This window comes from Cygnus atratus, chromosome 22 (genome assembly GCF_013377495.2).
Source record: "Cygnus atratus isolate AKBS03 ecotype Queensland, Australia chromosome 22, CAtr_DNAZoo_HiC_assembly, whole genome shotgun sequence".
NCBI lineage: Eukaryota > Metazoa > Chordata > Aves > Anseriformes > Anatidae > Cygnus > Cygnus atratus.
In genome coordinates, this window is record NC_066383.1 from 4,347,878 (window position 1) to 4,469,773 (window position 121,896).

The 121,896-nt window shown below is 52.7% G+C and overlaps 4 protein-coding genes across 8 annotated transcripts; all 4 read right to left on the reverse strand.

The window, feature by feature from the left end:
- Positions 1–15,238: 15,238 nt before the first annotated feature.
- Positions 15,239–57,917, reverse strand: SORL1 (sortilin related receptor 1). The gene is made up of 49 exons (XM_035555703.2): positions 57,892–57,917; positions 53,776–53,896; positions 45,946–46,062; positions 45,511–45,636; positions 45,045–45,206; positions 44,049–44,116; positions 43,170–43,350; positions 41,212–41,313; positions 40,913–41,082; positions 40,617–40,809; positions 40,421–40,538; positions 39,785–39,858; positions 37,980–38,068; positions 37,695–37,873; positions 36,948–37,134; positions 35,802–35,930; positions 35,479–35,564; positions 34,167–34,339; positions 33,860–33,991; positions 33,086–33,177; positions 32,353–32,599; positions 31,882–32,020; positions 31,543–31,716; positions 31,264–31,377; positions 30,755–30,877; positions 30,014–30,133; positions 27,711–27,833; positions 27,449–27,556; positions 27,064–27,195; positions 26,689–26,820; positions 25,890–26,024; positions 25,452–25,607; positions 25,083–25,232; positions 24,488–24,616; positions 23,508–23,634; positions 22,766–22,935; positions 22,453–22,565; positions 22,122–22,226; positions 21,086–21,158; positions 19,969–20,051; positions 19,584–19,680; positions 18,813–18,997; positions 18,425–18,544; positions 18,157–18,321; positions 17,522–17,696; positions 17,196–17,302; positions 16,325–16,517; positions 15,818–16,030; positions 15,239–15,386 (listed from the first exon to the last, which is right to left on the reverse strand). Exons 1-49 carry the CDS (start codon positions 57,915–57,917, stop codon positions 15,319–15,321), a joined length of 6,501 nt encoding a protein of 2,166 aa, XP_035411596.2. The 3' UTR covers positions 15,239–15,318.
- A 1,826-nt stretch (positions 57,918–59,743) lies between these two features.
- On the reverse strand, positions 59,744–64,378 carry SC5D (sterol-C5-desaturase). 2 transcript variants are annotated; one of them, XM_035555844.1, is made up of 5 exons: positions 63,799–64,378; positions 62,990–63,207; positions 62,081–62,213; positions 61,511–61,611; positions 59,744–61,179 (listed from the first exon to the last, which is right to left on the reverse strand). In XM_035555844.1, the coding sequence occupies exons 2-5, from the start codon at positions 63,197–63,199 to the stop codon at positions 60,757–60,759; spliced, it is 867 nt and encodes a 288-aa protein (XP_035411737.1). In that variant the 5' UTR covers positions 63,200–63,207; positions 63,799–64,378; the 3' UTR covers positions 59,744–60,756. The 2 variants fall into 2 exon arrangements, with proteins under 2 accessions (XP_035411737.1, XP_035411738.1); XM_035555845.2 differs by having other exon boundaries at positions 62,990–63,204; positions 63,799–63,891.
- A 2,101-nt stretch (positions 64,379–66,479) lies between these two features.
- TECTA (tectorin alpha) lies at positions 66,480–89,754 on the reverse strand. The gene is made up of 23 exons (XM_035555763.2): positions 89,691–89,754; positions 87,108–87,241; positions 85,863–86,150; positions 83,251–83,388; positions 82,767–82,932; positions 80,657–81,069; positions 79,783–80,353; positions 78,615–79,207; positions 77,419–77,992; positions 75,572–76,182; positions 74,701–75,262; positions 73,025–73,224; positions 71,081–71,464; positions 70,161–70,447; positions 69,801–70,081; positions 69,554–69,664; positions 69,249–69,451; positions 68,707–68,870; positions 68,345–68,593; positions 67,574–67,736; positions 67,190–67,277; positions 66,855–66,971; positions 66,480–66,580 (listed from the first exon to the last, which is right to left on the reverse strand). The coding sequence occupies exons 1-23, from the start codon at positions 89,752–89,754 to the stop codon at positions 66,480–66,482; spliced, it is 6,462 nt and encodes a 2,153-aa protein (XP_035411656.2).
- Positions 89,755–94,995: 5,241 nt separating this feature from the next.
- Positions 94,996–116,672, reverse strand: TBCEL (tubulin folding cofactor E like). Of its 4 annotated transcripts, none has more exons than XM_050715022.1 (9): positions 116,575–116,614; positions 114,919–115,296; positions 112,661–112,810; positions 110,280–110,419; positions 106,528–106,709; positions 105,205–105,461; positions 102,977–103,103; positions 102,405–102,521; positions 94,996–97,664 (listed from the first exon to the last, which is right to left on the reverse strand). In XM_050715022.1, the coding sequence occupies exons 3-9, from the start codon at positions 112,791–112,793 to the stop codon at positions 97,346–97,348; spliced, it is 1,275 nt and encodes a 424-aa protein (XP_050570979.1). In that variant the 5' UTR covers positions 112,794–112,810; positions 114,919–115,296; positions 116,575–116,614; the 3' UTR covers positions 94,996–97,345. The 4 variants fall into 4 exon arrangements, with proteins under 4 accessions (XP_050570979.1, XP_050570980.1, XP_035411657.1 ...); XM_050715023.1 differs by lacking the exon at positions 114,919–115,296 and adding an exon at positions 111,748–111,818 and having other exon boundaries at positions 112,639–112,810; positions 116,575–116,606; XM_035555764.2 differs by lacking the exon at positions 114,919–115,296 and having other exon boundaries at positions 116,575–116,672.
- Positions 116,673–121,896: the final 5,224 nt, after the last annotated feature.

The following is a 121,896-nucleotide window of genomic DNA, read 5'->3' on the forward strand; positions in this document are numbered from 1 at the left end:
TTAGAAAATGCTGCGGTTAATCACCTGGAGCTGCTGTATGATTGCAATCTTTGCTGATCATGATTTTTTCGCTGCCATTTTTTTTCCCCCTAAAGAAAATACAGTGCAGAGACAGGGAGGGCGTTCTCTCCCCGGTTCCGTATCTGCAGGCATTTCTGCCTTCATTAATTAAAAATGATAGCAGGGAAGGCAAGCGAAAGGTTTTGATCTTTGCGTCGAGAAGCAGAGTGCAGCCTCCGCTAAACCCTTTCAGCGACGGATTTCGGCATCCCTTTTGCACGCCGCAGCCTCAGTGGGCTGTCTGTATCCGAAAATATTGCCTCCCTCTCCAGGAAAAGCACAATGCGTTGGAGCAGATAGAGAGTAAAGGGGTAGAGAAAATATTTCATGGGGGTTTGTGTCCATCTCACGCGGGCTGTCGTAGGTATTCCCACTGTTTTTTTTTTATTGAGGTGGCAAAGGGAGAAGCGGAGATGTGATGCTGAGCAGTTTGGAGGACTTTACAGGGGATTTTTGGGATGGGGATGGATTTGGGGTTTGTCTTTTGGTCGCAGCAGGACCGGTGACGGGCAGCATCGTGATGGGAGAGGTTGGAGGGGCAGAGGGATGAAACGCAATTCCTGCGGGCTATTAACCTACATCCCTGGCTCGGGAAAAAGGGGAGAAGCGCAGGCGGCATTTGGTGTGGTGTAGCTTTAAGAACCGAGACTGAAACACCTCAAATGAACTCTGCAGCAGACAGCTGAAGAAAAAAAAAAAAAAAAAAAAAAGAGCGGCCTGGCCCCGCTGCCTTCCTATTCTTCATGATGTCATTTTTCAGGTGTCAGTTTGCCGGAGCGAGATTGGAACAGGCCTTGTTGCTAGGACATGAATGGAAAAGGCGCTGCCCATTGGCTGCCGGGGATTTCTCGGGCAGCCAATGGGGAGGGAGCAGTCGGCATAGAAATGAGGAGCAGAGGCGCCGCTGGCCGGGACGATTAATGTGTTTGCGGTGTCGGAGCAAATTGTGGCGCAGAGCACTGCGCGGGGGCAATTAAACCTAAAATCTTCCCCCGTGCAGGCTGGCGATGCTGCCCTAATGGACCAGCCTTGGGTCGGAGGCAATTAGCAGCCACGCTGCCTTCTGCTTGAGTTGGCAGGTCGGAGTGGGGCCGGTTTTCTCTTGGACATTGTAGATTATATAAGGTTTTTATTACCTTCTGCCTGCAGAAACAGAACAGGTAGAAGTGATTTCCTCCATTTGTGGTGATTCTTGCCGTATAGGTCCATGGTGTGCAGAGATCAAGGTATCACCACGCTGCGATGAGTGCCCGTAGGAGTAAGGAGAGGAGCAGGGCCAGTGGCTGGTGGAAAGGTTCGCCTCGTGCGCTATCCCCCACAAAGGCAAGGAGCTGGCGGGATCCTGCTCCCCGCAAACACCTCTGAGCAGAAAGTATCACTTCAGAAAGCCCAACCGAGTCCGATTCTGGTATTTCAGCCGCCGGCTATAAAGAGCATTCCTATTTCAGTTGTTAGAAGTGCCTGCCTGATGGCGGAGCAGCACAGTGAGCAGGTTTGCCTGCCCGTCACCCTGACCATCGTCCCAGCCCATCCCCTCCATTGCCTCTGCGTGGAGAGGGCACCGACGCGTGGTTTCATGGAGGTCACCATGGTGGTTCTGCAGAGCCCATGGGGAAGTCAATGTCACCAAAGGCAGCGTGCATTGTGCTTCAGATGGGGCTGGAAGCTGTGGATTTTGCCGTCGGCCCCCTCGCACCGTATGTGGGACAGTGCCCCGTGACACCGCGCCAACTGTGCCCATCCTCAAGCCGGCTACGAGACCAGCCATTTTATTTATACCAGCCCGGGAGCACTAATTCCAGTTTCAGAGCATTTGCATTTGTGGCGCATGCCCAAAAAGTAGAAAAAAAAGGAAAAAAAAAAAAAAAAAAAAAAGGACTTTTTCCCTAAAATTTCTATGTAAGCGGAGCTTATCCTAAAAGCAGTCAGTTTAACCATTTCACCTCCTCTCCCCAGAGCAGAAATAAGGTATTTTCAGTGGGTTTCCCCAGCGGATGATGCACACTCGGGCTGTCCTGTGGCCGTGCACAGGCAGACACACACCAGGCTCCCCCTGCAGTGCCCCTCGTCCCATCCCCATCTGTCCCCCCGAGCAGAGCCCATGGGGCCGCTTGGCTTAGGAAAAGTTCGTGTGCAGTTTCACCACTATAAAATAAATGAATTTCCATCTAAGAGGTGGGGGCAGGGAGGGGGTAGAAGAGAAAAAAGTAGATGCACAAACTGGAGTCCTGCTGCAGAATTAGGGCAAAAGTCTGGCCTTGTTTATTCTGATGTAAATCAAGAGTAAACCCATGCAATTTTGTCATTCCCTGCTCTGACGCATTACTGTAAATCCTACTTTCGTAACTCTGTCATTATTTATGAGTGTTGCGGCAGTGCTATATGAGATCAGGACACAGTTATGCCTGGCCACGTGCATGTATTAAGGACTAGAGCTTGTAAGTTTAAATAGACAAGACAGACAAAGGCAGTTGATCATCTTCATTTCACAAATAGGGGCATAAGATTACATGATCTGCTTGAAAGCATTCAGGAAGTCAGTGTCTGGTCTGGACAGGAAACAGTTTTCATGTCCTGAAAAACTTCTCATAATAATAATAAAAAAAAAATCCTGTTTGGCGTTTGGGTGAAGAATTTCGAGGGCAGGAAAACGTGATCGTTAGCTGCACGGTGCAAGTCCAGATTTTGACCCCTGAATGTGTTTTGTATTAAAGCATCTCCTGTACGGGTGCGCAGGGGTCCTGTGGGGGTGCTGTAGGGGTCCCTGCTCACAAGCTGAGCCATGGTTGGGCCATCCTTTCCATCCTTTCCATCCTTTCCATTTCCAAATTGCCATCCTGGCCATTCGGCTGGCGGCTGTATGCTGGGATGGCTGTTGCTGCTATTCAGGCATTCCCTTCCATTTTGTTTTTGTCATGTTATTTGCCTCTATTTGGCTGGAGGACTTAAATCCTAGAGGGTGAGTGTAGATACCGTACAGCAGCCTCCCTTACACCAGTGAGACCATGTGTGCGGCCTGCACAGCCACTGTGTCGCAGCTATCTCCTCTTTCTGCATAGCTCCGCACCCCGAGCGACTTCTAAAAGCAGATTAGGTAAACGCAGTGCCTTGGTGTTGAGCTGGGAGGAGAAAAAGGACTTTTTAGTCCATTGAAGATGAAGTTTTTATCTCAGCTCAGCCCCGTCCCCTCCTCCTACCAGCATGCAGTGCCAGCACAGGTGAGGTCTCAGCCCAGGTACTGTGGGGAGCGCCTTGGTTTTGTGCCTCCAGGTACTGTTCACTCCTGGAAGAGCCGAGCAGGGACCCCTTGCAGGATGGAAAAGGCAATTAATTAGGCTAAATAAACATCTATCAGGGTTCAAAATATGCACAGCCAAAAAGGAAGCTGCACGCTGGTTCGTTGAGCCTGAAAAGACTTCACACATTTTAAGTCTCTAATCGCGTTCGTGGATGCACGTCCCCCTCCCCACCTTTTTCCCCCCAGAAATAATTTCACGCCTCAGGGATGGCTATTGCCACACGAAGCCACTGCTCTGGGCCACGCGCTGCTTCGTGGCATAAGAAAATGGTGGCGTGCGGTGGCGCCGGTGTCATGCCAGGACCTTGGCTCGCGGCCTCCGGCCTCACCTTGGCTCCCGGCCTCCCGCGCTGAGCCCTCTGAGCCCGGCCTCCCCTCCCCGGCAGGGTGCTGCGTTACCAGGGAGCTAAGCTAAAGAACATATGGAAACGTCACGCGGGTATATATAGGAGGGGAGCGAAAATGGATGCTCTCGGGGACGATAAACATTAGCGTGTCTGCGGGGGGAAAAACAAGAATTTCAGCTATTTGTGCTGCTTCGGGGGATTTTTGTCGGTGTTTTCTTCACTAGTGTTCATTAAAAAAAGGAAAAAGAAATAGATCATTTATTTGATTTACTGAGTCTGTGAAAGACAGGAGCCATTCTTGATGTTAAACTTTTGTGTTTTTTTTTCCGTAAAGGCACAGTAACAAGGCAAGGTGTTAGGAATGAGTGCCAGCAGATATTTGCGAGGAGACATTTTGAAAAGCTGAAGTGACCAGTTTGGGCACTATCAAGATTTTGGGTCTGGCTCTGGAATACCTTGGCGATTCAATTATTTCTTCTGGTTTTAGATAACATGAGATCCAAACTAAGATGTTTCTATTATGCAAACTCTCACAGGTACCTTTGACCATTTTTTTTCTTTTAGTGTTTTTTTTTTCCCTGATTTTTTTTTGGATGAAGATTTCACTCTGCCCGAGGATGTCTGTGTTATTCAGCAAGGAGCCAGGTCCGTGCTCTGTGGATTGCTGTGTTCTCTCTTTCCAAGCAAGTGATCCTGAGGAATTTGATGCGGGTGCGAGGAGAGCACGAGGCTGTGTGTAAGGTGTCCTGCATGGAAACCCGGGCATGGCAGTTCCTGCACCTGGGTATCTTGATGGGTGAAACTGATTAGGAAAGCTTCTTGGTTCAGTCCTGGGCAGGCTGCAAAACGATCCTTGCTCTGTATAATGAAGTATGTTATCTACCCTGCCCTATAATAAATCGAGAGAGGGTTTGGAGGTAGATTGTCATCTGGTCTCGATTAGCATTGCTCCGCTGATGTCGATGGCGCCTTGACAGTGCTCGCCAGGTGAGGATATGGCCCATCCAGGGCGGTCCCCTGGGGTTACAAAAGCAGCATTGAGGTACCACCATTTCAGGGGAGGAAAGAAGCCAAGAAAGGACCAGGACAGCTTGCAGGGAATCTTAAATGACATTAATTGAAATCTTATCACTTCCTTCATCTTCAGGTGAACCCGGGGCACAATAAAGAGCAATTATCTCCCATCTTCCTTCATCTGTCCCAAATGCACGGAGGGAAGAGTATATCCATCACTCTTTCTGCTCTACTTTTTTTTTTTTTTTTTTTCTGCAGACAATACAATGTATTTACAGACCTGTCACCCCTTCAAACCACTCCTTTCACAGGAGAGCTGAACAAAAGCATGTGAAAGCAGCAGAGCTGGGGAGAGAGAGGGGATTTGGAAAATGGAACCAGAGCAAAAATGTGGGCTGCTACCCTCCAAGGAAAACACTACTGAGTCTGGAGCTGCCCCACACTGGGGCAGTGGCCATGGGAGGTTAGGGGGGGGCTGGAGGTGTGTGTAGGAGTGATGCAGAGCCCAGCTGGGACCAGCACTGTGGAGGCTGTGATGCTCAGGCTGGGTGCCATGCTGCTGGAGGACCTGGGGAGCTGCTGATTCAGCCCCAACTGCCAGGAGCTTTGTCCTGTCCCTGCTTGTGTTGCGTTAATTCTGCAAACACGCAGAGGATTTGGGGCCAAGGCTGATGTTATGGCACTGTTCCCCGGTGCTAAAATCCACGTGGAAGGTTTCACGAGTGACGCAGGTGTGCAGGGCTGTGCCCAGGTTCCAGTGTGCCAGGGGCTCTGTGTCTGAAAGCAATTGCCAGGGTGTTTGAAGAGATCAGGAACAAATCAGCACTCACTGCAAACTGTAACACATGCTTTGGTTTAGGCAACAGCGAGGAAATTTTATCAAGTTATAACAGGAAAACGTGACCGAAGGTCTTGGCTAGAGGAAAGAGGAGCAAAAGGGCATGGTTTGGCCGTAAGAGTGTAGAAAACCAGGTTTCCATGTTGCTGCTTGCTTCCTTGTGCTCAATCTCTCCGTGCCTCAGTTTCCCTGCCTGTAAGCAGCCTCACCTGCTGGGCCACAAGGGTTCGTGGGTCTGGAGCCAGAAGGCTGCCCTGTGGTTGCATAGGTTTATTTCCAATAAAACCCATGTAGTTGGCAGAAGGGCAGGCATGGCTCTACGTGGGGCCACATCCCCTTCCCCAATGTCTGAGAGGAGAAGCAGCATTTTTTTTACTCCAAGGCCGCGCTGCTCTCTGACAGCAAATCGATGCTACTGTAAACATGGGAACAAAGGAGCTCGCACAGGAGAGGGGGACGGAACAAGGAAAAGGGAGAGATGGAAAGCTGATAAGCAGCCGAAGCCGAAACAATGTTGGGAAAAGCTGAATTACTTCAGCACCTATTCATACCTCCCCGGAGCTGGTTGCCAGCCCGTTCCCAAGGCCGTCAAGGAAGCGGTGGGTTAGGGGCTGGGTGAGCTGGGTGGTTCCTGCCCCGCAAAAACCACTGCCTCACGATGGATGTCATGGGCAGGGTGAATTCCCTTTCATTTGGATCAGGAACGCACGTGGTTTCTGTACAGACCCTACAGGAGAGAAGACCATGAAAAAATGGGGGTTTGGGAGCCAAGAGCTGGGCTCTGCAGTGGAAGAGCAGCTTTGGGGCTGGGCAAGTTGAAGTTTGGGACAGGGTCTGGCCCTCAGTACCTAGGGCATGGCCTTAGGTCTAAACACATCACTGATCAGCCAGTGAAATCCGTGAGAGATCATTTAGGATCGTGCTGATCCGCGTGGCAGGAGCACAGATTTCCACCAGTGGTGATGGAGCAGGACCTGCTCAGAGGTCTTGCAGGGACCAACATGCTATTGGAAGGCTCAGCCTTCAAGGGAGGCTGGGTTTTCCTGGTCGTTTGGGGTTTTTAGTGTGCATATTGTCTGTCTGTCCTTGGGAAGGCCACACGGAAGAGCTTTCAGGAGATCTAGAATAAGGAGAGGGGAGTTTGGTCCCCAAGTCCCCCCATCTGTAAAGAATCAGGAGAACAGCACTTAATGTAGTCCCGAACATGGCCATTGTGGGGCTTAATTAAACTGCGCCGAGTGCTCGGAGATCCTCAGGTTAAAGGCTGTGTGTACAGTGAGTTACAAAAGCAAACAAGGTGAAATTTTGCATGTGTTTTGCTGTAGCTGTCTTCATTTATGAGAAACAAATCATTTAATGTACATCTTGTATGCAGCCTGTTTATATAGGATGTGCTTATTATTCCAGTGGGAGGGAAATCTGGTAGTTTTGATTATCATTTCTGAATACGTAATCCACATAAGGAATAAAATTTGAATAAGACGGTAAAATAGCACAAATAGGTTTTATAACTATATATGCGTATAATTTCATTCCTTAGCCATGGGAAGCGTCATCAATTTTAATAGGCCTGAAAGATGGAGGGAGGTAAATTTAATATAGTATAAAAATAAAGGTAATCCCAGCAAAAGACAAGCGCGGAGCAGTTACTAGAGTCACTGCAGGCAGAGACAGTACACGTTTTGTGTCCAACAATAGCAGCGTACGTGACTTGAAACGCTCTTTCCTTATAAAACCAAATACCCACCGGTTTGGCTTATTAGCACTAATCTTCAAAGGCAGGCGCGGGGCTGAGGTTCCTGGTTCGGCTCAGAGGCGAACAAGGTGCCAGTGCTGCCCACGGCCAGGACAGGGGGTGCATGCATGAGCTTTAACCTCTTGCTTTTCCCCTTTTCGGCGGCATGAGGAATGCCCGGAGCCGTGCAGAAATATGTCTCTGATGGATAGTTTACATGTGCAAACGCTGCAGTTGAACTCGTACTGACTCCGCTCAGAGTAGATCGGGTTAAATGGACTATTACAATGGCAGGAGCTCATCTGGAACTAATAATTTTTGAGGCCACCAAAAGTAAAAAGTAAAAAAAAAAAAAAAAAAAAACGGGGGCGGGGGGGCAGGAATCCTGGTGAGTTTGGTGGCCGGTGACTAAAGCTTCTGCTGCCATCTACTGCACGTGGGTGGCAGCAGGACCAGCTACGAATTCACTCTCTTTTGGGCTGAATTGGCCACGGAACAGGTTAAATGCTACGGGATGGGTTGGGGTTTGGAAGGAGATGCCCAAAGCTCTGCACACCCGCTCGGCCCTGGGCTCTGGCTCTTGCTCGTTGCCCGAAGCACCGTGCAGCATCTGGTCGGGCTGCCCCAAAGGCACCCCAACGCGGTGCTTCCATCCCCGCAGAGCTTCATCCTCACCCCGCTCGCCTGGCTTTGTTGCCACTTGCTTAGGATTCACCACCACAGGAGACGTTTTTGGCTCCGGTTTGGGGGGGGGGGGAGCGCTAACAAAGCTCCCATCAGCCGCATGCGAGCGGCTGCGTCGCAAATCACACGACAAAACCGGCGCTGGGTGACCGACATCTGTTTTGTCTCAGCAAGCGCAGCACGAAGGCGCGGTGCCGGTCCGTGGCCCCACCCGCTGGACCCAGCTCAAGCATTACCGTGCTCGCCGCCCTGGCGAGACAATAAACGGAGTCTATTTATTTATGATGGCTGGACCCGAGCAGGTCATTGGCACAGTCTCCAAGGGCGATGCGTTCGAATCCCTTTCTCAATTTTCTCTCTTCCATCTCTCCGGGCTGCCTGCTATTCTTTGTGCCCGTTCTCCCAGGAGATCTGGTCTCGAAACAAATAGCTCACCATTGCTGCGGCTCTTGGTTGGGAGGTTAAATAAGTTTAGGAGGAAAAGTACATTTCAGATGGTGCTGATCCAAATGGAAGAGCCAAAGGCACTATTGTCTTGACTAGCTCAGAGCCTGCCGTGGTAATTTCCTGGGTACATAGGCATGCTGGCTATGAGCTGCAGAGAGCCACTGCGAAGTGGAACTGGATTAAAAATAAAGCTGCTCTTGTGACAAAACAAACAACTGGGAATTGGCCTCTGGGCTTCTGTTCCTGGCTTTCCGCAGGATCTCAAGAAAGCCACGACAGGGGAAAGGGAAGCCATGGGATTTCACAAAGCTGGGCGAGGACGTGCCACGCTGCCGCAGCGCCGGCGGAGCCCCGGCGGGATGCTCGGGGCAGGGCACGCTCTGAACTGCTGGGCCTCTGCCCTGGCCACAGATGGGACCCAGAGGGACCCTCTCAGCCTGGCAGGGATAGATTCTGCCTCGTGTTGTGTAAAGCTGTGGCCACGAGGAGCCCCCAACCTCTTCTTCTCCATCTCCCTGCTGTTAACCTTCGGGATTGCAGGGGGGCTGGGGAAATGCAAAATGCTCGAGCAGCCATTCTTGCAGTGGGAGGGGAATGAAAATGTGCCAAAAAGGTTTGAGCATGGCTTGTTCAGGTTCCGAATTCCTCCTTGGAGAGCATCTGCTTCCCTCCCTGGGGCACAGAAAGTTCCAGGGGAAATTGGCCTTCTCCTTTGACTGAGCCACACTGGAGCTCTGAAGCTGGGTGACGGGAATGCCATATTTTGTCCATCTCTGTCCCCGGTTCTGCGTCTCTATACCATGTTCCCCTCCTGCACAGACTGTGTCAGCAGCTTCAGGATGTATTTCATTAACTGTTGCTCAGCTCACAGCCCTGCTCGCCAGTTGATGACCGTCCTCCTGGCCTTCCTCCCCTTGTGGCTGCCTTGTTCTCATCATCCTCCATTGGTCTGTGAAGCGGCACAGTGATTTCCAGCCTGGCCACAGGCAGGTGCTCGTGCCGAGCACACGGTCAGCTCTGCTGCAGGGCCTGGGCAGAGCAAAGCTGCCGAGCATTGGGCAAGCTCAGAGAGGAGGATCTGGGGGAATGTGGGCTTCTGGTGCCTGTAATTTACAGGGAAGAAAGAAACTGCATGTCCTGGAAGAGCCCTGGGCTGCCGTTTCTCTTGCGTCCCACTTCTGGCAGGTTGAGAGGCTCATAGCAGGAGCCAGGGCTGTGATGGTTAGCATGGCTCTTCCTTCCCACACAGACCCTCTTTTCCCTCCTTAAGCTGGGGGCTGGGCTATCTGGGAGCTCTTGGCTCTCCCGTCCTAAATTCCAGCTCGCATTTTGCTGCGAAATATCCTCGGTTATTTCATCTTTCCTGCCGAGAAAAGCTAAACACAACCGTTCGGGTGTCTGGCACGAGAAACTCGGATTGCTTACTCCAAAGAGGATCAGCGAGCCAGACCTTCAGCTGCGCTCTCTCAAGATCAGAGCATGTCTATTTTGTGAAATGCTTAACCCACGCTGGGAAGTGCTTTTGCAATCCTGGCCGTGCCACACGCACACCTGGCTGGCTTTGCTCCGTGCACTCCTCCGGTGGCTGGGACCCTCCTCCTCCATGGTTTTTGGGTGTCTCAGGGTCATGTAACGAGCAAAGCTGGGACATCTCTTTGAGAACTGGCAACACACTTAGCAATTATTAAGGTGCCTTTGTTCGTCAGGAGTTTTGCCTAATTACGTTACCCAAAGTGCTGGAGAGCAAGGCTCTACCTACTTGCAAGGGTACTATAGAGACTCTGCAAGAATCTCTTGGTTGCATTTAGGGGCTAGATAATATGGAAAGGTCATAAAGAAAAAGGAGGGAGATGCAGAGTCAGAGAAAGGGTAGAAAAACCCACAGTGCAGACATCCCGGGCAGGTGGGCGCAGTCTGCAGCTGTAGCTGCTGCTCTCCAGGCCATGCTTTGGAGACGTGAGTCAGGTGAGAGCCAGCGGGGCCGTGCCAAAACATCCCCAGGCAGCCTGGGGAGGTTTGGGAGTGGGACTGGGGTGGGAGAGGCTGTCTTGGGCTCTCAGAGCAATATTTCTGCAGTTGGTCACAAGGTAACTTGGTACGCACAGTTCCGATGAAGGCAGTAAATGAATAGGGGTAAAGTCTTTCCTTCAGAAAAAAGTAATTTGCAAATGTTGTTAGGAAGCCTAATCAGATCACTCTTGTGTCGAGCCTTTATTCCATCAGGATTTTCTCAGTGAGGCTGGGCTCTGAGGCTGAAGAGTCACGTAGGCTGCTCCGAAGGAAAGTAGGTGCATGGGAATGAGGTGTTGCTTTTCATTCCTCCAGGGAGAGCAATCTATTCCAGCAACAATAGGGAAAAATCAGCTTCATTCATGATGAAGGGGGCAACTGGGAGAAAGGATGGCTGTTTGTTAGCGTTGCCTTAAGCTAAACATTAATGAAGTGCAACACTTAAGATGCTTGCATGCCTCAATTATGTCCACCAAGCTCACATGTTGCCTTTCCAATTATGTAGGCTAAAAAATGAGGTACATCTGAAGAGACTGCTGCCTGCTCATTACCTCTCTGGGACTCATAATTCTGCTTGCTTTCAGCTGCTGGGGTGTCAGGTGTACTTGCACACACAGCATTTCAACCAGCAATGGGAATGCAGTACAGGGATGGGATTGTTGAGGGGATGGATGCTAGGACGGGGAGAACCATGTGGTTTGGGCACCAAACAGGGTTAGTGCTGACGATGGTGCTTGGTGAGCATGGATGTGAAACTCAAAGGCTCTGCAGGTTTTCTGGCCTCCAAGGGTAGTGCTTGCTGCCTGGCTCCTTGGATGAGAGGCGTGGGAACTGTGGGGACTAGATAATAATTATGGAAACCAGGAATCATTCTGTTTACCCAGTCCATTTTTATTATCATTATTAAGTGGAAAAAAATTGACAGACAAAAATTCCTTCAAAATTGTGCAATAATAACACAACAGAAATCAGTGAATGGAAAAAAAAAAAAAGAGTAGCAATTCAAATGGTACAGTATTAAACTTCACTTAAGGAACCCGATTAGAAGTTGACACTACGTCTAAAAACTTCATTAGAGACTGGCTGCTCGTAGTCTGCCCCAAGACTAATTATCAACATCACAGCTAGTACCAGAAATGAAGATGCTCTCTGGAACCCTCAGTAACTACCTCCCTGGCACCATTTCTGTTCTGAAGTCCATTTGAAGGAGACTTGAAATTTGGAAAACGTTCTTTTGGTCTGAAGGTCACTTCTCCCTTTTCTAGATTTCTAGGATTTCTAGAAACTGTCAGAAGCAGTCACACTTAGTGACCACCAGGGTGACCTGCAGGCACAGAGGTCCTTTAGAGCCTCACGAGGCCACGGGATGGCAGCGGCACCCAGAACATCACCGCATGTGCTTCATCCTTCTCGTGTGCTCTCTTCCTCTTTCTGTTTGGGTGCGCGCCCTATATATCTATAAGCAACTCGATCTCGGCCCAAGGAGAACTGTCTTTTCCCAGTGCTAGACCTGCAGATCCCTGCTGCTAACACGGTGGCAAGGCAGGAGCAGATGGAACAAGTTAGGGCAGGCTTACCCGGGGCGTGAACCTGCAGCACGCCAGCTATTCTGCCATTAAATACCTACATGCACAAATTTCCCCTGTGGTCAATAGAAAATGCTTTGCCCCTCTCTGAAATTCCTCTTAGCGTGTCCCTGGGGTGCCAGCCCTGGCAGAGTGGCCGAGGAGCCACAAGCTCGTGCTCGTGGCAGGTGCTGGGCTCGGTGCATGCATGCCAGCCTTGGCTGTTTTATGGCAGCGGCAGCCCATGGACGGAGGAGAATGGGATTTATTCAGGCTGAAAGGATCGTGGTTTTACCCTCAAGCCTGGCAAATGGTGCCTCCTTGTTCTTTCTCACTTCAAAAATCAAAAAACCTAACAAGGCTAAATAAACCCAGTGATCCAAAAGCCCACCTGATCTTAGAGTTCAGCCTTAGTCTTTCGTTCAAATGGACTTAAGAGTACCAGCTGGCATCTGAGGTGGGCTCAAACATGAGGTATCAGAAGTGCCTCCTTAGCCCGCATACCTTCCCCACTCCTTTTCTTGTTATGGGTCCAAACATCTCACAGGGTTACTGCCAGGTAAACCCAAGTCACCTCCCAAAAATTCGGGTAAGGACTCATGTCACATTGCATCAGGCTACTGAAACAAAACCAGAACAAAATATGCATCCACATCCATGTACCATATGTACACCACAACCCTCCCACCCCATATACATCTCTGTGAACAAGATTCCGTGCTTCAAAAGTTCATAAAAATATACAATTTACCCAGAACTGCATCTATCCTGCTTATTCCCCGCCTGGAGCTTAGACTTCTCTATTTATATATAAAATACAAATACACTAGCCCTGTAAAGTTGCTTTGCTGGGAGCACAGTGGTGATTTTTGCCCTGAAGGGAAAGCCTCTGAGGGCAGGGAGCGTCTGTGCATTGCAAGAAGCGCCCTGGTGCGTGCAGCTTGGCACAAGGACTGCAGGCTGCAGTGCCCCAAAGCCCCGTGCAATGTAGGGATGACTGCAGAGCGAGCGCCAAGGTGTCCCTCACCCCCGTTGCACTGGAGAGGCGCAGCTAGCTGGGAATATTTTTGGAATATAGTATTCCAGCAAAATGCCTCACTGGCGACAGGCTCAGCGCCATGCGAGCGTCGCTTTGCTGAGGCACAAAGGAGCCTTTCAGAGTGACCAGAAGTGACCCGTCCCCAGCTGAAAGGATCCAGCCAAGGGATTTCTGCAGAATATAAAGTGGTTTCGAGGTTCCCCCTTGGCATCTGCCTTCCACATATGGACACGAGATGGGCTCACTTCTGCTCCCCTTACTCGAGCAGGATTTTCCCTTAGGGGAGTAAAGTAGCAGAATTTAACTGCTATTAATTCTCAACAGAGAGGTACCATCTTCTGGGATACTTTACTGCAGTTTTCAGTTACCTGTGCCAGAAATATTTGCTTAATAAGGACAGGATGCAATGCTTTTTATCTCTACTTTCAGGCTGTCCCCTGCAGAAATATGTTAAATCTTCTGCTTTACACTTTTAGAATAGTTTTGCCCCTGGCTCAGATTCTGCTCTCTCTGTAGCTGTGACTCCAGACAAATTGAAGCGTGCTCAACGTGCTAGGTTGAATTATACACGTTTTTACCCGTGAACGGCACCTGACCCACTAACAAAGTAAAAATATTGCAACTTGGCAAGCTCGCTGCTACTTATAAAATCTAGTTATGGTTTAGTCCCAACTTTGGGGGAATAAACTGTCACCGGGATTGAGAACAGCAATAATTAAAAATAGAGTCAGTATTTCTATAGCGTATCAAACCATACAGAACCTCAACTTTTTTTTATACATTTTCTGCAAGTGAAATTAAATGGATCAGTTGTGTATCAAAACATAGTTGGCCTCTCTCATTTCATCTGTAGGAAGACTGCAATTATAATGTAATTTACACAGCAAAAATACTTCTGGTTTAAACAAAGAAAATAGCATGACAAGACAGTGTGCTGTATTTTTACTGGCGTGGAGCTACTGGGCTTTGCATATATAGAGTACGGCCAGGTGTGAGCCGCAGACATCCGCTCGTATTGGTGCTCTTGGGCTGGCGAGCAGTGGGATTCGTGGTGAGATTCACGTTTTGCTATCGCCAAAAAAATAGCCTCGACAATGGGAAGCAGACATTTCTACTGCTTATCTCTGTTAGCCAGTATTATGTCTACAGTAAATGTGAAATGAGGAGTGATAGGAATATATTATATCTACGTTACTTCTAAAGCTGAAGGGGCAACTACAGCTACTTTTAGGAAATGCTACCGAAGCAGCACCGAATCCCTGCTGTAAACCAGATGAATCGAGCTGCTCAGTAATTACAGCTCTGCACGACTGTGGAGAATCTGTAAGCGAAGCTCTTCTCCAGTTGCACACAGTGGAGGCTCCCCCTTCCGTCCCTCACCATCCTAGCATCTCCGCGCAGCTCCGCAGAGGAAAGGTTTCCTGGAAGCTACGTTTTAAGGTGTGCGCTTCAAAGTCAGGGGATGGCCATTTGATGCAGTGACATTACTGACATAAATTACGGATCGGGGCACGGCCAACAGGTTGGCACCTGCTGGTGATCACTGGAGGGGTTTGGGCAACGCTGGGGGGCTGCAGCACAGCGCAGGCAGCTCTGCCTGCACGTGAGGTCAAAATTGCATAAACTGGGCGCTTGCCCAGGGATGATTGAGGAAAGATTGTGTCTTTCAGTGAGGGGAAAAATATGTAAAAAATAAGGATTCTTATTCCTGTGGTGAGAACAATGATGGGGATGCCAACGTACTACTGCCTTGCAAGATAAAGTGGCACATGTTCTACACAATAATGTGTACAATGTCTGACGACTTCGGAAATCTGTTCTTAAGCAGATTTCCCAATAAATTAACACAACAAAAATACTTTCATATAAAACAAAGTCCAAAGGATTGTTTTTTTAAGTAAAAGCAAAACCTTCAGGGACTATATTACTTATCTCTCTCTACATATATAATCTCCTGAATTTTTTTAAAATAAATTTATTCTTGTCTTAGAAAAATAAAATGAGTAGCCAATTTAGTCAACGGAAAATATCTCACAGACTTAAAAGCATGCCCAGCAAGCATAGCCTTGTAAGACTAAATCAATGTTAAATCAAAGCAATTTGTTACTAAACCAACCTAGTTTGCAATTCACAGTTGATTACTACAAAGTGTTTCTTAAATTTTTTGGCCCATATAAAAATAACATATTGCAACTCAAAGTGCATTTTTAAAATAAACAATCAACTATTTTTATCAAATAAAATATTTACACCATTTGGTTTTTACAGTCAGAAATGCGCTTCATGCGATGACCATGGGGACATCATCTGAAAATCCAGTTATCATGGGAGCTTCGTCATCCTCATCTCCTGGAAAACAAACCCAGAGCTCTGTTACACTGCCCTTGGTTTCATTGGGCACGACTAAACCGGCCCCAAAACTGTCCCCAGAATTACTGCATCAGCATGTGGCCCTTAGCTGGTTGTTGTATTTGTCATATTTGAGTTTTGATTTTACTTTTGATTATCATTAGTAGGAACTGTTTATGTGAGGTTACTAATTACATATATCCCAGGCCAGGCTTTCCCTCCTAGAACCAGATCAAACCCACAGAGATTTTCATGCCAAGGATGGCCTAAAGCATGAGAAAGAGGTTAGGTCTTGTGCTGATTTGGAGGCCCTGCAATCCCAAGGCACAACACCAAGAGCTACTGTTAGGTTGACAATTGGATTTGATGATCTTAAGGGTGTTTTCCAGCCCAAATCATTTCCAACCAAATGATGCCAAGATTCCACGTACCTAAATCGTCCCCTGAGGAGAAGATGGCCGAGCCCAGGCGGGAGCTATAGTGGCTGTTGGCGAAGGCGGTGAAGCTGCTCTGCAGCCTGCGGTGCCTCGTGTAGAGCACGATGAACCCAACCCCCAGGGTCACCAGCAGCAGGAACAGGATCGGGACCACGATGGCAGCTACATCTGTGGTCTTGCCGGTTTTTGATGCAGAGGAGTCTTCACCTACAGAGCAGGAAGGGTGGGAAGCACCATTTGCAACCGATGCCACTTTTCTCCTCATGCTACTTGTGCAGTGCCCTAAGGGGGTGTTAATGGACCAAACCCAACCAAACATGGCCAGATTGCCACAATATTCACATCTGAAAATTGCAGGATGGTTCCTTCCATCCTGCCCTGCTAGGACACAAAGCCACTGAGTGACTGGCTGTGTAATATTGTATTAACTACTCCTTGGGTCAGCTTGTGAGGTTTTAATTAGTGTTAATTGAGGAAGAGGGGATGATGTTAGTGTCTTACCGGTTCCTAGCTCATCATAGAGAAGCGTGGCCGGCTCCCCGCACATCTGCCCACTGTACAGGCATCTGGCCTGAACTGTGAAGGAATAGTTGTGCCCTATCTTCAGGTTGGAAACTTTGAAGAAGTTTTCCGTGGTGTTCCCGAGATAAGCCGTGCTGTTCATCAGGCTGTCGAACATGTGAATCTCGTAACCCTGAGAAAATAAAAACACAAACCCCAAATCACTCGGCTGCAGAGGTCATCTTTGCTGCTTCTGACAGGCCTTTGAAAGTTGTTTTTCCTGCTGAAGCTTTGTGATGAAGTGCATCAGGCTACCAGCCAGGGGAGAACAACAGTGGAGCCTCCTCCAGGCACCCCTGCCAGCACACACTGACCTTGGCCAGGTCAGAGAGGAGATTTCGGCCTCTGGTTCTCTCTGTTCTTAGCAGCCATCCGAGGCCATCCAAAAAATGGAGCCCAGAGTTGATGATGTTTTTTTTTTCTGATGTACATTTCTACCTGCTCATGCCCCAACAGAGAACGCGTTGCAGATTTTCTATCAAAGTCTAAATAACAATTCTCAGATGCTACCGATGCGTTTCCCAGCGTGGTAGGGCAGTGGCCTGGTCCCAGTCCTGTGCACGTGTGATAGCTGACCTTTTTCAAGAGGATAATTATGTTCTTAAAAGGTGACCGGCTGGATCTAACAGCACTAGTGCCGTGGTTGTGATGCAAATTGAAGCGAGCTCTACGTGGAGGGCTCATCAGGGACTCCCAGGGGAGCAGAGCCTCCTGATGTACTTAATGACTCTGTGTAAGGAGCCCTGCAAGCGACTCCGCTCTTGCTTTTACTGAAACACTGCTTGTAGGATGGGGGAAGAGTGCCACTTACCCGGCTTTCATTGAAATTACTTTCCTTTAACGCTAAACTCTTCCAAAAGAGCAGAATGTGGTCGTTTTCTGTGATAATTTTTAAGGCATCTGGTGCAGACAGTGGTACTGCAAATGAGAAAAAACAGCAGGTGGGTTAGGTTTTAACAGTGATGACACTTCTGGTTGAGAAACAGTACGGGGGCCACTTCTGAAATGTAGTGGGTTTTTGGGATCAGCTTAATGCAATGCTTACAAGGGGAGGATGCTGTGGTGTGTGATCTGGTAGGAGTCTGACAGTGGGTTTTGCAGTACGGCAGCATTTCATATGAATACTTGCTCCTTTACCTGTATTAATCTTCATGCTGGATTCTTTGCTCATGTTTCCCAGTTGAACAATCACGTGGTATTTGCCTCCCGGTTCGAGTTTCTTAATGGTGTACTCCACCGTGCTGTTCCGCGTTTTCACTTTGTAGATTTTATCTGTTTTTCTTACCAAATCTTTAACTGCAACAGCATACAACTGAAGGGGGAGGGAAGGGCATGCATGGTGAATGACAGGAGACCTTACTTTCCTGCAGACTTGCTAGCAAACTCATATATTAGGACATCAGACTGGAGGGCAGAACTGGCATTAAACCATGCCTGCATCCTACAGAAACCTGGGAAGTAAAGTCAGTTTTCAGGCCTCTTGCTGGATTAGCTGGATCCCTGCCCGAGATCGCTACTTACAGATAGAGAAAATGAAGTTACTGGGGCATACGAGGGCAGGAGGAAGACCTCAGGTTGTATTTCTTAATGAACAAGAGAGGTGCAACCTAAACCTGTGCCACGTTAAAGTTTGCAGAGTTGCTGGGAAGATTTATTCCCTTAAAACTTTGCTGTTAAAGCCTCAGGACCAGATTAGGAGCAGAAAACTTGCTGAGAAAAAGACTTTCCTTCAGTGGACCTGTCTGTGAGCCAGGGTTTTTGTGAGATATTACCATGTCCTGGTCAGGCGAGTCGTAGGGTGATTCCCACTTGATGACGGCAAACGTCTTCCCAGTGAGCACCGAGTGGAGGTGCCGGGGGGGCAGCCGGTTGTCGGGGATCATCTTCACCACGACATAGTCAGACGGTGGCCCTTGGTAGGGAGACATCACACGGACCTCGAAGGGATGGCCCAGCAGTTAATAGGGTGCCTTCGGGCTTTGGTACCGGACTGCGGCCCGTAGTGCGGGTGGTAGGAGAGGGGCCAGAAACGCAGCCTACCAGGAACAGGTACTGCTCGTCCCGCTGCACGATCACGGTGATGTTGTGGGAGGTCGTGGTGGCATTGTGAGGGCTCCTGTACAGCTCAAGGAAGGATGTGGCGTAGAAGATGCCGTAGACCTGCAGAAGAGGAGACAACAGGGACGGTACAAAGCTTGTCGTGGCATGGAGCTCCCACCCAAGCTTTTCATGTGCTGTTGCTTTTTAGGGACGTGATGCAAAGACCCCATTTCAAGGGCAGCAAGCACTTTTCCTACTTTTTATGACATGTATTTTTCCAAGGCATTCAGTCCCAACAAACAGTCCTGTTTAAACGTTTATTGTGTTTTGAGGGTCCAAGCTAGACCCCATCCTGGGTGGTGAGAAAAGAAAAGACTCGGTGCCTTACCACATTCCTCGGCCCGGTCCAGTTGCACTCCACTGCGGTCTGGTTGATGGCCCTGGCTTTGAGGCTTGGCGACGCCGGTCTTGTCCCACCGGTCACGACGTGTACAAAGGACAGAGGGCTGTCGCCCAGCTCCGTCTTAGCCCAAGCAGAAATTTCGTAGGGCGTCTGAGCTGTCAAGTTGGCCACTGAGCAAGAGGAGAGAGTTGCATTGTTAGGTGAGGCCCAGTACTGCAATGGCAGGGTGAGAGCTTTAAGAAATGTTCAGCATCATTAAAGAATCTTAGCCAGGATCCTCTCTCCCTTGGTTTGTGTTTTCATTCATTCTGTAACTTCTTTTACACAGAAGCACCTGGGTATCTAGCCCAGCCTGTTGCTTGCCTGTATTGGGATGTATTCCTGTATCTTGACTGTGCACACCAGTTACTTCTCCAAAGCCGAAAATAATCTGATTAACAGGGACATGCACTGTATACCAGCCCAAGAAATCATTGACCTTTTGCCGAGTAGATAAGGAATCACAAACAAAATCCCTGTGATGAGAAAAGGCTAGTGCAGCTCTAGGGGATAAATCCCAAATCTCCTTGAAATCTCCAAGTACTAAGAATAGAGGCTGAGGATTTGCTGGTTTGTCCTCGTAGGATTTACTCTTTCCTAAACAGGAAGTACTGAGCTGAGTTGCCATTACAAAAACATAAAATACAATAACTGTGGCTTTCAGTAAAAACAGTCTGTTTGGAGGTGATTTAAGCAGAGTTTTATATCTAAATTTACCTTTTTGGATCGACTTTTCTCCTTCTATGGTCAGAGTTCTTTTTTCCTGCCTGTGTGTATCAAATGTCCAGTAGATGTTCACAACGTAACCGCTGACCTGTCAAGCAGCAATCACACGCAATATAAACTTACATGAGTTCAGCTATTCTTGTATTGAGTGAAAGAGCCACCATTTTAAGTCTCTAAGTTGTATTTTCCGTCCTAATTAAGAGACAGCTGGGACAGCTGATGAGTACCAAGTAATAAATTGGCATGGAATAATTAGTTTCCAAAAGCAACTGTGCTACTAAAATGGGTGCTAGCTTCTCTTATTCATTATTTATCTCATATCCAACCCAGGTCTTTTCTTTTACTGTAGTTGCAGAAGTAAAGGTTAAAATTTTACCTTGATATTAGTATTCATTTTTAGGCTGAAACTTATGGAGTCCTCAGTGTAGCCCTCAACACGTATGACAGGTGGAGGAATGACTGGAAGGAAAGGGAGAAACGGCTGTTACTGCAACCCCAAAAAACAAACATATAGGGAGAGGACAGGCAAAATGCAGACGTTCATTATGACAGTCAGCAACCAGACCCAGAACATCCCCATCCCTCCATACTACAAAGAATCCTGCATTTTTAGTAGCACTGTGTTTTCTTTCCTTTCTTTGTCAACACAGCAAGGGTGCACTTTTATCTCACAAATTAGATAGCAGACAATTTTGACATCAGAATATAGGTTTGGAAAAAAAATCTTGCCAGGAATACAAAAAATTTCAAAAGGCTTATCAAAAAACATTTCAGAGGGAAATGATTTATCGTGTTGGTTGGATTTATCTACTGTCAGGCTGCAACGTTGCGATCGTTTCTGGGAACCTCCGTGGTTTTTTAGCGGTCTAACTGACACAAAATGCAGCAACCATCATAGTGATAAGCTAAGAGGGAGAAGAAGGAGCTAGCATCCTTTCAGCTAACGGTATTGAAGGAATTGCTGGTAATGCATTGTGCCTATCCAAAGGTAGAATCTAGCCTACACAAGTCAGTGGCAATCCATCTGCAGTCCAGGAGAGAGGGACATGCATCCTGCGTGCCACAGAGTTCAGAGGAAGAGTCAACAACCTGTTCAGACTTGCCACTGAACTCCGAGGTGGCTCCAGTTAAGTGAACAGGTACAGCAAAGTTGTCATAAATGTCAGATGCTCAATAGGGAAAAGTAAAGAAAGAGGAGGCGGTTATGTGCGCTGATACTAACACTTTGTTCATGGCACCCACAACATCTGGAGGTAGAAACAGTAATGTGACTGAGGGGAGTGTTTGCAACATGCAAATTAGATGTGTAATTTAGGTGGGGAAGGGTGGGCAGTGCAGAGCAGGAACATCCCCCTGGTGCTCCTAGGGCTCCCCAGAACAGATCTTGGGTGTCTTTGTGCTGCATCATGCAAACACCCTCTTTCCCCAAGGAAGGATAAATTCAGTATTTTTGCTGTGTTGACCAAGTTGGCTGAAACCAAAACAGCATTTACCTTTGCCTTTGATGGTGGTTATGGATTTGGAATCGCTCCAGTTTCCCACTCCTCGACTAGTCACTGCAGCAACCTTTGCAAATGAGAAGGTTAGTTAATATGAACGAATGTATGCCACCAACGCTGCATAATGCAAACAGAGAGCAAGGTTAGAGCAAGGTTATGGACATGGCGGAGCTCATGGGAAGAGGACATTGAAGCAAGCAATAATTTAATTACTTGGCAATAAAATGCTTATTACAGAGATAAAGCAGACTACTTTAAGTCAATTAAAAGAATCTAAGAGGAGGGAGGTGCATCCTCTCTGCAGATAACCGCTCTCTGATGAGATCTTTATAAAAAGTCTATAAAGATAAGGAGCCTTGGAATCGATCAGCCCTAGTGTAGGTAAGAGTTGTGCCTGTGGAGCCCATGTGAAAGCTGCATCCAGTTCCAAAGATTTATTTGGAAATAAGTTAACATGGGAATGAAAAATATGGAAGGAAAGACTCCAGCTGACCCAGAGGAAAACATTAATGCATGGGGGTTATCCCAGCTCCCAGTGAGCTCCCGCAAGTACCCATGCTCATCCTGCTCGTGGAGGATGGACAGGGGCAGAGTACACATTTCCCAAGGTTGGCTGTGCAGACTTTCATTTCCTTTCCTTATTAGTTCTGCCGATAATTACCCAGCTTCTCCCATGTGCACGCCTTCCCCATATGCGTATCTGCTTCTTTTCCCGGTGACAGTTAGGACCAAATTTATCTCTGCCCCAGATCAGGTGCAGTTGCAGTGAGCTTGGAACGGGCAGCACGGATTTCATAACACAGCCTGGCCTCCTGGGAGGAGGAGCAAATCAAGGGCCATAATTCGGGGCTTAAAACTATACACATTGTTGGCACATATGCCAGGCCCCTGCTGAGGGCTGACATTAAAGGGCAGAATTTTAACTACGTAGTTTTTTAGCAATTAGTTGACTGTGCAGGACTTGGACTGCCTAGCGAACAGTAACAAGCTCATGCAGAGTGCTCTTACAGACAGCTCCGAAAATACTCACTCGAACCGTGTATAACGCGTTGACCTGCAAGTTCTTGATCTCAGTGTAGTTCTTGGTGGTTCTGAGGGAGGACCATTCCTTGGATCCACTCCTGCTGTATTCCACCTAGGAGGACCAAAACAAGGGGTAAGGGCTCCATGGTCAACAGTCCTACAGGGCCACAGGTCTTTCTATTACTAAAACATCGGAAGTAAGCTAGAAACAAAACCATGGACCTGAGAACTGTGTTGCTACCTACAGCCCTGCACCATTTCTTCTCCCATTTTGCCCAGCACTCTCAGTGGATTTCCACTACAAAATGCAAAATACAAAAACATGGTGCAGGACTCACAATAAACTCCCGTATGAGGCCATGGGCGTTCACAGGGGGGCTCCAGCAGCCTGTCACCACCCCCTCGGCTTCCTTTTTCAGGGACAGCTGAAGGTTAAAGGGGGCATCTGGTACTGGGGAGAGAAACAAAGGTGTTAGTGATGGTCACAGGCGGCATGTCCAGGTCTTCTGGGGAACAGCAGGAGGTGACCAGGGTCTCCCAGAGAAGGAGAGGGCAGATGTTATCTTCTGCAGTTGTGTCCCAAGGCCTGATCAACCCCTTCTTAATCTGACCTCCAGCTAGAACTGAGAGGAGCCAGGCAGGTCTGCTTACATCCTTCGGGTGCCCGCAGGGTGATGAAATCGTTGGTGTTGTAGACTCTGCTGAGACACTGCACCTGGACCTTCACCTGATAGGTGCAGTCGGGCTTGAGGACCTTCAAAACGCTGTTGGTTTTGTTGCTGTGGGTTTCCAAAACCTTCCAGATGCTTTCACCGACCGTCCTGCACAAGAGTCAGACCCCTGCAGTCAGGAATATGTTCAGTAACACAGGGGGATGCAGCTTGCCCCAAAGGATGAAATCAGTTTTCTGTCTTTTAAGGGCTTGCTGCTTAGTTTTCTGCTCAGTAAAGCCACGGCACCAGCTTGAAAAGCTGCTGTTTCAAAGCCCGAACCAAACATAGCTCGGCGCCTCCTAAGCACCGTCCTCTGAGGTTTGCTATAACCGCTGTGCTCTAATTTCTTGACTTTGTTCTCATTGTTAGCAGCCCCACAAAGATGAGACCCAAGCAGAAACAGAAAACCCAATATACCCACATTTCTGTCCGAGTAAACAATTTGAAGGAAACAAAGACAGCTTTTCACAAATGTCCCCTAGTTGCTGCTATTTTGGGTCTGCTTTGCAACGAAGCATTAGAAGATTTCCAAACAGAAATAGACTGCAAAGCTCCATCCTCTGGGGCTCGATTCAGTATGGTGCTTTGCTGCAAATACGTGCGTGCTGCTACCTCTGCTCGTGTTTCTCCTGTCCGTCCCTTGCCACAACCAGCCACGGGTCGTGCAGTAAGTGGTGTACCTGTAATACACGTTGTAGACACAGGAGGTCGAGGACATCCTCTTTGGCCGAGCCCATGTCAGAGTGACGGCGCCGGAGAAATCGGCTGTCCACTGCAGGTTCTGGACTTTGTACACGATCGTGTCGTCTGGGGGAGCAAAAGGGGGAGTTAGTTTGCTGGAGGAAAACGAGCCCTTTGCCAGGAACAGAAAGGGGAGTTTTGTTCATGGCACCCACAACATCTGGAGGTAGAAACAGTAATGTGACTGAGGGGAGTGTTTGCAACATGCAAATTAGATGTGTAATTTAGGTGGGGAAGGGTGGGCAGTGCAGAGCAGGAACATCCCCCTGGTGCTCCTAGGGCTCCCCAGAACAGATCTTGGGTGTCTTTGTGCTGCATCATGCAAACACCCTCTTTCCCCAAGGAAGGATAAAGCATGGCTGCTGATGAAATACTCTCTAACATCATTCCGGAAGTGTATCAGTGCAAGCTAAGTCACTTCTCTACTTGTGTGCTGGATCTGTGCTGTCACTGTGAGCCATCCAGGGCCCCTCTGTGGGGTTGCCCATGTCACGTCTCGTGTTCAGCAGCAGGACCAAAGCTGAGACTGGGAATCTGGGCAGCAGTGTGCTGGGGCAAGGGGAGAGGCATTGGGCGAGCCCAGCCGGATGAGCTTTCCAAGGGAAAACAGATGGTTTTCCCTGGGTGTAGACTCCCCATGAATCTCCGCAGTGCCTCCCCCCTTCACCAACTAGCCTCTCCCAATCAATATTTAATTAAAGAACTAAAACCTGACTGATGGTCAAGGCCCCGAGCAGGTGAGTAGGACCACGGTGCATCTTGTGGCTGGGCAGAGACAGCGATCAATCGCGGTTCTCTGCCCGGGGCTGGCTGCAGCACACATCCCCCTGTCCCCCGGGGCCACCAGAGGTGGTGGTGACAATGGAAAATAGCTGGGAAATGGGGTGTGCAGGAGAAAGGGGAGCAGGCGGCAGCTTACCCGTGCAGTTCCTCTCATCGCTGCCGTCTGAGCAGTCCAGGTACCCGTCGCAGCGCTCCGCCACCATCAGGCAGGCCTCGCCGTCCTCGCACTTGTAGCCATGAGGGCACGGCAGGGTGCTGTGCGTTGCTGCAAGGCAGAAAGGGTGCAGGGCTCAGTGCCACGAGGGTCCCACACCGGCATGGGGCTGTTCGTGGTGCCAGGTGCTGGTGCAAAAGCATTCTGCGTCCTGGCAAAGTGTTTTGGCATGACTAAAGAGCCACCATGAGGAAAACCCAGGGGTTATCCCACCAGGGGGGTGGCGGAGTCACCTCCTTAGATCTTGGGATCTAAGAGGCGGGTGGGTGTGGCACTTAGGGACGTGGTTTGGAAGTACTATGTGATGGATGGACTTATGGTCTTACGGGTATTTCCAACCTAAATGAAATGAAATCCACAGCTGGACTTCTAACGGAACAGGCACTGCTGCTTTGGGCTTTTTTTTTTTTCCTTCCTTTTTTACTGCGTGGATTCCACCAGCGATAAATCCTCCCGTCCTCACAAAGAGCATCCCAAGGGAAGGAGCCAGGCAAGACGCTCTTGGCCCCGCGCTTACGGCAGTTCCTCTCGTCCGTGCCGTCCTGGCAGTCCCGCCGGCCGTCGCAGCGCTTCCAGTTGGGGATGCACTTGTGCAGCTGCTGGCACTCGAACTCGAACCTGCTGCAGCGGCCCCGCGGCGTCGGAGAGGTGGTCGTCACGTTGGGGCCTGAGGGCAGGAGAAGCGAGGAGAGCACCCAAGGCTGCCAGCAGGAGGGACCGAAAGCTGTCCCCAGGTCCTGACTCCACTAGGTGGCAATGTCTTCCCATCGAGCAGGTGGATGGCTCCCGCTGGGGTGCCCAAATTTGCGATGCAAATTGCTGGGGTGCAAGGCAGCGATGCCGGCAGGCATTTGGGAGGAAGGGGGTGAGGAAGAGAACAGCTTACGGGAGGTGGGACAGGCGTCCTCGTCGGAGCCGTCGGCGCAGTCCTTGTACCCGTCGCAGACCCAGCTGTTCACGATGCAGGCGCCGCTGTTGCAGCGGTAGTGGTTGGGCAGGCACGTCGGCGGGGCGGCTGCGGTGACAGGAACTACTGGGGAGCCTGAAAGGACACCGAACGGAGCGGCTCTTGGGGGCTGCTCCTGTGCACGGGTGCAGACTGAGCCTGCCCCCAGAAGCCAGCCAGCCCCCGTGGTGGAGGGGAGCATCGCAAGCCCCGTGTTTTATCTGCATTGTGTCCTCGCATCTTCTGATCAGAAGGGCAGAAAGGTCCTGATCAGAAAGGTTCAGAAAGGCAGAACTCCCATACAAGGGGGATTTTGGGGCCGTGGGGCTGGCGCAGGGTCCTGCACACAGAGCATCGCGGAGCACAGTGGGCCCTCACCCTCGCACTCCTTCTCATCCGACCAGTCCCCGCAGTCGTTCTCCTCATCGCACTTCCACCGGTTGGGGATGCAGTGCCCGTTCCCGCACCGGAACTGGTAGTACCGGGAGCAGTTCGGGGCCTCTGTTGGGTTTTCTGACGAGGAGAGGAGAGCCCTGTGAGCCCCAGTGTCATCTCAGCAGCCTTCAGCACAGCTGGGGCACAGGAGCACCAGCCCAGAGAGCATCACCCCAGCATCCCCCCACCACAACTGTGGGTTCTCTCTTCTTCTCCAGCATCCCCATTCCTCCCAGCCCTCCCTGGCCTGGTGTCACCACCCCAGTGCCTGCGTGCTGGGTGCTCCATGGCCGGACACCACCTACGATCTCAGAACCGGGGCTGACGGCGAAATTCATCCAGAGCATGGCAGGAAGGGAGAAGCAAACCCTGCCACTCGGAAATGAAGCCGCAGCTGCTTCGTCTGGCTCCGCACAGCTCCTAAAGCTACCGAGGGAACATTGATAAATATTGAGCTTGGCCGTAAGCTGCCTGTCTGCTTCGGGCCGGGAAGCTGTGGAGTAAATATGGTCACACAAGATTTAGTCAAGCACAACATGTGCCTGCCGTATCGGATTTTCAGTGTGCTCCAGTTAATCTACCTGCAAGAAGAAAATGACAGAGATCTATATACAAGATGCTCTGCAATATGCAAGTGGGATGGTGCACACATGCATGTGGGGGTATAAAGAACAGAAAGAAGCCTGTTTTCTGGGCCCCAAAATTCAAAGGGGGTGACAAGGGACCTCGAGGTACTGCTCACCACAGTTTGCTTCATCCGAGTAATCGCCGCAGTCATCCATGCCGTCGCACTTCCACACCAGGCTGATGCACACACCATTCTGGCACTGGAAGCTGAACTGGTCGCAGGTGCGGTGGAACTCGGGGTCCTGGGCTGCAGGGGCGGCAAGGAGGGAAACCAGAGGGTTAGCATGGAGACTGCGGGAATCCCATCATGGAGGAGGAAGGAAGGTGCACCCTCAGAGACCATCTGGACTTTAGAAAGCAAAGTATTAGAGTCCAGGGCCACTGTTAGGAGACCTGGCACTGTTCTGGTACCCTCCCCACGCCTCTGGTTCCCTTCTCTCTCCATCCCTCCTCGCGCAAAGTGCCCTGAGATGCACGATATCACACTTACAGCATCCGGCGTAGTTGGCGTCCTCATCTGATCCGTCTCGGCACTGGATGATGCCGTCGCACACCATGGAGTGGAACAAGCACTGCTGCCGGTTCTTGCACACGAAATCCATGTAGCGGGTACACAGGGGCTCTGGGGAAAGGGGAGTTCAGGAGGAGGGGATGGTGTCTCGGCAGGCACTGCCAGCAGGGAGGACACTGATTTGGACAAACCCAAGCGCAGCATCCAGATTTCACGGAGCTACAGAAAGTTTCCAGGGCCAACAGACTGAGCGCTGTCCCTGCACAGACTGCCCTCACCCAATAATGTCCCGATACCCTTTCCCTCATGCCTTGAGCCCGGCAGCCCTCACTGCCGAGGTCCCACCAGCCCCCCGGGTGCTCACCACAGTGCTGCTCGTCTGAGGCATCGGAGCAGTCGGTGATGCCATCGCAGTGCTTGCTGGTCGGGATGCAAGTCCCATTGGGGCACTGGAAGCCGTTGCACTTTTTTTCTGAAAAGAATCAGAATTAGGTGGATTTCGTTGTTCTTCTCTTCGATACAAAAAGCCGCAGCGCAGCCCCAATTCCCTTTTTCCCTGTGTCTGCCCTCTTTTGGAGGGACGGGAATCATCTCCCTGGGTTTGCAGAAATGTCCCCACACCGTACCACAGTCAGCAGGGTCCTCGTCGGAGCCGTCCTGGCAGTCGGCGTCGCCGTCGCAAGCCCAGCGCTGCGGGATGCAGTGGCCGTTGAGGCACTGGAAGCTGGAGGCCTCGCAGGTGTGGGACACTGCTGAAAGCAGAGCAGAGAGCGGTGCTGAGCACAGGGCACTCAGCACCACACAGCCCTGCGCCCTCCCTCTGCACCAGCGCATCGTGTTGTGCCGGGTCCCAGCACGGATTCGCATCTCTGTGGCATGAGTTCGCACCCAGGCAAGACAGTGCTGGGAATCTGGGTCCCCCCTGGGCTATGCTGTGATCTTTTTCTCTCTGTTATATTTGCTCACAAGCCCGCTGTGCCCCAGGGATGGTTTTCAGAGGCTCCTCAGTGGTCCTAATGCTCTCCAAAGCCAGGAGCCTCTTTCCCTTTGATCCCAACCCTAGATGAGTGTGGGCACAAGTGACTGTGGCTGTATCTTGCTGCTGATGGCAAGAAATGGCACAGCAAACGAGCAAAATTTTGCCAGGGTGGCAGGGTCCCTGTTCAGGGACACCAGGAGAGGGGCAGTGAGCAGGAACGGGTGGCACCGAGGGGCATTGGGGATGGTCTGGAAGTAAGGCAGGCGAGGCTTTTCTGTGCTCCCACAGCAACCTAGAAATACAAGTCTCTTAAAAACAAGGAGGAAAATTAACTCTATCCCAGCTGAAACCAGGACAGGGTTTCAAGGGGATCAGGGCCCCAGCCTTTTTTAGGGTCCTGTTGCAAAATTATCTGCCTGTGGGGGATGCTGGTTCAAGCCTAACGTAAGTTGTCGCTTTAAAGACAAATGCTGCTCTTCAACCAGGAGAGCACTTGTCATTATTGAGAAGAAAAGCAATGTGCAACTTAATTAAATTGCATGCTGGTGAATTTCAGGTTAGCTAGTGATGTGTCCTTGCAGATATTTCTGAATGCTACAGTTTTGTGGCAGTAATATTCTATTAGGTATTCAGTGTGAAATGTAATTATTTTAGATAAGAGCAATAAATGCAGCCAGTGGAGTCAGATGAAATGTTTCTCAAATAATTGTGATCCTCTTAGATAATTTCAACTTTAGGCTTTACAAACCCGATATGCGTTTTGAAGTAGGTTCCGTTCCTGTAGTAATTCTCTCTGGAGAAACTCATATGAGAGATAAGTGCTACCAATATAAATTAAACCTCCTCGCGCAGCCACACACACAGAATACCAACCACCCCAGTCCCCGGCGCATCACCGCAAACCCTGCGTGCTCCAGGCAGGTTCAGCGCTGCAGGGGGAGGATGCAGGAGCTCAGCACAGCGGCTCCCATCCCCTGGGGGCTCTCGTGGGCCCCGTGGGGCTCCCCTCACCCCATCAGCCCATCTGCTCTGATGCTGGCTGATATCTGGTCTCTCCTGTGTATTGCTTTACAATGTGACCTTACGGATTTCACTGGTGGAATGAAGCACTGTCTACTCTCAAAAGTCTTTTCTAAATCATGCAAATATTTGTTCGTGTGTTGTTGTTTTGGTACTATTATTTTTTTTAATGAAAAAGACCAGTACGTTGTTATCTGCTGGATTTTCTGATGAGGATTAGGCTCTATCTGGGTGTTGACTTTAGGAGATGGTCAGTTTTACACTGGTGTTGAGGATGGTTGAGTGCTGTGACTGTCAGAGCACGAGGCTCACAGGTGCAGGGCATGATGCACGAGGTGAGGACTAGCGTTTCTTGCAACCGGGTGGCATCCACGTGAGTTATAAGCAAAAAAGAGAGCAGGTCTGCCACTTGTGACTCCATAGCCATGCCGCCCACTTCTGAAGCCGTGGAGAACAGCAAGGCTGCTTGCAAGAGGAGCCACCTCCCCAACAAATCTGTCTCTCCTTTGCAGCCTCTCTGCAATTTCTTGCTCTGCAGAACATGCCTGTTTTCTGCAACGTGCTTAATGGCAAGAAACCGGTCAGAGTTCAAGCTCTGAAAGGAGATCAGTGCACACTGCCCTGTTTGTTGCCTCGCTGCAACAAAGGAGCCCATTTTGCACACAAGTATCCTTTGGCTGCCCGGCGGCCACGGCCCCGCTTCGCTATTCAGTGCGCCTTCAAAGGCACGGCCGCTGTGGCACGACGCCTTGCAGCACCTCGGGCTGCTGAGGACGCAATGGGAGCAGCCCGTGGTGGTGCAAAGCACGGTGTAAAATCGCCCTCGCTGAGAGCCACGCTAGTGAAACCCCTTGAATGCTGTTTGGAGAGGTTGTGAGCCCATAAGGAGCAATGGCAGCAGAAGGTTATCGAAGACATCAAAGTGCTTACTGGTGCAGTTGGCTTCATCAGACCAGTCCCTGCAGTCATTATCGCCATCGCACATCCAGGAAAGACGAATGCACATCCCTGAGCTGCAGCTGAACTCGTCGCTTCTGCACTGGTGAGCCTCTGCAAACAAGCACAGGCACTTTTCAGGTGCTTTGGGGGCTGGGGGAGAGGAGGAGGACAACTTCACACAGCCGATGGACCGAGGAGAGGAGGCTGATGGTTCAGAAGCAACAGCCCATGCAGCCCTGCAAAGCAGAGCCATCATAAAAGCAGCTTTTCCTGCCTTGTCCCTAGCCCTGGACGACCCAGAGGTCCCATCCTGCTCTGTTTACCAGTGTCTTCTCTCCTTCAGTTCAGCACTGACCTCTCTGAATCGCTGAGCTGGAGATGGATGGCCACAAACACGGGAACACCGAGCAACCCACACCTCCCATGCATCTGCTGGGCTGCTGCCCAAGGTCAGCCTTTAATCCCTCCCAAATATTTGGCTTCGAGTTACAGGGGAACCCAAGGAGCAGAGCAGGAGCTGGATGACAGCGGCACAGAAGCCTCCCTACCAGACCACAGCAAGGGGGGAATCACTGCACGGCCTCACTGGCTTCTTGCATCCCTTATCTCCTGCCCAGAACACGATGGGAGGAGGTGTTTTTTGGCCGGGGTGAACACAAGGGGATCTGAAGCAGCACTGCCTTGCCCGACATCAGGACAGGGAAGGAAATTTCAGGCCGGGAGGCAGCTCACCGCAGTGACTTTCATCGCTGTTATCTCCGCAGTCGTCCTCCAGGTCGCACTTGTAGGACAGCGGGATGCAGGTCCCTGAGCCCCGGCAGCGGAACTGGGTCTCAGCGTCACACACCGTGGTGGCTGATGTGGCGGGGAGAGGAGGAGGAGGAGGAAGTCAGGGTCGTGGGGAGGGGACAGATCCTACCACCACAGGCATGCGTGAAGCAGAGGGAGAGCATCCCGCAGAGCCTCGCTCAATGCAGCCTGAAGCATTGCTTTGATGTCAATGTCAGTTTTGGGGAACAGGGCTGAAACTCATCCCGCCCCACTGCTTGCAAGCCAGGGCAGAAAACTCAACAGGCAAATGATGCAGGGCACCAGTTGCCTGGCCAGCTTGGGATATCGTCCCTGGGAGCAACTCTTGCTCCCCCTGACTATGCAGGGAGCATAAGCAGTCGGCTCAGGTGCAGTGCCGCCACAGCAGACATCTAAATTTGGAGGGGTGAACGCCAGCGCAGGACACTCACGGCAGTTCTTCTCGTCGCTCATGTCCCCGCAGTCATTGTCGTTGTCACACTGCCAAATGCTGTTGATGCAGTTCCCATTGAAGCATCTGTACTGGTTGGGCAGACACGTGTTTTCTGGTGCAGAGGGGAAAACAAAAACAAGCCGGCACGAGGCATGACGCCGCGTTTTGGGACAGCGGGCTGTTCTCCTCGCCCAAAGGGCAGCAGGAGAGGCTTTGAAATAGCAGAAGCTGCCACCTCGCAAAGCAAAGCAGCAGCAGGATCCGAGCCTGGTTTTACCTTCCTTCAGGCAAGTGTTGTTCTTCATGACGTAGCCGCGAGGACAGTCGCACCTCACCTCCCCTGTGGGCAGCACGGAGCTGGAAACCCCCTCGGGGCACTTGCAGCTCCGGCCATTGTTGGATTTGGGCAGGCAGAGCAGGCTGCAGGGGTGGGCGATGCAGGCGTTCTGCCCTGGCACCGGGGAAAGGAGGGGGACACCATCAGGGGGCTGCAGACCCCACGGGAAGCCCCATCCCACCCAGAACCCAGCTTTCGCTTCACACCCCTGGTTACTTTCAGGCTGGAAAAGCCCTCTGGAGATCCTACACCCACCTAAAAAAGAAGCCAGTCCATTACCTGTTGTTTTTCCTTTGTAAAATATTTTCATGTCCATGATCCCATTTAACCGGCTGACCAAAGTCTCCATCCTGGAGCCGCTGGTTTTGGATGCTCGGAAGATGCTCAGCTGCGACCAGTCGTTCCAGTAGATCTCATTCTGAAACAGAGGCCAAGCTGCCGGTGCCCCCTTGCACTACAGCACCCAGGCACCCTGCAGTCATGGGGCAGCAGAGTGCAAACCCTCCCCAGCCCATGGGGAGGAAGATGAGGAAGACCTGAACTGGGATTTGAGCATGAGTGGAAGCAGAAGGGGCTAGCTTCAGGGGGCTGTGGGAACACACCTGGAGCAGAAACAGAGCTAGCATCATGCTAGCTCCTTCCCACCAAGCCCAATGTGCTAAAGGCTCCTCATCCACCTGCCCTATGCAAGCAGCAGCCGCAGAGTGTGTGCAATGGAAATGTGTACAAAATGAGAGGCTGCAGCAATACCTTAAATACAGCGATAGCGTAGGGGTGCGGGAGGCTGTCCAGGATCACGGATCTCTGCAGCCCGTTGAAATCCACCCTCTCGATTCTGTCCATGTAGGCTTCGGTCCAGTAGATCCAGCGGTCGTCCACCGAGATGCCGTTGGGCCACCGCACACCCTCCGAGACGATGTAGCTGGCCGAGGACCCGTCCATGTCGCTTCTGTAAATGCCGGGTCTGGAGTCTCCCCAGTCGGTCCAGAACATCAGCCTGCAACAGGCAGAGAGCGTACCCGAAATAACAACAAACCAGCATGTCGCAAGGGAACAGGTTATCAAGCGGCATTTGAATGCTTTACATTCCCCGTCTCTTGCAAGATGTGCCTTTGGGAAAGGAGCTCTTTGCAAGTCAAATGAGCGTGAGCGGCAGATCTGCGAGCAGAAGGCAAGCTTATTTAGCTGCAGTTTCTGGGGCATGAGTGCAGCTGGAGGTTACCTAGCTGTGAACTGCTGTGTGTAAGAGCTGGGAGCACTGCAAGGTGCCGATGTGGCTGTCGGGGTGGTGCTCGTGCTCTAACCGGCCATGGGAGTGCAGCCAGGGTCTGTCGGTGCCTCCCCACCTCCCCCAAGCCTTGCCTGCAGCACCTCCCTTGGGTTCTGCTCGCATGAATGTGGTGGTGAAGGAGAGGGCTTGGTCTGCGTGGTGCCACCTAGGAATACCGAGGGACCCGGCTGCCACAGGTGGTTTCTTTCTTACCCTTCTCGGGGAACCAGGGCGAGGGCTCTGGGTCGCTCAAGTATGGAGGAATTGAGGACGGTGAGACGCAGGTCTCCGTCCGGATTGGCAACCTGGAGTCGTGATGAAAGAGAAAGGCTGTGCTTAGTGTGGGACTGCTGCATCCCCTAAAGCTTCATGAAACCTGGGGGGTTTAATTAGTGCATCCTAATAGAATAGCTGCCATGGGCACAAGGAGGTAAGGTGGATGATAACAGATGGTAGGGGTGGTGAATTTATCGGCAGTTTGGTGTCACCGAAGGAGCTCTGTTCGCAACTCACCTGGCTGGGTGTGGGTTTTGCTTTTTTCCCCCTCACTCTGGCCTCACAAACTGACCTCAGGGCTGAATATTGTCATGTTCTCAGGCGACAAGTGTAGGATGCAAGGAAAAGGTTGTGCTGGGGAGCTTTGGGTTGGATATTAGGACAAATTTCTTCACAGAGAGGGTGGACAAGGGGCTGCCCAGGGCAGTGGTGGAGGCCCCATCCCTGGAGCTAGTTAGGAGATGTGTGGACATGGCACTAAGGGACACGGTTTAGTGGTGGGACTTGGTAGGTCAGGTTGATGGTTGGACTTGATAATCTTGAAGGTCTTTTCCAACCTAGATGGTTCTGTAGACCCAAAGCAGCATCACACTGTGCTGCAGGTGAGGGCTGGGGCTCAGTCATGGCTCTCCAGCAGCATCTCAGGGCCCAGCTGCCCCAAAGGTGCCCTTCTGCAGTCCCCTCTTTGCAGCACGGGTGGTGTAGCCATACCTCGATTTTGGGAATCCCAGCATTGACCCAGTACAGCAACCGACTGAGAGGTTCAAAGGCCAAGGCTTCTACTGTTTCCAGCCCGGTGCTTACGATTATTTCCTGCCCAGAGCTGCCATTGAGACAAAGACGCTGGGAAAATAGAAAAAAAAAAAATGAACACAGGTAAGAAAGCAGGAACATTCCCAGCCTCGAGATTAGCAGAGGCAGGCGTGCCAGACAAGCCACACAGAGCTGACTGATGAGAAACGCCTGAAATCTGCCTCTCAGCTCAGTCCTGCCCCGGTGGCAGAAGCCCCCTGCTCACCTGGATGATGTCGAGGGTGACGTCGGCCCAGTACAAGCAGTTGTGTTCGTAGTCAAAATCGAGGGCGACCGCCCCGCGCAGCCCGGCCAGCGGCAGCTCCTCGCTGACGCCCGAGGAGAGGTCGTAGCGGTGGATGGAGTAGCGGGTGGCGTACAGGATGAACTCGTTCTCCTCTGCATGGACAGGGCGCTCATCACCTGGGCACCTCAGGCCCTTTGGGGATGCTCAAGGGGTGCAAGGGCATTTTGTCTCCCCCCCCCCCCGCTCGCATGCTAAGGCACCATGGCATAATGAAGGCAAAGGCCCTGGTCTCGGTGGGATTAGGCTAATTAGGATACACTAATAGCCTTACTCGCTCCCCTTATTCACTTGTGCCCCAGGAAAACCCTCCAGCCATTGTTTATCCAGAGGGCCGAAGGAGGAGGCAAGGATGGCAAAAAGCGCCGTGACCGCTTCCTTCCTCCGCTAGCGTGCTGCCAATTAGGAACAAAATGCTACTCTCTGCTCCTCCAAATTCTCATAAAAAAGTGAGAGCGCTGTCCCGGGGGACACCTTCCCCGCAGAAGCTGTCCCAGCGTGGGTTGTGTTCCTGATGTGCGCAGGATGGTGCGCAACAGGAACCTGGCCCGGGAAAAAGTCTCCCTGGCGTTAGCACGCTACAAGCAAAGCCCAATAATGCTATTAACGAGGGAGGCTGATGGCAGGGAGTAGCTCTGGCTCTGCACCCCTAATGAGATTATATGGAGATAGGAAACGGATACCGTATACCTGAGGGTTACCATGGCGCGAGCCAACACGGATCCGAAGACGATCAACAAACGCTCTGAGAACAAGGCATTGCAAAGCCCGGCCAGGAAAGGACCGTGGATTTATTTTCCGATTGCCAGGGCCCGTCACAGCATGCCCAGAGCAGCTCTCCAAATAGCTGCAGAGGGCTAGGAGGGGTGGAAATCACATCGGTGCTGGGCGAGGAGGAAAGCTACACGCGGTGAGGGCCCCGGGTGCGCCCTGCCTGCAGCACGGTGCCAGCCTCGCGCAAACCCATCCCAGCTCGCTCTCGAGCTGCCGCGTGATGGCAGATTAAATTAAAGCTGCGAGGAGCAGAATGCAAATAGCTGGCAGCACGCAGGCACGACAGCGTGTCAGCGCATCGTATGTGTGAGAGGAGAGAGTGTAGGGATGGAGGTGATGTCTTACTGGGTATGTGAGGCTGAAAGGGCAGCCTCTGCCCCGGTCCCCAGTAGCCATCACTAATTTACACCTCAGGCACCAGCCAAAGGTGTCTGAATGAGGCCGTCCTGCTCGTACTCACCAGCCAGCGGGCACGGTACAAGCTCCCCTTCGAGCCGGGACTCGATGTCTCCACCTATACACGTGTCCCCGGAGATCTTGCGGTAGCTGCAACACACAGAGCCAGGCAGCTTATCTCAAGAAAATTGGTAACGCCACCACGTGCAGCCAGAATAAACCCGTGGTCCTAAACGCCAAATCAGATGTTGTGATGTATGGCTGAGCATGCGATCCATTTAGTGCTGCTTACGGGGTGTTTGTGTGTGTGCTTTAACAGTTTTAGCACCAGCAGCATAAATGCCAGCGTGGAGAGGATGGGGTTTCCCTCCTGAGCACAACACGTACCCTCGAGTCCTCTTGTAAGTTGAGCCAACGGGGCAAGGTACCGGTGGGTCGTACGGCTTCCCAGCAAATTCAGGGTCGGGGACACAGACTTCCAATGATAAATCCTCACTCAGCTTAAAGCCAAAATCACTGCAAGGAGACAAATGAGGTGAGGAGGGAAGGGAGGGAAGGAAACCAGTGTCGCTGCGCTGTGCTATTACTTCCCTCTATTTTCGCAAAGAAGTTTTAAGCTCTCACTCGTATTATCAATATTTAGCTGCATACTAATATAGTACAGCCAAGACAGCTTTTTTCAGTGGGACGTTTCACGAACACCTCACAAATAAGCCTCCCCAGGGCTGAGCAGCCTGGGCTGGGACAGGCAGTGAGGCAGAGCGGAGCCAGAGCACTCCGGGCTCCAAGCCCCCTCTCTGTGCGCGCTGCCTGATGTCTGCATCTCGGCTTTCCCCATCTGTAAAATGGGAGCTGTGGTGTGTTTGGAAAATGCCGTGGAGGAGGTTATATTGCTCTGATTTTGCCGTGGTTCCGAGGGAGGGAGCAGATCCCACCAGCCCTACTTTTTTTGCCCGTGACAAGCCAGCTTCACCTCCGGTCCCATTTCAGCACTGGGCAAGCAGGGCTGCTCAGCGCAAGCTACCAGGCATTTGAGCAGCTTCGAGCTCTGCTAAAAGCCCAGCCTGCAAAAAGCTGTTCACTTCCTAACCCCAAACCTTTGCATCCAATTGCCAGAGCCCGTTTCCTAATCCCAACAGCTGTGCGGTTGCAGTGCCATGCACACTGCAAATAAAATGATACAGCAGGGCCAGCTGCTCCTGCTCGGGGTCACCGGGCTGTTTAGCAGAGCATCTCTGTACGTGATGGCAAATTGTCTGCCATCGTTTGAAAGAAGGTGATGGATTAACAATACTTTCCTCTTCTAAAGAACCTTTCAGAGTCTCCCCAAAGGCTCGAGGGACATTAATTAAGTCTCATGCCCCATTATTAATGAAAGGATGTTTTCAGTCTATTTAGTTTCCTCTTTGCTATAAAATCAAGCAGCGATACAAAGAGCTAAGTAAATTGGATGTTTGTCCACTTTGAGCGATTGGTCACAGATATTTATCTCAGACTTACAACCCAGACTAAAAGAAATTAATAGGTATTTACCATTCAAAGTCTTCCCTTGTACAAGAGCAGTTGGAGACCATGACAGGCCTGTCAAAATCCTCCCCATTGAAGCACGTCGCATGAGGAGTCCTCCTTTTGAAAACAGTTTTATGCCCCAGTAAGCATTCATTGCCTCGCTCGTCGGAGGGCGACCACAGCTTGTAGTCGTTCTCTGTGCAAGGGACCCCTGTGAGAAGGGACAAGGTTGGCTTAAAAAATTGTGCAGACAACCCAGAACGAAGGATTGGGAGCAGGAGAGTGCCAGGTCCCCGGGAGGATGCGCCAACCCCAGCCTCTCGCCCGGCCCCCAGCTCTGTGGCGGTGGCGGTGAGGTTGTGATGCCTCATGGAGCCGTTCTGGTTGCCAGACAAATCTGCTTCTAACAAAACGTCAAGGGAATCCCCTGCAAATTTTAGTCGAGCAAATTCCTCTGCCAAGCTTAAACTGCTCTTTGATTAAAAACGCTGCCTCGCAATCAAAGCTGAAACGGGTTATAAAACATTCATAGGCACAAGCCTTCAGAAGGTTTGTTCTTCTCTGTTCCTGCTGAACAAATCCCTCGGAGACGAGGGAGGGGGTTTGGGTGCGAGCGTCTCCAGCAGCCGTGTCCACATGGACAGGGGCATTTTTGGGGTGGATGCACCGCGTGGGGACCAGCCGGGGTTTGGCAAGAGCTTTATTAAATTGAGCAACCTGGGACAGGATGGCTCTTGTGCGCCTGACATGGCCCCGGTGGTGTCCCCTTACCCAGCACGTCAGTGGTGTTGATCTGCAGGATCAGCCAGCTGTGGCCGTTCTCTTTGTATGAGCCGAAGATGGTGAATATGGTGCTCTTCTCCCCGGGCTCCGTCAGCAGCCCGTACACAAACACCGGCTTCTCCGAGAAGGTGAACGTTTTCCAGGTTTCCCCTTCGTTGGTGCTGTACCTGCAGAAAAAAAGGACCGGGATGTCCGCAGTGGGCAAGCCCTGCCCGCCCCAGGGCAACCTCTGGCCCCATCCGCAGAGGCCAGCCTCTGCTGTGCCTCCCTTACTTGAGCTGGTCGGTCTCCGTGCCTTGCGCGATGGCCACGAGAATGCCCCCATGGTCGCCCCAGGTGTAATAATGGGGCCCCGACAGCGCCTGGAAGAGAAACGGGGGTGAAGGAAGAACATCGGGGTATGGGGATAAAGGGTGTCAGGGCATTTTGCACATCCCAGTGCCGAGACCCTGAGTTCATGCACTTTAGGACGCCCCTGGCTTAACGCTGAGATCGCCCGCAGCAGATCCACATTGGATCAAGAGGAAGGTTTTGCTGGGCAGCACACGTTGTGCTGTCTGACCCACACAAACCCCTCAGGTCACCAAGTGTCTTTGAGGCACCAGAAATTCAGCTGATTATGGGCCGACCCCTGCTGTCAGGGGCAGCCAGCCTCATTTCCCTAAATACACAGCTGTGTGCTGTGCCATGGGCTCTCCTGCTCCCCACCTCTGTGCCATGCCCGATAGCCCAGCAGGGCCTCGCTGCACTCCTACAGCAGCCAAGAAGTGCTCCTACAGCAGCCAAGAAGTGCTGCTCCTTGGGCTGTGAGCTTTCCTGAGAGCTGAAGGAGAAATAGGGCTGTGGCGAGCAAAAACAAGCCCCGGAGATGGTCTGCGCATCCGCCCCCAGGAAGAAACTTGTTGTGCTTCCTGCTCCCTCTCTGCTCTGCACAGTGAGCCCCAGCACAAAACCACTCTGCCTTCCTCCCCAGGGAGCTCGGCTTCGAAACAGAAAGCACAGACGTGCCTGACTCTGCTCGCAGTATGCACCAACATGCTCGGGGATGGTCTCGTGAAGGGCACGGAGCACATTGGCTCCTTTTTACTGCTTTTTCAGACCAAACCAGCGATCTGCAGAGCGAAAAGCCTTCCAGCAGCTTCCAAAACCAGGAAGCAAAGGCTGTGTTGCTGCTTCCAGCTGGCAAACAACGGCACGGGGTCATTCCGCACCTCTGCATGGGACACAAAGGGGCTGGGTAGGGCAGCGGCTCAGCGCTGTGCGCCACGGCTCTGCTTGTCCTCAGCGTGCTTTCATTGCCCTGCGAGCCAGGGGGGAGCACGGCACTCAAAAGTCTCAGCTTTCTGCATACTCTCCCTGTCCAGAACTGCAACAGTCTTGCCAGGGGAAACTTTGGGTCCCCGCATGGGTCCCCAGCCAGATTTCGGAGCTGCCAGCCCCAGGGGTGCTGTGGCAGCAGCCAGAGCCGCGGTGTGCCCAGACACTAACCCAGACCGCGCAGCACTTACGGGGAGGAAAAGGAGGCCGTTTAATTCACAGGACTAAATAGCTTGCAGATGTTGAAATACCATATTACACTCGCAGCAGAGCGCGCAGGCAGACCACAAATACTGCCGCAGACCAGAACACCCACTTAGTAAACAGCATCGAGCTCCCTGTAAACTGAGGGCAACGTCCCGTGTTTCTGGAAGATGCTGGAGCCTCTCCAGCCCCTTTACAAAAGCCCTGGCTGTCAGACTCGTCTAAAAGGGGCCAGATGACCCGGACCAAGGACACGTCCTGCAAGCCGAATAAACACAAAGAGAGGGGAGAGCTCTGCTGCACGTGAAGCGCTGCCTTCGCCACAAGGCTCCCCTCCACCGTGCCCGTTCCTACATCTACAACCTACAAAATGTACATCCTACAAAAAAAAAAAAGCCTTTTTGCTTTGATCTCGAGTAGCATTCAGCATCTTCCAGCTACAGCTCTTTGATGCACGCATGGAAGTCATCTTTAGTGCCTGGGGGCTGCACAGCTCTTATCAATGTCCTGCCTGCTGCACTGCCGCTGTGGCTGAGCTGGCGAGCGAGTGCCCTTACCTCCCTCCACCTCGCCCCGGCACTGCTGGAGATGTAGACGTTGGTTTTCCTTGCCATGTTCCTGCCGACGGAGCCTAGGAGAATGAGAAAAATCATTCCTCTCCAGGTACACAAAGCCACTGCTTAAAATGAAGCCAGCCACCTCAAAACTATTCTTGTCTGTAAGCCAAGTGGCAGTGATGGAGGAGCTGTTTTTTCCCAATAGAAGCCAATGCTTTAAAACCAAATATTTTTAGGACTATTACAAGTTTTAAAAGCAGCTGGGGAAAAGCATATGGCTATAAACACGATCAAACAAAATGTGCTTGTAGTTCTGCTAATGTTCTGTAACTTGTTTTCTACGGGAAAAAAGTGAAACAAACAGCGATTTCTGCATGTTCAGGCCCCCCTTCACTTGGACTGCGTCAGGAAGGAGGAACAGAGCGAAGTGGGCAAGGTTTCTAATGTCGCCGTGCTGCAGCGACATGGACGTGCTGTAATTACTGGGAGAACAGGGCAGCAAAAAATGTAATTGCTATTGTGTAAAATCCCTCCTGCTGGTGCATCTGGGAGCGAGACGCCACCGAGTTCTCAGTGTCCTGACAGCAAGGAGCCCCCGAGCCCTCCCCGTGCAGCCCCGGGGAGGAGAAGCTGTACCAGTGGCGATGATCAGTCCCGGCGCCGACTCTTTGGAGAGGATGGGCATCCTGCGCAGCTGGAAATTCAGCAGCTGGCTCAGGCGCTGGGCCAGGTGGAGGGAGCAGCCCTGGGAGAGCTGGAAAAGCAAAGCGCATCGATGGGCATCCATCCCTCAACCCACTGAGTCCTGCGACCCCCCTCCGCCTGGCACTACCTCGCAGTTCGTCTTCTCCCCGTAGCGCGTCTGCGCCGGGGGCTGCAGCGGCTCCCAGGTGCCCCCCTTGTCGAAGGTGATGACGGAGCGCATGTTCTCCTCGCTGAAGGAGCCGTTGATCAGCGTGGCGATGTAGACGCCCCGCACGCCCTCGACGCGGTGGAAGTCCGCAAAGGGCTCGTTGGCAAAATACCTGCGAGGAGAGGCAATGGGGAGCTCGGGGACATCGCCTCGCGAGCTTTTTGGGGCCAAAAGCAGCCGACAACTACTGGGATTTCGGATGGAGACCATGCTACCTGACCAAAGTGTCGCTGCCAGCTCCTCCCGGGCTGTAGTACAGCACGTTTTCTAAGGACAGGGAGAACTTCAGGCCCTCTGCCTCCGAGATGTAGAGGTTGGTGCGGTTGTTGTCGTGGCTGACGCACACGAACACCTGGTCCTCCGATGCGTCGGCGATGTAATATTCCTGCGGGATGCGAACGGGAGGCTTACGAGCAGGGCTTACGCGTAGGGCGATTTAGCGTTTCCACTCAGCTAACAGTCACTCTTCCCTCTGCCCTGCAGCTGGGAGGTCATCTCGGACAGCTCCGCTTACCTTAATTGGGTGCTTGGTAACGAACTGGGCCACCCGCATCGGCTTGCGGTTGAAGGAAACCCAGAGCTGGACCGACGGCGGCTGTGAGCTGCCCAGCAAACGCTGCGGTGGAGCAGAAGGAAACATTAGGAGCAGATTTCATCCCTGAAATCACCCTGAAATCGGCTGAATGGGGCAAATCCACAGGTGGTGTGGCTGGGAAGCGAGCTGGCACCCGCTGCCCGCCTCCCTGAACCCAAACCCACACCGCAGGGATGGTGACAGCATCCCTACAGCAGTGATGAACACGAGCATCCCTCCTGCTGCCCCTTCTGCCAGGTCAGGTGGAGTGAAGGGGGCTGGATTTAAGCAGAACAGCCTGTCCTCGCCTTCCTATTTTTAATGATTTGCACCAAGTAAAAGGTGCCAGCGCTGAGCCAAAAAAGCAAAAGCCGGGGGCAACACATTTCACGTGGGATGCCAACGGTAAGAACCCAAACCCAGATTTAGGCTCCAAAAATAAGCGGCCTGATTTTTCCCAGGCTGTGCATCGCTAAGCAACCGCGGCTCCCACGGCGAGGAGCACGAGTCAGGAGGTCCCCTCGCCTCCGCGCCCGAGACGCGGCCGCTCTCCTCCCCTGCGCCGCGGCAAGGTTTGGTGCAGGGACCAGATCCCGATCATGGGACCCCCATCGCCAAACCGGGGGGTTCCAGCCAGGCTGATTCCACCAGAGTGGGTCCTACTGGTCCTCGTGTACAGGCAATTTTAATGCGATTTGGTGCAATACCAGCCAACACAGGAGCAGGAGAAAGCATGGCGGTGACCCCTGTGCCCTGGGAGCTCTCCAGGAGCAGAAACAACCCTGAAGAAACCCCAAATTGAGGTCATGCTGTAAAAAATCAAGGCTCAACCCAGCTCCAGCTGTCAGGGAGCTGCCCACAAACCCGAGGGCCGTGTAGGATGGGCTGGCTCCTCCACATCCCCACGCTTCCCCTGACACCAGCAGCGCGCCCAGATAAAATCTGCAGGCTGCAAGGCAGGCACAGCGCTAAGGCGCCGGGCCCTAGGAGGTGCCAGAGAGATTTCTGAGAAACTGAAAGCCCTCCTCTGAGCCGTCGCCTGCGAGGTGATGTGTTTGCTGCTCGCTGCTGAGGAACCACGGTGTGGCTGTGCAAGGAGCCACCCCCAAAGGGCAAACAATGCGCTTGCTGGAACAGCCTCAGTGGCAGCGGCAGGGGGGGAAGCAGTGCTTGCATCTTGTAAAAAGGACGGTGCTCCTTAAATTCTAGAAAGAACAAGTGTTGAATCTCCTTTGTAAAGGATTTGCCAACAATGAAAGCACTGATAAGGTGCTTGATGCTTTCAGTCTTTCCTTTGGGTTTGTTTGAAACTGGCTGACAGCTTCAAAATCAGAGGGGGACTGAGCTGCCGGGGGACCAAAGGACCACCGCCATCCACCGCCACCCCCTTCCCTTAGGAAAGCAAAGTGACAGCCCGGCTCTCTTGCCGTGCTGCAGCACGTTAGGCTGCTTGGACCTAGCTCACGCTTGTGCATAATCCTCGCTGACACGTGGCCTCCAGCCACCGAGCCACGTCCCCCCTCCTCCTGCCTCTGCAGGCATCCCGTGCGTACTCTCGGGGCCCGGCACTTGGCAGCCTGACCTACTTCTGCCCAGCTTGATGAAAAAGAGGGTAGGAGACAGCAAAGAGGCTCGGCACTACCTTATCCACAGCAGCATGAGGGCATGCAGTGAAGGCAGTGGCCGACAGCCCATGGGGAGCCTCGGTGGCAAGCTGGTCCGGAGGCTACTGATGGTCCAGAGGCTACAGATGCAGCAGCAAGGAGCAGCATCCCTAGCAAATGCTCTCACCATGCTTTAGACATAACTACGTGCTAGTTGTTTTGTTCAGGTTCCCAGCCCCTGCCTGCTGTGGCCACAGCGGTACGTTACGAGCGCGGTGCTCGCACGGTACGTACCACAGACTTGGTGGCAAACAGGTATTTGTCCCTGAGCTGGAAGTCTTCGGCGTCTTCCAGGATCACCTCTTCGTTTTCTCGGGTTTGGAAGAAATCCGTGCTGCGAATGACAGTCGAAGCCCCGGAAGGCTCGTGCCGCTCGATGTACACCGTGTTTGGCTTATCGTAGGGCTCGACGCCCCTGGAATTAAAAACGAAGAGTGAGGTTTTATCATTCCTGAGCTCACAGAGCAATGCAAAGGCGCTGAGGAGCCACAGCCCTTTACAGAGATGTGTTCAGCATGCAAAGTGAGGCAGGAGCTGGAGCACCCCTGGCTACACCCAAGGTGCAGAGCCCAGGGAGCTCTAGAGAGGAGGAGGCTCTGCAGTGCCCACGGGAGCTCTGTGAAAGGAAGAGGGACTGGGCACGGCTCGGGGAATGCAACGGCAATGTTTGCCCAGGTGTGTTTGCCTCCTGAAGTTACCGCGGCGCTCTGTGTTTCCTATTTTCCTTGTTAGCTCTAGGCCAGGAATGATGGGTTCAGAGACCTCGCAAGCCCTGTTTGTCAAGTGCTGTCCTTTCTGATGTGACCCCGAGGAGAGGAGATGGAAATCTAGATTAAAAGGCAAGTTTGCATGCTGCGAGGTGTGTGGTGAAACTACGGAGATGGGGATAAGGACCGGGAGGGTTCAGTGCTGTCCTGGAATGCCAGTGAAGCTGCCCTGCTGGAGGAAGCTCCGGTGGCCAGGGAAGAAGAAAGCTGGTGCCCAGCAGCTCTGCCACCAGCTCGGCCCCTGGGCTGCCACTGGGTGCCTGGATGGGACTGGGAGCACCTTGGCACCCCTAAAAAAGGGGGGAGAGGGCGAGAGCCAGGTGGAACACAAAGCCGCGACACGTACCAAGAAAACGACTTGACGTGTTCCTGAATCATGATCCAGGTCTGGCCAAAATCATCCGATTTCCAGAGCTGCAATGACAAAGGTGAGAGATGCCGGGGGGACCCGGACCCTGCAGCGTTTCCAGAGAGCGCAACCCACGAGAGGGAATCCCTCCCACCAGGAGGATTTCCCACTGCCTGCCGAGCTGCTTGATTTTACAGTAACTCAGAATTAAAAATAACTTTTTCTGATGTGCCCGTGGAGCGCAAGGGTAAATATCCGGGCAGAGCCGCCTCCCTCTCGGGGCCGGTTGCAGCACCGAGCACAGCAGCGCGCTGTCACTGCCCATCTGCGGCTGCAAGGAAGGCAAAGTTCACGAGCAGAGATAGCATCTCGCATTGCGCCAGCAAGAGCAGCAGCAGCGATAAACACGCCCGCCTGCAGGCACATCAGCCCCTCTGCAGCTCCCAGCCTCCACAGGACCCGTGTCCCTGAAAGCTGCCTGATTTTTTTTTTATTATTTTCTAAGCACTGTGGTGGCTCCCAAGCTGTGATTTTTGCATCTTTTTTACTTGCACCCACGGTTGGCCAGCCCCAGCAGCCTGCCCGGGACAGGTTCTGCTTGCAGCCAGCTCCGTCCCATCGGGAAGGCATCAGGGTGCTCACAGGACCGTGCACGCATCCTGCTCATCAGTCCCTGTTCATGCTTTAGGGGATGCTTGCTTAGCCTCAAAATTTCGCACATGCCATGCGTGTGTGTATCTGGAGGTGATGTAATTATTTACAAACTGTACCCTGTGCCTCCAGGGAAAAAAAAAAAAAAAAAAAAAAGAAAAGGGGGTTGTTTTCGAGAAGCAATTTGTTATGCAAGACCCAAAGCCAAACCACATGCCCACATTTAATGCTGCAGAGGCCGTTCCTGGCTGAGCTGCCCGGGCTCTGATGTGAGATAGGACTGCAGCAGTAAGGGGGATGGGGGCCAAGGGGTCAGGGTGAAGCCAGGGTAGAAGCTCTCACCTGCTTGTTGGGATGGGACCTGTCGAAGCCCAAGACGAGGTTAGGGTTCCTGCTGTGCAGGAGGAGGTCTGCTGCCCTGAAGGGGATCGAGAAGCCCTGGATGCTCTTGCAGAAGTCGGTGGTGAGCCAGAGGTACGGGACGAAAGCATCCACAAAGATATACTGGGGACAGAGGGAGCAGGAAGGAAGGAGACAAGCAGGAGGTCAGTCTCCAGGAGATCAGAGCAGGGCATGAGCTACCAGTGAGAGGGAGACAGGTCCTGGGGGAGCATTTGGGTGGGTGAACTCTGGAGGGGAGGACCTTGGCCCAGTTACCCTCTCCTTTGCAGAGGGGAATATCCGTGGGGATGGCGAGTGGCAGCTCAGCTGCTGCAGGGCAAGGACGTCCCACCCCACTTTATGAGAGCTTCAGCTGGGAGAAAGATGCCCTTGTCCCTTCCACCCCAAAGGGCTCGTCCCTCCTCACCCGCTGGTTGTCGGCCGGGCTGTGGTAGAACTGGGCGATGGCCACGGCGCTGCCGTTCCCGTCCCCGAAGCTGAACCGCTCTGAAATCTTTTTAAAGCTCTTCCCGTAGTCGTAGGAGACGTAGACCTGGAGGAACACACCAGGTTACGGCGGGCCCAGGCCACACGGTGCCAAGGCAGAGGTGAAGCAAGAAGAAACCCGCAGCCACCCTGTGCTGGAGCCGGGCAGCATCACCGTGGGGCACGGCACTCTGCGTGCTGCTGGGGGGTCTGCTTTGCCAGAATTGAGCCCAAAATAGTGTGGGGTCATTATCACACTATGCTTATCTCCCAGGGCAAACCTGGGGGCCTCTCCTGCATCTCTGCCTGGAGCAGGAGGCTGTGAACATTTGCCCGGCACCGAGGCGCCATGGGAAGGGCCGACTGCGGAACTTACGTCGCTGTTTTTGGGACCCAGCAAAGACAGGCTGTCTCTAGCCAAGGCCACGATCACGTTGCTCTTCTCTCCTGCCCAGTGAACGACCATCTGGTTGTGGGAGTCGTTGAGGCTGACCTGCAGCGTGGAGGAGAAGGGCACCGCCGTCAGCCTGGGCTGCGGGGGCGGCTGCCGGCACTGGCTCGTCCCGGGAAACGCACGGGGTTTGGGGAAACTCCTTCAAACCGGGGCTTGGGGAAACTTGTTCAAACCATGAGCTGAAAACCCCGAAGGCAACAAGCCTGGGGGCTTCATGCCCAGCTCCTCAGACCTCGGTGGGGCTGGAGAATGAGCTCATGGGCATGCCCCAGCCCCGGTAAGGTGCTCAGCACTCGCTGCAAGCTACCACAGGGTTAAAGCACCGAGAAGACTTCCCCGGGGAGGAGGCGGTAAAGGAGCATCTGTTATGAACATGCTGGTGAAACCTACGTGTCTGAAGGGGTTCGTTTTCCTTGTATTTTTCCTTGTTGAAAGAGGATTTGGGGGACGACAAGAACAAAAATGAAAGCCGAGGAATGGTACAAGCCCTGCCCAGCCAGGCCAAGGGCCAGAAGGAACTGGAGCCACCTTCCCGTGGTGATCTCTGCACCAAGCAGGACATGCCGTTTCCCTAAACAAATGCAACCAGACGCAGCCCCTTTACACCCCGTGCCCAGGTTGTGCCGGGGCAGGAAAGGGTCCCTCCGGCGATGCCATGCAGCACCGCTGCAGCAGGCGCTGAAGGTGCAGGAGCTGCTCTGCACAACCCCGGTCTCTGCAGGCAAGCTGCAAAAATACAGGGCTAAGCCCTTCTTAGGGCTGATGCCCTGCATCTCCCAACCCTCCCCCCCCAGCAACCAGAAAATAAATGCTTGGGAAAAACGAGGGTTTTATTCTGCAAGGGGGGGAGGCGAGTGGAACAGAAGTCTCCAAATCCCTTTTATATAATGGGTTCGTGCAAGGGGGGAAAATAGTAATAAAGAAACAAATTAAAATCATGCAGGGGGGCACTGAGCAGCTCCCCAGGGCCGGTGCCCAGCTCAGCACAGCCCCAGTCTCCCCTTTTTCCCCGTTAAAAGCAGAACGTCACATTTATTTTTTTTTAGCTACATCCCGGTTACACTAATTATTTTGTTCAGGTTCCCAGTCGTGCCCGGGATGAGGTCGCTGGCTGCAGGTTTATTGTTGTCAGGAGCTTGGGGCTGAGGGGTACGGGGGGGCTGGGGGTGCAGGGTCCCTCCAGGGGTACAGCTGTCTGCTTCCTGAAGGCAAGGCATTGCCAAAAGGTGCCTGGCCTCCCCCAAGCACATTTTCTCCAGGAAGGGTTTGTCACCGCCTCCACGGCGTGTTCGGTAGCACTTTGCATATTTTTCTGCCAGAAATCTGACACCAGGACAGTTATGAAAAAAAGAAAAATCCTGATCAGGATGCTCCCACCTGTGCCTTGCTTTAAACTCACAAGTAACACCTAAAGGTTCTTCCCCATGAGCTAAAAGACTGAGCCAAAAAGGGGACCTGTCACTGGGGAAGGGAAACCAGCGACATGTGGTCAAGCCCCAGGGCTGGGACAGGGCTCTGGGCTGCCCGAGGAAGAGCAGCTGAACCTCGTTACTGCTCAGGACCTGGGGCAGCCTAATTAGGGCTGAGCCCTTATATAAAGGCTGAGCTGAGGCTGAGTAAGATTTGGCTGCCTGGGAGGAAGGAGGAAGCGATGCTGAGGTTTGGGCAGCTGCATGCTGCTGACGTGGGCTTTACTACAGGGCATGAAGACACCAGGAGGCTGCCCTGTGCTGTAAGTCCCCCGGGAATTGAAATTCTGGTGATCCTAAATGCTGTGGGGATGTGACACTCAGGACAGTGACAACCAGGCCCCCTGTCCTTGTTCTCCGGGTAGCAGCAGCGCCTCGTACCCCAAGCTAACGGCTCCTGGTGCCCAATTGACCAGAATGTGTCCTGTGAAACAGCATAAAATCTCTTATCCCTGCCCTGAGCAACCTGTCCCTGCTTGCAGGGATGACGCTCACTCAGCAGACCCCAGTGTCATGGTCCCTGGCTCCTCTGCTGGAGGAACCTTCCCCAGGAGCTGCTCAAACCTAAAAGGAGGCAATGGCCAGTACCTAATGGAAGCAGCATTTAGCATAAATTCCTCTTAATGGGGATGTGTTTTGGTCTCTGCCAAGTGATTAAGTGTATGTGAAATATGCATGAAATTCTAATTTGTCCTCCTAATACGTGAGGTGCCAGATGAAGTCCGGGAGGGGAGAACTGGAGACAAGGCACAGCGGAGGCTGCTTGGATCTGGAGTTAACACAGTTAATGCTGCTAGTGTTGCTCACGTTTGGTTTTCTTCCTGTTAACAGCATTCCCTGACACGTGAAGCTTGGTGTGGGGTGAGAGGGCATCCCTTGGAGCTAATGTCTGGCCGAGCAGGTAGGAGCTTCCTTGAGGTGTGAAGTGCAGAGCCCGACCCTGAGCTCGGATGTTGTCTGTGCCGGGGAGGTGGCACTGTCATGGGGTGTGTGACCACGGCACGGGCACCTCGTGTTAGCTGCTAGGCAGGAGCTTCTCAGGCCTGGCTGGCGTCGGAGGACACCAAATCCCTGCTTCTGAGCCCCTGTGAGGCCGGGCTGCGTGGGAGGCTTGGCTTTCCCAGAGAGAAATCGCCCCGCTCGGCTGCGATGAGCTGCGGGCAGAAATACTGCGTGCTCGCTGGCTCCTAGCAGCACCTAACAGCTGAGTGCAGTGACAGGCATTTGGGTGTTCTGGGTAGCAAGCGGGCTTAGGAGCTGAGTGTGTGCCGATGGGTTTATTCTGCCCTGAGTAAGCGCTTTAGCTGCAGGGTTTGGGCTTGACCTCGGCACGTGCTTTTAATGAAGAAGTGACGTGGTGCGAGCCCCCTCAGTGCTGGAAAAATGGGGCTGCACAAGGAGAGAAAAAAAAAAAAGACTCCCAGGGTTGTTTTTTTTCCCCGTCCTTGTTATGTAACGAAAATGAGATGCTTAAAAACAAATGCAGTTCCTAGAAAATTTCTGAATAATTAATAGGCTATTACTAGGGCTTGATAAGTGAGCCTGCTGGAGAGCCACGGGCCTCTGTGGTTTTGAGCTGCTGCCGAAACTCTCAAGGCTTGAGGCTGGGATCTTGGCAGGAGGGGGGACACGAGCTTTGCACGTCCCTGCTGCTCCAGACATTGTGTGGGTGCTTCACTGGTTTGGCTGAAGCCTTCGTGCAGCCCCCAGCACGCTGTGGCCATGGTCCACAAGCCACTGCTCGCTTAGGGTGCTCAGCGAGCAATGCCAGAGGCTCAAAGGAGATGGTTGCAGAAAAGGAACTGGCTAAATGTTTTGCTTCTGTTAGAACAGGGACATGGAAAGCGGTTGGCAAAAGGGGTCAGAAGCGAAGCTGCTGCTCAGGTAGCTCAGGGCATTTAAAGTGTGGGATCTGCGCCTCCTGTCCCATGGCTAGCTGGATGCTGCAGAGGGCTAGTGCTTGTCTGTCTCTCCCCGTGCTCCCAGCAAGGTTTGTGCCACGGTCTGCTGTCACGGAGAGCCACGAGGCAGCACCCACACCGCGTGCCTGCTGCATCCGCGGCACGCTGCGCTCCTCGTGCGCTCCCCCTGAAGCTCCGTTACTGATCCTTCTGCTCAGCTCCCGAGCATCTGCTTCTATCCCTGCCACGGTATTTTAAAATACCTTCTGTGCCTGCCGTGGCGCTGCTTGTGGCTTGGACTGAAAATGCCAGGGCCTGAAATCATTGATATGAAACACGGGTGACTCATTTCAGAGAGTGCCAGGCCCATGTTAATTCTGCTAATACCGAAATCATCTGCTTGCAGAGCTGTTTTCTCTCTGCTACCACCAACAGAGCTCTCCTTTTGCTGCTGTGCCTAAAAGGAAAGCAAAGGGGAAATGAAGGGGGGAAAATTGGTGTTGGGAAGGAAGGGGCAGGGGGTCTGGGGACCTGTGCTGGGATGTGCTGCCCCAGGCGCCAGCAGAAAGTCCCCGTCTGATCCAGGAAGGTCTCTGCAGGGCCAGCAATCTAGGTCAAAATTAAGTATGGTTCAAATCCGATGTACTGTAATTGATTTCTCAGCTCACATAGCTGGGTGGCGTTTACCCCGCGAAGCACTTTTCTCTGTCCTTGGGAATAAGAAAAGCTCTTTGGCACTTCATGAGTTGTTAGGGAAGGGGAGCTAGGTGGGCTTGCTTTCAGAGATGTGCTAATGGCCTCAGAAGAAGAGAAGCTCTCGCTCTCTGTGCTCAGGGGCTACTTCGGCTGTGTGTTATCGGGATGGGGGGGCACCCAGGGGCTCCAGGCACCCCGATGCAGCTCTGCCCACCGGCACCAGAGGTCCCTCCAGCCAGGGAGGAGGCTGCCCTCCAGGGAAAAACGTTACTTTCTTGGTGATCTCTAAAAGCACTGTGTGACAGAGGAAGATGTGTGCTACCAGCTGAGGACGTCCCTGGGGTCCCCAGCCCTGTGAAGGGGCAGGGGGTGGCAGGAGCTCACAGGAGCATGGGGAGAGGCGCAGGGCCTGGCAGTGGCAGCAAGCAGCACGAGTGGCTGCGGTGGAGCAGCCGTGGTTAGGTGAGATGTCTCGTGTCCCAGCGTGGCTAACAGCAAAGGTTTCTTGCTGGTTGCTTGCTTCTGGTGAGGGAGGGCTGGTAAACCCCATCGAGACAGGAAAGGGCGCTCTGCAGCTCAGTGCTAGAGGTGTGTTTTTGCTGGTGCTGCAGGGGAAATGCTGTCCCTAGCCCTGATCCTCTCCTCTGCCTCCCAGGACTAGCAGATGGGGTTAATTAACATCCTGCCCCACCACTTCTCATCTGCTGCTGCTGCTGAGACCCTGGCATGCTTGGAGCCAGCACACAGGTAGGCAGCTGGTGCTGCAACTTCTTTTGCCTCTTGCTCTTGCACTACACAAAGTCCTTTCAGGCTCTGAGGTTCATGGCTGGTTTTCCCCCAGCAGGGGATGGGATTTATGTGGGGTGGTGGGGATGTGTGCTGAAAGCATCCGCTCCTGGAGCCCAGGACCTGCATTTAGGTCTGAGCAGGGATGCGTAGCCAAAAACATAGCTGATGGTCCCTGGAGTCTGGTGCTTGGCCTCGTGGCTTTGGAGTGAGAGAAGCCTGGAAGGCCCCAGGGGTTTGGGCGACTGGCCTTGGGATGCCGAAGTTCCAGAACGCTTTTTGCTGTAGCCATGCGTGCAGCCTGGGTGAGGAGGAGACTGCTCGTGGGGAGCTGAGTGAGAAATCCACACAATGAATTGTGCTTGTGTCTTTGTTCGTGTTTAGGGCAAGAGGTGTCCAAGCCTGTTACTGAAGGTGCTGAGCAAGCTGCGTCTGGCTCCTGAGAAGCAGCAAGGGCTTTGGACTGCCTTCCCCACCTTGCTTCTGGCTGTTGCGGCGTGTCCCTCTCGCCCTGGTCCCCTGGCCACGTCACCTGCAGCGGTGACAGGCAGCACCAGCCTCGTGCCACGCTGCCCTTCACCTCCACAGCAGGCTGTGAGCAGTCCCACGAGGCTGCATCGGGACCGGGGCAGAGCAGGGAGCTTTGGGGCACGAGCCAAGGTGCAGCATACGGCCGAGCGACCTGCCAAGCACACGGGAGCAGGATATATCCCAGATAAGGGTCCCCTGCCGTGCTGTCGGTGGCTCGCTCCAAGCGCTGTTCCCTTGCTGATGTCCCTCCGTTACAGGCTGCTTGTCTGACCGCACGACTTTCCACTGGCATTAGAGGAGCACCAGAGACACGGGAGGGATGGGGGTCACGTTGTGCTCGTGATGAGACAGGAGCATTGTTGTATGGGTTTTTTTTTTTTCTGTGCTGTGATGGAGGCTGGGATGTGCAGTTACCTTCTTTCTTTCTTTTCTAAAATAGACTGTGATTTAAGGCACTGCAAGGCCTAGGAGAGGGGCTGCATCCAAAACCACTCAAAAGTGTTTTTTTGGGCTAATAAACTCAGTAATGACCGGTACCTGAGCTTTAACATTTTCACGTCCTGCCTCAAAGCAGCAGAAGGGCAAATTTTGGTATTCAACCTGCACGTGATGCTGCTAGCGAGAGCAACTCAATTCTCCAGGCAAATGCCTTCTGAAAGCTTAAGGCAATGAGAAAAGACCCAACAGAAGCAAACTTTGATGTGCAACTCCCACTGCTTCCTCTTTGTCCCGTTCTGGGTGTCACTGGGCTTACCGCAGCCTCCCAGATTTGCTGTTACGTGTCCAGGCTGGGGAGGCTGCTCGTGCCTGAGCTGTGCAGGGAGAGGCTGGGGGGAAAATGCCTCTTACTGAAGATGAGAGGCAAATATAACGTTTTTCTTTCTGAAATAAGGCTGTGGAATTTTTCTGAAAGCAGCTAAATGTTGGGGCAAGAGAAGGCAAAGCAGGTTTTCAAGGGGGGGTAGGAATTGGTTTTCCTGGCCTAAAAATCAGGGAGCAGGGATTTAGGAACAGCACAGGCACTGTTCGTGCCCCTCTAGAGCCAGGCCTGCCCCGTGGCTGGCTCTTGCACATCCTAGAAGTAGCAAGAAGGGGAAATTATAGGGTCTGGAGAAGGTTAAGTGCTTGCTAAGGAGGCAAACAGATGTGGCTGAGGGCAGGGAGCCTCACCTGTGCTGTGCCTCGTCTGTGCAGCCCCGGGAAGCCTTTCGGGGCTGCGGTGGGACACGGGCAGTGTAAGCCAGGAGGGTCAAACGAGGCAACACCATGTAGTCTGACGTATGGAGATTAAAAACAACGAAGAAGAGGATGGGCTATTTGAGCCCGAAGCCTCCCGCGGCAGGCAGCCTGGGTGTAATTCCTTCACATCCCTCAAGTGATGGAAAAGGGGAGGGGGGGGTGGAATTCTGGTCCCGGCTGCAAAACTTGCCAAGTAGCTGAGCCTGAGCAGGGGCGCTTTCAGAAACAGCAATTCCTGTGCTTTGCTGAGGAGCAGCTCCTCTCCCTGTCTTTTAGAAAAGCCGTGGGGAATGGCTCAGAAACACGAAATCCTTACGGAGAAGGGCACGGCGCATCCCAAGCAGCAAGGTTTTCTACCAAAGGTCACCCCTTCCACCTGGTTTTTGCATGTTAGGATGTTTAACACGGGCACATTCAGGTGATCCCACCCACCCCACGGCCTCGCTGTCCCGTCCGTGCGCTAGCCAAGGGGCTACCTGGCGGTGTCACCACCGCGTGCCCTTGGCCACCGGCAGCTCCTGCTGCTCGTTTCGGTGGGATGGAGCCCGTGAGCATGCACCGCGACCCGAGCAGCACCAGCAGGGCAAGGTGGCTGAGAACAACACGACGAGATGTGGAAATCGGTGGCAACAGCGCCCAGCATCTTGCTGCCGGCTGCTCTCAGCGGGGCAGATCCCATGCACAGAGATGATTTCGTGTGGGGATGCCTTGCCGGTGACCTGGGAGCACAGCCCGGCCCCATCCCGCGGGGGGATTTGGGCTGCGGGGGGGGGGTGGGTGGTCGTGATCCCCATGGGGGGGTCCCCACTGCCCCAGGGGATCCCCGGGGCTGCAGCACGGGGTGCGGGGAAAAAATCACGCGTGGGGAGGGTGGACGTGGGGGGGGGGGGAGCGCTGTGCCCCCAGGCGATCCCCCTGCAAATGCACGTTGAGGGGGGGGACACAGAGGGACGGACACACCGGCAGCGGGGGGAGCGCAGGGGGTGATGTAACGCGGCGCTCCGCCGCTCGGTTAATTGAATTGATCTTTTTGAATTTTTTTTAATTTTTTTTTTTTTTTTAGAGCGGGGGAGGTTCTCCGGGTGGGGTTGGGGGGTCTCGGGGAGGGGCCGGGGGTCAGCAGGGCTCACCTGTCCGTACACCTGGATGGGCTCCGGCGGGCGCTGCTGCGCTGCGCGGCGGCTCCGCGGGGCTTCTGCGGCGGGCGGCGGGGCGCGGAGCAGCGCCGAGGGCCCCCCCCGAACCCCCCGGCTCCCCGCCGCCGTTAAGAGCAGCAGCAGCGGCAGGAGGCGGCGGGGGAGCCCCCAGGCCCGGCGAGCCCCGCCGCTGCTCGCCGTCGCCATCTTCGTGCCGCCGGGGCCGTGCGGAGCCGTGCGGAGCCGGGAGGAGCGGAGCGCCGCGCCGCCGCCCGGAGAGAATGTGCAATGGGCAGCGGGGCTCAGCATCCCCGCCCCCGGAGCGCTGCCCCCACGGGGATGCTCGGGGCCCCGGGGGTGAGCCGGGGGGTCTTCTAGCCCGGGGGTGCTGGCGGGAAAAGGAGCAGTAAAAAAAAAAAATATATATATATATATATATAGGTGGTAAGGTATGTGAGCGGGCGGAGAGAGGTGGGAAGAAAATAGGGGGTCAAAAGCGGCGAGAAAAAATAAGGGGGCAGAAAGCAGTGAGAAAAAATAAGGGGTCAGAAAGCGGAGAGAAAAAATAAGGGGGCAGAAAGCAGTGAGAAAAAATAAGGGGGCAGAAAGCGGAGAGAAAAAATAAGGGGGCAGAAAGCAGTGAGAAAAAATAAGGGGGCAGAAAGCGGAGAGAAAAAATAAGGGGGCAGAAAGTGGAGAGAGAAAATAAGGGGGCAGAAAGCAGAGAGAAAAAATAAGGGGTCAGAAAGCAGTGAGAAAAAATAAGGGGTCAGAAAGTGGAGAGAGAAAATAAGGGGTCAGAAAGTAGTGAGAAAAAATAAGGGGTCAGAAAGCGGAGAGAAAAAATAAGGGGGCAGAAAGTAGTGAGAAAGAATAAGGGGTCAAAAAGCAGAGAGAAAAAATAAGGGGTCAGAAAGTAGAGAGAGAAAATGAGGGGTCAGAAAGCGGAGAGAAAGAATAAGGGGTCAAAAAGCAGAGAGAAAAAATAAGGGGGCAGAAAGCAGTGAGAAAAAATAAGGGGTCAGAATGTAGTGAGAAAAAATAAGGGGTCTGAGAGCAGCAAGAATAAATAAGTGGTCAGAAAGAGGTGATAAAAAATAAGCGGTCAGAAAACGGTGAGAAAAAAGTGGTCAGAAAGCGGCAAGAGAATATAAGCAGTCAGAAATGAACACTCAAAATTAACAATAAGAAATCAATAAGAATAAGTGATCAAGAACACAACAGTCAAAAACACACAATCGAAAACATAAAATCAAAACCACAACCAAAAACCAGCAATAAATAAATAAATAAATAAATGTATAAAGAAAGGGTTGCAGTGTTTTCTCTCTGGGGGTGCATAAGGTTTCCCCACCACCCCCCAAAAACCGAGGCGCACGTTTCCTCCTCTGCACACCCCTAACTGCATGTCACAGGGCAGGATGTGGCCCCGGAGCACCCCGGTGCCGGTGTGCAGTGCCACTTGCATCTGGGCTGTGGTTTACTGGGAGCCGGGCCCAGGCTGTCACTGGTGCCACCTGTAGTTCGGGGGGGGGGGGGGGGGGGTTAACAGAAGATTTATGAAGGCCATGCAGCATGTGTTGTGGAGATTACCTCCTTTGCCAACCTAAGAGCTTTGTGTCTAACCTATCTCCGGCCCCATCCTTGTGCTGGGGGCTTTTTGGGGTAAGCAGTTTTGTAGGGAACCCACCGGCCCTGGCACAAGGAGAAGGGGCCAGCAGGGTGCACGGTGGCATAGGTGCAGGTCCTGGCCGCAGGGAGGGTGCGATGAGGAGCCACAGCCCGGGGTCCCCTCCTCATCCTCAACCCCTCAGCACCATTCAGGAGGGTTCCAGCACAATGTGCTGCTGGAGCAGCTCCTTCTGTGCCGGGCCAAGCCAGCTGGCCGTGCTCTCCCTCATAAAACACTCGGCATAGGTGATGTGCCTGCATGGCCCTCGTAGCTCATCCCTGTGGCAGAGATGATGTACGGCTACACGGGGATGGTGCAGAGCTGCTGCCAGTGGCAGCAACCCAGATTTATCGGTGCAGGCAGGAGAATTTGGCTCTCGGTAGCGGGGATTTCACTCGAGGTGTCTGTGATCTGTGAGGGGCCATTCTGGAGCATCCCTTCCAGAGGGCATCCTGCTTATCTTTTCCAAGGGTTCGTGTGGCCATATCGATGGGCAACATTGTGATGGATGGGGTTTTAGGTGCAGGGCAGTGCCTTTTCCTGGGTGTTACGGATGAGGGAGCGGGGACCTGAGGACGAAGGAGAGCAGAGGGTCGGTGCTGGGGCCAGCGGGACCTGGGCTCCCGTGGTCAGCATCCCACAGCCCCGCTCCTGCCTGCTGCCTTGGTGCAGATCCCTTCTGGGCTCCTTCTGGCATTTCTAACGCCATGAGAAAACCCTCGAAGCAAAGGGCTGTGGACTGGCCATGCGGGGAGGAATGCTCATCAGTCCCTCGGCCAGCCCCCAGGCAATCTCGGTCCCCCACATTTCGCTGGCTTTAATAGCAGCAGTGCTGCCCGGAGCTTTCCCTGAGGAACCTTTCACCTAGAAACCTAGTTAACGCGTATCATTTATGGAGTCACTATAATTATAAGCCCTCCTAATAAAGCTTTTAGCTACCTTGACTCCGTGTAATGTGCCTCCGGAGGATCAGGGGTCACCGGGGTAAGGGCAGAGACTGCGGGAGGTTCTGGTTTTGAACAAATGCATGAAGTGGGTTTCTGTCTGGAGAGGACATGGTGGGCAGGGGAGAGGAATCCCAAAAGGCTGTGGGATCCCATACCAAAAGAGCTGCCCCAAACTACCAGACAAACAAGCAGCTGAATAAGACAAAATAATAAATAAAATAATAAATAAATAGGAACGGGTAAGAAATGAGGAACTGGGTTGGTCATGGTTTCCAACGCGAGGCAATGGGTGTGCATCGGGTTCCCCTTCGTCCTCCCGGCCTCGGTGTCGTGCAGTAGCGAGGACCCCCTCGAGGGGGCTCAGGGCTGGTAACTGGGAACAGATGAATGGCTCTTTCTTTGCAGCAGGGAATATACATTTCTCCTCTGCCAAGGTAAGGTTTTAAAATAATAACAATAATAATAATCAGTCCCCTGCCGTACAGGGGAGGGGGAACAGAGCAGAGTTTATTTTAAGGTACATCTGGAGTTCATCAGCAGCAGGGGCTGGGGACTCCGAGAGGAGGTAAGGAGCCCCTGCCTCCTGCTTCCTCCCCGTTATTTAAAGGATGCCTTGCGTGCTGCTGCACTTGAGACCGGACTCCCAAGTGAGCTGTCCTGCCTCACAGGGCGATCCCATTCCTACTCAAAGGCCAGAGAACAGAAACCCAAGGAGCCGTGCTGTAAAGCTTGGGCTGAGCCTGGTGCTCAGCCAGGGCGCCGTGGCCATGTGGGGACTGTGCAGAAGCGCCCGTCCTTTGGGAAAGTCTGCAAGGTACGGACCCAAGCAGTCAGTTCTGCAGTATTTCATAGGCCACCTAGCTTTTAGATGAACAATTAGCTGCTGTTGTGCCGGGGAGCCAAACCTCTCAATGGGGCACCGACGGAGCCCCACGGGTCACTAACCCTTTCCTCTCTGCCCTGTCACACCAAGAATCCCTGGCTGGAAACCCAGAGGAAAAATCATTTCCTACAGCCCTAGGTCCTGCCTGTGGGGAGAGCTCCAGCTCAGGGCTGTGTTCCCCTGCGGGCTCACGGGTTGTCACAGCTTTACATGCTGCCACACATCCCCGGGGCTCTCCCCAAAGGTGTGCAAAGGGGCTGGGAGCTGGGTCTGAGGACGAGGGGACGTGGGGTCTGTTGTGGGGTTGTTTTGCAGGGAATAGCTATGGCAGTACCTCTCATGGTCAGAGGGAACATCATCATGGCAGTGTTTTGAGCTCTCCCCGTTGTTTTGCAGGTGGCACTACCCACAGGCTCAGCTGGAGGAAAACATGGGTGCTCCATCCCCTCTTTTTTTTCTTTTTTTTTTTTTTTTTTTTCCCCCAGCCAATTTCTGGGCTGTCTGCTCAAAACAAAGTGGGTGGCATCCCGGGGGGGGGCGGGGGGGGGGGGGCCGGAATGTTCTCCAGGAGCCTTCCCTCAGCAGGACCAGGCACACGAAGGACATACAGTACCTCCCTCTCCCATGTCTGCATCGCCTGTTAAGTAGCAATGAATGTGTTGGAGAATGCATAAAATCCATATAGTACCAGTGCTTTGCATGACGATGGGTGACTGTAATTATTGCTTTTATCACCACATGCTGAAGTGTGTGCATCCCTGTGGGACCAGCGCACAGCATCCTGGTGGAAAAGCCCTTTGAGGCAATGTTTGTGTGCTCAGGGGTGGTTTTGCACAGCGTAGAGGTGGCGTGCCCTTCAGTGCCATCCCCTGACTTCCCACCGTCTCACCACCTTTGTGCAAGCAGCCACACCAGCAGAGGCGCTGCTCTTGCAAACACAATTAAGTTGCTCGGCTGTAATTGTTTTTTTCCTGCATGCTCCCTTTATTTTTTTTCCCCTGACAAACACCCAGAGGCTTTACGGGCTAACTGGCTATGCGAGCTCAGCCTGAAGAAGCAGCCCGGGAGGCGTTATTCAGCCCTCGCAGCCCATCGAGCGGCAGCAGGTGGGAAAAGCTGAGGTCCTTTAACGAGCTGGGACTTTGTGTCTGCGGTCAGACGGTGGCCAAGGCTGCTGGGTGCGAGCCCCGAGGGATGCACGGGGGTTTGGTATGGGTCAGGCCACCGATTTATCAGCAGCAGCCTGCTTTGCAAAAACACCCACCCATGCCTGGTGGGGCCAGAGGGTGGCAAATCCACGGGGGTGCCACGTGCTAGGGCAGGGAGAGGCAGGGAGATGGGTGCCAGGCTTTTCCCGAGGGAGGAGGGCCCCCAGCTTTCGTGCCGAGCTCCGTGCTGTTGTCCCTGTGTTCGATCCAGACTTTGCCTTGACCCTTGGTGTTTGTATGGACTCCAAGTTATGCAGGGCCAGAGTTCGCGTGCACGTGGGGGGGATTGAGAAAGCGCAGGGAGGGGAGTGCAGGGAGATGGGCGCATGCTGTGGGTGCAGGGAAACCCGTCGTGTTGGGAGCAGAGGGTCTGCGGTGCCCATCACCAGGGTATTTGGTCCCAAAAATGGGTGCAGGTGTCTGTCCCTGTCCCAGCACACCAGAGCACCCCGAGAAGCAAAGTGTTGTATGGTCATCCCACGTAGCACCAAGCCAGGCAGGTGCTCTCTGAAGGCACTGGTCCCTCTGATGGGGGAACAAATGATTGAAAAGGGTGACAGGCACCATGCTTGGGGCCAGCTCTGTTGGTCCTGGGATCAGCCAAAACCAGCTATTTATAGCTATAATATATATATATATTTATATATATATTTATAACCCCAAACAGGGTTGGGTTTATTACTGCCCAGGAGGGGGCTGACAGCAAGAGCCTGGCTGGGATGTAATGGGGAGAGATCCATGCACCCGATGTGCACCTGCATGGGCTGGGAGGTATTGGCCACTGGTGCAGATTTTGGTGCTCATCTGGGTGCATCTGCAGGGGAGAAGGGAGTCTAAAGGTTTTCTGCACCTGCCACGGACTCAGGACAACGGTGCCATGAGCCCACCCATGGGGTGCCATCGAGGGACAGCAGCACCCCACCTGGGGCTGGGAAGGCAGGAGGCCGGCAGCATCACCGTGCAGGGAGATTTGGGGCGGGGGGGGGGGGGTGACAGAACACTGCTGACCCCACAAGGCCAAGCTGAGCATTGTATTCAGCACGCTCTGGTGTTCTTGGTGGCTTCCACAGCACTGTGCCAGGCAGACGGAGAGGTCCATGGGGTGATGGGGGTGGTGCTGGGACCACGTCCCCCTGTGCCTCGTGCAGGGGGCGATCGGTGGGGGGCACAGAGCGAGGCTGCCTCAGGTGCTACCGGGGAGAAACGGGGTGCTCGGCACTCTCTGGACTGAGAACAGAAGTGTGAGACGTCATCAAAGTTGGCAAGTGAGATTTATTGACGGCCACCCTGACCCCAAGGCCGGGCGGCCAGGTTTCCAAGTAAGCCCGTCGACTGTTAGGGGGGACCTGCCACGAACCAAGGCTCCCTCCCACCGCCTGCGCCCCGGCCCCAGCCCTTCCTCCTGCATTCCCTCGGGGAGCTCGAGGGGCCCACAGGGCTCAAAGTCTGTCCCTGTCCTACAAGCCTGCCCTTTTGTGACATGTCCCTGTGTCACAAAGCCTCATAGAGGCTGCGCCCCGTGCCGAGACGTCCCCTCACACCCGGAGCCTGTGGTGCTGTTGAGTGGATCCACAGCAGCTGCGAAAGGTAGGGGTAGTCTTTTTTTCACGAAATAGAGGTACGTGGGCGAAACATCGGTGTCTGCGATGGGAGAACAAAATGCCTGATGTTACCAGCCTCTCATCTCAGCGCGATTTTACTCAGCAGCCTCTGTGGCAGCTCACGGAGCGGGACGGACGGAGACCCCGCGACGTTACCATCGTGCTCGTGTTGCGGTGCTGTTACAGTGCTTGTTGCACAGACTCACAGGTGGCAAAGGAAATGATTTTAAGCAAGATTTGCAGCACGAAGAAAGGCTGGGGAGCTCCGTCATGGGAGCAGGGCGGGCGCCAGGCTTCCCAAAAACCTCCATTCTCACGCAGCCGATGCCGGGGGTCGCAGGGAGCAGGGAGGGCACATTTTGGTGCAGGGCATGGACGTGGCAGGTGTTATCAGAAGGAGCCTGGATAGCAGCAGCACAATAGCATCAAGGTGTCTGTGTGCCAGGAGGAGGGGATGGGGAGGGCAGGAGCGTGCGAGACCCGTCTGCAGCGTTCGGGGGGGAGCCGTCCGCAGGCCTGGTGCCCGTCAGTGCTGAAAATCAACCCACGTCAGTCGCTCTGGTGCAAGGTGAGGGCTCTGTATGGGGAAATTTAGTCCGACGGGGGCCGGGAGCAGCAGGACGAGGCCTGGCCCCTTTCCGCGGCGGCCGGCCTGGGCCAAAATCTAGTCGGTTTTGTCGGCGGCGCCGTTGGGCTGCTCGGGGCCCTTCTCTCGGAGCCTGCGCAGGTAGTCGTGGGGGCCCTTGCCCTCGAACGAGGTGGGGCTTTTGTAGGAGCCGCCGATCTTGTCCCAGAGGGTGAAGTACTGCCCGTAGTTGTAGTCGAAGTAGAGGTGGTGGTCGGTGTGGTGGGCCGAGCCGTTGATGACGTGCCGCAGCAGGCGGGGGACGCGGTAGTCGCCGTCGTGGATGGAGATGGTCCAGACGTTGACGAAGATGTAGAGGCCCAGGTAGGTGATCTTGTGCAGGGGGAAGAGGAAGGGGTAGACGTGGTAGGGCAGGCTCTGCATGAAGCCGTCCACGGGGTGGAAGGCGTGGCTGGCGAAGGGCGTCGCGATCTTCCAGAGGTGGTGGGGCTTGTGGAAACGCTGCGGGGAGAAAAGGCGTGGTGGGCCCCGTGGGCAGGAAGGGACGGGAGCTCGACCCCTTGCGGGATGCTCCTGTTCCGAGACAGTCACGGGCCAGCATCCTTGGGGATGTTTGTGGTCCGTGGCCAGAAGAGGCTCTAGGGCCAGGAGAGGGACTTGTGTCTTGTATCGATTTTAATGGACTATGGGTTTGCTTGATGATGGGGACCAAGAAGAGGAAAAGTGATGGTGGTTGGGCCACCCATCCCCATTTGCCTGGTGGTGTTTGCTCCCCACAAGGCACAAGTCAGCCCCGGCCTGGATGACAGCCCGTTATAAGGGAGGTCCCTACCTTATAGAACAGCTTGTGGTGGAGGCCTCGGTGTATCCAGTAGATGCCCATGTCGGTGAAGAAGAGGAAGGACAGCATGCTGAGAAAGACGCCTGACCAGCCTGGGGGGAAAGACACGTTAGTGGCAGCCCCCACATGTGCACGTGGGGATGAGGGCAGCGAGTAGCGAAGTCAGGCCAGGGTCTTCCTCATGGAGCAGATGCAGGGCAAGGATTGCCAGTCTCTCCTTACCAGGAGAAATTGGGTTTATTGGGAGCTGAGAGAGGTGACAGGAGCACTTTCAAATTAGGGCAGGGCACGTGTGAAAGCGGCCATCCCGTCCCCTAGGCAGGGGTTTGGCCATCACCCTGCGTGGGCTGGCAGGGTGCGGGGCCTCAGCTCATAGCTGAGATGCTCTGGAGCAGGGAGGCGGCTGGCTGGGGACCAGGCACACCGTGGTGACCCATCGGGACGTGCTGTGGGCTGCAGAAGGCGTCTACAGGTCCCGGGGAGAGGATGGGGAAGCAGAGACATTTATGGAAGGAGCGATGGAGAGCACAGGGTGGGCAGGCGACCCGGGGAGCAGCTCACCGTAGGGGGAGTCTTCGATGTTGTCGTAGAGCTTGCTGTAGCCCCGCACCTCGGCGAAGAAGAGGGCGACGGTGGGGACGCTGATCCAGGGCAGGGAGCGCAGCGCGTAGGCGATCTCCCGTCGCACCTGGTTCTGCGGGGCGGCAGCGCCAGGGACGGGTCAGGGCACGGGAGGAACCCGGGGAGCTGCGTGCCATCCTCCCTGCCCCATCGAGGCCACGGCCGGGTGGGGAGGGATGGCATTTAGGTTGGCATTTGGCATCTGGGGTGGCTGGGAAGTCCTTGATATTTATCAGTGCCGTGCTAAGGGTATGGTGAGCAGGGTGCGGGGGCTGCCCGGAGCGGTGCTGGTGCCCAGATCGGGGCGAGGAAGGGGCTTGGACATGGGGGAGCCAGAGAACAGAGGCAGGGACAGCTTCATAGGTCTGGGAGCTGTTGGCCAGGCCAGACTGCCTGCAGAGCCCGGTGTCAAGCCATCACCATGTCCTCTGGGTGACGGGATTCAAGGAGCACATGTTGTATCATCGCATGGCCACTCTGCCCCATTTGGCCACTCGGATACTGGAACGACCTGCCCAGCAAGGTGCTTGGGGTCCTGTGCCCATCAGTGTCCGAGAGGCATTTGGATAAAGCCCTTAATAAAATGCTGTAACTTTTGGTTAGCTCTGAAGTGGCCGGGCAGTTGGGATGGGACCATCATTGTAGGACCCTTCCAGCTGTTCTATTCCCATTCCTATTCCTATTCCTACTCCTGTTCCTGTTCCTATTCCTATTCCTATTCCGTTTTATTCTGTTCTGCACTATTTTATTGAGTCTGGATGGGCAAAAGGGGCATCATCTGCAGGACAGCAGGGTCTTGCAGGGGACCCTGGAGGGGGACGGCTGGGCTTCGGGAGGCCGGGAACCCACCTCTAGGAACATGGGGTGCTTCTGGAGCTCGTGGTCGAAGATGAAGCAGTAGCTGAGGGTGCCGAAGAGCAGGTAGAGGGTGAGCGCCCCGAGGTTGGTGATGACGAAGAGGCTGAGGAGCTGCCGGCAGGGCTCCTCCTCGGGCCAGCCGGTGGGGTACACATAGGGCGTCAGGAGGTGGCGGTCGGCAGCCTCCAGCACCAGGTCCATGGTCACTGCTGGGGGACGGGGACGGGGACATGCAGGGAGGCTGCGGCAGGGCAGGCCCCATGCCCTCATGGGTCCCCCCAGGTCCCCATGAATCCCCCAAGGGTCCCCCCATGGGTCGTCCCCATGAACCCCCCCAGGATCCCCATGGGTCCCCCTGGATCAACCTCAGGGTCCCACGGGGACCCCCCTGGATCTCCCCAGATCCCCCTGGGTCCCCACAGCCTCCCCCCCGGATCCCCCCAGTTCCCCTACGGATCCCCATGGACCCCCCCCCCGATCCCCATGGATCCCAAAGGCTCTCCTACAGATCCACATGGATCCCCCCGGATCCCCCCAAATCCCCATGGATCCCCCCGGATCCCCCCGGGTCCCATACAGATCCCCACGGATCATCCCCCCCCTCCCCAAATCCCCCCGGATCCCCCCGGATCCTCCCCGAGATCCCCCCGGTTCCCCCGCGGTTCCCCCATGGGCCCCCCCATGTATCCCCACGGATCCCACCGGCTTCCCCCCGGCTCCGATCGCGCTGCCCCCGCGGTGCCGACCCCCCCCCCCCCCCCCGTGCCCCCCCTCCCCCCCGACCCCCGACCCCCCGGTACCTGCCGGCTGCCCCGAGCGCGACGCGGGGCGGGGCGGGGCAGCGCCGCCCGGTAGCGCCACGTGACGTCACTCGCGCCACCGCCGGCGGTGACGTCACGAGGGGGCGTGGCGCGGGAAAACGGCCCCTCCTGGGGGCGGGGGGAGCGGCGCGCCGGTGGCGGTGCGTGCGAGTGTCCGTGGCTGTGTGTCCCCATGTCCCCGTGTCTCGCGTGGGATTTTCCCCCGACGAGCCCCGATTCGGGCTCGAATCAGCTGGCCCTGCTGATTTTATATAAGCCCTTTTTATGTAAATCCTTGCTGTTTTGGTGCATCCCGCCCAGTTCTCAGTGCGCAGAGATTTGTGTCGCCGTGGGAGCCCGTGCGTGCTCAGGGGAAGGGTCTGCACCCGCGCTGGGGCCCTTTACACCCCAGGAGTGCTCGTCTTAGTACTATAATAGACCCCCCCCGCAAGTGGGTTTAGCATTCCAACAAGGCGAGCTGCCCTGCAGGACATCAGCACCTTGCTTTTTCTTGTCCGTTCAGCCCCGTTCCCTACAGCACGTTGATCGCCCACCCGTGTTTCTTACAGCCCGGTTTGCACAGCAGCACTGCTAGTTCTGTGCTCCTATATCCAGGTCACCAAACAGTGGCTGGCCCTAATACCAGCCCCCTGGGCACAGCGTGGGCCGTGTGTGTCTTTGGGAATCGCTGCAGGTTGGGCACTCAGAGCCGCACCCCCCCTGCACCTGCAGCAGGCAGTGTTTGCGCGTGGGGAGGCAGTGTCAAGGCCGGACCTCGTGTGTTTGTCCCAGACAAAGCCTCCGCCTCCGCTGCGTGTTTTTCTGTCCTGTTGTTGCTGTCCTTATGTGCCTGAGTGCTGCCTCGTTGCCTGTTGTGTCCCTGCTGTTGTAGGTATGAATTCAAGCCTGCTGTCTGCCGGCTCTGCAAGCAGCATCGTTGTACCCCCCCCTTGCCACCCCCGTCCCCGTGTTCCACACAGGTGCCTGGTGTCTGTTTGTCCCATGCCCACGCTGCTGTCCCTGTGCCCTTTCTGTGCCACGGGGCTGGCTGCCTCCACACACGCCCCTGTCTCTGTGCGCACCCCTTTCCCGCCATGTTTCTCTTTCACTTGGTCTTTCTTTTCTGTCTTTGTCTTTCTGGCTCTGTCCTTCTCTCTGCCTCTTCCTTGGTCTTTGCTTCGTCCTCGCCTTCTGGCTCTTTCCTTAGGTCTGCTTCTCTTTGTGTCTGCCCATCTGCCTTGTTATTCCTGGTTATCCCTCTCCCGCTGTGCCGCTTTCTCCCTCCCTCTCTTTCTTGTGTGCCCTTCTATTGCTCTCCTGTGCTTGTTTGCATCTGTCTCCTGCTCCCTTGTTGCTTTTCTCCCTAGCTTTCTTCCTCTCCCTGTGTGTATGACTGTACAGGTGGTGTGTTAGCTGCAGGGGGTGATGCTGGGGAGGCCCACAGCGTGGGATGGGATGTGAGGTGGGTGGGCTGGCAATGGAAGAGCCAGTCCTCTGATGCCTCTGATGTCTTCCTCTCCTGACCCTTCACCACCTTCGTAGCCCTCCTGTGGAGGCTCTCTGATAGTTTTATGTCCCTAGAATGCATTCAAGTCCTGCATCCAGATCTTTTGTAAAAACCGTCAAAACAACTGACCCCAAAGTGAGACCTTGTGGAGCCCTGCTGGTGACCGGCCACCAGCCTGGTGTCACCCCTTCTCCTGGGACCCTCTCCTCGTGCCTGCCCCCTTGGACTCCCCGCCATCTCCCATCTCCTGCCTGTGACCACGCTGCCCACCTCTCCCCAAAAGGCCCAGCCCTGCCTCCTCTGGGGGTCCCCGGGACCCTCGTGGCCTCGCCCCCGCTCAGCTCCTCTGCACGGGACCACGCCGCTTACGAAGGAGTACAACGCTTTTTTATTCCCACGCAGCTGTGTCACAAAACACAAACACAAGACAAGTCCCCCACAGAAACAGCCCCCCCTGCGCCAGCCGGCCCCCAGAGCCCACCGCCCGCCTGGTGCCGTCGTGGGTGGGCAGACCCCGACCCTGCTCCCTCCCCTCAAGAGACACCGTGACGGCTCTGACCACGACGAGAAGACTTGGCTCCAGCCCTCTTTTCTCAGGCTCACCCCCGTGGCCTCTCCCCACACATCAGGATGTACACCTGGGTTCCCAAAACCCCAGGAACATGCTTGGCTCTCCACCGTGCACCCCAATGGCTCCCCTCTCTGGAGAGCCACCAGGTGCCGTGCTCCCAAGGTGTGCTGATGTCCTCTGATCCGAATGTGCTCCTCTGGTCCGTGACCTGCACCAAAACACCTACCTCTGGCTGGATCCAAGCGCTTCAACGATGCACACCTCTCCCTCGGGAGCCCCTCTGAGGGCAAGGACACACACAGGTGCATGAGCCTGAGCCCATCCTGCTCCACTAACAGAGGTGCTGGGGATGGGGTGCTACAAGAGAGAGCCTGGGAAAAGCTGCAAAGAAAAATGCCAAGTCCCACATCCATCCCAACAGACATCCAGCTCTGCCATCACGGTCCCTCCGACGCCCATCCAGGCGCTCATCCGTCCGCTCTTCAGGTCGAGTCCCTCTCCTGCTGGGTCGGCAGCAGGCTTGCCACTGGGGGTGCTGGCTCCTACCCTACAGAGACTCAGGCTGACACGAGAACAGTACTTGGCTGGGCAGTGGAGCCGCACCTACGAGGTCGGGTCCCGCGGAGCCACACACAGCCACAGCCACAGCTGTGCCACCACCACAAGGCTCGCTCGGGCTCGGGCGTCCCCCGAAGAGCTGGAGGCTGTCAAGGCAAGAAGGAGCATGTGAGCTGGGACCCTTGCACGGACACAGCACACATCCCCTGAGATGATTGTGACCCTCTGTGATGCTCCACCTCTTAGCCAAGAGGCCACCAACAGCGCACATTGCCATTGACCTTGATGCTCCAGCCACAGCCCGAGCCTCATCCCTATCCTGCTATGAAATGCCACCTTCCCCACGCTGCTCTGTCTCAGAGCAGACCCCCCCCCCCCTCAGCCATCTTGCCCCGACCGCCCCAGACCCTCAGGACTTGCCCCTGCAGCTCTTGCCGTCCCCTTGCAGTGTCCCCGTCACGCAGCTGCACAACGGCCCGTCCGCTCGGCTAGTGCAGATCTGCTCGCAGCCGCCGTTGTCCTCGCACCAGTCTGATCCTGGGGGCAAGGTGCATGGAAGGGGGGGGGAATGATGCTGCTGGACCCTGAGCAGCCCCCGCTTTGGCCACCCAGGACCCCCATTCCCTCCTGCAGCAAGAAGTCCTACCGGAGTGCTCACTCTCCCCTGGGACCTTGCTGTCACCTCGTGCCACAGAGGTCCCCGTGGGAGGTGGACACCCCCACGCCGTGCCCTTCCCCTGGCCACATGCACTTACGCTTCCTCCGAATGGGTCCCACCGAGAGGATCTGCTCGTGGGCCTCCTGGGCGAAGGCACTGGCTGACCGCCGGTGCTGGGGGCAGTTCTGGGCAGGGACAGGGGGTACATCCATCACTCTCAGCCCCTGTTCGGGCCCCCTCTGACCAACCCAGGTCCCAAAAAGACACCCAATGTGGCCAGGCTCAAAAAGCTCAGGTTATGGGCAACCTGCCCATGCGAGAGTTGTCCTCCCCACACCCAGACACAGTCCTTCCAGCTTCCTCCTCGATCTCTGACCACCTCTTGAACGCCACAAAAACCATGCCCATGGCGTCCTTCCAGAGCTGCAGAAAAGCCCCGACCCGCTTCTCCAAGCCAGCCCTCGGTGCCTGCCCCACTTACTATCTTGCAGGAGTATTTCTCTGAGTCACAGAGTGAGACGGCGCAGTGCAGGTGGACTTCATCATAGTCCCCGATGAACTTGAAGACGGTGACATGGAAGCGACAGGTCAGAGACACCCCGTTCTCCTCTATGCCAATGGTGTTGTCCTTCATGTTTTGGCACCTGCGCAAAGTACAGACGCTTGCCATGGTGCTCCCACTATTGGGACCCTCCCTGGAAGGATGTTACTCTCCCCTCGCCCCCTAAGACCTCTTGCCCAGGTCCTGTAGCAGTGCTCTTTGGTCCCAGTATACCCTTGAGAGCATCATGGGACCCACTTGTCAGCATACCTCATCCCTACAATATGTATGGCTTTTGGCTGAGAGAGAGCTAACCATCATCATAGTATCTCCTACGGCACCATGCTTTCCATTTATAACCGAGCCTGGGCTGATATTTTGGCCATATTTTGGCCCTGGCTGGACAGGACAGGGACCCCAACTGGCCAAAGGTCTATCCAGTACCGTGTGGCACTGTGCTGAGCAATAAATGCTGGGGGAAAGCCAGACAAGGAGGGGAGGATGTTCCACTTGCAGCATTTGTTTTCCCAAATAGCCATTGCGCACGATGGAGCCTGGCTTTCCTGGAAATGACTGAACGTCTGCCCACTGAAGGGATGTTGTGAATGAATTGCTGATTTTGTTCTGATTCGGCACAGCTTGGGCTTTACCTATTACGCTGCCTTTATCACAGCCTACACGTTTTCTCTTTTACCCTTCCAATTCCCTTACCCTCCCTCGATGATGAAGTAGCGCAGCTTGTCGTTGCTGTCCCGCGAGGGGGTCGCGTAGCACTTGTTCAGCATCAGGATCAGGTGGTTGGAGTCAGCCCCGACCACGAAGACCCCCACGTAGAGCACGTCCCGCGTGGTCAGCACGACTTCCCCCTGCCGGTACGGGTGCTTGTAGGAGGAGTTCTTGTACAGGGCCATCTTGGTCGTGAAGCTCCCTTCCTGCGTCGGCACTGTCAGGTTAATCACACTAACAACAAGAAACCAAAACAGGCTCAGATTCACCAAAAGGATTACTCCCACCTCATCACCTTGCTGCATGTGCACACGAAGGAGGGGTGGCATTGCTCTCCCTGCTCTGACCTTAGCATCGGCCGCACAACTGAGTCCAAGGAGATCTTGATGTCCAGCTCGTAGGCACAGGAAAACTCCACGTTGATTGTCCGGTCCCGGGTGATGATGTTGCCCGTGTTGTTGGCGCTTTCGATCCACACCGTGTTCTTGTACACTATGTGCGTGCTGTTAGACTGTGGGAGGGAGCAAACAGTACCCCTCGAGACTGATCATCTCTGATCTCCTGCTCCTGATGGGTGCCTCAGCATAGCAGTGTGACCACAGGGGCCCTCCATCTCTATAAAATACCACCTCTGGCCCCAAAGGTTTGTGTACCGCTGCAGTACCTTCCCCCAGGGAGCATCCACACCCAGCAATTCCAGTGTCACCGGTACGGATCACCCCTTCCTCCCTGACCCTGAAGTCCTCAGGGACCTCACAGGTTCCTGAGCCTCCCAAATACTCCCCTTCCTCCTCCTAATCCTCCGGGCTGGGACACAAGTTAGCTGGACCATGAGATCTCAGACCCAAAAGTCTGAGAGAAGTCACCCTGGCCCCTTGCCCGGTCCCACCTGCACCACGTTGCCGCAGTTGCCCTTGGTGTTGTTGATCTGGAAGGAGATGAAGTCCTCGCCCTCGATGCCGGGGCAGTGGCGGTCGTTGACCCGCACGCCCTCGCGCTCAAAGCCCAGCTGGAAGAGCTTGCACTTGGAGATGGACACCTCCATTTGGGCGGCTTTGCAGGTCACCTCCGCGTCAATGATGTCGTGGGTGTCTAGGGCAGAAAAAGGGTTACGGGACCACCAGAAAGGACACCACACACCCAGACCCCCACCCCAACCATCGCTTCTCCCCCTGGTGGTGCAAATGGGCTCACTGTTCCCGTAGGGTGGGGGCTCGACGCAGCCGCACAGCTCCCCGCCGTCATCCAGCTCGCAGCTCCGGTTGGGGCAGTCGGCACCCGTGCAGGGGTCTTCCACCACTCCTGCTAAACAGCACGAGAAGCGCCGCAAGCGGGACCTTTATCCTCAGGCCACAGGATGGATGGACCACAGGATGCACCACTATGGGCCACCCCACGTGGGATGCCCATGCGGGATCCCAGAGGAACCCAGCTCTCTTACAGCAATTCTCCTTCTCGATCCACTCGGTTCCCAGGATGCCGAAGGTGCGGCATGCCTCACCGTAGGCGGCCAGCGAGCCGCATAGCTGCACCTTCTTGTGGTTGTAGCAGCCGTCCAGAAAGCAGGACTCGTAGAAGGGCAGTGGGTCCAGGAGGCCGTAGCAGGGCTGGAAGAAGCCTTTCATGTCGGTCAGCTTCAGGCAGTAGCTGTCGCTCTGCAGCTTCTGGATGCGGACGTTGTCACAGGACGCGGCGTACTGGGAGTACTGCAGCTCGTTGCAGCTGCGGGCACCGGACACGTCGCGGGGGCTCGCGATGCGCTTGGCCCCGCTCCCTCCCGTGCCTGGTGGGGATGCCTCACCTCTTCTGCATGCCGTTGGTCTTCCAGCTCTGTGCCAGCAGCACGCTGCTGACCACCGGCTTGCCCCGCAGCGTGGCGTAGTCGTCTGCCGGGTCGCCATTGAAGTTGCCACAGAGGCCGCACACCTTGTTCTGCAGCCGCTCGCCGATGGTGATCTTGATGACGTTGAAGCCGTTGTAGCGGATCTGGATGTCGGGGCCAGAGTCGATGACCAGGAAGCCTTCCTGGCTGTAGATCTTGGTGGAAAGCCCCGTGACGAAGGGGATGCTCACGTGGCTGCCGTTCACCTGGCACAGGAGAGGACATGAGGCTGATGTCCCTCCTGTCCCCTCTGCCACCGGACAGGAGCGTTGGCCACCCACAGACATCTCTGCAAATGCCTCCCGGTACCCCAAATAGGAAAACATGATGCGTCTGGTTGAGCAGGGGTCATTGAGACCTTGCCTTCCCCTTCACATTCTCCTTCTCCCAACAGATCTCTCTGAAATCTGTTACCCTTAAATGCCAGTATAAGGCCATGATGCAAAGCAAGCCCTACAAGTGTGTAGAGGCTCTAGCTGGGGACTCCTCTCTCACTGAGACAGCCACATACAGTGTTCTTCTACCCTAAAAGACCAGGCCTGCATCCCCCAACAATTAAACGACAGCCGCACCTCCCCACATGCAGGAGGACTCAAAGACAGGGACAACCTTTGCCTCCTGCCATCCCTCTCATCCTGGCCAGCACCCCTCTGCCAAGCCCAATGGAGAGCATCCACATCCATCGCGTGGAGCTGCTGGTACCACTACAACCAGCGACCTGTGTGGCCTTTTGGTCACTCGTGGGGACTGCTGCACTGCCCTTCTTCATCAATGGACATGGGTGCCTGGCCCCTTCGCTCTGGAGCTGGTCCCCCGTAGCCCAGACCTCAAGACCTCACCTTGACGGTGTTCCTATCACTGATGAGGATCTGCTCCTCATTTATGTAGAAGTACACGGGGGAGATGATGGTGAGGTTGGGTGAGGACCACTTGTCGAAGTTGATGATGAGCTGGAAGGAGAAGTCGGGCAGCTTCTGGCAGATGGTGGACAGCACGAAGGCGCAGTTGGCGGGGAAGCGGAGGAAGGCGCCGTCGAAGGTGCGGAAGACGCCGCCGCCCGCCGCCAGGCAGAAGGAGCTGCGGGTGCTGAAGCAGCCGCGGACACCGTTGCGCGAGGCGCACTCCTCGTCTGACTTGCAGTGTCGCGGGTCGCACTGGATCAGGTTCCGTCGGAAGCAGCGGCACCGCCGCGTGCAGTCCCCATTCCAGAAGAGCTGCTTGGGCTGGAAGACAAACAGGTCACACACGGGGAGAGACAGGGACCCCTGCCTGACCCTCCATGGATGCTCAGCCTGGTTTTACTTCCCTCTGCCTCATAGAGCAGGAAATCTGGTGATGAGGGCAGAGCAAAAAGCACAATGCACACACTGACTGCTTGCGCACAGCTGCCAAAATCCCTGCTACCTGCAGGCATGAGGACACTGCACATTTCCATTGCCACGGTGACCTCATCTGCCTTGTGCCCTGCACTCTAAATACCTCCTTGTCCCTTTCTTGTGCCCTGCCTACCAAAACATAATCCGCCAAGCACCCCATAGGACAATAATGGGGTAACAGCACACAGTGGTGTGCTTGGCTTGGTAAAGACACTGTGCAGAACAATTTCACCATAAAAAATACGGAAATAAATAATAATAATAATAATAAAGTTAGCAATGCCACCAGCAAGATGAGCCTGCCAACCATCTCAGCAGCATTTTGTGTGGCTGTGGTCCTGTACAGCCACCGTGCTCCAGGTGACATGCACTTGTGTCATGCTTGTGTGCCTCTGCACATTGCTGTGTGGCTATGGCCCATCTGTGTTTGCCTCCCCATGTTTTCACGGTACACTCCTGCCAGACTATGTGGGGTTGATGGCACCCACCAGGAGCACAACCACACAACCCAGCCTGCAGCAGAAGACCAGCCTCTGCAAGGGTTGGCTCCTGCAGGAGGGGAACACGATTTCCTCTGTCCCCAGGCTCCCTGCAGCAGGAGAAGGCTCAGAGATTGCAGATGAGGAGGACATGCCCGAACAGCTCAGCACCAAACAAAGGAAGTGACCACAGCTACTATTAAGAGAGATACACTTATCTTCATGCTCAGAGGACAGAGGACCAGAGGGTCCCGGTGTAAAACAGACAAATGGAACAACTGGCAAGGTAAACTCTGAGGATGGCAATGGCCTCATGCTGGCTTCAAGCTCCTTATTCCTCCTCGGAGACAAGGGTCACCCTGCACCATGAGAGTTACTATACCATGGTCTGGTGATTACGGCATCACGCTGATTCCACAAAATCCCAAGTAACATCTAATAGCTACAAACAAGTAGATTTCATAAGAAACAGTAAACCCACTTCACTTGCAACTCGTAGAGTATTAGACTCTGACACCAACTAAAGGCAGCATCCCTGGTCACCAGTCTCCTTTCCTACCACCCATTCCATGCAGGACACCTGAATCACCCTCACCTAACAGCCACAGAACCGTTTTGCAGGACATGTGGCATACCAGGGATGACATCCCTCTTCTCTGTCTCCCTGTGCCCCCTGGTGCCCTGGCACCTCCTGCCCATTTTTTTTTTTTGGCTCATATTGAGTCACACTGAGCTGGGGGGTGTCAACATGTGCTTCTTGTGTGACCCCTGCTTGGCTCCTCTAGATACCTGCACCACACACCACAGTGACCAGGAACAACACGACACCTTACAACGCATCCACCGCATGTCCCACCTGGGGCACCCAGCGAGGGATGTCACAAAGGGGCTCGGAGATGGCACCGTGAGAAGGATGTTCCCGGCGTACCTCGTAGTATTTGCCATCAGAGTAGCAGCCGCAGTTCTGGGGCAGGATGCAGCTCTTGCCATTCAGGACGTAGCCGGGGTCGCACTGGCAGCCCTCCACGCAGTAGTGGCTGCAGTCACTCTTGAGCCGGATGGCGGCGCATCGCGGCTGGCACAGGGACACGCAGCTCTCGTAGTGGCTGTTGGGGGGACAGCTGACAGCTGCGACGTGCGGGGAGAACACGAGGGGTGAAGATTAGCTCCTTGGAGAAAATTGACCTCTCCTACAAGCTCCTTACATCACTGGCTTATCGCTGCCAGCCACCATCTCGTGGGGAGCACGCAAACCACGCGCCTCGGCCATGCGCACAGCGCACAAACCCTCGCAACCCTCTGGCACTGGCTCCTGCTGACCCTAGGGCTGGAGGACAGTGGTGCCCACAGAGGTCTTGCAGGCTTCCAGCCCACATATGGAGCCCCTGTGCCCTCTGCAAGGGTACACACTCCAGGGGATATGCTGCTGGCCTTCATTCCTTAGCCATCAGACCTCAAAACCTGGGGGTTGCTGCGCACCCAAAGGTGCCACCAGCTCATTGGGGTGATTTTTGGGCTGAGCACATGGGGGTGACAGATCATGGCCTCACCACCCCTGCCCTGTGGGAGCCTCCAGAACCGGGAGGTTGCTCATTAGGAGGAAGAACAACATAAATTAAATTTTCAGTCTTGTTAGTGGTGACAATTACTTCCCAGCTGATTTGCCAGATAGAGCGGCTGCCAGGGAGACTCACAGAGCCCATCCTCGGGAGCTTAATTGGATGTTGCGGTGTAATCTTATTGACAACAGTGAGCAGCTTCATTAGAACAAACATGTACTCCTGGCTGCGAGTCTCACTAATAAAATTCCTGGGGAACAACGGTAGGATGGATGATGCCTCCTGAACCCAAGGCTTCACCTTCTCTATCCCTGCTCCTGCTGTATCACACGCAGTTCAAAACTACTCCTGGAGGACTGAGCGCACGGGGCCAAATCCAGCCCTGGCAAGGACTGGATGGACACTTGCTGCTTCGGGACTCTGGGGTGGAAACAAGGGGACCCCAGGTGCTGATGCCCCAAGTGCCAGGGGAAAGGGCTCTCAGTTTCCATGGCTCTGCTGCATGGGACAGGCGGGTGTCCATGGGTCGAGGCTGTGCCCATCCTGCCGTGGCCCCAAGGTGCTCCAAGTCAGCTCTGACATGATGACAAATGTGACACCGAGGTGCCTGTGCAGACCTAGGGCTCACAATTTACCTCTTCTCTATGCTAGTGATCACACCAAGGACTCAGAGCTGGCTAACAGGGCGGGGAAGGCAACCCCCTGCTGTGTCTGCAAGGGTTGCTTTGAGGGAAAACTGCTCAATCGCTGACCTTCAGCCCCACCGACACAAAAAAAAAAAAAAAAAAAAAAAAAAAGCATCAGCACTGCACACGTGGCAGAAAGCTTCCTCCTGAACTCCTCCCTCAATGCTGGTGGGACGATTTTGGGATGGGGATGGATGCTGGGCATCAGCCTGCCCCTCCCTGGTCCCATGGCATGCTCTGCTACCTCCTTTAAGCAAACACACACCTCCCAAAAATATTATGGTGCCACCACACCTGTGGGTGTCACCCCCAGGCGACACCCCTAGCAAAGTGGAGCCTGGCAGCACGGTGGCACTTACAGCACGAGGTGAAGTTCCTCCAGCCGGTGACGGTGACGCCCTGCGTTTGGCACGTGCTGGCGTAATTCTGCAGCCAGCCGCAGGCTGTTTGCATGGCCCCCCCGTCGACACATGTGTCGAAGAGGCAGTTCTTGTAGAAGAAGCTGGGGCTGATCTTGCTGTGGCACTTGGCAAAGACACCGCTTTGGCTGGGGATCAGGCTGCAGAGCTGCTGGGGCTTCCAGAAGCCCTCCACCTTCCCGCAGGCAGGGCAGCGGTCACCGCAGCCCACCCGACAGAAAGCGTCCCGCTTCGCCCAGCTCTGGACAAAGTCGGTGACACCGAACGCTGGCATGCCGCCCGCGGCCACCAGGTCGTCCTCGGGGTTGCCGTTGTAGCGGCCGCAGAGGCCATAGGTCAGGTTCTGGAAGCTGCGCGGGATGGTGACGGAGAGGAAGGTCTTCCAGTCGTACACCACCTTCAGCCCAAAGTCGGTCTCGACCACGATGTGGAAGCCGAAGGCAAAGATGTTCACTTTGCCCTGGCCCAGCTTCAGGGGCAGGTAGAGCCGCTCGTTGTTGATCTGCGGGGAAGGAAAGGAGGTGGCTGGTGAGCTGGGCTGCTCGAGCCTTCTGCTGCAGGACACCGAGGTGCTGCTGAAGCAACCAGCCTGGCGCCAGCCTCCAAAATATGGCAGCAAAAAAGGAAGCCCCCTCCAAAAGCTGTGCCAAGGGGTGGTCTAGGGACAAATATTCCAAGGTTTGCCCTGGAAAAGCTTCTGAGACACAAGGAATTGTGTACAGGGAACCACCCAGGGGTTTGGGAGGAAGAAATAACCCCTCGTAGATGCTGCACCCACCACCACTCCTTGCCCTTCACGGCCCGCGCTTACCATCACGGTGTATTTGTAGGCACGGTGGATGACGATGTTGTAGTTGAAGACCTCCACTTCCACTTGCTTCACCCACAGGGCCAGGGAGGTGTCCCGGTCCTCATTCTTGGCTGTGACGGTGAACGTGGGGAAAGTGTCCGACCGCTCTGCCCGTGGCCGGGAGATGGTGGTGCACAGGACCAGGGCGCAGCTGCTCTGGAAGTCGAAAGAGTAGCCATCAAACGTCAGGTAGTGCCCGTAGCCGGAGACAATGCAGGAGGCGTCTGTGCGGACGTGGCAGTAGTAGAGGCCGTTCTCCTCCAGGCAGTACTCGTCGTCCTTGCAGGAGACGTTCTCGCAGTACACGCTGTTGTCCGAGCCGTTGCAGTAGCAGAGGAAGTGGCAGGAGATGTCCATCCAGAAGGTCTGGTTGGTGGCCAGCTGACGGCCCTCGAAGTTGCAGCCGCACTCGCCGCGGGGAACGCAGCGGGAGCCGTGGAGGGCGAAGCCCTCGTCGCACTGGCAGCCCTCTGTGCAGGTGTCCGTGCAGACGGGGCCTGAGGCCAGCGTCTCGCAGGTCTCCACGCAGCTCATGCACTCCTCAAAATGGCTGTTTTCAGGGCATGCCAGGGCTAGGGGCATTGGACACAGTGTGTGAGTAGAGATAAAGGTGGACATGGGGTGAGCTGCGACCCGTTTGCAAAAAAAAATAAAAAAAAGCAAGAGGGGAAGCGATCCCAGTGCCCTCCCAAACACCTGGTCTTCCCATTCCCTTTGTGACCCCTTTTCCTCACTGCCATCACCATCCTCACATTAGAGACCTGTGCCAAGTGAAACCTCCTCCTGCTAACCCAGAGGACATGCCACCTTCCCAAATGGATGCCTCTCTAAAACCTCCACAGTGGAGGCATCCCACTGACTGTGTGCTGCCATGCTGGGGATTTTTCACATTCGCTGCTGAATTATGAATGTTTTCCCATCGATGGCAAGTTTATAGCGACAGCTAAAAACACGCCTTATTCGAATTATCCTTCAGTGATGGCTTACAGTACTGTCAGCCGCCATCTGCGGTTCTGGAACGCTCCTACACCACATCATAAAGCTCCTCACATCTCCTGAAATGCCACCATGAAATTGCTTAATTGGGAAATCTGTCTCTGCAGGCAAAGGGACTGCTTAGAAACTGCCATCAGTCCACAGGGTGGCAGGTCCTCATCTATGGGCACAAGAGGCGTTGTGGTCCTAACACACACCGGTCACCCGCTGGCTTGACGACCCTGATAAGAGCTCCAGGACCGGGCTTTGCTGCTATGGGAAATGCTGCCTTCCAGATGAAAAATATAGGAGATGCCCTATGCTAGCAGTGATGCTCGCCACCTCTTTCCTTTCTGTGCACTACTCAGGAGAGCACTTCGTACACATCAGCCTCCATCAGACAAAGCTCTTTCAACAGCCATGCCAATCTTTGCTTGACTTCTAGGTTAGCGAGTGGGAAAACTGCCCCGAATTGCCAGAGTTTAGGCAACTCTGCCTCATCCATTTGTATTATTTCAGACTTCTCACGCTGCCCTAAGTGCTGGGGTGCCATGGGGCTCCTGAAAACTTGCAAGGTCCAAGCCTCTCTTCCACCAGTCGGTCTGCTGTTGAGAGTTTTCCAGCTCCTCTATGGAGGAACACCATTAAGGACTATGCACGAGGGCACTACAGGGGGAAGAGGGGCTGTAATTTCTGGTGGCCCAATAAACAAAAAAAAATGCAGTGTACTTCTTTACACTCACAAACTCCTGAGAAATAGACCTTTCCCACGGTGGTGAGGTCTACATCCCCTTCTCCCCACCCCAGATACTTAAAAATTTTCACGGACTCACGGCAAAAGCTGTGGCTCCTCCACTGGCCCACATCCACCTCGGCGTTCTTGCAGGCGCCAGCGTAGCGTGCCACAGCGTCGCACAGCTCCGACTGGTTGCCTCCGCTCTGGCACAGGCGGAAGAGACACGTCCTGTAGTAGGCCGAGACGTTGACCACGCTGTGACACTCCAGGAAGGAGCTGTTGGTGGGGTCGTTGATGATGCCGCAGTTGGACCGGCTCCTGTAGGACTTGAGCAGCTCCGAGTCGTTGTTGCACGCCTTGAGGAGGTCCCCGCACTCCCCGTTGCAGATCTCATTGAATGTGGTCCAGCTCTCCAGGAAGAGCTCCAGGTTGTCCGTGCACTTGCCCTTGGGCAGGCAGAACTCATCGCTGCTGTTGCCGTTGAAGAAGCCACACAAGCCCCCGGTACAGTTGAAGTAGGCGGTGGAGAGGCGGATCTCCAGGAGGCCTGAGTTGTAGTAGCCGATGCTCAGCAGTCCCTCTGACTCCGTCACGGTGCCGTTGTCGTTACGGTAGATCTCCAGGCGGCCAGAAGGGTGGAAATATGGCAGTTCCACATCGTAACCATTCACCTGCAAGTAATAAGTGGATCACAATGTGTCAGTAAGGGTGATGTGACTTTGCATGGACATTCCCATCTGCAGGCTGCACCATGCCGAGAACACTAAATGCTTCCAAACCCAGGCTCAGTACTTGAAGGCCAGGACCCTCCCTTCAAAAGGCACAGAGACCTTTGAGTAGGGATACTCCTTCTTTTCCACAGCCATTTCGCTGACCATAACAACATTATAGCCACCAGCTCTGCTGGCAACTGTGCTGTTAATCAAAATCCAAGAGCTTGCAACATATGAGTGCTAATTTTATTTTCTGCTTGCCCCTAGCCTTGTTAGCTCTTCGATGTGGATGGTTTGCATGGGCTGTGCCATGAGAACAGCATCTCAACGAGTACCTGTCACCTTCTGCCTCTTCCCACCCAGGGACATGAATGGGAAGTCTAAGGGGCAAGGACCATGAGAGGACATGATCCCAGTCCTTCTGCCTCTCACTTTGGAGGGGGTGGATGGACTTTGGCATTTGTGATGGCCCCAACATCAAGGAGCAGTCCAAGGCCATGGACCTACAGCATCTCCAAGGGGACATCGTGGCATGGCACGAGCCACCACCTCCCACCCCAGCCCTTGGTGGCACCTTTACCTTGACCTCTGAGAGGCTGGCTCCTCCGACCTTCACCTCTTGGCCTACCACCTGGATCCGCACGACGCGCAGCCCATTGGGAACGTATCCTGGCTTCTTTTGGCTGATGTCCACCTCAATGAAGTCCGGCCTCTCCACACAGGTTTTGAGCAGCGTGTAGGAGTGCTCCAGCGGATAGGGAAAGGCGACGCCGTCAAATGTCTGCAGCACCTGGTTCTGCCCCACCAGGCACAGGCTCTCCCGCTTGGGGTAGCAGCCCCGGTAGCCGTTCTCTATAGCGCAGACCTCTCCTTCAGGGCAGGTAATGTTGAAGCACTTGGCCTCCCCACCATCCTCGCACTGGCATTCCACTGTGCAGTCCGCCGTGGCCCAAAAAGACTCCCCGACGGCGTAGTACCGGCCGTCCACGTCGCAGCCACACTTCTGCACGGGGATGCAGCGGTCGGCACTGAGGACGTGGCCCTCGTCACACTCGCAGCCCTCAGCACATGGGGAGGTGCAGGACAGAGGGGCTGTCAGGTCCGAGCAGGAGGCAGGGCAGCCACTGGCACACACCGAGTAGTGGCTGTGCTCCGGGCACCGCACGGCCTCTGCTGTGGGTGCAGAGGGGACACAAACAACAGGACGAGCACGTTACTACGTGGTTCGGGGCCACAGACCTCGTTCCTATTGACCCACAGCAGTGGCAGTGTGAAATGACCCAGGAACCCCACTTTAGAGCAGATTTGGCCTTGCCATTTTTCTCATGTGCCTTCTCTATTCCCTCAATGCAAGCAAAAGCTTCTCCAAAATAGTCCCAGCACGGTCGAGCCTACTGCAGCAATTTAATGCCAAAAGAGGTGGGTGGGCTGAGCAGCGTGCTGCCAGCCAGCCTGCAATCCAGCCCAGCCTCCAACATCACAGCAGCCAGCTTCTGCCTGGCCTTTTCTGCCCTTTCGCTATCACGAGACTCTCACACCACCGAGGGGAGGGATCGATTGGCTTTTGCTAGACCCACTCTGCCTTGAGCAACTCCCTCCCCTTCATTCCTCCCATCTAGATTATCTCCCATTGAGATTATTTCCCATCCAGATTATCTCCCGTTGAGATTTTCTCCCATCAAGATTATCTCCTGGGAATGAAGGCAGGCACCCACAAGCACTCCCAGCACGAGCACCCCAACACTTACCGCATCCCGTCTGGGTGCGCCACTCTCCCACTGGGATGCCCAGGGCTTGGCACACCGTGGCGTACGCCTGCACGGCTTGGCACAGCCCGGTGCCATTATCCCGCGCACTGCACAGGTCGTAGACGCAGCTGTGGACAAAGGCAGTGGGGTCCACGACAGCACCGCACTCCCAGAGTGGCCCGCCGCTCTTGTTGATGAAGCCGCAATATTCAGGGGAGAAATACAAAGACTCGGCGGTGGCATCACAGATGCTGCAGTTCTCCACGCAGCCGGGAGAGCACTTTCTCTCGGGGTGAGGCACTCGCCAGCTCTCACCCAGCTCTGGCGCGGACACGGCCAACCTCCCGTCCGAGCGCAGGGTATCGTCCTCGGGGTCTTTGTTGTAATTCCCACAGAGACCGCAAGTGCCATTGATGTACGTGCCCGGAACAGAGACGGAGGCATAGTGTTGCCCATCGTAGGTCACTAGCAAGCCAAAATCAGTCTCCAGAGCTGTGGACAAGCCGCTTTGGTAGACTTTTATTGCACCCAGCTCCAGGGAGATAGGTAAGGACACCACCAAGTCATCCACCTGCAGGAACACAACCGCAAGACTGAGCGATCATATGAAATAGCAAGGGGTTTCAGACAGGAGCAGTACAACCCTGTGTTTATAGATGGGTGCAGAAGGTCAGCCAGCCATCAGTAAGCCTTAGGCCTCTGTTGACCCATGGCTTTGCCACCAGTGCTTTCCACCCCATACATTTCCCAAGGGGAAAATGGAGCCCAGAATGTCCCACGGCCAGTCCCATGGTCCTGGGGCTGCCAGCACGGTCCCACCATCACCTTGGAGGACCCAACCCATCAAGTTCACCCTGTTCAGTGGGGCTCTTACCTTTGCTTTCCCAAAGCTGCCCTTGGGGAGGACGATCTTGTGTGAGTAGACCTCCACAAAAATGTCCCTCAGCCAGGAGACGGAGGAGCCGCCTCGGTTCTCGTTCTTGGCCTCCACGTTGAAGTAGGGCAGCTGGGAGCCTGGCCAGCACTGCCTGGCGAGGAGGTAGGAGCAGGAACCCTGGAAGTGAAAGAGGAAGCCGTCGAAGGTGTGGTAGTGCGGATCTCCGAACACCACGCAGGTGCTGCTCTCCACCGGCACGCACTGGAAGAACTTGGTCTTCGGTTCGCACGCTTCAAAGGGGCCACAAGCCACCTCCTGGCAGAAGATCTCGTTGTTGAAGTCCAGGCAGCGGCACTTGGTGGTGCAGTTTGAGTTGTCCCAGAAGATTTCCCCTTGACGGAGAAACTGTCCTAAAAATGCATAAAAGAAAAAAAAAAAAAAAGAAAAAAAAAACACATGCTGCATCACCTTTCTCTTTCCTTAACAGAGGAACCTCACCCACAGTTAGAGGCACGGTTACATCAAAATGTGAATTCCTCAGGCATGGCTCCATGTCCTACAGAGAGGTCTGCAGGTCATATGCCCACAAAGGGACCTGCTGCAGGGCTTCTCAGCTGCTTTTTGCACACTTCTGGCAAAGCAATGCTATCACAACTGAGCTTTCAGTGCATCCCACATCCCGTTTGAAACCTCCCCACACCAAAGTGCAGCAGTCGGTGTGAGCACCGCATGGGCTGGCCAATTGGTGGGTTATTTCTCCTGGGTTTGAGTCCTTCCACTGTTATCAGAAGCAATTCAGTCCCATTCCAAAGAAGCTCGTAGTGTTAGGAGCCCAAGGAGCTGCTGGTAAGTAACTTCCACCCCACACGTCGGTGGCGATGGGAGCCGATGAGCGATCACCCAGCCAGCAGACGCGAGAGGCAGGGAGAAGATGGCAGAGCAAGGGTGGCAGACACCCATGCGAGCTTCCTCCCCTCCATATGGCTGTCTTTCACACCTCTCCTTTACGTGGATTTCACTGTGCACGCTGCCTGCTTTACCTCTCCTAAACTTTTTGTTCTCTTCCCCGCCTGCTACAAAAAAATGGTGTTTTACAGTTCCCTGCAATGAACAGCTCCTTAAGTGAGATCTGCTGCACCAACCATCCTGGTGCATGTGATTGTGGCAAACTGGAATTTCAGGGTTTGTGAACCCAAAACCATTCTGGGGCTGCAAGAGCCTTTGGGTCATCCAGGTCATCTTTGGTACAACCTGAAACCAGGCCATAAAGAAGCTGGGCATCCCGGAGCAGCATCCAGCAGCAAGCAACAACTCTCTTGTTACGCAGACTCCAGGAGTACATCGGATGCTCCTGACAGCTTTGTTTGTCAAAGGGCAATGCGATGGTCTCTTCGTGGCACAGACCCCGTGGTGTCTCATTTAATCCCTTTACATCTCCATGCCACCGGTGACACATGCACAGACACTGTATTGGTGCAAGGGCATGGAATTTATCGTGCCCAAAAAAACTACAGAAACAAGGGAAATGGGACCACACTGTCAGCATCCCCATCCCAGGGACGAGAGGGCACAACCGTCCCCCAGGTCTTTCCCGTGAATAAAATAGCTTCACGGAAGACTCTGTCTAAGACAATTATTGAGGCATTTCTCACATCTCCATCAGCACTGCAGCAATTAATCGAGACAACATCCAGGTGTTGTTTGATTCCTGAGACTCTCTCGAGCCCCATCAGCTCTTGACTGTGTGCGTCCAGGCAGCAGAAATGGGGGCTTTTAGCAACGCCTTGCTGATGAAACCACAGAAGTGAAACCAAGCAAGCACTGGTGACACCTTTGTTCGCTGGTGGTTGAAAGCCGCCCAAAGCTTTATGGGCCCCTCTTGTTTTTCTCAGAGCTTCCAAGTCAGGTCTCAGCCGCACTGAGAATTGGCCAAAAATATGCACTGCAAGCCCATTCTCCAGCCGTCCAAGAGTCAGCACGCAGGGATGCACCAGAGTTGGACAAGACATGCCCACGCGGAGATGAATGACAAACCTCTCTGTCCTCCCCACTCAGGCAGCATGACCTTTTGCCATTCTGCACCCTAAAATCACCATTCCTCTCTTACCTCTCAGGCTGCAGCCGTTGGCTGGATCTATCTCTCTGCCATCTATTTTGAAAGCCCAGCGCCCAGGCACATTAACATTGGTCGTTTCTTCTATATTGACTATGTCTGGGGTTCTGGAGCCTGGGATGCTGAAGAAGTTGGTGACATTTCCACCGTTGAAGCCAGCCTAACACAGAGAGAGAGAAAAACCCATCACACATCCATCCTCGCTGCAGGAAAGCAACGCTGCATTTGTGCACCTCCCTGCTCACAATAATTCCTGAGTATGTTGTCTTTCATCTCAAAATGTTTTTTCAGAAATCTCGGTTTTCAGGTAGTTTGGATGTGAGTGAAAATCTCCGCAGGCACTACAAGCAGTACAGATCTATATTTACATTTTTATCTATGTTTAAATATAAATGTATGTAAAAAATTACATCAGGGAAGCTGTGGGCAACCATCAAAGAGCTTGGGAGAGCTGGGGACACGGGGCCCAGAGCCTCACCTGGGCCATCACCCCGCCGAGCCCGGTCAGGGGGTCCCCTCCGCTGGCCGTCCCCGTGGTCCAGCTGATTTCCTGGTAGTTAAATATGGCAAAGGACGACACGCCGTCGGTGATCAGCACAGCTTGAAAAGTGTTCACCTGGGGAAAATATCAATGGATTCACAAGGTGAGGTTGCTTTTCTCCTGATGCCCTTCTGCCACACTCATCCCTTGCCTGGGCAAGCTGCAGGAGCATGGCAGGGACTGGGATCAGGAGCAGAATGGGACCCGAAGCACGCTGCCTCTCGGCGCTGTGACACCAGCTGCCCCCATCCCCACCAGCCCTTCCATCTGGGAAGGCAGCAGTGCTGTCTTCAATCCAGTTCAATGCCAATAGATGGCAGCAAGAGAATGAGCTTGTGGAAAATAAGCCCTCAGCAGGACTCGGGCTGTTATGACCTGTTATTTTGCATTACCCTGCCTTAGCTTTCTTCCTTGATGTGTTTTCTTACCCAGTTCCCTGCTGCATCCATATTCCACAATGCTACCGGTGCGTTACGGCCAAGACAGCCATGTGGATTATGTTTTGCCTGGCTGCCACATCCCATTGCTACCTGCTAAATCTGCTGATCGGGTCCTTCCTTTTGCTTGAAATGACTCTGCATTTCCAGCCCCAAACACTCCGATAAATTCAGCAAACTGCGAGCCCAGACCCTGTACAAGAAGAGCACGGCCAGTAAGGTGACATAAAACCGAGCTCTTCATTTTGCAGTTGCACAGGGGGAGAGAAGATGCCCATACCCTGCAGGTATCCCCTCTATCCACGTAAATCCAGAGGCAGAATTCACCCATGGGAACATCACAGAGTCACAGAATCACAGAATTCTAGGGGTGATGGATCATCATTCTAGGGGTGATGGAAACATGATGGATCCATTCCAAATCACGATCTCAGCAGAGGATGAAGCATGCATTGCACCTCTTATAGATGTCTCCCTCTGGGCCTGATGTCCAGAAAATGTTTCTCTTTGCCCTGCTACCAGGGCCCCGGGCAGCCCTTGGGACTCTCACTGCAGGCTGTGGACCACAGCACGCCCAAAATGTCCCCAGCACCATGGGACAGAGCAGTTTTCTGTCTCCCATCGCCTCCTCATCCTGCCTGGAGGTCTGTGATTGCTTTACAGCAGAGACAGCACGTTACTCTGAGCTGGAGTGTACTCTGCCTCTGCAACAACTGCTGTGGCACCAAGAGGGACAGATCCTGCTCTGATGGGAGCCTGCATGGCCCCAAGAGGTTGCAGATCTCCAATATTCCTCCTTAGGAATATGTTCATGAACCACAGAAACTTCCCAGTCTGACACTTGTGGCCAGAAACGCATCGAGCACCCTAACCCTATTTAAGAAAAAAAAAAAAACAGCTCTTGTAAACCAAAACCATTTGCTCCGGAGTCACCGAGAGACTGCAACTGCAGCATCCCCAAGGCCACATTCGCAAAATTGTTTTCTGCAGCGATTCTGCACTGCGATGAATTTCCTGCTTAAGTTGCATTGTGCTATTCCACGTGCCAACCCGGAGCCTTGGCTGCTATTGAGTGGGAAGACTGCTCTATAACAAAATAAATTGCATTGTGTTGCAAATGTAATTCCTCAGGCAATACACGAACCTCTATATTGCTTGCTGTCTGCAAATATATATATATGTATTTTTTTTCTGCAAGTGCTGCCAGGACTGGCAACAAATATGCATTAAATTTTGAGCCTTTCTAACAAATGGAAAAGAGCTGAATTGTTTATCAGAGCCAACTCCTCGAGACAGAAGCGGCAAACTTCTGGCACTCACAGAATGCACACAAATACTAAAAATTACTTTCCCAAACAACGGTATGGAGATCTTACTTGCTGCCTGCACCCCAGCCTCCTGGGGCGGTCCTGCCAGCAGCACAGATCCCCCAGTGCCAGCTGCTCGCAGCAGTTTGCAAGCCTTTCATGTCTGCAAAAACATCTCAGCACCATCACTATCCTCAAAGATGGGACTCGCACCCTTATGGAAATAAAGAGAGATATCACAGACAAATCCCACATGTGACTCTGATCACCCTGGACGGGTCAGCTGTCGACATGGACATGCTGCCAACAGCCCCTCTGAGTTTCCCCTTTCTGTTTCAAGCACAGGCTTTCAGAGCAGCTGTCCTCCCCCTTACACCAGATGCTCTCGCTGCCCTCCTGAATTAGCATTGTGCCGCAAAAAGAGACGTCAGGATTTGGAACAGAACTTGGGGTCCTGCATAAAGGCTTTTAGTCTGAGGTGCCCATCCACAAAAATATCTCTGCGTTACCACTGTGGTCAAGGCACGGAGGGAGGCTGGCATCTGCACAGCCACAATATGATGAGGCCGAATGATCCTAAGCAGCGTCAGAGCCATGTCTTGGCGCGCTGCTTGCCAGGCAATGCTTTCTCTGGAGCTCTGCGAGCACTGAGCAGGGCTCATAGACAGAAGGACAGGACTGTGGTGCCCAGCTACAGGAGGACAAAGCGACCTACCCAGCTTTACACCCCGGTGTATATTTGTACACAGATGGACGCACAACCATCTACCACCACCCATCGAGGCACACGGCCGATTGCTCTTACCGGCGTTGTGCTGCTCCCTCCATAGAAAGTGACCTCCTCCCAGGTGACGATGAAGACCCAGGTGGCGGAGAAAGAGGACATGTCCTTGAAGTGCTTGCGGATGTCTTTGGAGGCTCTCCTCAGCAGCTCAGGGTCCGTGCTCTCCCTGTAGTAGATCTCCCCCCGAATGCCGTTGTGCACATCTGCCCAAAAGGGTGCGACGAAGGCCCGTCCGTCCGTCAGGGGGAAGGCCTCTGGGGTGAACTGGCTGACCAGGGCGTTGAAGGAGATCACGCCGTTGTTGTTGACCTGCAAAGAGGATGGGGGGATTGGAGAAAGCCCTAGCAGCAAGCTGCTGGTTCATCAGAAAACGTGGGGTGAGAGTTTTGGAGGGGGATGGTTTATGGGAACGGCAGACAATGAGAAGTCCTGGACAAGAGGGAATGGCCTCAAGTTGCACCAGGAGAGGCTCAGGTTGGAAATTAGGAGATATTTCTTCTCAGAAAGAGCAGTCAGGCATTGGGATGGGTTGTCCAGGGAGGTGGTGGAGTCACCTTCCCTGGGGGTGTTCAAGGAAAGGTTGGACATGGTGCTTAGGGACATGGCTTAGTGGGTGACATTGGTGGTAGGGGGGTGGTTGGATGAGATGATCTTGGAGGGCTTTTCCAACCTTCATGACTTTATGATTCTGTGATTCTATGATCTAGGCACATACACCCTACTGGTGGAAGCCAGCACGGTGACACCGGCTGCACGCAGGAAGCCCCAGGCAGGACAAAACCCTGAAAAGCCTACAAAACTGCCCAGCTTCACCATCCCCTAGCACCGCCTGCAGGAGCCCATTTTCCCTCTGCCAGGTTCCTGCTGCACTATTGCTTGAAAACAGCAGCAGCCTGCCCTTGTTGTGGGCACCTCCACGTGCGGCCAAACCACCACCTCTTTTTTCCTTGTGGGTCTCTGCATGTTCTTGTTTCTTGTCATGTAACAGGAATAATGTTCCTTGTGTCAAGCCCTGAGCTTTTCTGTACCATTTAATCACCTACAAAGACAATTTATTGCCTTTTATACTCCTTCCCCTTGAACATTAGCCCATTAACTATACCTTTGACTTTCTTAATCATAAAACCTATCAGTTCATGAAATCTAAGAACTTGTCAGGTGGGTGCTAATAAATCTTCCCATTCCTGATGACAGCGAGAGCGCGTTTAAAATGCAGCAGCTAATGGCTAGGAAAAGAATAAAAGGAAGGTCTGCTGCTCCGCTTACATAAACGGTTCTGTACGGGGCTCCGAAAAAGATGAACGGGATGGAGAGCTTGATCTCGGGAGAGCTTCCGTCATCGACTTTGGGTGTTCTCGTGTCATTGTGCCAGAAGGGATATAGACTTGCCATGGCGTGAGCTGCGAGGAGAGAGAGGAGGGAGTCCTTACAGCTAAGTGGGGACCAGTCCTGGTTTTTTGGAGAGGGCACGGTGGGGACCATGGCTTTGCCTGCCCGCAATGGCAGGGGCACGAGAGAGAGCGCATCGCTCAAGGGTCCACCAGACGGGCTTACAGCTCCCAGCAGCACGTTTTGCTTTCTGCATGACTGTGCCCAAGCCTGTGCTTCAGCTTCACATCGGTACAGCACCCGCAACAGCCCCACTCCCCCCAGGATGTGCCGGAGGTGCTGCTTCACGCCGTGCTCAGAGAGACCGACCGAGACCCAGGGCGACCCCACGGCCGCGCTCCTCCTGCCCATGCCCCGCAGCCCCATCGCAGGCCACAGCCCACATTGCTCCAGCCCTTCCTGGCACGGGCAGGTTTCCTGCTAAAAGGCTCTGCTGGTGAGCGTAACTGCCTCTCCTGGGAACATTTTAGGAGATGCTTTTGATATGTGGCAGCACAAGCCTGCTGCTTTCTACCAGACTAAAATCCATTTTCCAATCAGCTCTCGTCACAAGCAGACACTTCTGTCCCCAGGGCACGTGTCCTTCCCCGCTGCAGCCCCTGCCAGGTCTCTGCCATCATCTCGTCTCCCGTTTTTGTCATCTGCCTACCAGCGTGGCTCCTCACCCAGCAATCGGGGCCTTTGTGCCCTTTCCTCCCTCTCCTCCCCTCTTTGATGTAGAAGAGCAGCGCGCAGCCCTCGTGACATTCGATCACAGCTGTTGGGAGCCACCGGGCTCCGAACAATCACGGCTCTGTTTACCTCGATTCGGGACATGCTTTTATTTCCTAGGTCCCAACCTGTGCCCCTCGGAGGCCTCCAGCTGCAGGCAGCTTGCTGGATGGGGCTGGGATGCTCTCTTCAAGCATCCTGCTCGAGGCTGCCTGGTGAGCATCACCGGCCGACCCTTCTTTGTGGCTCCAACCCAGCCTTAGGGGGGAAGGAGACAAGGGGAAGCCTTGCCTGACCTGGCTGCATCCTAAAAAACCACACACACGACCCAAGTGCCCCGCCAGACATAAAGGGAGGCGACGTGTGACAGCATCCGCAAGCCTGGTTTCAGAGATATATCCAAAAACTCCTCGCTGGCAGCCTGTAAAGCCAGTCATTTCACAGCTGCTACACAACTGACGGGTTATTACAGCTGAGGCAGAGCTCCCAGACACAGATTTGACTTCTTCTCTAAACAGGGAGCTCAGCACAAACTTCCCAGGGCTGGCTCCCTCAGCAGTGCTGGTACAGCACCGCGGCGCTTTGCATGCGGCACGGCGCCTCGCCAAGCACCGCCGGGCCCCGCTGATAATGATTTTTGCCTGGGTGGCGTTTCTCATGGCTGAACAGGTCGGCCTCATTTTCCGCCTGAGGACACAGAGCCCCAGCTCATGCCCGAGCTGGGCTCAGCCCCACGGCTCCTCAGCCACCAGCCTGGGGAATGGCTTCGGGATTTCACGGCTCCCTGTTTCCATCCTGGAGGTCCTGGGGTCAGCCCCACGCCCGGAGCTGGCCACAGGGTGCAAATCTGCCACAATACCAGCCTAACGTGGATTTTCTAGTCCGTAGCAACTCAGCTTGCCCTTCTTTGAATTAACATGTAACCAAAATTAATCACTCCATGAGACCGAGGAGCTGCTCCTGCGCTTTTCACCACCCTAGCGGACCACAGCTCAGGGCTCCCACCCGGCCCTATGCAGGTCACCAGGACTCATCCAGCCCGGTTGTCCAAACCACCTCGCACAAGGACGTGAGAACTGGGCAGGAGCTGCTGCAGATTCCCCTGAGACCCCAACAGGCCACGGCCACGTCTGCTCCTGCTCGTCCCCAGCAGGCACCCGAGGGAAAACCTGACTACAAGCAAACCCTGACATTTCGCTGCTGCTCATTGATTGACTCCTTATGTGGCATTGGCTGGTCATTAGAAATTCTTCATACTTTATTTTCTAGCACTGGCAAGACCATCACAACCTCTCCAACGCACCCTGTGTGCGCATACAGACCTCCACACGATATATGCACCCATACATAAAGTGCTCACCGAGGCCGGCATACCCGTCGGCTTTGCTGCTGACTTCGTATTCCGAGCAGCATTGCCAGCTCCTCATTTAGCCTAAACTATCCGTGCTTCACTGCTCTCAATGAGGCAAGGGCCATTTGTGCGGGCGGGAGATCCATCTCCGCCACGCAGTCTGTCCCTGCTGCAGATCCGGCACCTGTGCTCACCCACAGGGGCACACAGACCTCCCCGCGTGGCCTTCACCCTTAAAACCTGCCAGCCCTCTGCCCCGGGGAAATGCTAACTCCACCCTTGTACCTGCTCCAACCAAGGGAAAGGGAATTTTCACGGTAAAAATCACTGTATTTTGTGGTCCCAGGGCACGGCACTGCTCCGAAGCTTTCCCCTCTCAGCCGAGGAGCGGTACTAACCGTGGTGCCGCATGGTCATCACCAGCAGGGCCACCCAGGTCCCGAGAAATGATCGTTTGTTCATCCTAAAGGGCAGAAAGAAAGGCGGACATGCATCACTCCCACGGGAAATCCCATCCCCGACCAGTGCTGGGGGATGCTCAGGCAGTGCAGAGCTGCAGGTCCCTTGCCCACCAAGCAGAGCCAAAATGCCTCCTTCGTTAAGGGCCATAACAAGACCTCCCTGGTGCTAAGGGGAGATTGCCCCCCAGGTATATCACAACAAGCCCATAAGCACATGGAAGAGCTGCTAATTTCAGGAGGTGTGGGGAAGTTGCCAAGAGCCCAGTGGCTTGGAAGCAATTCCTGCCCCCTGGGGGGAGCCTTGAGACACAGTCCCACTGGCCCCCCGGGCTGGCCGCTGGCACGGCGATCCCCAACACCTCGGTCTGGAATGAAGGAAGCACAAACATTTACACAGCTGGGCACCTCTTGCTGCACAGGAATCAATGAGAGAGACAGAAGCTGATACGATGCTGGGAAACGGAAAGCGAAGTCCTGTGCCAGCTTTAATTCCTTCCGTGCCTAATGCAATTTGTTAGTCATTATTAATCCAATAGAAAATATCGCTAAAACACCTGCTTTGATTTCTTCGCCCGTCGTTTTCGCTCGCTGCACGTAGGCACGGCTCGGGCACAGCTCGCAGGAAGGTATCGACTGCTCCCAGCATGTGCGTGCAGGAGTACGCGAGCAGCTTCAAACTACACCTAAGCCTTGTGTGCAGCCTGTCTACACCAGCCTCTGGATCAGCTTCCCTTTGTATGGCACTTGCACTTCAATTACATGGACACGATGGCCGTGAAACACAGCATCTCTGCAGGCTCACCCGCGGGATTTATTTCTATAACCTACAGGGACCAACAGATCTGGCTAGTTCTGATTATTTACATGTAAAGCACAGGGATACGGCAGGGGACATGGCTTTGGGAAGCCCAAAGCCCTGTGCAAGGGGAGTTCATCCCTGCCCCGGTGCTCAGGGCACCGCTCGCGGCCACGATCTGCTGCCCACGACCTAGATCCTAGAAAAATTCATTTCCCCAAGGAAAAAATCACCTTATTCCCTACCTCGGGAGGCAGAAAGCAAGCAACAGAATGTTACAGAGGTGGTAAATCCAAGTTGCTGTGGGTTTGTTAGCAGACAGCAGGCAGACAAGGGCTAGCAGGGACTAGAGCAGTCGGAGAACAAGAGCAAGCCCAGCACCGCTTGGGCACCGCGACAGACAATAAAGATGTCACTTAACGTGCCACATACAAAAATACTATTTTTTTTTTTTTTTTTTTAGGTATGGAAAAAAATTACCAACCTGCTTTGTAGACTAGAGGATCCAGGAGGTCAGAAATATTAGACCGGTCTTGGTAGAACAGGGAGAAGTCTTAGGTCAATGCAGAACGCATGCCGCTGCTCTTTTGCCAATTATTGCCGATGAGTGGAGCGATGTCTCAGTCCCCTTCAACTCGCAATTGAAAAGTCCGTTTTCGTCAATGCTGGTTCGGGGCTGGAGGAGTGTAGAGTTGCAAATCACAAGTGGTGCCTCTATTGATAACCAGCAGGCTAATCTGGAGATCAGATTCTGGCCTGGAGAGGGAGAGGAGCCGCTTTCTTACCCAAACGCTCGCCCCCTCGGGTGGGTTCAGGTGGAAATGTCAGCTAGCCGGAGCTGGGCTTGCGGCTGCTCTGCTCAGCATTGCCTTTTGCTGAAGGGAAAAGAAAAAGAAAAAAAAAAATCAAAGAATTGAGCCCCTTCCTCCTTTGTGTAAGTGAAGAAAAAAAAAGAAAAGCCCTCTATATAATGTTACAGGATTAGCATTAACAGTGCTAGGCTTAAAGCACCATTCAAAGGCAGTGCCCCACAGCTTCAATGCTCTTACTTTTCCACCAAGTCTTCCACCAAGTCTTGTTCCAGTTTCTCAAGCACAACGCACTTCTGCTTTTACAGGTGGGAGAGGAAAAGCCCCCCAGTATGTATGTACGTGCTCCCCAAGTGTGTTGGAGAGGGTGTCCCGGCTGCTCCCGCTGCCACCCACTCGGCAGGGACTGACTTGGATTTTATTCGAGCCAGGGGGGAAATTTCACTGGGGCACTGTTGTGAGCCTTAGCACCGGTTCCCCCATAAAACCTGCGATTTTCACGGGGCTTTTCCCTGCCTCTGGGCTGCAAGGCTCATGGGTAAGCGCCCGCAGCAGCCAGGGATGTTCTCACTCCATCTCCCCTTCCCTCCACCTCCAGCAGCTGCACATCTCTGCAGGACCTGGGTTTTGCTTGATCTGCATTTACCTCGAGGGACAAAACTGTGGCACGGCTCAGCTGAGGACCTGTCACACTCCTGCCAGCTCTGTGCGGGCTGCGAGCCTCCAGCTGCACCACAGGGAGCACAGCAGCCTGAGCCAGAGCCTGCGAGACGATCTCCACCGATTTAATTTGGTTCACCAAAAAAAAAAAAAAAAAAAAAAAAGCCCAGGCACATTCCCATGTCCCCATGCTTTGAAACTCAATGGAAAACAGGTAGCTTACCCCTTCCTTGGAAAGGCCAGCTTAGCTCTCGAGCAGCGCCGTCGGAGTGCGGATGCCATCACGGGGCGAGCTCCAGGGGCTCCAGGACGTGCAGTGAACACCTTCACTCCCCACGTGCCAAATCCTCCCTACAGCACCACTGCCCCTGCGAATCCCAGACTTTGCTTCCTCTTTATCTCCCAAACATGGCCCTTTATCCTCCAAACATGGCTTTGCCAGCAGGAAGCTTTCATTTTATTTATTATTATTTTTATTTTTCCTTTTCTAGACCAGCAGTGCCTTTAGGAGGGCAGGGGGCCTTCGGAGCTCTGATATTCCAGGGAAGATTACTTCCAGCTTGCCGCTCCGTGCACCCTGACTCTTCCCTTCCATCCCATCTACATTTTAAGTTAGCCAAAGGAAAACCCATTGACTTCTTATCCTGTTTTCTAAGACAGAGAAAAACCAGTGCCAGCAGGTTTCCCTCTGCTCCTTTTGCAGTTTAATATTCTGGTCCTGTTTGTCCTGGGCAAGTCTACACTGATGAAGTTTGATTAGGTTTCACTGCCTCTTTGGGGAAGACTCTCTCTTCTAGGCTATTTTCTTTTGGCAGGGGATGCTCGCATCCTGCGGTGCTGAGCACATCGGAGCCGAGCAAACCGCTATTGATTTATTTTCCAGAGAAAACGTTCATCCCACGGCCAGCCTTGAGAAAAGCAAGCGTTAAAGGACGAGGTGCGGCAGGCAGTGCTTGGCCTCGTGGCATTCCCATTTCGTGGGACTCAGCCCGAGGAGGATGCCCTGGTGAGGGTTTATTCCCGGAGCCCACACCACCCACACCAACACTTAGCAGAGCAAAAAGTCTCGGCAGCTCGCACTCTCCCAGAGGTGCACGGGTGAGACAAAGAGAATTGTTTTGCTTCAGGGAACAAGGAAGTTCAAAGCCAGGACACTTTTCTCTTTTTTTTGTGCAAAAACTGAAGTTTATTGAACTGATCCAAACCAATTACCTAAGTGGCCTGAATTCCACTGCTAAGTCTGCGAGCAAACCGAAGGCAAATTGTGGGCGCGGGAAGCGGAGTCCCCATGAGAGAACCCAGAACAAAAACTGCTATAGACTTACAGTTTTCCCTTTTTCTTTAAAATTACATACGGATGCATAATTAATAGGGTGCGAGAATAGACCTTCATGTTTAAATCATATTTGAAGTTTCCAGTAAGTGCAGAAAAGCAATCACAGCGGCAAAGGCCTGAGATCACAGAATCACAGAATAATATCCCGAGTTGGAAGGGCCCCATAAGGCTCATCGAGTCCAACTCCTCGAGATGGCCGCAGCCGCCTCGAACGCGGCTCTGGGGACGGCGTCTCGCTACTGCCTGCAGAAGCGCCACAATCAAATGAGGGTGGCACAGCTGCCAGGAATACTTATTTTAGCCTCCGGGCTGCTTTCAGCAGATTGTTTGCATTTTCCAATCTGCACACGAACGGGAATCTCATTTACAAGCAGAAACGGCGACGGGTGGAGGCAGCGCGATTGCAGACCCGAGCAGGCGAGGGCAAACCGAGAGCCTATCCCCAGAACAACGAGCGTGATCGGGCGCAGCTTCCCCGAGCTGTCCCGAGCCCCCCCGTGGACCGCTCTGTATCGTCTGCCACCGGGTGGATGCGGGCATCCCCCAACGAAACTGGTGGCAAACCACACGGAGGGAGCGGAGGACGGCTGCCACGCCATGCATATTCATAGCATCGCCGGTTTAAGCAATACGCTTGCAACATCTGGTCAAAACATGGATATTCAATAGGAACGTCTCCAAAAACACAACGGCACAGCATCGAATCTCAATCCGCAGAGCCGTGCAAAACTTTGGTATATAGCTGTTACCTAATTCCTGACGAACCAGGTGCTTTTTCCACTGCGCAGACTGCCCGCAGCAGATTTTTATGCATGAACTAGCATGAACAACAAAACAGTTCTTGACAAAAGTAGCACTCGGATAAAAGGACACAAGAGCTAGGGAAGCTTGAAGCCTGTATTTTGCTTTCTGGAAGGAATGTGACAGAACCAGGGACCTTTTGCTAATGCGGGTATGTCAACAAAACCGGGACGCAGCCCCTCGTGACATTGCATTTAGAGTGAGCCTCCTGCCACCTCGGGACCCTCTTTCGTTGTCAGCACCCACCGTTGGCCCCAAAGCCCCTCTCATTCACAGCCCTCCCCTTCATTCCCGAGCCACGGTCCCCTGTTAAGCAGTAAACATTGCTCAAACGCCCATCCCTTCCCCGACAGGTATTACAGAAGGAAAGCAATCCAATTTGGGGCATTTTGGTGTGTTGCTTGCGTGCCATTCTGCCCGACTTTTCAAAGTCGATCACGTGGATTGAATCCAGGTTTCGGATGTTCTCCTCTGGAAGCCAACCGATGGGTTTGGTTCCCCCAACATGTGCTCTGCCGGCTGCACGAACAGCTTGAGAACACCGTCCAGGAACAACCTTCCCCAACAACACGGAGAGGCAGCCAGTATTCGTACCGCAGCTCTCGCAGCCCCAAACAGACCGGGGGAGCCAATTTGGGCAGCAGTGCGAAATCTCCAGCACGTGTTGACATCGTAGGCCACGAGGTGTTCTCTTTTTCCATCTTCCAGTTCCTGCCAGGCCCGCCGCAAATAAAACCATCATTTCCTGCCAGTTCTGAGCCAGCGTGGCGATGGCACCGCTCACTACGTGGACGAGCATAACCTTTAGTGGGCAAACAAACTTACAAGCACATATCTGGGTCTTCTTTAAAATCCCATTCAATTCTTTAATGGACTCTGTTTATTTCCTTCTCTGCAACCGAGACATTTAATTGTGCTGAGGAAGTTGGTCAATAATTACAGCATCTCATTAATACCAGTTACAATGTCATAAATATACCCACACAGGCAATTACTGCTCTATGGAATTAGATCAGAGATTCCTTTCCATCTGCGTTGGTCGCTTAACTCAGACGATGCAGCGACTGATGGATAACGTACTTAAACGGGAGGTCAACGGGAGAAATAGGCTTCTAATATTAAACAACCATATCTTCATAAAACTTTGTTTTATAACAAAATATCTTATTAAACACAACTTTTCCTATGCGTATCTATGTATATATCATACAGAAGTGTTGGCTTAAGAGTTCGGCTATAAGGCAGCAAATGCCTTTCACTGCCCAAATGGAAAATACATCTTCAGTAAAGCTCTAGCTTATAAAAGCGTCATCTTATGTTACACTGCCGCCATCTCCCCGCTCGTTTATTTTACGGGTACACGGCTCCGCAGCTACGGGCTGTGGCCTCTATGCTACCTACGGCAGCTCTTGCTCCATCTCCTATTGCTCGTCTCAACGGTGCCAGGAAATTGATGGTTTTGGCTGGGGGATGAGGCACAAGTAATTAATTTTCTTAAATCCTTCCCATTTTTAATCATTACTGTGGATGCAGAACTACTCCCCTCTCAACGGTCCCTACATCCTGAACCTGAAGGTTATGTGATAATGATTTATCCCCATTCTACCCCACCCCACAAACTAGGTAAAATATTAAGAGAAATACACAGCTCCGAGACTATAAAGGAGCTCAGTGGCATGGACAAAAGCATCTCGGGAAAGAAAGTGCACGTGGGGACAGGAAGCATTTCAAAATCAAGGTCAGAAGTTCGTGTGTAACAAGAGCCCTCACTGCACAGCTTCAAAAACTTTTATGCAGTTCTTATAACTAGGCAACGTGAAGAGTCTTCAACTCGTCAGGATGACAGAGGAACGAGGGAGGACGCAGTCGAGTGAAACGGCTGTCTGATTTACAAGAGATATCAAGGAGTGAGGGTTACATCGCACGGGAAAGGGAATCTGCTCTGCAGTAGGAACAGGGGGCTAATTCAAGCAGCAGCACACAACGCCTACGAGGTGCATGTGGGGGAGGCTGACAGAGTGAACACCTGCTTTACAATAAACGTGACTATAGGTGCTTTTGGACTCACCGTCTAAGAAACCGATCCGAGTCAACACATTCTGCTAGTTTGGACCCTAAAGAGGGACCCCCACAGCCAGGAGTCCCCAGGGAAAGTGCCAGGTTTCATTTCTGGTGCAACATCAACAAACAAACTTCAACTCTAGCCTTGCTCTCTCCCAGGAGAGCAATTTTAGCCATTCCACTTTCAGTACAAACTGGTGCAAGGTTAAGTGCTTACTGGAAGATCTTTCAGCATCTTGGGGATGTTTCCTAGCCAACTGGGGAATGTGCCCTTCACCACCTTTCTGACCTGTTACCCTAGAAGCATCTCCAACGAACGCAATGCCAATCCACCACCTTCCAAAATTCACTTTCCAAATGACACGGCTGGGCTGCCTTTGCCCCCAGGCTGCCAGCGCTACAGGTTGCAAACACTATGTGCCATGGTTACAGAAAGCAAACCTTCTTCTCAACACTCAGAATAGGACGGCCGGGATATAAAGCATGCGTTTTCAACATAAATCATTTCTTTCTAACAGGGTCTCCTTCTTTCCCCCACCTTGCACACTCATAGCAAGCAGTGGAGCTAAGTGGACGTGCTGAATACCTGAGCTCTGATTCAAACTGAATACTGTTTTAGATCTTTTCAGGGAACTTGAGCGTGACAAAAGGTTAAGAGACAGCACCCAGAAAGAAAATAAAATTCTTCAACTTGCTCAAGCTGCAGTTGAATAGCTCGGCCAAAAAAAAATTAAGTCTTCTTTTAGAAAAAGAAAAAATAAACAGGTCAAGTTCTGCACCGAGCTACCCTCACCCTTACGGGCCCTAGCATTCTTTAGCTTGAGCAACTGACCATTCATGCCAGATCACGAGTATACCGGAGCATCAAAGAAACCTTCAAGGTATTGCACACACTGAAACACACGCACGGAAGTCAATTGTCACCTCAAGGTCACCTGCAGTGGATGGCGGGCATGGTTCTCAGATCAGGGCGCTCTCTCTGGGCTAAGACATTACCTGCTATAGAAACACAACCAAACCTCAACCAACCGACTGAAATAAAAACCTTGCAAAAAACTCCTTAAATGCATGTGTGTGGGCGTGTGGGGTGCGTGCGTGCACATACACGCACGCACAAGGTCAAAAGAGGCTATTTCATTCTGGGCTCCACATAAATTTTATCCCCATCCCGAATGCCGTAGGAATGCAGCGCTCGTGAGCTGTATTTCATCTCCTCGGGACCAAAGGGAGCTTCCTGGTCCAAGTAGAAGAGCAGCATGTTGCTTGTTGACAACTGCACCACAGTTTTTAAGTGCTTCTTCAATTCTGCCACAGTCTGATCGAGACGGATCGACATCTCTTCTACTTTGTCCTGGAAGTGCACCTCTACCTTCACACTGCTCTGCGGCCGAAGATCCACGACTGCCAAGGGCTCCAGCTTTCCGTACTTTGTGACCAGCTCGTGATACCTGAGAAAAAAAAAAAGAAACAAGTCCAGAACTGTACAGTCCCTCATATACATAGTCCCTCTGATACTTTAGGGAGCAGTATTTTCATCACATGAACCAACGTTCATCCCTGTTCAAGTCAGACAACCTAGACAGACACCCATTAGGAATAAATCTGGCTTGGTAGGAGCCTGTTTCCTCTTCAGCTAGCACGACACTTCACAGAGCACACAGTATTTCTCAAGCAAGACGCTGAACAGGAGAAAATACAAAGCAGAAAGCCCATCCAGTCCAGTCACTGTCTCGCAGTCCCCAGGTGCGCTGCAGCACCAAGCGAGACACTCAAGCTGACTGGTCTCAAAATAGTTCTATAAGGAAAACTTAACAGCAATGCTCCCTGCTGGGCTCCTACAGTTTCGGACACACCAACCGTGACTACAGTGGGATTGGCAAGGACGAGAGGACGCAACACTCGCAAGACTCTGCATGTCCTGCTGCAGTGAAAACATTTCCCTAAGGGGTGCCATAACCAAGCGAGCGGTACCACAAGTGACACAGCCCTCAGCTGAGATTCCCAGGACCTGTGGCTTCATGGCCCGACCTGATAGTCAGAAATTCCTGCCATTTTCCAAGAGGACAGCTAGGTCCCAAACGTTACACTCCACTGAGTATGGGAACAACAAGATTGCTGGATAAAGGTGAGCCACTGCAACGTTTGGAAGCTGATGGGGAACAAATAGGGGACTTTTTGCCAACTGGTCTTTCAAGTGTGCTCTGAAATGACACGGGAATTTTACTGGCAGAGCTGCAATGGCTCCAAGGTCCAGCCCGGGGAGCCATCCCCCTGAATGGAAAGCCCCTCTCATCCTCCTGCTGCCTTCAGCAGGTAAAGCTCCCTTCGGGGATGCAGCATCTCTCCTGCCTGGCTGGGAAAAGGGCAAAAAGGCAACACAACCCACAATGTAATTGAAATGACAAAGACCGAGAGCTACAGAGAAAGATAACGTTTCAGAGGCCCTCCACTACATGCCGTACAGAAAGCTTTTTGTTCCCGACCTGAGCCTGAGCCGAATGTGATCGGTGCTGTGTCACTGCCCCTGTCAAGAGATGACGGGACCTGGCAGGACGGGTGACCCCAGGGAGTCCTGCTCAAGGCAGGAATGTTCCTGCAGAACAGCAGCCCCTCTGTCTGCTGGGGAGTGAGGTAAGGGCCTCGAGGCACTACGATTTCCCTCGTCTCACAGCCACACCAAGCCTCCACCGGGGCTGAGTGTCTGAACGCAGGCTGCTGCCCTGCTCTCACAGTCACCTGGCTGATAGGATCAGGCTGATTTAGAAGAGCCATTAGTGCAGAGAGGAGAACGCACTCCCCGTACTTTACCTGCTGGCTATGCCCACAGTGAGCACAAGCACTGGCTGATGTGTCACCAAGGGGAAGGACTTCATCGCGGTGCTGCTTCTGCCACCTCCAGAAGGACGCAGCCAGCAGCAACAGCCGACAGGAGATGGGGAAGGGAGCAAGCCTCCCCTTGCTGCCCTCAGCCTGTTTTGGGATGTCCCTGAAACTCTCACCGACTCCACATGTTGTGAACTGGCAACAATTTCTCACGTGCTGACTGTAGTGCTGCTGCAATTCGTGCGTTATCCGAAACAGCAGCTGCACGGCGAGGCAGGGACAGTGAGTCTGCAGGACTGCAAGGGCTCACTGCTGTAAGGGCTCTAAGTTCCCAGCAATTCCCTGAAACACAGGCTAAAAGTAAACGAGGCTGATGGTGGGGAGAATAGAGAGAGATACAAACCTCCAGCAGTCTGAGAGGGAGAAGGATGGGCTACGATTACATAAACCTGTGCTGTAAATATGCAGAGGACCAGGCAAAGTTGTCTGCTATTTTCTCACATCGAGGAAAAGCAGAGCAAGCTTTGCAGCCTGCTCCTTGTCCACTAACTGCAGTCTGTAAAGAAAGTTGGGAGTCTGAAAGACTGGAACCCCTCAAATCAATAAGACAAAGGCACGCTGCTCATTTGGTTCCCTCGTACCCTGGTAATAGGCACCCTGGAGACTTCTGTAATCACCCTCGCAGCCTGACAGACACTGGCTGCCAGAGAAGAGGATGCTGGAGAACTGAGCCTGACTAAAAGTGCCTCTGATATTCTGCAGATAAACAGCGGACCAGACACGCCGAGGGCTCATTAAAAGCCCACAGACACAAAGACGTCACTCAAGAAGCCGGCCAATATCGGATTGTAGGCTCAGCACTCCTCCCTAACCCACGTCACCCAGAGAGAATTATTCCTGCCCATCTCACTCTTTTTCCCCGATCCCTTTGAGCTGTAGCCCATGAAAAGACGCAACCCGACCAGGGAGGTTTGCCGTGACAGAGCACACTGTTTGTTTGTCGCACGTTATGCCTCGATAGTCTTGAGGGGGGCTGCTTCACTTACGCGTTTTCCAAGCATCAGTGTGTCGCCTTCCTCCGCTTGAGGCAGCACTGCAATGCAGATGCCGTGCTCCCAGCAGCAACGTGCGTGTGTCCTGATTCGATTCTAATTACAAACCACCTTGAGAGACCACACTACAGCTGGAGCAAAGCGGAGGAAGCTTTAGCAAAACACATGCACGTGCAAAATCCCGCTGCCAGCTTGCTGGTCCTGTTAGGGCTGCTGTGCACGGGGCCAGGAACTGAACCCGGCCCTCGGCACTGGGGACACTCTCAGCCATCTGCAGCCTCATTAGAAAATACTCCGTAGCAGCACATAATTCCTCCAGAAGAGAATAACCCCCTTCAGTGGCCGCACAAGTCTCTTGGATACGCTGCACAGTTGAAGGGATTCAGACAAAGAGGCCATTGACTGAGAAAAGGACAGTAACAGTGCTTAAAGGTTAAGGAATCAGAGGCAGAAGTAATTCTTCTGTATCTTACTATAAGAGCATACAGCTTGTTGGTCAAGATCAGCCCAGCTTCATGGGATGGGTGAGATATTACTGATTTCTTACCTGGCCACACTGTGCTAAGCACCCAGCTGTGCGTGGTACTGGGTAACTACACGGGCACACACAGCCCATGGGCACACACAGCCCATCCTTCTCCACAATATATTGCTCCTGGACATGCAAGGCACCCGTCACTGCAATGCCTAGAGACAAAAGCCCAGAGCAACAAGCAGGCACACAATCCAAGCCTACCAGCTATGTATTTACCTTCCCTCTCCTGCTCAAACCCTTCCTTGTGAGCTCAGGGCAGCACGCCCGTCCCACCAGGATCAAAGGGCTGCTTGCTCTTTAGTTTCTCTCCTGGTCTGTAACTGAAAACACCAGCACGAGGTGCTGCTTTGCCTTCCCCCAGCTGCCTTTCCAAGTCACCCGGAGCCCTGTCTGCCAAAGAGCGGGGCTCAGCTGCAGCCATCGGGCTCGCCTGCCCGGCTTTCTCTCCTCCTGGAGCCATGAACACTGAGACATAAACCATTTTTCTTAGAAATAAGATGTTACTGAAAAGAATCCATTCTAGTAACAGTGCCACGAGCTCACAGTCCTTGCCTCCCCTTCCCCTCCCTCTCCCCAGCATTTTCTGCCTGTGCTGCTATCCCTTCCAACCGTTGTTTCATTTTTTTCCGCTTCAAGAGCTTCTAAAATTACAAGCCAGGACTTGTCCTCAGAACAAGGCCCAGGAGGGATCTCCAGCTGTCTTGTCTCCCTGACTACATTAGTACCCTTCGCCTCAGAACTGACCCCAGTACGCCTTCAGCAAATACTACAGTTGCTGGACCTGTTAGTATTCGTACAGACCGTCGTGCCCTCAATTCCCCATCCCAGCCTTCTGATGCCCTCGCTGTACTGGCAGGTCACATACACAGCTCTTCTGAAAAACAAGAGGCAGTTTTACCTAGGAGTTAAGCTAAGAGAAACACCGACTGACCAGCGTAAACACCAAACACACTCTGGTCCCATCTTTGCCATCCCTACCCAGCCACACCTTTAAACTTCTCCTCCTCACTTCGTACCTACCTCTGTCTGTCCCCTGCCAGCTCACGCACACGCACCCACACTCTTGTCCTGCCCTCTTTCTGTAAAGAAAGGGCTCTGAAGCTTCACTGTTCGAAAAGTACATGGGGGTCCTAGGGCAAAAGGCACATGAAGGCAGTGGCTTTTCACTCCACGATCCTTCCTCAGCCCATTAAGAAGCAGTAAGTAGATGCTGGTGCAGATACTGCCTGAACAGCAGCTGTCAAAGTTCATTAGTTTACTAAGATTAACAGGTCACTGGGCATACTTTTTGGCAAGGAAAAACCATCAGACTTGTGATTTGCAAGCTTCAAAGTGAGGGGACAGCTTCCCATTGCCAGCCTTATTCCACACACCAGATGGTCAAGAGAATTACATGCCCTGGCCTGGCACCGGAGAGCATGATCTGAACTGGCTTTTGGGGACTCCCAAACACAGGTGGGTTATGAAGCTAGCCACTGGGAGGCCAGGAAGTAATGAAGATCATGAAGTGAACAGTCATGTTGTTTAATGGCACTTGATGTGGACACTTTAAGACTGAATTTCACGCAGAAGTGATTCTACAAGTCATCAGACAACACTCTAATGTCACGGCATTAACTAAAACAGAAGGAGGGCAAGACAGGAAGGGTGTGAGAGATGCTTTTTTCATGGACCAGCTAGCCCAGATTTCCCATATAACATCAACTGCTTGGTCACCTTCCCTTTTGCCTCGCTGCCTTTTCTCCCCCGTTCTCCATTCCAAGACAACGAATTCGTACCTGAATGGGACTTCCTCCTCTGGGAACTCCATGTAATATCGGATAAAGAATCGCTCCGAGTCCTCTCGCTCCCCATCTGCAACAATGCTCCCATTGAGCTTGACGATAGACGGCAACCTGCTTGCAGACACCGAGAAATACAGTCAGAAAGATGGGAAACCCAGACAGGGTGACCAACAGGACAGTCTCCCCCAAAAGCTATGTGCTGCAATGTTAACATCAGGAGAATCCTGCCACGTAGCCTTGTCTCCCTCGAGACGGAGAGAGGGTGAATCCCATGCAGCTTCCAAGCACGTCCAGAACCAAGCATTACCGTTTCCATTTCACCACATGAATGTATGATGTGTACATGTATGCATGAGAGTCAAAACCTTTTCTGGGAAGTTGAGAAGTTACGCTACGTATTTCCATTCCTCTCTTTCTTTCTGAAACAGCACAAAACAGCTCCAGTATTTCTGAGTGGTGATTTCATACAAAAGCCCATCTCCTAACAGCCTCTTCCTCCAATTAGCAGCTCCCAGCCACTCATTGTCATGAAACACGTCTTGGAGCGGAATAAACAAACAACAGACCTGGCTATTAGCAGCTTCCTGCGTTCCTCGGTGGTGTAGGACTGCAGCAAAGGAATTCCTAGTAATTTCACTTCCTCGAGCTTGGGAAAAGAATTTAACTTGTCGATGTCTTCCCAGCAATGCAGACCTGCTTGGAAGAGAAGATTTGCTTAAACACTCAGAGGTAATGAATTATGTATCCGAGACTATCAGACACAAACAAACAACATATGTTACAGGCAATTGTCAACTGAAGTTTCTTTGAGAAGTCAGGTTTTCAGTTTGTCATGAGCAAAAAGAGCTCCTTCATTTGCTTGCAAGATGCAGTAGTTTAAATTCTATCATGCTGCTGTATAAGCCTGGATAGATGATCTGTATGGATGACTTGGGAGCTTAGCTTTTACACACCATCCAGCTTCATCCATACAGTAAAGAAAATGCCAAAAAAGAGCCACTCAACCTTTTGGCTAAAAAAAAAAAAAAAAAAGCAGAGGTCTCATTTAAGAAGCTTGTCAGAAAATGCTAAACTCAAGCCCAAACCGAGCATCACAGAGCAGCTCAGAAGAAGGAGCTCTTCTCAGAGCAGAAACAAAATTCTTATCAGCCACAGAGCTCTTGTAGGTGGGACAAAGCCACTGCAGAGAAATGGCCGCATCTGAAGGAGAAACTGATGTCACCAACAGGAAAATCTCCTCATCCCTTTGTGACCCTGTTCTGCTACAACGTCAGTAAAAAAAAAAACCATTATCGTTAGCTCATTCCTGATCTCCACTAAGCTAAAAGGGTCTGCTAAGAGGTGCCAGTTTCAAGAGGGCATATCCTTTTGTGTTTCAGATGACAGAATTTTGGAGTGCTGCAGCTTTCTGTAAGAAAATGCACACACAGGCAGAAATAACAAATACTCAATCAGCATCTGTACCAATGTCCTTTATGCTATTTCAAGGAGCGAAGAATAACAAAAGGGAGGTGTCCAAAAGCAAACGCATCGATACTTGGTGCACTAAGTTGTTTTGTAGCACGTTCACATCCACTAACTTGCCATCTGATGTCTTTCTGATCACCGTTAAATGTTTTCATTCAGTTACTTAGGTTGCTTCCTTGGTTGCTGAGACAATTTTAAAACGATTGCTGCTCAGGACCTCTCTGTACTCCAGATTATTCTCTGCTTTGTTGTTTCTGGTCTCTACTCAACTTACAGTTCCCAAACCACCAAAATGCAATGCAGAACCCCGAGTTCTTAAAGACCTGGCATCAAAATTGCAAAACTACTTATCATGGGAGCACTTGCTCCTCAGTGACACGGTGCTTTCAAATCCAGCTTAACAAGCTTTTCTTCCTTTGGTTAGCTTTAAGCCTTTTCTATATGGATTCTTTGATGCTTACATTGCAGAGCACGCTAACAAAGTACTTTCTACCTAGGTGAACACTTAACTGTCAGTTGCACTGCATATAAAGCTGTAGAGAACAAAAGGTGATGATGCATTCAGTACTTCTGCAGCAGAACTTGTGGCGTACGTGCCATCTCACAAGTGTATCACAGCCCTGATGCAGCTTCCCCTGTCCAAGCACAGGGTGCACTGCCCAATACACCAATTCCTTATTCTCTTTCTGGAGTATCAGCTGGAAAATCTGTGGGGCTGAAGTGTCAAGTAACCTCGAGCACAACTTGTGGTGAGCTTCCAATAACTGAGCATGGCTGATGGACAGCTTTGGCTGATGTACGCTTGGTCCTTACGTGTCACATACCTACACGTGTGCTCATTTCACCCAAGATAAAACACGGATTGAACGGCAAATGGGATTCTCTCATCCACTGCGCTGTCGGGCACTAATTTATCATTCCTCCAGCCAGAATCTCCTGGGGCAGGGACAGGAAATGGAAGGAAACTACTAACGAAAAAAGCCTTTTGCCAGCTCAATTTGAATAACTACCAGCCCACCTTGCTCTGACTCATCATTTAGGTAATGACTAACTACCAAAAGCAGCAGGTAAAGCCACCAGAAATGAGCAAATGGATTTCTTGCTCGTTTTCCTTTCCTAACGCTGCATTCCTCAGGTCAGTACACTTCAGTGCATCTGCCAGGGCAGACCGGGCCGAAGGTAACCGTGTATTTTCATCTCGGCTACAGCAACAGACCCATGCACTTCAATCAGCACCGACTGTGTTTTTCACCTACTTGGGAGGAAATATCCTGATCCGCCATCACTTCCACCGAGAACAAAAAGCATACTGGCTCAAGGTACTCACCCGATTTGTGCAAATTGATGGATCGCAAGTTGGGGAACAGCCTCGCTAGGGAATCTTCCGTCTCTTCAATGGTCGTGAGGTTGTTGTTAGCCAGAATAAGTGTGTCCAGTGATGGAAACATAATCCCCAATTTTCGAATTTCAGTCCAGTCTTGAAGATTATTGTCAGTTATGTGGAGTAATTTGAGAGACTGACAGCAAACCGGAGAACAAGACACTGTTTCATAGTCATTAAGGCACAGGAAGAGCTCCTCCAAGCTGCAAAGGGGAAGAAGGATCATATCACCATCTCAGCATACCTTCTGAAATGATTATCATCTCAGGTAGAGGGACATGCACGTGTGATTTTAACACAACTTTCTTTAATGGCTCCTATGTGACCTGAAAACTCGGGGCAGAGAGTACCTCTGAGCCCTCCAAATGGAGCATTTCAACTACATCTCTGTTCTGCTCCTATCTGTAAGCTTCCTCCGCAGACGAAAAATAGCTCTACGTGTCCCCCTGGCCCACCAGATACTTTTATTGGTATTATTTGTGTAACAGATTGTTTGGGAGAGTGTTCCACATTTGTGCCCAACAAGCCACCAACCTAGCTCCATTAGTGATTGGTACCTACACTCAGTGCTCACCACTTAATTTTAAAAGGTGCTTTTATACTGTATAGCTGATCCTGTGTCCCCACATCACTGGTTTTGCCAAAGACTCCCATTTAAGAAAGAAAAAATAGGTCCCACTAACTTTTCAGACAACTAAACTGACTCCCCTAATCCCAGTTAAGCATATGCTGGTCACGGGGGATGTACTGCTGCCATCATCTCCCCTTACAAAGCTGTAAGAAGAGGAATCTGATATCAAGCTAAAGCCACCGAGGACGTCTGGCGAAGCTGACTGCCATTGCTAAGGTGGACTGTCGCCAAACCACAGAAACGAACACATTTGCACAGCAAAGCACGATGAAATATTACTTGACAAGTGGCCAGACCCTTGGATTTCCATCCCATTCAAAAGCTATTAGTACAGGTACGCGCTGTGCCATTCAGTCGGCAGTGACTCACAAGCAAGCGTGGCGCCTCCCCCATTGTCGGCATCATTAGCGATCTCTCAACACCAGTCTTTAGGTTTGGAGGAGAAGCCTTGGTGGGCTTTGCACCACCGCGCAAGTTCAGCTTTTATGACACTGGCCTGTTCCCAAGTTCCCAAAGAAATTCTGTTTTCATTAGCGATCACGCCTGCTTCCCCACGCCCCTCTCCACATGATTTGATAAAACAGCCTCGACCCGCGTGCAGTGAGTGCCCCTTTCCAGGCCCAGCTCCCCGTGCTTACTCTGGTAATTCCTGCAGGATTGTGTGGACTGTTTCCCAGGAAGCTTTGCTGTTGTTGAGCACAAGTTTGCGAACACCAGCGAAAGACCCAGCACACCTTCTCTCTAAAACGGACAAACTGAGAGGGTTGGAACTCAAGTTTAGAAACTCCAAGTGGGGAACGTTGGACACAATTTTACTGACCTAAGTGGGGAGGGAAGAAAAAAAAAAAAAGAGAAAGAAAGAAATGCGTATCAGGCAGTAATCGGACCTCGAGCAATAATATCCCATTTCCAAAAGGAGACCCTCTGGAATGACCACGAGTCAAGGAAATTATATGGGGGGGGGGTGGGGGGCGGGAATAAGGCTTTTGGACAACTACCTGCAATTCATACTCCAGCTATTCACTGATCTAGATTGATTGTTTAATTGCTCATTCACCTCAACAGTTCATTTAATTACACTCTCTGAGCAGCTTGATAAGAGAAAGCAAGTCTCTTGGGAGAGGTCATAAAATCCACCTGAGCACCACGCTCGAGCAGCAGCACACAACAGGAGCCAGCAGCTCAGGAAGCTGCCGCACCCCTCTTTTGGCAGGGTGGCCACGGGCACATCCCTTGAGTTTGTAGCCGTCGCTAATCACTTTTTCACTTTCCACTCACCTTTCCACTGCTCCCCACTAGCCACAGCTCTCACTGTTTTGCCCACTGCGAGAGATGGAAGCTCATTGTACACACACGATGAATTCCTTATTTGATCCCATTACCCTGAAAACAGCAGCTTTCTTACAATCAATCCAAACGTTAGGTACCAATGCTTGGGGCTACTTTCTGCGTGTAACAGCCGTGTACCTGAGGGCACGGTAGCAGAGAGGTAAGGAAGAAAGATGCAGAAAAGGAAAAACCAGAGGCAGTGAGGTACGGAGCTGGAATGCAGGATACATAATGGATCGTGTGATAGGGACGGGTGCTGACCTAGATACTGCCAATACCCAGAAAGATACCAGAAGAGGTTATTTAAATGATCAATTTGTGGCCACCTAAAAATGATTCAATGACCAGAACGGCCAGGCAGCACCAATTTGTAAAGAACACATCACGTCAATCTAATTTTCCTCCTCGGCTGGGTAACTGATTCAGTGACAAGTCACCTAATGGAACGACAGCGTCTGCTGCCCTCTGCATGCCCGTCACATAGGCAAACTGGGGACTTACAGCCCCTGGAATATCACTCTCAGTTACGAGTTCAATACAGAACTAGCAGACATACCGAGGGCATTCTCTAGCAGAATACTGCTCATTATGTTGTCAGTTGGCAGAACAATTGAACGCTATGTGTTTTCTTAATCTGTGGATGATGCTAAGGTGGGAGGGCTCCTGTCACGTTGCAGTACAAGACCAGAGGCCAAAGCAAAGCCTCCTGAAAGCCAGAAGATTGAAGTGCAGTTCAAGGACAGTCAGAGTTGGGAAAAGGCATCCACTGAGAAAACACTTAGGGGTCACAAAACACCTGGCTAGAGAGCTCCACTCCACAAAGTGATTGGGATGGGAGGAGATTTGGGAAGACCGTGACACGCAGGCATACAATAGGGCCCAGAAGCTAGCAAAGAATAGTTGTCTCTTGCAAAGCTTTAATTCATGCATTACGTACGTGATGCTGGAGGCAATTACCCTGCCTAGCTTTGCAGTAATGAAGCCTTAGCTCAGGTGAGGTCATGCTTTGGGCTCTATGCTTTAATAACAAAGTAGACAAACTGGAAGGACATCACAGCAAGAAAAACAATACAGGATTTAGAAAGAAATGGCCTGAAAACAAAGGAAGGACTAACTGGATTTTTTTCAATGTTATCCTACAATTGGAAAAGGAGACAGGAAAGCGTTTATACCCTTTGTGGGTATAAAGGGCTGTCAAGAAGGGAACACCGTCAAATGCTCCTCCGTGTCTGCTGAGCACAGGGCAGCGAGCGATTGTCTTAATTTGCAGCATGGGAGACTTAAGTTACGTGGTTTGGACTACGAAGCTATTAGCTAAGCATGGGAACAGGCTACCTGGGGGTCTGGAATCCCTATCACCAGCAGTTTTCAAGAGCCACTTAGATATTTATCTGCTGGAGACAGGTTAAGAAAACCTAATCCCGTCTCAGAGGAAGGGGCCAAAGAACATGGAGAACCTTTCATTTCCTGCTTTTCCGCAGTTCATGCAGAAACCATCAACTTGTGCTGTCCAGGGACAGCCTAAAGAGTGAACAAACAGCAGGGTGCGAGGCATGCAGCTTGTGTGTGACCCCAGCTGCTCACCGGACACAAGGCCAGCCACACCAAGGGTGAGAGGCAGAACAGGGAGCAGGGAAGCAGCACCTCGTTGCTGTGGGAGGCTTTTGGGGGTCACAGTAAAACAAGTCAGGAGACACCAGCCTTATCACACAGCCTAACCTCACTGCCTGTAGTTTTGGCACAAGGTAACAGGGACATAAAACTATTACAGTGTCTGAAGGAGGGCAGCAAAGATGGTGAAGGGCCTAGAGGGCAAGGTGAGCAGCTGAGGTCCCTTGTGTTGTTCAGCCCAGAGCCCAGGCCGAGGGGAGGCCTCATGGCGGCCTGCAGCTCCCTCACGAGGGGAGCGGAGGGGCAGGTGCTGAGCTCTGCTCCCTGGGAACAGCGACAGGACCTGAGGGAACGGCATGGAGCTGGGACAGGGGAGGGTCAGGCTGGGTGTTAGGGAAAGGTTCTGCACCCAGAGGTGGTCAGGCACTGGGACAGGCTCCCAGGGCAGTGGGCATGGCCTCAAGCCTGACGGAGCTCAAGAAGCATTTGGACAAGGCTCTCAGACACATGGTCTGATTTTTGGGTGGTCCTGTGTGGAGCCAGGAGTAGGACTTAGTGATCCCCGTGGGTTCCTTCCACATCAGGATATTCTACAATTCTACCCCAATTCTGGCAACCTCTGTGTCAGAGCAGCAACATTTCCGCAGACTGTGTTTGCTACCCATTTAAAGACACAGGAGCTTAACAGGACAGAAACTTGTGATACTTTACACTGCTCGTCCTTTTTTTCCCCATTTCTCATTTTTTTCTATTGTCCTTTTTTCTATTTTTTCTTTTTTTTTTCCTATTCTTTATTTTAAAGGATAAACACTGACGCAGAAGCAGAATGTAAGCCAATAAGGAACAACAGACTGCGATTATTTTACTCATGTTACATTGCATTTATCAAGCATATTCCAGCCAAGCACTTCAGAGCATTTTAATACAGCATTTAGCATTAATTAATGAGGCTTCATAAATGTCCTTTGATATAAATGTTATTAAACCTGTTTTGCAGATGCCAAAGCAAAAGAGGAGAGAGAAGAAATAAATACCTTGCCCAGCATCATAGAATCAGTGGCAAAGCTGGGAACCAACTCCCATTCCTCAGATCTCCTTGGTTCTTACTCTGTTAAAAACCCGCACTGCTCATTAACCTCTTGACTTTTGAAATGCCAGCTCCAGTGCTTTGCACGATAAAAAATATATATTTGTCACCCACAGGCCAAGATCGTAAGTCATGAGGCAAATGGAGTCAAGTGCCCAAATGGATTAAATTCATCAAGTTTATGGCTCTGTAGTTGTCAAAGTAAATAAGCATCATCTTCATAGATGATAGAAAGAACCCACAAAATAAACAGAAATTTAACTCCTTTATATGAATGAAGTACTCCTATAACCTGTGATGCATTTGCTGTCATAACAGTAGTTATCAAAGCTATTCAGAAAGACGCACATGTAACCATTTTACCTCATGCCAGTCTTCCAGTTTATTGTCAGAAAGATCTAGTTCAGACACATGAGCACAGAAGGCGGCGATTTCGTTCTCATCTCCTGCACAGGTGATGCCACAGCTGTTCAGTACTAGCACGCTTGGAAGGTTGAGACGATCTGAAAGAGGGTAGAAGAAAAGATGCCCTATGGTCAGCATCACATTTCTTAGTTACTGATCACAACACCTTCACCTCAACAAGTGCAACCGAGATAAGTGTGAAATTCAGCAAACCAAAGGATCCATCAGAAATTCCACAATTTACATACATTTAAGAGAAATTGGGATAAATACGGATGTTATGACAAGTGGCTGACATAAACCAGGAAGCCTTCTTGCATCTAAACACGCCATACCACCAGCAGGACTGATGCTCTTCAGTTACTACACGCATTTCTGTCCACAGCAGAGCAGCAGTGACAGGCCAGTCCTTTGTAGTTTACAGTCAGCCTCGTATCAGTTCTCGCCAGAACTTATGCTCTTCCTCAGGCACCTGCTGCTGCAGATAGGATACAGAACTAGCCGGACTGTTAGCTGCACGGGGTCAGATTTCCTTATCCTCCTGTACTTAGCCCACTTTGGGCAAGGATATATTTAAACATTTCTTTTTTAAGCTCTTCCTTTTCAACTATCTAGAAGAGCCTGGAAAAGCTTAGGTCTCTGCTCTGCCTTTTACGTTTCTGCTTCAGTTTCACTTTAGTCTCTCCTCATGCAGGTAAACATTCTTAGAGTTATTTCGCAGACAAGGACTTAGAGCACAGTCACGGCTTGATTTGCTGAGGCCAAACCATGACAAACTAAAAAGGTATGGATTTGTCACAGGAAACCATGTCAACCCAAGAAATCCAAATTCAGGCAATGCAAGTCATCAGGTTTACTCTCTTTCACATACAGTACAGCGCTCTCATCTCTGTTGAGTATCAAAATCTGCTAAAATTTAACAACAAGCTTTCTCCTAAAAAGATGGCCCTTTTTCTCTCCCTTTAATACTTGACAGCTACATGAACAGAAAGGGACTCTAAGAACAGACAATAATTGGAGTGATCTGAGTTTTCAGTTTTATTTTGCTCACCGGCATTAGGCTTTTTTAAAAGGAGAGCGTTGTACTTCGGGACCTAGCTGTGATGTACTTGCAGGTCACATCTCAATCACACTTTAAGACTTATAAACATGTGCCTTGTTTTCCCCACCTAAACAACCCAGGTAGGTGTGTGCTGGCACACAGGGGAGAGGGCACTGACTGAATATTCCATCAGGCTGATTTTCTGTTTGTGTTAATCTTGAGTGACATGCTGTACGTTTTATCCTCAGCTGAACTCAGGCCCCTTTTTCTCCTCTGTCAAACTCAGTTACTGTACATTTCACCCAGCTAACTTCCATGGCCAGTTTCCCCTTTGGGGCTGGTTATGATACAAATTGACCTGATGGAAAATTAAACTAGACTTACAACTCAACATGGGCGAGAGGTTAAACAAAGAAGCGGCAGGTTGGTGGCATAAATGGGCATCTCAGAGTCATCTGCACAAACAGAGAACCAAATGCTAACATCAGAGCTGGAGGGAAGACTAAAGGGCGTCAAACTGATCCAGTTCAAAGAACGTGAAATAGCAACATAGATTCTGCAGTCTAGAAGGCTGAAGGACGTACATGAGCAGCACGGCACTTCAGACACACATCTGTCTGAAAGTGCCTTCAGGCAGTATGGTCAGAAGCAAAGGAGAGAGAGGATTTCTCCACTAGGTCAGCAAAAGCAGCCTCAGAGATAAGTTGATGCCTTGAGAAGAGAGCCAAAGCAACCACAAATTCCCTTGAGCCACTTGTCACAGAAACAGTCTTGCTGGATATTCTGCAAATCATCACTTGGCTTGACATAAAATCCAGTCCTGTGTGCACTGGACTCCCTCTGTACCTGCAGACATCAATGCAAGCTGATGGGACTGCGAGATACTGCTAGAATATGGAGTAACCTCACACTTGGATCAAGTTTTTTGCATTTGTTAAGTCATCTCTGCCAAAATGCGTGTTGCTACAGCCGCTAATAAAGCGGTTAATATCACTAGGCTGAAAAAAATGCGCAGCAGGGACTGCCTAGCCCTCAAAACTTGGTGCTACACAAGGCCTTATTTCCATTTTCCATCAAAAAGATTCTGATTCTGCTGTGCTGACAAGGAAGGTGGTAGGACTTCAGGCACCAGATCCACTTTGTCTTTGTTAGAATACAGTCTCTCAGCTCTCTAGTAACAAAGACATTATAATACAGCATGATTTTTTTTTTCAAGGCAATTCAGGGCAATTCTCCTTTCAATATAAGCAACAGCAACTGTGAAACTGATCCCACCTGACACCCCACAGGCTCCTACCTTTCATAGGTGAACCCTGCGGAGTTGCGGGGACATGCACCCCCATCCCAGGACCACGACGATATGGGAAGTTCTCAGGGCTGTATTTCTCACAAAGAACTTGCATGAAACTCCTTCCGCTGGGCTGGTCCATGCTCCTTTCTTGGACTTCTAGTTAAGAGAGAAAACAGTGCACACAAACAGTCAGCAACCGATCATCACCTCCAACAGCGGTCTTTGGGAACACAGGACACAAAGTGACCAGCTGGGTCATCTGTCTTAATTCTTCTCACCTGCGGGTTAGTCTAACAGGCCCCAAATTTAGGATTACAGTGATATGTTACTTGTGGGGGGAGACCAAAAAAAAGAAAAAGCAAAGAAAACATTAAAAAAACAAAAACAAAACTAGAGAGATAACAACAGACCCCAAGCTGCAAAAGATTTTACGTCTGAGTCTCACAAGAGGACTTTGAGATTTTCCTATATATATTCTCAAACGCTTGCAGGATGGCAAGGATGGGGGAAGAGCAAAGAGCTGTATTTTCAGAAAAGAAAATACAAAATACAAAAAGAGTATTTTCATCCCGTCACTTCCCTACTCTCTAACTCAAGCGCATTAGTCAAGATCAGTTTTGGGGATCCTAATTGCTGCGTGCTGAAGTTATGGCTTGATCTTTACACCCTGATGTAAAATGACTCTTTTGTTGACTCGGGCACTAATACTTACCCCCAGCCATTTGCTTTGACTGATTATGATGCACCCTGATTACACCCGAGTGACACAGAGAGGCCTCAGCCCAGAGGCGCCTGCCTTTCAGCTAGGCAGACCAAATGAAGGTGATGGCTTCAGCCGTAGCTTTTTGGATGGGGAAAAAAAGGAAAGAGAAAAAGGATCCACAGCACCTTACTCGTTTATAAAGACACTAGGCAAAGAAGCTTGTGGTTTGTTTTTTTAAAATCAGGCCAATGCAGTAAACAGCCCAGAGCAACAGCCTCTGCTAGCAAGACTTCCATCAGCTGGCCCGCGGGGTGTCATGGAAGTACTCGAGTTTGAGAGTAAAATCACCGAGGATCTCTCAGGGGTCTCATCCTTACTGACAGCAATGCCTCATGCAAACCAAGTCCTGGCCTGAAAAGCAGCAGCATCACTTCTCCTCTGACATTTGCCAAGAACTCCAGTCCTTCTGCCCTGCTTGCAAACCTGGGCTTCTAATTCGAGCACAGCAGCTGTGTCACCCGGGGCTCTCGCGCACACAGGAGCACATCACTTGGCCAGTCCAAAGAGTAAGTTCTGCCAACTCGGTTTTGCAGCTGCTGAATGGATCTTGAAGATAAAGCTGCCCTTCATATCTACGCATGCCACGGAACGGAACAGCACAGGAAAAAGGGCTCGGGATACCAGGGTCTGCTGACCTGCCTAGAAAGATATCGAGCGTCAGCTGGAAGCGTGCTTGGCACAAGGACGCCGCGATGGCTGGCACTCCGTTGTGCCCCAGCAGGAACGAAGCTCATCTGTCCTACTTCCCGGCACGCACTCTGAGCTTGGCATTTTGGATTATTCTGGATAATAAAGGAGGCAAGCTCGTAAAAGAAAGGGAGCCACAGTGTACCCTTATTTCACAGAGGTCTTGCACTCCGAAACCGGGCCTGCTACCTCCCACGGACACGGGGAAGAAACCCACAGCCGCCTGCTCTAACAGCACAGGGCAGAAACTCGCAGGGAACAATTGTGGGTTTCCAACAGCAAACGCTTGGAGCAACGTTTCCACTAAGTACGGCACAACTACATTTTGAGAACACCAGCAAAACTCAGCTCATGTAGGTACGTACATAAACCTGCACCTGCAGGACTCCTGCCAGAAACCCTCACCTTTGTGTGCATGGGGGCCACCACAACTACACTGAAAATGATGTTGGCAACCAACGTTGGATTACAATTTCTGTCTTTTACAACTTTCCCTTACACTTATTACTGGCAATGGCAGCTATAAAATCTTAAACGAAGAAGATTTAGCTAGGGTTCAGGCTCCCCTTGCTGAGACTCACCTGCTTAACAAGCTCTACTTCATTTCTTCCTGATCATACTACATAAAATTCCCCCATCACAAAAGACTTCGATATAATAAGAAGCAAGCTGACAGACATCTCTTATAATGTTTATGTAATATACACAGTTCACATGCTACAAACACAAACTGCAAGAATTAGGCTGACTAATCTAAAAGAAGCACACCTTTTTGAGCCCTCAACAACTTGGCCAACTGACAGCTCAGCCTTACCTTGCTGCTTCCTGCCCCTGGTCAATGTGCAGCTACAACTGAAAATGAAATCCTGAAAGCAAAGTTTGCGTCACGAACAAGGTATTTAACTTCAAGCCACACCACTCGGCATGCGGCAGGCACAATTTGCATGGCCAGCCAAGGCTTTAGGCTCACAGGCCCTCAATCCAGAGTGGTTTTGCAGCTCAGTATTGTAGGACAGACAGCCGCTGCTTTCTAAGCACACATGCAGCCCTCCTGGGCCAAAAATCAGAGAACTCCCCCACGCAAAAAGCTTTCTGTCCTTCACGCAGCTTTTCTATCTCCTCCATTCCTGCTTATCTGCTGAGCAAACATCCAGCTGGGAATTCCACGCGATAAAGTCACTCTGACATCAAACTAGGGGAAAAAAAATAATCACATTTTCAGCTGCAATACGAAAATATTCCAGAACTGAAACAAACCCCAAATGCCAGCCGTGTTTAGCACCTTTGAATTACAAACATTGTCTTTCTCAAGCTTTACTTTTGCAAGTATGCCATTGCCAGGGGACGATAACGTCAGGGGCAGTTATGTTTTCTACTACCCTCCTCGTCAGACTTCGCATTAACCATAATAACCCGTCACACACGTGGCTTCTCTGAATCACTACCATTACTTAAGGGCAACGAACACGCAAGGAAAGCGTGACGCATTCCACACGAATGCTGCCTGCACGAGAGCAGAGCAGTGGAATTTGCAAGGTGCCCATTCCTGAGCGTTGTCCTACTGACGGCGCAAGAACAGCTCCTATCCTAAAATAACCCTGGGTGTTCTAAGTGACAGCAGAGACTGCAAGAGATGTCCTCGGTCTCCAAAAGATGTTGACAAGAAGTCTTTGTTGACTATGTTTAAGCTCAGCTGGAAGGCTGTGGCCCCAGCGACACTGCAAGCATCCGCGAAGAGGAGCACACAGCTGGCGGAGATCCGAGGGCCACCCACCGGGCTGCCGCAACCGGGGGGTGAAGAGAAAGGAGGACACCGGCGATGACACGAGAAATATTTCTGAGGCAGGGCTGGAAGCCAACCAGGAGCACAAGAGCCCCTGGAAGAGAACGATAACGTTAATGGCATTGTCCAGAGCCACGCGGGAGCGGGTTCGTAGGCTCCAGAGCCACCTGGGAGCAGGTCTGTAGGCTCCAGAGCCACCTGAACGCCTCGGGAGCGGGTTTGTGGAAGAGAATATAAACATTTGGTGGAAGCAGCATGGGCTGTAGCCATCCAGGCCGTCCCTGCACGCTGACAGGTCCGTACAGGTGGGATACGAAGCACGGGGAGCGCTCGTCCAGCACCAACACCCCCAGAAGGCAGCCCAAGACTTCATTTTAGCCCAAGCTACCACCCCAAGGCTTTATTTTCGAGGCGCTGTTGGACGGGGACGGCCGCAGGCAGGCAGGGCTGGGGGGGCTCCTGGGCCACCGCAGCGGGGCAGCCGGGCCCCAAAACTGCCAGAAACTGCCCCAAAACGAGCCTCGGCCCCTGCAGCCCCGCAGGAAGCCAAGCCTGGGGGCAAGGACCCCACGGGGGGGGGGGAGGGGGGCTCACCCCGGCCTCCTCCTCCTCCTTCCCCCCCCCCCCCTTTCCTTCTTCCTCCTCCTCCTCTTCCTCCCCCCCCCCCCCCCGCCCGGCCCCGCTCACCCAGGCCCGCCGGCCGCGTCCCGCATCGACCCGGAAGGAGCTCGGCGGCAGCCAAACATCACGTGATAGCGCTTTTCCCCCGGCACGTGACACCGGCCGGCCGCGGTTGCCACGGCAACGAGGATGCCCGGCCCCGCCGCGCGGCCTGGTTTTTTGGGTGGGGCGCGGTGCGGGCGGCACGCACCGGGGTGGGGAGGGGGCGTCGTGGTGTGCTCGGTGGTGGGGCGGCCCCGGGCAGTGGGGCTGGGCATAACCACGTAAACACAACCCATGTTCCAGTATATAAACATAAATCACATCCCAGTACATAAGCAAGAAGCACGTCCCAGTGTATAAAACATGAACCACATCCCAGTGTATAAAACACGAACCGTGTCCCAGTGCATAAACCACAAACTGTGTCCCAGCGCACAAACACAAACCACGTTCCAGTGCATAAAACACAAACCACAGGGTGACGTGCATGCTACGCGCATGACATCACTTTCACAAACAGCCTGGGCCTGTCCTGCATGGACCTGGCTAATAGCCCTTGCCAGAAACGCACAGTCCCACGTGACCAGTTTGCTCGTTTCTCTCCTTTTTTATCCGTTGTGTGGCACCTGGTCAAGGTGTGATGGTAAATCTGGTGAGTGAAGGCCATGGTGGAGGACCCTACCTGGCAGCATGTCTCCCCCGCTTCCCACCTTGTCCTTGCTAGGGTTACGAGGAAGGTCAGAAATGCCTGAAAGTCCCTGCTGCAGGCAAGGACGTTCCCAGCTGCCAGCCCTGCCCAGCCTCTCACACCACACACACTGCCTCATCCCGTGCCTTACCACCTGGATTTACCCATGCTCTGCCACCCGGCTGAGTGCAGCAGCAGGAAAAAGGAAAAAAAGACAAAAAAGAAGAGCATGCCCAGCATGAGCCCCAGGGGGTGACAGCCTGGGTTAACTCCTGCCCTGTCATGGAGCTGCTGCCTCATTCAGGCCGATGCCATAGGCTTATACCCACAGGTTTATGGTCAGGAGACTAAAGCAGGTGTCCGACAGCTCATGCTAGGCCAAGGAGGCGATTCTTCTGGGGCATCCGGAGCTAACCCAGTTCAGCTGAGGATACCTCAACAGCAAATACCCATCCCAAGAAGCAAAGCAAGCCTCGGGCAGACCACTGGCAGAGTTAGAGCCGCCAGCACATTATCTAAGCACCAACAGCAAAGTTAAAAGCCGCATTAAGCCAAACGAGAAGTGCCCCAGTCTATTACCATTCCTAAAACTCAGCTTTTTTGTCTCTTGTTCCCTGTTTCCCCTTTGTGCTTGGACTTTATTCCCACACAGCAGCTTTTTACATAAAGCATTGGGTATGCATCTTTAAGACTCTGGTGGAGAAAGACTTATTTACTGCCCAACATTGCCTGATGCTGGATTATGGAAGATTCACATTATTGCTATGCATCCTGGGGCAAATTCTACCATTGTTGCTATGTGAAAGGTGTCAGGGTTTTCAGGTAGCACAGTCCAAATCACATGCAGTATCTCCTTACAATTCCGCTGTATGCCACCCTGTCAACCCCAGGCTCCTTACGACAGTAAGCTGCGTTTCTTCCCAGCCCAAGCTGTCACTGCTGAAATATATGCATGGCTTTCATGGGCCTGATTTCTCTTTAACACAGAGAAAAACACTTTGGTGTTCTTTCTTATTACCCTGTTGACACAACATTGGTTTTATTTTGTTCCTAGACAGGCCAGCAGAGATGAACATTGCCTTGCTAACACTCCGTTAAAGAAACATCTACCCGCATGCTCTGAATGGCTTATTTGGTTCTTTTTATACATTCCGGAGAGAGAGCTTTGTCTCTGTTTGGTTTTCCTTTCCCCGCTATTTCTCATATCTGTTTCAGTGAGATAAAGAACTCCATTGCATTCAGAGGCTACACTCTTTTTCTAACAATCCACACTTTTTTTTTTTTTTTTTTTTTTTTTTTTTTTTTACAGCTTACCTGCGCTATTTAGTTGCTAGAAGGGAGAAAGAGCATGCTTTAGCTGGTAACTGGCACCAGCAGGCTACATTTGGGTTTGAAATACACTTTAGTTGCTGCTTTCTGTAGTTACAGATCAAGCAGATAATAACAGATCTCTGTGTTAACCTCTGCTGGGTCAGTGCTACAAGTGTGAGAAAGTGACTGGTGCATTCCCTGGCCTAAATTAAAGACAATCTTAATGGGGACTGTACAAGTCGGAGAACTGGTAACACAATATAGTCTTTCACCTCTAGGTGCCAGTTTGAATTCAGTCCAGGCTAGCGCCGATTGAATGCACTTATCTGTTGCCTGCCTCATTGTTCAAGGGAAATAAGTTTGACGGGTCTCAATCTACTCCTCCTTAGAAGACAAATATTCGCTTGCCAAAGCCTTTACAGCCATGGGTGACCCTCGCTGGCAGGTTCCCCTCTTTCCCACAGCCGCCTCCCCTAGGATTAAAATGGCCATGGGAACTGCAGTCACCTCTCAGCTTGCTCCCTCCCCATCTGCTTGGGCAGGGGATACCTACAGCGGCTCTCATCCATGCTGGAGCTAGTTTGTGCCCTCAGCCCAGTGAGATTCATGTTGTGACAGAGCAATCCAAGCACCATTTCATTATTATCATACGTTTAGAGCTGGACGTGATCAACCTCACCAGGAAAATCATCCTCAATATCTGAAAAAGTTCCAGTCACGGTCCTTCCCCCATGACTCTTGCTTCTCATGTGCCACAAATAAACATCGCCCGCCAACAAGGGTGGCACTTACCAGGGTCTGAGCTGGTACTCGGGTTTGTAGATACCAAGGCCAGAAGGGAACTGCTGCTAACAGCCAGAATACAAGCCCCAGACTCCCCTAACTTCAATTCCATCAGATCTGGAGCAGATCTTTCAGGAAAAAAAAAATAAAATGCATATACTCTGAAAAAGTTCCTGAGGCAGAGAATCAAACACAGGCTGTAAAAAAAAAAATCAAACAGCTACTTACTCAAAATGTTAAATAATTAAAAAAAAAAAAGCAGGCCTCATTCTAGTCTGAGGCACCTAAACCCAATTAATTCCCAGCTGACACTGATAATGAACTCACCGTGCCCAGGAAAGCAACATCAGTGTCACGCATGGGGACACACTGAGATCGCAGTACCGCGCAGGGTTGCACACCGAGCTAATGGCATCAGCAGTGGCAGGAGCATCGAGCAGACTGTTCGTTACCAGAATAATTTCCCCCCATTGAAATCACCAGAGGTTTTTAGGGAAGATGGGGGGAGAGTTGAAACATATGCAGTTTTCTACTTTTGCTTTTTGATCCTTTTGCTTATGGGTTTGGCAACCGCAGCTTTCTTCATCCTCGGAGATTATTTGACAGTTCCTCAGAGTCTTCAGTTTTCTCACAAATCTCTCTTCCTTTCACTTAACTTAAACATTTTGGGCCAATTTAATGATTTAATAATGAGAAATAGAATTGGAGCTTTAATAAGTGTTGAGAGAAGAACTTTTCATTTCATCTGGGGATTGAGAAGGGCGCTAAAGGTGTGAATCCTGTTAGCCCTGCTGGCCTAGCCGAGCTCCAGCATGTGAGAGCCCAATCCTGAGAGATGCTGAGCGCTCGCTGCTCCCACTGAAGTCGGGGGAGTCCCGTGGACTCGGAGCTCAGTGCGGATTTGGGCTCCATAAGACACAAAGTGAGCACATAAATCCACAACAGCACTGTCTCGCGGATGCCTGGCTAATAACTTTAAAGCCCGGCTTCATTTAGTACTACCGCCAGCTGATCAACTCCAAGCAGCTTCTCGCTACACCATTAATTTAAGGTAACAATTCACTAAGATCTTTGGTTCCGCACAAGCGCTTCCCAAAATCACTTCTTTGGTCTCTGTCAATTATCTGAGACTAATGCAGCTTGAAGTTACCTTTTAGAGCAAACATTACTCTGCTGTCATAATTCTAAAATACTATCAGTAGCCAAAAGACAGGAAGGATGCTGCTTTCAGCTCCAGAAACTCAGGCTGCAAATTCAAATGGAGAAATAAAAAATAAATCAGTGCTGGTGCAGACTGAAGATCAATTGGATTTTCATAGTTTGGGAATTGCTAGCCGTGTTCACAGGACCAAATGGACCTCAAGCCTTTTACTCATCCGATTTCATTTTCTGGATGACTACTATTAGATAAAGGCAGGTTCTCAGGTGCCTCTGCAATGCTACCGGCCATCAAATTATATCTGGCAAATCAGATCTCACACGCTCGGGGCTGGACTCGCTGGCTGGCTGCTCCCTCACCCTCTCCATCGCAGCACAGCTTCCCTCACCGTGCTGGGGGCAGCCGGGCAGCCTCGCTCTTCTTCTTCTTCACCTGCCGTGCCCAAGAGGCTCCTGCTGACCCAGCCTGAGCCCTGAGAAGGGCAAATTTGGGCACGGGACATGCCCGGCACCTTTCTCCAGATGGCTCAGATCTGCCCATGCAGTGCACCTGCGTGTGGCACCCACTTGCCACCCCGTTTGGGATGTATCTCCACGTGGATCACTACTTCCACTCTGCTAAATCAGGCAAAAAGGGAACCGACAGACAGAAATGAGTGCAGACATGGAGGCGGCTAGGTCTTCTCCTGCCAAATGCTCTGGGTTTGTAAGTAGTTGTTACAATGAGACCTAGAAGCGCGGCTGCTCTCTGATTTTGGAATGGGACTTTGGCTGGGAGCGCAGGGCAGAAAGAGCGAGCTGTATCTTCCTGTCTTGTGTGCATAACAACTCCATAACAGGTCTGGATATCACTTGGAGAACGATGCTGGCTGAGCTTGTAGGCTGCCAGCATTCATAATAATTAACCATTAATGTTAGCAAACACTTGGCAAATCTCCACCAGCTTTCATCCCAAGCTCTCAGAGTCCTTTGCAAACACGAACAGATTAAACCTTGCCAGACCCCCTCCAGACCTACGCATTAATCCAAAACATTTCGTCCACTTCTGGTCTCCAACAGGGTACTTAGTAACCACCGTGAGGCTCAGGAGGACTCGGATCAGCCCCGTTTCGTGCAGCAGAGCTGAGACCCAGGGCGGCACAGGGCCGTTTCCAGAGCTGTCTGCCGTGACAGCATCACCCGTCACACCTGCTGGGGTTGGTGGCAGCTTGAACATCTGGTTTGCCATCTTGCTGCTGCTTTTTAACAGCTCCTTGGGGACAAAATAAAAAGACAAAAAATAAAAAAAAGGGAGGGGGTTCATTCCAGAATAATGATTCTCCCTTGAAATACACTGTCCACTTGAGGGAATTATAATGGAATAGCTTGTTCAGAGTAACTACTGTACCTGCTAAACCAGCAACTTC

Excerpts from the sequence above, each read along its gene's own strand:
- SORL1 (XM_035555703.2), bottom strand. The coding sequence starts at position 57,917 with ATGCAGACATGGGAGAGGGAGGTACT. Across the intron at positions 34,340-35,478 it reads TGTACCGTGCCCGCTGGCTG|AGGAGAACGAGTTCATCCTG; the intron begins GTGAGTACGAGC and ends CTGTCCATGCAG. Across the intron at positions 25,233-25,451 it reads GGACGCCTGTCCCACCTCCC|GCCCCAACGTGACGACCACC; the intron begins GTAAGCTGTTCT and ends TCCTGCCCTCAG.
- SC5D (XM_035555844.1), bottom strand. The coding sequence starts at position 63,199 with ATGGACCTGGTGCTGGAGGCTGCCGACCGCCACCTCCTGACGCCCTAT. Across the intron at positions 61,612-62,080 it reads CATCGAAGACTCCCCCTACG|GCTGGTCAGGCGTCTTTCTC; the intron begins GTGAGCTGCTCC and ends CTTTCCCCCCAG. Across the intron at positions 61,180-61,510 it reads ACCACAAGCTGTTCTATAAG|CGTTTCCACAAGCCCCACCA; the intron begins GTAGGGACCTCC and ends TTCTCCCCGCAG.
- TECTA (XM_035555763.2), bottom strand. The coding sequence starts at position 89,754 with ATGAACAAACGATCATTTCTCGGGACCTGGGTGGCCCTGCTGGTGATG. Across the intron at positions 71,465-73,024 it reads CTGATGGCAAATACTACGAG|CCCAAGCAGCTCTTCTGGAA; the intron begins GTACGCCGGGAA and ends TTTGTCTTCCAG. Across the intron at positions 66,581-66,854 it reads GGACGGCAAGAGCTGCAGGG|CCTCCAGCTCTTCGGGGGAC; the intron begins GCAAGTCCTGAG and ends TTGCCTTGACAG.
- TBCEL (XM_035555764.2), bottom strand. The coding sequence starts at position 112,793 with ATGGACCAGCCCAGCGGAAGGAGTTTCATGCAAGTTCTTTGTGAGAAA. Across the intron at positions 110,420-112,660 it reads GCAGGGTTCACCTATGAAAG|ATCGTCTCAACCTTCCAAGC; the intron begins GTAGGAGCCTGT and ends ACCCTCTTTCAG. Across the intron at positions 106,710-110,279 it reads AACTGGAAGACTGGCATGAG|GTCAGTAAAATTGTGTCCAA; the intron begins GTAAAATGGTTA and ends CTCCCCACTTAG.